The following is a 134516-nucleotide window of genomic DNA, read 5'->3' on the forward strand; positions in this document are numbered from 1 at the left end:
TGAAAGGGAGCGCATTTGTCCTACAGTAGGTAGCCAGAGAAGTACTGTACGTTCCCCAGCATACCTACCGCAGTACAAAAGGATGTGACTAATAGATAACACCGCGTCACAGGTGGTACAACGCGGTGGAAATTGTCTGTTAATATATGGTAACATATGTGTTATTAGGGTGGAATTCATGCAGAGGTGGGCTAAAGCGACCTCCTCCCGCCTGTTTCCTCGAGAGGAACTGGACCAGTCACATATGGTCCTTTTGACTGATGGAATTGCCAGGTCGGTCCACTGACTTTGCCACAGAAGATTAATTGATTTCTTTCCGAAAGAGAGACTAGACTGTAGCTCACGAGAAACGTCCCAAGTCTCCTCGAGTTCTACAGCCGATTTAGCTAGTACGTCAGCCTGCTCTTTGCCGTAAATACCGCAATGACCAGGCACCCAGATCAGAGAGAAAGATTTAGCACATGTGTGCAGCTTATTGATAATGCGACCCAGGACCTCATGTGAATCAGTCCTACATCAATGAATTGCTTGAAGGGCGGACTTAGAGTCCGAAAAAATTACAAAACTGTCATGATCTGAACGCAAAGCAAAGTCTATAGCTTGATCTATGGCAAATAATTCGGCAGTGAATACAGACGTATGGGGGGGCAAGCGAAAACGGATGCGGCACTCCATAGACCACACACTCGCACCCACACATGCATCCATCTTAGAGCCATCGGTGTACAAGTGCAATGACGCTAGGTGTCTAATGAGGATCATCCGGAACAACTGTCGTACCTCCACCTCCGGCGCCTTGTACTTTGCGATGGGGAGCCAGAAAGTGTTGAATGTGGTAGCAAGTGACTCCCAGGGCGCTATTTTTGATGTTAAAACCTGATCCCCATCAGAAAGCTCATTGTAGGAGGATCCGACAAGTCGGAAGGCCAAGTGAGCGTTTACGGTGGGTGGTGATACCGCAAGAAAATAGCAGATGGTCACGTCATAGACGGAGGGGAGGCACATTAGCCTCCACTTCCAACCGCTCCACACGAGTACATCGAAGGGCTCCGAGACATATGCGGAAGCACACGTTCTGAAGCACATCCAGTCTACGGAGGACAGCATCCGATGCCGACCCATACACTTGTGAGCCATAGTCAAGCTTAGAACGGATAAGGGACTTATACACCATCAATAAAGACGTTCTGTCTGCTCCCCACGATTTACCGGAAAGAAACTTAAGGACGTCAACTTTTTTACTAGAAGAAGCAAGCAAATGATTAATGTGTGTTTTCCAACTGAGCCTACTGTCAAAATGTAGACCCAGGAATCTTACTGAATTTTGAAAAGGTATCGGCTGATTATCTAAAGGTAAATGCAAAGTAGGTACGTTAAGTTTACGAGTAAAAACAACACCGATACACTTAGGGACGGAAAATTTAAATCCCCACTCCAGGGCCCAACGCTGAACAGATTCAAGTGCCAGTTGAATCTGCTGCGCTTAGGATTGTGCATTGCGGGAAGAGTGCCACACTGCACGATCATCAGCATAGAGTGAGTATCTAAGCGTCCTGGGGACGGAAGCGGATGACAGAATGTCATTAATGGCAACGCTGAACAAAGTAGCGCTAAACACACTTCCTTGTGGTACCCTGTTCTCTTGGACAAATATGGCCGAAGTTGCGTTACAGGGTAACCTGACAGAAAACGTCCTGTCAGTAAGGAAGTTCTGAAGGAAAATGGGCAAATTACCTCTTAAACCATAAGCGTAGAGTTTACGTAGTATTCCGTTTCGCCAGGTCATATCATAAGCCTTATGAATATCTAGAAAAATTCCTATCATGAATTCGCGATTGGAAAAAGCCTCGGCTATGCAATGCTCCAGGTGCACTAAATGATCCAGAGTGGACCTGTATATACGGAATCCACTCTCTTGATCATTTAACACACCCTTCGACTCTAAAGCAAAAAGCAACCTTTTCTTAAACGTATGTTCAAAGACCTAACATAGACAGTCAGTCAGTGCAACAGGTCAAAATAAGCTGGGACTCGTAAGGCGACCGTCACGGCGAGGTATCAATATGACGTGCGCGTAGTGCCATGAGTTTGGGAACGTGCGAGACGCCCAAATCTCATTGTACACCGCTAACAGCTTACTCAGGTTGTCCAGAGTAAGATGCTGAATCATACCGTACGTAATGGTGGATGGACCGGGACTGGAGCCTTTACAGGATTTAAGGGCAAGGAGAAGTTCATCTAATGTAAATTCGGAGTTGTAGCTGGTATCTCCGTCTTCCGTGGCAAAGTCTAAGTTTTGCAGCTCAGCCGTACGCTTATGGTAGAGAGAGCGGGGATTGTAGTTGGCTGAGCTGCTTACCTGGGCAAAATGGTCGGCAATAGTATTGGCAATGTCCAAGGGATCGTCAATGCCATTCCCGGCCACCTCAAGTGTGGTGATTGGTGACCGGGTGAACTTGTTGTTGTGTACATTTATGGTGGACCAGACCAAGATCCCAGACCTGACTTAGTGGGGTGGAGCGATTCACTGTGGACACAAAACTAGGCCAGTTATTCCGTTTTGCCACTTTAATTGTCCTCCTTGCCTCAGCCTTAACCGCTTTGTAGGCAATAAAATATGATTCTGTTGGCTGTTTCTCGAAAATCCTGTATCTCCTATTGCGCTTAGTGAGTGCTTGTCGGCAATGTGGTGTCCACCACGAAACTCTACGCTTGTTTGGAATTGTAGATGTCTTGGAAATTGCAGCCTCAGCTGCGTGTATAATGGAAGTCTGTAGGTGTGAAACCTTCTCGTCAATGTTATCTCCCGATATATCTAGATTGGCGACCAGTGAGTAGTACCCCCAATCTGCTTTCTTAAAGCTAAATTTAGGTGGTGGAGGAGGCCGAGAATCGTCGCGCTAAATTTTAGGTGGTGGAGGAGGCCGAGAATCGTCGCGTGTATAAGAAAGACAGATTGGAAAATGATCGTTACCCATCGAGTCGTCATATGGGTCCCAAGAGATGTTAGTGTGTATATTGGGAGATGACAAGGACAGATCTATACATGACACGTTACCAGTGCGGTCGTCTACACGAGTCGCTCTACCATTGTTTAGAAGACAGAGGTTTGACTGCAATATGAGGTCGGCTACTTGCTCCCCCCTACCATCACTCCTCTAGCTTCCCCATTGACAGTGATGGCGTTAAAATCGCCTAAAATTAATTTATGACCGGGAAGTTGATGGGCTAGTGAAGTGAAAGCATCACCATCAATGAGACCACGGGGAGGACAGTAGATAGAGCAAATAAACAGATACGTGTTATTAAATTTTACTCTGCACGCGACAGCTTCCAGAGTAGAACTTAGAATCACTTCCGTTTGTAGGTGTGATTTGTGGGTGTATATGGCAACTCCGTGACCATCATATCTTCTATACGAATGGTAGTGTTTGAACTGTGGAGGATCAGGGTGATCCACCAAGCGCGTCTCGTGTAAACAAACGTCTGGCCTGTGTATAGATAGCAAAATTGTTATATTGCGGAATTTATTCCCAAGAGTCCTACAATTCCATTGTAACACAGTGAATGTGGCGGTTTAAGATTTACGAGAGGAGCCAGTGTGCTTAGCTTTTTTATACCGCCCGCCACCAGGCGAGTGGCTACCGGGGGACCTATCCCGGTGCTTACTAATGGAAACCTCCATACATTGATCATCAATAACTAGGCTCCCAGAGCCCCCCGAGGAAGAACTAAACTTTTTCTCCCTCGCTGGACCAGGAGCAGGAAGGACATGAGGACGTGGCTGTTTCGTAAGGGTGGTCATATTACTCTTACTAGAGTTGTCAGACTTTTGTTTAGGCTTTAATAACTGAGAGGCAGCAGCAGCCTGAGAGTAGGAAGGTGGACCTATCTGACTCTAAAATGCTGAAAGACCTTAAGCATAAGCTTCGGAACACAAAGCATGAGACCCCGAAAGAACTGAACAAGGAACTCAGAAACAGTCATAATGAATCCAACCATTTTAACAATGAAGCATTCCCAGTAAACCCCAATTTTATACCACAAGGGGTACGTAGTAGGTATGTACGAGGTTAATGTAAGGTTGTCTGTGGTAGTGTGAGGGGTGTTGTGGTGGACTGTATGGTAGTGTGAGGATATATGGGGTAGTGAGGATCTCTGCATAGTGTTTGGTGTAGTGTGAGGATGTGTAGGGAAGTGTGAAACTGTGAGTATGTGAGTAGGTACTGTGAGTGCATGTGTGGTACTGTGTGGTAGCGTAAGGGTAAATGGTTTAGTGTGAGGGGGTGAGGAATGATATGAATTTGCCTGGTGTGGAGTACGTAAGGATAAGTGGCGTAGTGTGTGTGGGGAAGTAATATAGTGTGAGGAGTGGTATCAAGTTGTGTGGGGTAAAGTGAGGGTGTGCGTTAGTATGAGGGGATGTTAATTAGTGTGAGGGGTTGTGGGGCAATGTGAAGGGGTGTGGGGCAGTGTGAAGGGGTGTGGGGCAGTGTGAGAAGGTGTGGGGCGGTGTGAAGGGGTGTGGGGCAGTGTGAAGGGGTGTGGGGCAGTGTGAGGGGGTGTAGGCAGTGTGAGGAGGTGTGGGGCAGTGTGAGGGGGTGTGGGGCAGTGAATGAGGGTGTGGGACAATGTGAGGGGTTGTGGGGCAGTGTGAGGGGATTGTGGGACAGTGTGAGGGGGTGTGGGACAATATGAGGGGTTGTGGGGCAGTGTGAGACGGTGTGGGGCAGTGTGAAGGGGTGTGGGGCAGCGTGAAGGGGTGTGGGGCAGCGTGAAGGGGTGTGGGGCAGTGTGAGGGGGTGTGGGACAGTGAGAGAGGTTGTGGGGCAGTATAAGCGGGTTGTGGGGCAGTGTGAGAGGGTGTGGGGCAGTGTGAGAGGGTGAGGGGCAGTGTAAGGGGGTGTGGGGCAGTGTGAGTGGGTGTGGGGCAGTGTAAGCGGGTTGTGGGGCAGTGTGAGAGGGTGTGGGGCAGTGTGAGAGGGTGTGGGGCAGTGTGAGGGGGTGTGGGGCAGTGTGAGACAGTGAGAGGGGTTGTGGGGCAGTATGTGAGGGCGTGGGACAGTGTGAGAGGGTGTGGGGCAGTGTGAGACAGTGAGAGGGGTTGTGGGGCAGTGTGTGAGGGCGTGGGACAGTGTGAGAGGGTGTGGGGCAGTGTGAGGGGGTGTGGGGCAGTGTGAGACAGTGAGAGGGGTTGTGGGGCAGTATGTGAGGGCGTGGGACAGTGTGAGAGGGTGTGGGGCAGTGTGTGAGGGTGTGGGGCAGTGTGAGAGGGTGTGGGGCAGTGTGAGAGGGTGTGGGGCAGTGTGAGAGGGTGTGGGACAGTGAGAGAGGGTGTGGGGCAGTGTGATGGGGTGTGGGGCAGTGTGAAGGGGTGTGGGGCATTGGGAGAGGGTGTGGGGCAGTGTGAGAGGGTGTGGGGCAGTGTGAGGGGGTGTGGGGCAGTGTGAGGGGGTGTGGGGCAGTGTGAGAGGGTGTGGGGCAGTGTGAGGGGGGTGTGGGGCAGTGTGAGAGGGTGTGGGGCAGTGTGAGGGGGTGTGGGGCAGTGTGAGAGGGTGTGGGGCAACGTGAGGGGTAGTTTAAGGATGCATGCGATAGTTAGAAAGTGTTTAGGTCACTTTGATGGTCTACAGTGAAGTGTGTATGTGTATGCTGCAGTGTGAGAATGTGAGAGTAGTTGGGTAGTGTGCTCAGTAATATGAGGGTGTGTGGGATACTGCGAAGATGTGCAGTATGATGAGTGGTGTAGGAGTGTGTGGTGGGCAGGGTGAGGTTGTGTAGAGTGTGTGGGATAGTGTGAAGGTGTGCAGTGTGATGTCTGGTGTGGGAGTGTGTGGGTGAGGTTGTGTAGTGTGGTGAGATGGTCTGTAGGGACTCATGAGATTGTGCTGGGTAGGGTGTGTGGTAGTGTGAGGGAGTGTGTGGTAGTGTGACGAAGTATGTGGTAGTGTGAGGGAATGTGTGGTAGTGTGAGGGAATGTGTGGTAGTGTGAGGGAGTGTGTGGTAGTGTGAGCGTCTGTAGTGTAATATGATGATGTCTTGGAAAGGGAAATGATCTGTAAGGCAGTGCGGAGGAGTATAAGGCGGTGGCTCAATCGGTAGAGAGTTGGTCTGTAGTCCTGACGGATCCGGGTTCAAATCCCGCTGAGGCAGGGAACAGTTTAAGGATTTGAATTTCAGAAAAATCAGGCTTTACTGATCTACCAGAAGGCCCGCCGACATGTCGTAAAAATACCCCCGCTAATACCAATACACCAGTCCTGTATGAGACAGCCCTAGCATGTATTCAGTATGGACGGTGGGTGTTAGCGCCGAAGTGGTGACATGTAGAGGTGTGCGGTACGTAGGACTACTGGGCCTTGAAAGCAGGCTGTGAAGCCTATGCCCAGAGTCGGTCACATAAAAAAAAAAAAAAAAGTAAAGCAGTGTGTGTAGGAGTGTGAAAAGTGTGTTGGGTAGTATGAGCGAGTGTGGGTTAGTGTGATGGTGTGTGAGAAAGTATTAGTATGTGTGGGTAGTGTGAATATATGTGTTGGGAAAAGGTGTGTAGACTACTGTGAGGGTGTGTGATGAAGTGTGGGTGTGTTAGGAAATGTTGGGGTGTGTGGGGCTGTATGATGACGTGAAAGGAAGTGTGATGGTGTGTGCGGAATAGTGTGAGGTAAAGTGATAGTGTGAGAGTGTGTGGGGTAGTGTGACAGAGTGTAGGTTAGTGTTACGGTGTGAGGGGTAGTGTGAGGTTGTGCTGCGATGTGTGGGGTAGTATTGATGGCATGTGAAATAGTGTGATGGTACAAGGGATGATGTAAGATAGTGTGGAGAAGTGTGAGGGTGTGTGGGATCATGTGATGGCTTTAGGGGTAGTATGAGGGTGTGTACTTTAGGGGGTGTGGAGTGATGGGATAGTGTATGGTGGTGCGTGAAGGTGTGTAGGGTGAGATAATATGGAAGTGTGTATGGTGACATGTTGGGTAGTGTGTTAGTGTATGGAGGGATGTGATAGTGTGAGGGATATAGTGATGTTACTTGGCATAATAAATGGGTCTGTGTTAGTGTGAGGCTGTGTGGACTACCGCTTAGTGTAGTGTGAAGGTACTTGGAACAGAATATGGGGTAGTATGAGGGTGTGTAGGTTAGTGTAGGAGTGTATGGAGTAGTGTGATGGTGTGTGGCGTAATGTGAAAATACGAGGGGTAGTGTGAGTGTGTGGAGAAGTGTAGTAGTGCGTGGGGAGGTGTGAGGATGTGTGGGGTAGTATGTATGCAGTAGTGTCATGTGTGTACGGTTATGTAAGGGTGTGTCAGGTAGTATGGTGGAGTGTGCGGTAAAGACAAGGTGTGTTGGGTAGTGTGCCAAAGAGTGTGATGCTGTATGAATTAGTGTGATCGTATGTTTGGTTGTGAAGGTTCGTGGGGTAGTGTGAGGGTGTGAGGTAGTGTGTGGAATAGTGTGATTGTGTGTTAATTTGTCTGACGGTTAGTGGGATTATGTGACGATGTGTGCGTTAGTGTGAGAGTGTGTGAAGTAGTGTGAAGGTGTGAAGTAGTGTGATTGTGTTAATTTCTCTGACAGTCTGCGAGACAGTGTGGCGATGTGTGGGATAATGTGAGGGTGTGTGAAATAGTGTGTGGGGTAGTGGGAAAGTTTGTAAAGTAGTTTGTGTGTGTGTGTGTGTTGCAGCCAGACTAGAAAAACAAAAATGTTGAAACTTGTTAGGATGGTTGGAATTGGGTCCCAGATGAGCCAGCTTAAATTTCATGTCGATTGATATCTTCTGAAGGTGTTTTGGACACTAATAATAATTCCCTATTGGTGTTACAGTACAAGCAAGTGAAGAAGGCAGCGTAGAATTGCCGTGGAGTTTCATGAGTCTTTGAAGATAGAGATTGGGTGGGGGTGTACATCTACAGTATGATATGTATTAGTCCATTATTGCTAAGAACAGGCGATTTTACTCAGCAGAATATGGTGGTAGATGTGATGGTGTTGGTGGTGGTAGTAGCTATGATGATGATGGTGGTGCTGGTAGCCGTAGTGGTGGTAACTGTGATGATGATAGTGGTGGTAGTGAAGGTTGCTGTGATGATGATGTTGGTGGTAGCTGTGGTGGTGGTGGTGTTGATGATAGTAGCTGTGATGAAGATGGTGGTGGTAGCTGTGGTAATGGTGGTGTTGACGACAGTAGCTGTGATGATGATGGTGGTGGTAGTCGTGGTGGTGGTGGTGGGGATAGCTATTTTGAATTGTATTATTTGGGCAAGTGCTTTGCGGCTTTATTGGGCCACAAAGCACTTCCTTCAAAGTAACACGTGGTTCAGAGAAGAATCTAATTTGGATAAGTGCTGAGCGTCACAATAGGGCCGCTCTTGTAAACAGTACAGGTCTTGGCATTTGTTCTATTAAACTGCACTCGCTTGGTCCTCAAATCCTGCCCTTCTCTCTCGCACCTGTCAGTACAAGATGAGTAAAAAGTGATGGGGCTTTTTGATAGTGAGGGGGAGGCAAGGTTTTCAAAGCTTAGTTAATGCATGATTGTCTGCATGACCCATTTCACTGGGCACATTGTTTGATTCTTCTTCTGTTTTTGTTTTTCTTTTATTTTCTGGTTCATACCTCATACCGTTTTTTTAAATGAGAATTGGGATGATGGGGATGAGGATAACGAGAATTATGATGAATGCAAAAGGAAAGTATAAGCATATATATATGAGGTTAAAATACCAGGATATAGAAACCACGGCATATGTTAGGAGTTGTATTGTTTCATCAATTTCATCTCACTTTATTCCACTGACTAACCAGAATGCACCAGGTTTAAACTTTATCAAGAATGTCTTCAAAATATCATAATTCTTCCATCAATCTAACTAAAATTAATGAAGTACTTTTGCAATTATCTTTTCTTCTTTAACTGCACTGCAAATCTATTACTTCTTATGGATGCAGAGAGGTGCCTTGTTGGAGAGACAGTCCTCATCACTCATGTGGTGGAACAGCTCGTAGGTGAGGGCAGTGCAGAAACCATGGGGTGGGTCAGTGGGCGCCTTGGAGTAGTGGTAACAACGGCCATGGTTGGCGAAGTGAGTCACGTTGGTGTGCACCAGTGACTCCACGATGCGAGCTACACAGGCGTCCTCAGACCTGTTGGACCACCATATAATCAGAATTACTCTCCAGAACTACATATTCTCACGTTATGAAAAACAATACATTATCACACAGTATTATGGAAACAATTAGTATTTGCTTTAAAAAATAATACACCACACGGGAGCTGGTATTCTAAATCTCCTATTGGAATGGACTTTTGAAAAGATAATTGTACTAGATATACTGTACCGATTTTTTTTTTTTTTTTTTTTTTTACCTGTGAAATACCTGAAGACTTTACTGGTACATCACACACACCGTCACTCCCACGAAGTTATCACCAAGAGCTTGACGTCCTGCCAAACTCTCCTAACGCACATCTTATTTTTGGCGTGATTTCAGGTTATTTACTGATACGTTAGGATTGGATAATTTCGGTTGGTTATGCTAGGTTAGGTTAGCTTAGGCCAGGGCAGGACAGATTAGGATAACTCAGACCATATTAATAAGTCAGGAGAGAGACTGAAGTTTGGTCTGATAGGTGTTCGAGGGCTGTCTAGGTTAGGTTAAGCGGCTACCCTTGGTCGTTAAAATTATGGAGGGGTTAGCTAGGTTAAGCTGGTTAGGTTAGGGTGGATCGTTAGGTCTGAATGCATGCTGCACTGACGAGTCTCGTCGGCGATATAGTTGGTAAACAAACGCGTTCATTTGAAGACATCGTCGCTAACATGGTACCAAGGGCGGCTGGGTGGCTACCTTACACCTTAAGTAGGTATATTTTCTTTTTCCCTATCCATTTTTTGAAGTGAAAAATGAAGACTGTGTTGCATAGTTACTAAGAGTACTTTCCTGATTGTCGTGAGATTATTTAAGAAGACAATTGGAATCGCTAAACTTGTAAAATTTTACCACAGAGTGTATACATAACAAACCAGGAGCCTGTTGCTAAATAGTGCTGAGATCTACGAAGTTTTGGGCTGACATCCAGATTACCGGAACTCAGCTTTACATATTTTAACAAAGTACCAATCACAGTAGTCATATTTTTATCAATGGAAAGCCAAGTTTCCGGTATTGGAGGTAATCCTCAAAGATCTGGGAATCTAGAGTGGTCTCTTTCTTGGGAATCTGGTCTTGGTTTTATATGCATCTGATTCTAGATATTTATTCCTTCAAGACCAATGTACCGTCTGTACTTGACATTTCTTCACGAAAAAAAAGAAAAAAAAGCAAAAGATGAAAAACTGGGAGGGTAGAAACACGAATTTCATCATCACCATCCTCCTCCTCCCCATCACCATCATCATCATCTTCATCGAATCTTTATTGCCCCGTCAGGAGTGTAGGAGGCTGGGCTTATTTTATGTAATCAAGACATTTTCAGTGAAAGTGGCCAGTTGCTGGCCACTGAGCAGCACTAGGCTACTTGCATACTTATACCCACCGTTCAGTGATTACTGTACATACTATGACTCTGTCGTTCATGACATGTATGGTGGTGTGAGGAGGGGTGTTTTTACGACCTATCGATGGGTCTTGTAAAGGAGATGTTAAGACTGTTTAAACGAAAGTCAAATCCCCCACCGGTTTCTTGTCCCGCCTGGGATTGATCTGGCGCCCTTTTAGACGGTAGTCCAACACTGTCACCTAAACATCACTGTTTCTAGTGGAATGACATGGACTGAAGATCGTGAATGTTTATGAAAGCAGTTTAGGTTAGTGTCCTAATATGGAGACTTGTGGTCTACGCTAACATGAATGTGAACCCAACAGACTGCAGTCACAAGTTGCCCTTATTCTACAGTCCACCATCCTCATATGGGGACACAGGAAGGGAGTTAAGAGACATTTGTATAACTGGCAGCCGATTATCAGTGCCACCACGTGAAGGCGACTCTCTCCACCACCTAAATATAAAACTAGTACGTGAATTCTCACCTAGTGGCCCAGAAGGGTGATCCAATCTCAATGGGTGTTCCACTGATCCAGGTCCAGGCCTGGGTGTCGTTGTACTTGGAGCCGCCCAGCCAAAAATCTGTCGTCACACCTGGTGGTGGACACGGCCACGAAAAGTGTTAGTGATTTACCCGTACGACACATACTGCGGTTTGTATCTTAACCTAATGCTGAATGCTATTCCAATCTTAATTTCAAAACAGTAACTCTCTTGCACTTGCCTTTTCTACATTATTTTCCTCATCTCAGGATCTCATCAGGAAGTGTTTAAAAACGGCTACATCTAACACCGCAGCCGCTAAGTTTATAACATGTGTCCTAATGTGAACAACTTTAATGTTCGATCTTTCTTTAATCTATGAAAAAAAAAAAAAAAGTTAACTGGTGGCCAGGACTGCGTGTATTAGCAGTGCACTGTTAGGCCTGAGAGACTCACGGTATTCATGGAGCTGGTGAACGAGCGTGGCAAAGAAGGTGTAGTCACTATCCAGGGTCAGCAGATCCCCTCCAATGCTCTTACAGAAGGAACGAGCAGCACCCCATGTGATCTGAAGAGGTACAGGTCGTGTGTGTGTGTGTGTGTGTGTGTGTGTGTGTGTATATATATATATATATATATATATATATATATATATATATATATATATATATATATATATACACACGCAGAAAGAGAGAGAGGGAGAACTGACAAGCAGCTAATACGTCATTAGGTAAATGGTTTGGTAAATGAACTAGAAAGCAAAGATGTTCACATAAAAAATAAAATGCAAAGTAACAAAGGAAAGACTGAAGAAACATTGTTAACCCCTTCAGTTCAGTGACATATTTTCTTTGTTTTATTTTCACCATCTTGCGACTGTTTCGTTCAGCTTAAGGCGATACATCTTAGATAACAAAGAAATTAGCAAATCGGAATGCGAGAGAGATCTAGGAGTTATGATTAGTAACGACCTTAAACCTAGGCAACAGTGCATTAATGCGAGAAATAAAGCAAATAGGGTCCTAGGATTTATTTCGAGAAGCGTGAGCAATAGATCATCTAAAGTAATACTGAAACTTTATCTAGCATTAGTAAGGCCACATTTAGACTACGCAGTACAATTTTGGTGTCCTTACTATAGAATGGTTATTAATTCGTTAGAAAATGTACAGAGAAGAATGACTAAAATGATACATGACGTCCGGAACCTGTCATATGAAGACAGACTGAAAAGACTAAGTCTGCATTCGCTAGAGAGGCGTAGAGTAAGGGGAGACTTAATTGAGGTTTTTAAGTGGATGAATGGTATAAATAAGGGAGATATTAGCAAGGTACTTAAAGTGAGCATACAGGATAGAACTAGAAATAATGGTTTCAAACTAGAAAAATTCCGTTTCAGAAAGGAAATCGGTAGAAATTGGTTTGGTAATAGAGTAGTAGACGAATGGAATAAGCTACCTAGTAAAGTAGTTGCTGCCTCTTCCACTGAGAGTTTCAAGCATAGGCTAGATAAGCATATGACAAATAAGGGGTGGATATAGAATAAAGAAAATATTATAACCAATACTAATTAAAAAATAAATTTTCCTTTCAGGTTACACTATGATAGTCTCTATTCTCCTTTCACACTTTCCTGTAAAATGTCCACGCCAGTTTTTCTATACGGCGTGGTGTTCTTTCTGACTTTTTCCTGCCGGCTTCGGCTGGAGGGTTTGGAGGGCGGGGGAGAGCCTTCTTCTTTGCTATCCTTATCTCATTCTAGTAGTTCAGTTACTCTTCTAGGAGCTGCCTAGCATGGGCCAACCGGCCTACTGCAGTTATCCTCTCTTCTTATGTTCTTATGTTCTTATCAGGCTGTGAAGGGCTCAGCTGATATACTACTAACCCTTTCACTACAAATACTCTCTCCAAAGATTAAGACAAATAATCTGGCTGCAGCAAAAATATAATAAAAGATACCATCGTGTTGAAGGGGTTAAATCAATCAGTATAAGCCAAGAGTGTGCCAAAAATCAAAGCCACTGACATTGCCTGGGAAGAAGATTGAGACACATTTTCCTCCCACAGAGGTGTACAAGTCTGGGCAGTCCGCGTGCTTCAGTGTGCCATCAAGCTGGGCGTTGAATTCCTCTGCCAGTTCCTCAGCTTGTTCCACTTCACTCTCACCTTGAACACCTGCAAAAAAAAAAAAAAAGAATCCAAACATATATATTTTTATAGTATATAAAATGAATCAACAAATTATACATGGATACTAATGCCTTCTCCCACCAAGATCATGTCTTTCTTATTTATTCTTTAGATGATTTTCTTCAGGTTGAGAGAGACTTTCCATACTGCAGGTGTTTAACATTAAGTAACTCTTTCCCCAAGAGGTGGTCTCCTAGGCTAAAATGAAATCAAATGGTGGTAGGAAGAATAACAGAAAAGACATCTTCAGGAAGACGGGCACAAATGCTAAGTATAAAACTTCATGAAATATGTTACTAGCTTTATGACAAATATTTGCTTATTTAAGTTTTATTTTACATGAGGCATATATGGAAGAAGTTGCTGCTCTTGTGGCAAGCCTGGGGATGGTGGGCTTACTGTATAATTAAATAATAAAATAATAAAAGGCATTACAGTAATAAAAATATCTGTCTTTAATATCCCGATTCATACATTGCAACAAATCTGCAAAATCATAGTATCCTTTCCTATAAAAATCCACTGTCAGCTTTTGTGGTGGTAAGGAATGCTTTAAATTACTGATACACACTTCGAGCAGATCTTGTACAACAGTAAAACATCAGTACTGTACTGTACAATCAGGGACAAAAGTATACTATTTAGTTGTCTCCTTCACACTCACACTATGTCCATCACTTTCCTCCCTAACAAACTGATTTATGGACAAAGGAAACATATCGTCTCTCTCAGCTTAAGAATATTAGCCAGCAAGAGGAAAGTTAGAAGAAGAATTAGGCGAACTTTTGTGCTCAATCGTACAGTCCCATGTCAGCCGAGCGTCTGTGCCAGCCTACCTGTGACAACGGGTTCTTCAACAGCCACAACCTGGTTGATGTCTTCCAGCTGCTCCTCTCTCAGCATCTGTCAACAGTGAACATCATCATTATCACATCCTTCTGACCTTTTTTCCCCACCTAAGGATGGGATGAGGTGGGATCCTAAAAACAAAGCAAGAGAAATCATGAACAAGCGAAGATAATAGAGTACAGTTCTGTAATGCCTTACTAACACACTAGATGTGTTCCAAAAAATTACTGTGTTAAGTGAAAATAAATTTAAGAGAAGGTGCATCTTCCACTAAGAAAGACTGTATTCTCAAACATCTAAGAGCCTTATTAGGAACTAAAAATAAGCACTGGATGTGTCAGTATTTATGAAACATTATTCCATAAGAAATTAAGCTAAACAGGTGATATATTGATGTACATGTCAGTGTGAGCTGTATAAACCGTAACCTTTTGCTACACATTCTGGTTGTTTGTTAAAGAACATATGTTGTGGTGTATAAAATGTATTGCTATGTCGAATAACAGCAGACTGACAGTTGGAGAAGGATGCCTTCACACAGAGGCACCGACATAACTGGGTATGTCTCTGGCCGAATGTACAAATATCCCTCACCTCTCTTCCTATACCCCAAAAGGGGGATGGTGTACTGCGGGAGAACGACCAGTTTAGCCTGCAGTCCACCAGGTTTTCATGACCAGCTGAACATGGGGCCACAACTCACCTGGCAGATTCTGGGGTCCACATCACCAAGACAGGGTGGGTCAGAGAGGGTACAGTAGCGGCTCATGGTGACGCAATCAGATGACCCGTAGCGATGGCACCTGGCGTACCCTCGGTCGCAGTCTGGCTGGTGCCATACCTGCAGTGAAGAGGAACAAAGTCAAAGAACAGGGTACTGGTTGCAATAGGTTAGGTTCAGGGAAGGGGCGGTAGGGTTAGTGTGGGGAGGACTGGAGGTGGGAAAGCTAGTAAGGCGTGTGCAGGGGCTGATATTAATGGTTTGGACAGCCCTGAAGGGAAAACTAAAGGACCTATTGCGGTGACATGAGGAATGAAATTGAAGAATAGATCCATCCATCCATCATCCAATCTTATATTGCCCCATGAGGAGCGTAGGACCCCGGGGCTAGGCAAGTTTGTCCTGACATTTAAGATGACAGTGACCAGCCTACTCATCCCTGAGTGGCATTACGTGAGCAATAAACCCCAACCACCCCTTGGATATAAACCTGCACAGGCTCAATCCGACTGGAGCGCCTTAATTACCCACTAAACCACCAGGCACCAAAATTTGGTTATACGGTTTCCTGGTGTAGAGGAAACCATTTGGCTTATCACTATGTGTAGAGTCACCCATAAGAGGAAGGAAGCGGAAAGAAAGGAGGAAAGAAAGACAGGAGAGGGAATGTAAAGTCGTCCGTAGGCAGAAGGAAGTGGAAAGAATAAAGGAACGAACGACAGAAAAGGAAAAAAGGACGAAAGGAAAGGGCAGACTCCTAAAGCAGCACTACATCGAGTGAGTGGGAGGTGAGCGCCCCCACCTACCACCAGTTAAAGAATATAAAATATCATATCCCAATACAATGTCTCACTTCAGTCCTCCAGCCTGAGGATACAACTGATTCACACATCACATCACCTACTACTCCTAAAACCACTTTTTTCATCACATCACATATTCCGATATTCTCCTCACTGTATTATCTTTATTCCATACGCCTTTGCTACACAACTCGACAAATTTTTTTCCACATATATAAATCAACATCATTCCCATCATCATTATCATGACCTTTTTTCCATCTAAGAGAGGGGTTAAGCAGGGTTCATAAACCAGAGAAAGATAATAGATTGGATATGGGAAGACTGTCAGCGGCAAGCCCTGTGAAGTGGGTCAGATACTCATTCACACACCGTACAAGGCCACAGAATCCTGGCTGTATATCACATTGCTAACCATCTACACATTTTGGGAGGCGGAGGGTGGTGGGAATTTTTAATAGACGTGTTTCACATTTCACATCTAATGACTCCTCAAAACTGATACTCACATCGCAGATAGCTGGCTGCTCATCAGACATATCACCACAGTCATTGTCACCGTCACAGATGTATCGGATGCGTGTGCAGCGGTCGTTCACACGGCAGTGGATCATCTCATTCTCGGGGCAGGTAGCGTGGCCTGGAAGGGTGACACACACACACAGATATACAGTAACTGACTCCTTCAAACAATGATGTATAACTAACATTAACCCTTGGACGACAAGCGGCCACTTATAAGGTCAACAAAATCGCTTGACTGTAGTAAAAATATACGGTGGTTGTTAAAACTTGTGTTGCTGTTAGAGAATTAGTGGAGACAGTAGTTAACCCTTACATGATGAAACCACTCATAGGTGAGTAAAAACAATCAATTGGCAGCACGACTAAGGTAGATGAAACTTCCCTTCTCATTAATGGGTTCATCAGTTCACTACCTGATGATTTATTCATCTTCAGAACAATCTGTAGCAGTAAGGGGGTAAAGATGTATGAAAGCCCTCTAGTGTAGAAAATGTATCCTGAGCTAAAAACGATTGTTTGAAGATAGAAAAACAACAAAACATAAATGAAGACATGCCACTGGACTGAAGCTTCAAAATTAGAGACGGTTATCAGTGTGAGGGACAAAGGCCATCCACACAAAGTGCTACATCAGACATTAAATTCATCACAACAGTCCCTATTTAAGACAACTGAGTTTGGTAAATTAGCACCAACCGTCTGCCTGTCGCTTAAATCTTTCAGTCAGAACCATAACCACCACCACCCCACCACCACCACCACCACCAACAATAACAAATTATTTACATATTACGACGACTGGCCATGCTAAGCTGTGAAAATCCTGTTACCTGATGGTAGTTCTTAGTGTCGCAATCCTGAGATCACGAGCTATTTCCCTGTTCAGTCCCCTTACAACGAAATATCAGTTAACTTAAGGACTGAAATTAAATTATTCACTTGGAGGACTGTTAATACGTGTACAATTATATGTATGATGTCGATGCAGTAAACTCTCAATTGCGTAATTCCAAATGCCTTGGGCTTATATTTTGTTGTAATAATCAACATACTTAATATATTTTTTCATTGTATCACATTTCCAAGAAGGAAGGCTTGCAGTATTGTACTGTACAGTTAAATACGTTGAATTTACTGCCAAAATCACTGATCTCCGCCTACAGTTAAATAAAGCGAGTTAAGCAGGTGAAAACTTTTACTTTAGTGATGTATGTTACCATGTTGTGACTGCCACCATACAATTTTATTCAACTTGTGGCACACCTATAGCAGTGAAGAGGTTAATTAAGGCTATACCTTACACCTCTGGTTCAGAACTCACTCCAAAACTGTATGAAATTGTCTGTTGGTAACAGTAATTAAATATAAAACATTATACATCAATGGAGTTATGTGGTTAAGTAACGACCAGAAAACTGATAATGAACGATAAGACAAGAATGATGTACACACGAGGTGGCTGCTGTAAGTGCAGAACCAGACGTACTTGAACTATAATATACAGGAGAACATGGAGTTCATGGAGTTTGACTGGACACATATAACCTGGATCGCTGCAAGTGGAAGGAAACGAAGAGGAAGGCACAGGTTGAGGTGAAGGGCCGTTTGGAGAGGGACATGAGGGACGGACACCTGACGGGGGAAGGTATGGAGGACACTGGAAGTTACATACAGTTCATTATAGGACAGCCAAGCTTTAAACCCTTCCATCTGATGACATTTATTTATATTTTACTCTTGTCACTTCCATGCGCGTTTATTAACTCTGGAAAAGCCAGGTTTTACGTTGAAGTCAGAAACCGTTTTCATTAATCACTTCACAACTTGATTTTCTTCCACAGGCAGGATGAAGTTGTCAAGTAGGTGGGATGTATAGCGCGTACTACTGGCGTCTCCAGGATCTTTTAGGTGGGCTCCCTGGGAGCAAAGGGGGGGGGGAGGGGCTGAGGTGACTCGAGCGTCAAAAATGCGAGGCAGTAAGTTACGGGGTCTGGGAAGGACAGGATTTGGGGGCCTAAGCCCCCAAGCCCCCATTTGGCGGCGCCACTGATTATAAACATATACTTTAACTGAAAGGTGGTTATTGTTAGCTAAATACTGAAGAAATATGGAGCCAGCAGTAACAGTGCAAGTTCATCTCCATGGACTGTATTACAGGTGACACCTTGTCCTTACAGGTTTATTCTGCATATTTCACCTTAGCATTAGTACTTAGTAATATATATATATATATATATATATATATATATATATATATATATATATATATATATATATATATATTTATATCTTAATATTGATAGTTTGCATCAATACTATGCACAATGATGCTGAGGTGAAGTCTGCAGAATAACTCACTAACGAAAGAGTGTTACGAAAACTCGAAAGACACCTAGAATACGACCTTGAGTGTAAGAGTGTGACAAAAGTGACAGACACAATGTCAATGATAAGGCAGTTAGTATGTCCTGGGCAGGCACTGGAATGCTGAAAGTCTCGGGGGATGCACCAGTGTGGATGGTTACTATCTTTTAACCCACTGAGCTTTAAAAATATATATATATATATATATATATATATATATATATATATATATATATATATATATATATATATTTGTTGCTATTCACTGACAATTTTAGTTAGATCTGGGCACATTCATCAAATGAGGGGCAAGATATAGCATTAATAAACCCGTTCAACCCAAGAACCCCTCCCCAGGTTCAACATTATCGTCCGGGATCAGCGAGGATAAATTAAAATCTGCCGCCAGAGTCATAGGGTTAATTAATGCAACTGCACTGTATAAGAGAACGCCATGACAGATGACTGGTTGCTGAATTATGATTTTGAATGTTTTTCAAGAAAAGGAAAATGCATCTGAAAATGAAAGCCTTGTGTGGCAGGCCGGAAAATAGAAGTTGCTGGAAATCATAATTACGATGTGAATATAATGGCTTCTCTTTGTAGTCTGGCAACTCCTGGGGAAATCCTTTGTAGTGTTTATGGACCTGGAGAAGGTACCTGACAGGGTGTGGAGAGAGGTCATACAGAATGGCAGTAGGGAAACTGGTAAGGGAAATAAATGACGGCTTTCACACACATGAGAGTGTGTGGTGGGCAGTAACTTCACACTGAAGGCGTGTGTTACAGCACATCAGTACAGTACAACTTTTCAATTATGGTAACATAATTGTTTATGATATGTACATTTTGTTACTCAGGAAAACTGTTTGAAGTACTTCTGGCAGGATGCATATATACCGCTTTCGTTAAGATTCTCTGAGGGATATTTTTTTTTGGGGGGGAGGAGGGGGGTGTTACAGAGATGTCGTGATATAGGAGCATACGCAGATAATCAATGAATTGAGCATTATCTGATCAATGTACTGCGTGCAGCATGCCTCAGGTTAGGGCCAATTGTTTGTTATCGGTACACATAAGCTTTTGTCACCAGTCATACAAGAGCCAAAGAGAGATGGTAAGAGCTGACCAGACATAAAATCTGAATGTCTGGGCTGTGTTGCCACGTCAGACCACAAGCTATGTCTAAGAAACTTTGGATGTACTTTTCAGAGCTAGACAGATAAAGGAAACGCCAGCCTGTCATGAGTGTATTTATGTACCCGTAGTCAGCTCCAGTGGCAGCGGTTGTAAATAGGTCTGTCTTGAGGTCTGTTCTGTTTACCATGATGCTCAAAGTACTGTCATGGGACTTGGACTTCAGGTCTGGGTTGCTATAAGAGTTGCTGCTTGAACAAATCTACGAATAATACAGACTGTCAACAGGCATCTACCAGTACAAATTAGGGAGAAAAAAAAAAAAAGTTCAAAAGATGACGACTGAAAATAACCGTAATTATCCTTGACAGAGTTAGAGTACAATGTATGAGCAAAGAATTTAGTCTTATCAGATGAAGACACAAGCAGCCACGTGAATGAAATATACAATAGTAAATCCCTTCAATTTAGTAGTGTATTTGTTATCATTGTTATATCCAGACGATTTCATTCAACTTGGGAGATTTCTCAGACTAGAAGGCCAAGTCTTCATAAACCTCTGAATTACTGGAAGTTCTTCATAAAATTATTTGGTGGGAGCACGAATTGTACATGAACAAACTACTGCACATCACCAGACTGAGTGGGTTACCAGCAAGACAGAAGTAATGTTCAGCAACAATGATACACTCACCAGCCGAGCACAGTGCCAGCATCAGCACCACAACAGCCAGTGGACTCTGCATCCTGGCTAGTTATCCTTCTCCAGTGGTAATCTCAAACTGAAATACATGCAGAAGCAAACATTAACTCCAAGATTAAGTTCTCTCACAGCTTATGGTAATGGAAATTTGACAGGTGTATTATGAAAACTGTGTTGGAGGTGGGGGCCACCACCATACACTCACTCCATGTGTTACTGCCTTCAGCTGTCTCAGCACTAAGTAACAAGCCAACTGGTTTCCTGTATAACAGGAAACCATTTACTACGCTGGATGGCAACCATATAACCAAATGATGCCTGGTGGCCTAGTGGGTCAAGGCTCTCCAAGTGCATGGAACCCATAATGATTTAAATCTGAGGGGCGGATGGGGTTTAAAGCACACATAATGCCATTCAGGGGCGATTGCGGCTGGTCAGCCTTGCCTGAAATGTCAGAACAGAGTAGCCTAGCCCCAGAGCCCTACGTTCCTGGTGGTGCAGAAAAGCATTGCATGATGGACGGTGGGATGTATTAGTAAATTTAAATATTAAATGATATAAGCAAGCTCCAACCATATTACGGTCATTTTCGAAACACCTATAAGGACAGGAAATTGTTTTATAATTTATGTTATGTAATCAGCAACAAAGTAGTCAATAACAATGTATAATAATTGCAGGTCTACATTGCCCTCTGTGATATCAGGTTTTATAATACGCCCGTAAGATTTTACATGAGAGTCAGGGTAAACTTCCATCATGTTGTATATGAAATGATGGTATTTACACAGTTGTTACTGTGCTCACTGATTTACAGGCTTGTGGGATTACTACACTATGGGTAATTATCAACATTACACTGACACTCTCCAAGCTTCTCGGGATAATTTTCAGAGTAACCTAAAGACTCGTAAGTAAATTGTGTGCTCAGGTGATATTGCACTGTACTGTGGTATGCCTGTGTCAGGCAAGTGCAAGTCAGCCAGTGCTATATGTATATAATGTGCACCATTTTGCCTTGTTTATATAAGTGAGTGCTTTTAATTTCTGTTTTTTCACAGGGTGGGTGTCAGGGTATGTACCTACAAAGTTCGTAAATATTGAGCTGCATCAAACTAAACAATGTATGGAATCTTTTTATTTTATACGTGTTTGTGTGGATTTATTACTATGACATTAAGAATGATAATTTGTGTTTCACTGCAGGAAGAATAGTAAGTATATAAGATGGAGTGCACTGTGTCATCCTGCTTTGGTTCACTGTCTACCAAAGACACTGCAACAGTCTTTGATCCACACCTCAAGCATAACCTAATGGAATAATTGAAGACGTATATTTTTATGCATTTCCCCCTTTGCATAACAAGTAATTATAACTATTTTATGCCTTTAACATTTTGTTAATAGTTTACATTTATGGTTTGTAAAAATTCAAGTACAATAATCAGTTTGTATTTTCTTGTATGCTCTTTCTGTGCATCACTAATTATTGCTCACAACTAACACTCACTGCCTTTTGAATTGAGCTAGAAAACAGTTTTTCCTAATACAATAAACGATGATACTCTTAATGTATCTAAAATTACTCAGCTTAGTGAGTTTTTATCACTGAATTAAATACTTTGTGGGAGGAATGAGCACTCACCATCCACTCATTTAATGTAGAACTATCAGACGACTTTACACAGTGATCAAACCACATGGCTTGCTGTAGCCATGACAACCATTTACTGTACCGTGTTGGGCGGCATCACATAACCAAACAGGCGCCTGGTGGCCTAGTGACGTAAGCCGCTCCAACCGGATGTGGCGAATATGAGTTTGCATCCAAGAGATAGTTGGGGGTTATTGATCAATTCGTGCCACTCAAGGAAGAGCGAGTGCTCACCTTCCCCTGAAATATTGGCACAAACTGACCTAGTCCTGGACCGCAACACTCCTAATTGGACAGTACAGAGTTAAGTGATATATATATATATATATATATATATATATATATATATATATATATATATATATATATTTAACTATCCCTGTACTATCAGTTCCTGATTAAGGGACTCTACAGTGCAGAATCTTTCAAAAGTCTAATGACAGGTATAATTTCCCTAAGTAATTTACTGTATAATACCATGGCAACTTTCTGTCCCTTATCCACACAATAAAATGCCAACTGTTTGATGGCAACTCTGATTAGAATACAAGAAAGAAGTAATTCCAACCTCACAGTATTGGGTCCACCTCCAACTCCAGCACAACTGACACTGGTGACTGACAAGTGGCACTGGTTTGACACAAGCCTTTATACACCCACATAACAATACCAAGGTCAGCTGGCCACACCCCCTCTCTTAACCAGCCAATGGACTTCATCTCTGTGTGTTATCTCAGCCAATCAGCAGCCTGGGTGGACAGGATGTGGTTCTCTTTGCTCCTCCCACTCTAGGCTAGTTGGCCAATCACGTGGAACCTTTCTGGGTGATGACATTCCCTGGAACAGCCAATGCCAAGCTGAAATAATTTTATCGATTGTAAAATGAAAAAAGCATGGCACAGTAATGCTTGACCGTGACTCATCACGCACCAAGGGAACGTCACCATATCTAAAGCTATATTATGCTCAGAATATATTTTACCATTAAAAAATTCTCACTGACACGGCTTCAAATACTACAGAGCCTTGCTACAGGTTATTTTTTTCCTTCTTGCATTGAAGTTCACAGTGAACTAGGAATAGTATTGCCTATTCAATTTCCAGTGCTGTCTATAATGCCTATTTGGCTGTTTTCCCGGCTTACATTACCAGGTTTATGAAAATCTCATGGTAAATGGAACTCAGTCATGACTTACACAGGGTCATCGTGTATGCAGTTAGATAATTATAGGACACTGAAATATTAGCAGTCTGACACCAATAGGTGTCCAACTTTGTTGAGTTCTGAGATTTTTCTGGATCTGGTGTCTGGACACAACCAAAACTTAAATCAGCATCACTGAAACCCTACTTCCCACCACATATTGTGTAATCATAAATGAAGAATCATAGTCATTGGTATAGATTCCATGTTTTTTTTTTAAAGAATCGTTATCAATTCCACTTCTCTACAGTCAAAGTAATCGTAATCATAATCGATTCCACTGCAGAAGTAATCGTAATCTTCGTTATATTACAACCAGTTGCCAGCTTAAGTTTGTGCTTTCGACACAAAAAAATATTTAATAAATAAATAAATAAACTATCTATCTATTGCCAACCGCCATTCTCCCGTAAGGGGTGGCCATTTGACTTTGAGTTATTTGTTTTACGGGGAGGGGCACTAACCCTCCACCAACCCACTTCTTGACACGTAGGGAGCACGTATGGTTTGGTTATATGGTTACCACCCAGCGTTGTAACTGATTTCTTGGCTTACAGGAAACCATCTGCCTTGTCACTCAATGTAAAGCCACCTGTAAAGGAAAGAAAAGCGATATGAAGTGACAGGAAATAAACAAAAACAGTAAATCTGGGGGAAAATAAAAAATGGAACAGGCCTCTACTAAGATTGTCAATGTGACAACAAAAAAGATTATATAAGACGTACTAAAGAAAGCTGTTCAATGCAAGTGTTGCGCTTGTCAAATTTTAGCAGACGACGGGAGAGCTGGGGACGAACACTGATCACGTTCAGTGGAGCTGCTGGGGCCGCCAGCTGGCCAACCAGAAGTGTAGGTTTGAAAATACAGCGTTATTTATTTTATTTTATTTTTTTTTACCATCCATCCATCCATCCATCATCCAATCCTACGTTGCCCCATGAGGAGCGTAGGAGCCCGGGGCTAGGCAGTTGGTCCCGACATTTAAGATGAGTGACCAGCCTTACTCATCCTTGAGTGGCATTACATGAACAATCAACCCCAACCGCCCCTTGGATATAAACCTTCACCGGCTCAATCCTACTGGAGCGCAATAATTACTCACTAAACCACCCGGCGCCAAAATTTGGTTATATGGTTACCACCCAACGTAGTAAATGGTTTCCTGGTGTACAGGAAACCATTTGGCTTGTCACTCAGTGTAGAGTCACCCTCAGGCAGAATGAAGAGGAAAGAATGAAGGAAAGAAAGACAGAAGAAGGAGTGTAAAGTCACCCGTAGGCAGAAGGACGAGGAAAGAATGAAGGAAAGGAAGACAGAAGAAGGTGGAAGGAAAGAAGGATGGCGGAGAGGAAAGGGCAGACACCCGACAGCAGCACTACATGGAGTGACTGGATGGTGAGCGCCCCCACCTGCCACAAACGTAGAGGTAAGAGATAGAGTTGGGAGCAAACGCCATGAGGCGCTTAGTCGAGTGCTCATATCCATAACATATGCATCTGAGCCTGTGTCGGGTTATTCACCAAATACCCGGAGATAAAAGGGTCACTTGTGTCCAGGTCGCCATAGTTACCTCCTCCAGGTGTTACTCTAGGTACTCGTTTACCTATCAACCCCTAAAGGTTGGATATACACCTGAGACGAGTGACGTCAACTGCCCGCACCAGGATTCCAACCTTGGTACTAACGGAACTGCAGCTTCCCAGTCAGCAATGCCTACCACTCAGCCACCGCCCTGGTGACACTGCATATAATTAGATCTTTTTGCCTTCTTCTCTCTCTCTCTCTCTCTCTCTTCATTATTTTGATGATATTCAAGGAAGTTCTTTATGCTCGGGTAGGGAAATTAACCGGAAGCAAGTCTAGCGACCTGCCGAAGTATACTGTATTGGAAAGGGAAGAGTGGCTGAGTGGAGCCTGCACGACGGGACCTGCAGGGGTGGAGGAGGACGGCGAGCAAGGCCATGCTCTTCCACGTCACTGACTGCACTGATGGACCAATTGCTTGTACCAGGTTTTACTTTTATTATGCCTAATATTGTCAAATTTCTACCAGTAAGACCTGTGCTTGGTAAGATTAAAATGTCATGTTCTCCTTCGATATAGTAATTTATAATCCTAATCGATTACAATGCTTTGGAATCGCAATCGTTGTCGATTTCAACGCTTTGTGGGTGAAATCGTAATCGTACTGTACTTGTTATCACACTGCGTCAAAGTACTTGTAAGCGTAATGAATTCGGGGTGATGGAATCATGTCTGTTTCCTATCAATATATAGGTTGAGAGGGATCCAGAACTGGAATTAAAATATCAATACATACATAATAAATAAATAAATAAATAAATAATTATATATATATATATATATATATATATATATATATATATATATATATATATGTGTGTGTGTGTGTGTGTGTGTGTGTGTGTGTGTGTGTTGGAAAACTATCCTCAGAGTGCCAGTTCACTTATCATTCAAGCTCTCAATATTCATGGCTCCATTCACGGGCTTACTGATTCACACACATCACACGTTTGTGGGATAAACACCATTCCATCAACTGCCTCTGAAACACATGCAATTTTAGACAAGTGTTTCTGTTCAAACATTTCACTCAGTATTATTTCCTTTTTCTCCTCAACTTCCTAACCTTGTTTATTCACATAGTAGCAGAGGTACCCGGCGTTGCCCGGGCCTAAAAGGTGAACACTCTCATCCTCTTTATTCTAGTTCATCTTTCTACTCCAGACAGACCATGTACCTCTCATGCTTCTGAGGAGGGATTATAAGAGGTCCAGGAACTTTCTATTTCAGCTTTCGCAAACTAACGTACAGTATTTGTGCGCACTTGTTTACTACTATACCTCAAATGACCTCCGACCGGTGATCTCAAATGACCTCGGAGGTCAACCTCACACAGCCTATGTCTGAACTGGAGGTCATGTGAATTTCCATGCCAAAAATTGGGTTGCCCCGGCCAAAAAAAGCGAACACTGTACCAGTGACCTCAAATGACCCACATCAAAGTTTTGACCCCCAAAAAACTATCCTTGGGTCACCCTGATTCAGAATATCTATGGATCTGGGGGTCTCTGACTCTTGGTTTGGGCGTCATTGACGCACAAACAAACAAACAACGGAACTCTTATATATAGAGAGATTTACCGACCTTATCCATCCACCCTCCTAGTTTCCATGCCTTCTCCTACCCTTAAACTCACTATACAGTATACTGTATATGCTCTTTTTACCATTCTGTTCATATCCATTCATTCATTAGGATACCACTTGCATCCTCTCCTACTCTCTAACCCACAGGCTTCCTTACTCCATGTATCTTACTAATCTCACACAGGTACAGTAGGCTTATTTCTTATCCTATCCACAGGCATTCCTTCACCCCAATAGTTGGGTGGGTAAAGTAAGTATGGAGGAGAACACAACATGGGTTTCGCACTCCTTTCTTTATTTTGATGGCTAACAAAAGATAGGACATCCTCAAGATGGAAAAGTTGGAAATCTTTTCCAATAACCCCTTCAGCCCCAGCACATTATTTATTTAACTATTCTGGCTGATTTCTGATGATTTTAATCACCTTTGATATGACATTCCTGTGCCAGATTGGTTAAATACTTGTACAGTTTACTTTATGTGGTTCAAACTGAGATTAGTTAAATTCAACAGCAAAAAGTTTAATCAGTTATAACCCATTAGTATGATGAAGTTTTTTCTTATTAAAACTTCCCAAATCCCTGTAGCAAGGTTTCTTGTCTTTGCCAATATTATTATTATCTTCATTACTTATTTTAAAACTGCGATATCTCAAAGGCTGATGGTACAGACCATTCAAACTTGGTCATCTTAGTCGGACAGCTGTACGTTTCTTTCGGCCAAATATGGTAGCAGTTCGTCAATCGGATCTCTGGATATTATCCAGAACACAGAAAAGTAGCCAGCCATGCTATCTCAAGAACCATTTATGTTAGGAAGCTGAAATTTTACTACAATACAGCCTTACTGCAGTCGCAGTACGGTTGACTATTTTCAGAGACTGCCTGGGGTCAGAAACAGGGACTTTTCTGGATATTCCAGATGTCACCTAATTTACCATGAAGGATTAAAGCCACAGCCACCAAATTTGGTGTACTTATAGACTGTGATGATCTAAGGTGACATGCACAAGACCAGTGACCTTTACCTCAAGGTCCCTTTACTTGTATAGCTCAGCTTCTGGTGGGCAATGGCTTTGGGAAGTTTTCCATTTAAAAAATTGTCCATCATTTTTTTTTTACTGTTATTGCCAATATTGGGTAACTTCATTCAACTTAGAAGTGAAGTGAATAGTAAGAAAGAAAATGGCACCAAGCTTAGAGAGGCTATGTGGCACTAATTCAGCTTACAAGAGACCCTTCCAAGTGAAGGGGTTAAAAACAGTCTCTGTTACCTCCTTCAGTATGATGGCATCTTTCAACCAGCCATCAGCCAAGCCTTAACTGCCCCATCAAGAGTGTAGGGGCCTAGGCTAGGATAATGAGTTCTTAAGATTTTTTTTTTTTTTTTTGTAATCACAATAGGTCAAACACTGCAGCTATATTTAAAACTCCTTCCCTTTGTATTTCCGATATCATCATCATGACCTTTTTTCCCACCTAAGAATGAGGTGAGGATCTGGTATTTTTTTATGCACAATTTTTGCGAGAAATAAAGTTTGGCAAAATGAATCCTACATGTGAAAATGGGACATCCTGCCCTAGACTCTCTCTCCACATTCACATGGCATAAAAGTGCCGTCTCTCGGTCCTGAATATTAAGCTTTAACAAGATATTAATACTAGAATACAATGCTAGTCACAAAGAAGTGTTATGGAGAGGGTGTAGAATCACAGTATTCTCTTATGCTGCCATTGAAATACAAGGAATAAATTGTAAAAGGACATATGTCTGCTAAAATAGCACCTTGACTTCCATAAGTCACTCTCCTCTATTGTATAAAAGACCCCCCCCCTCTGTGTGTGTGTGTGTGTGTGTGTGTGTGTGTAATTCACCGGGTCGGTCAGGATCACTTGATGGTCGTGATGGTCAGCTTTTACCCTCCCGGAAGGGAGCTGAGAGCTCATATAGTCCGATCTAAGGGCAAGGCTGTGACCTTCACACACGCACACACCCGTCCCCTTGCTCAAGGGGGACAGTAACCGCCCACTTCGTCAGTGAAACGTTTCGCAACCTGAGCAAGGCGCGAACTCCCGTCCACCAGTTGGCAAGCGGGAACGTTACCACTGCACCAGCGAGCGGTGTGTGTGTGTGTGTGTGTGTAAGTTGAAGCCATTGTGTGGTGGTCCTGGCTTCATGGCTGGGTAGGTAACTTAATGGGTGGTTGGATGAGGTAACTTAATGGGTGGATGGTTGAGGTAAGTTAGTGGGTGGATGGATGTTGTAAGTTAGTGGGTGGATGGACGTGGGGATGTGGGAAAGGTGAGCAGGGTGGGTGGGATGGGTGGGATGGGTACTGTATGTATACAGTATATATATATATATATATATATATATATATATATATATATATATCACTAAAATGAGGGCTATACAAGTGGAGGACTTATATAAAACCTATAGTATATAGCCAGTTCCCTCCAGAGGTTTGCTCTAACTTGATGGAAATTATCTGGTGATGGGAAGTATAAGAATTTAAAATACATTATCAGACTGAGATTTGTCAAACTGGAAGACTTAGAGACGACCTTTATTATCTCCTTCACTATTTAGAAACTTGTCCCAAGATGACTCCAATCATTTAGTGGCAGCTACACAAAAATATGCTACAAATCCTGCGGCTAAATGTGTTACGCTGGCCAGGGTGTAGTTGGTGTGGCCATGGCAACACCAGCATCAGGGACAGCACCAGCAACAGCACCAATGGCACAAGCCTAACCATAGATAGCTAGTCCTGTGTAAAAAAAAAAAAAAAAAAAAGGCGTGATATCAGCCCTGTGACACCCCCGTGACCTTCGGCTGAGTGCAGATGGGCTGACAGGGAGAGAAAAGCACTGAGATGACGGATAACGAAGAAGTAGCGGCGGGAGGAAGAGGAGCAGGAGAGAAGAGAGGTGGAGGAAAAGATGAGAAGAGGAAAAGCGAAAACAAAGTAAAAGAAGGATAAGGAAGGAGTAGATTTAGAAGAGAGGAGGAAGAGGAGGAAGATGAAAAGAAGAGAGAGAGAGAGAGAGAGCGTAGGCGGAAGGCACGTGAGAAGTACCGAATAGGAAGCTAACAGTGAGTAGCCACTGAAGGAAAGAAGAGAAAGACGAGAGAAGGAAAAGTAAGAAGTACTGGGCAGGAAGAAGAAGAAAGAGGAGGAGGAGGAGGAGGAGGAGGAGGACAGAGAGGATAGGTGAAGGCGACGAGAGAAGCACAGGGTAGGAGATAACAGAGGAGTATGTGGAGAAGGGGAAGGAAGGTGATAAAGGAAAAACAGAAGGATAAGAAGGTAACAGGAAGAGTAAGAGTAGAAAGAGGAGGAGGCGGAGGACGACGATGACCACGACGAGGAGGAGGAGGACCACGACGTCGAGGGGGAGGAGGGCAAGGAAGAGAATTAGGAGGAAGACAAGGAGGAGGGGAAGGAGGATGTGGAAGAGAGAGGTAATTAGGAAGAGAAGGAGCAGGAGAAATGGGAGGAGAACGAAGTGAAGGAGAAGAATAAGATGAGGAATACAATGGAATACAAAGGAAAGCAAACAGCAACATACCTTATGGTCCGTTCGAGGCTGCTTGTTACAGAGTAGACTATGACTGCAATATCTGATTCTACATGCTGAAGGATAAGGATCAACTGCTCTTGAGTCATCGTATGATTTGTAAACACCATGGAAGAAGAACAGTAAGTTAGTTAAGCATGAACGACGATGTCAGAATCCATGCTGCGAGTCTTTAACTATTTTCTTCTAGATAATTAACTATTTTTTATCTCATGATTGGTTCCATTACTTTGCACAGTACTGATGTTAAGCTGACTGGTCTGTAATTTCCTGGGTGCGGCTTATTTCCCTTTTTGAAAATTAGTGTTACATTTCCATGGGACTTTCCCATTCCCATCGAACTTTCCCAGTATTTAACGATTTATTGAATAAGACAGAGAATGGCAGCAGTAACTTATTTTTTGCTTCTTTGAGAATTCTCGGTGATATTTTACCAGGGCCAGGGGTTTTGTTTATGTTTGTACTAATTATAGTTGAAAGGATAACGCTATTGTGGATAGCCAAGTTGCTGAGGGCAGTGCTATTTGCTTGGTTTATGGGCGACAGTTGGCTTCTAGTGGTGTTTTATACAGTAAATAGATGCAACGTACTCGTTAAGAATGTTCGCCATTTCAGCCTGATTTTCTGTGTTTGCCATTGTTCGTTTCTAGAGGACCTATTGATGTAGTCATATCCTTTTTATTTCTAATGTAACTGTAAAATTCTTTAGGATCTGATTTGCACGTATTAGCAATGTGGATCTCTAGTGCTCTCTTGCTTTGTTTGATATTGTAAGTCTTTTCGATTTGCGGCGCAGATTATCGTAATGTAATTTATCATCATTACTGTGTAGTTTTATACTTATGGTATGCCTATTTTTTGGCTATTAAGCTACATTTAATTTCACTGGAGGAGGAGAAGGAGGAGATGAAGAAGATGAGGTGGAGAGAGAGAAAATGAGGAAGGGTCGATAACGCAGGGTAAGAGAAGGAAACAGATGAAGGGTGTTGTGTAGAGAACAGGACAAAATTATATCCAGGATGACACCAAGACTAGCAAGAAGCAGCATCAAAGGGTGCATCACACGCCCATCATTTGCTCAAAAGGCCAGACATTTGACTTTGCCCTGTGACCTCGCCCTTCGACCGACTGCTCTCAAAACTGAAGTACGCCATTCTTGCTTGACCCTTAACACTTCCACCGAGTTTGGTTTAAGTCAGATCACAAATGACTGAGTTGACCTCGTCCTTCGACATTGACATCTGACCTTTATCTGTGACCTTGGCCTGAGGCTGACTGTTCTCGATATCGAATCCCTTTATCCTTGTCTTGCCCTGAACCATTCCACAATGTTTAATCCAAATCAGATGAAAGCTGCTTTAATTGAACTTACCAACTGACCGTGACCTTTGACCTAGTGTTCTCGAAAGAAATAAGGTCAACTCATTGGTTAATCGTCAACCTTGCCACCAAATTTAGTCCAATCACATTAAAAGTACTGTAGGTATTTTATGAATTTTGTTCACACACACACACACACACACACACACACACACACACACACACACACACACACACAAGAACGTGTGCGCACGTCGAGCAAAAGATAATATCCGCTCTTGCTTCGAGGATGTAATTATAAAAAATAAATGTTACAGTAACAAAAGGATTCTTTGCTGAGAGAGAGAGAGAGAGAGAGAGAGCGCATAGCGTTCTCAGAGTATTTGGCACCTGGGCCGGAGCTATCCACTGGCACCTGCTACCTCCCAGGGATGAATAATATACAAATGAAAATTCAATAAAATTCATTATGACTGTCGTTAAGCTTATTAAATACGTTTGTAAGTTCAGTTGACGTACTGTGCTGATTATTTTGTAGATTATGCATGCATGTAATTGGCAACATTCTGAATATAAACACAGACTTGACAACGACAAGGAAAATATTTAAAGAATTTCTAAGCATTCAACTTTCCATCTCACCTTAAAAAGAAGGGAGGAGGAGGAGGAAATGGAGAACGAAAAGGTGAAACAGAAATAGTACTAAAACAGAAATAGAATATTAAAGAGAAGAACAAGAAGAATAGATAGAACATGAAGAATCACACTTAGGTACAAGTTCACCTTCAAACTTTCTGTCTTCGAGCCTTAATCTCTGCAAATATGTCAATGCCGTCCTCAAAATTAATTTTCTTAGCACACTCATACTCAACTGAGAACAAAGACAGGTCTGACAACCTGGCCTGGCTCATATTTGAGCGCAGGCAGTTTTTTATTAGCTTTATTTTAGAAAAACTTCTTTCACATGAAGCAACAGACACACAGTCAAAAAGAGCCTTAGGTACAATGACAAACTAGGCAGAGTTTCCAAAAAATCTAATTTCACAATAAACTCTAAAAACTGCAAGGCTGTCCGCTTCTTGGCTTCATCGAAGTTGATTTTGGCAACTTTTATGTGTCCCCGAAGTCGTCCAATTTCTACCTTGATGTCTTCATCACAAAATTCGTCAAAAATCTTGCTCAAATTTGGAATAAACCTCTAAAGTTCTTCTTTACTTGCAACATCCCAAGAGTGGCTGAATAGCAGAGGAAATAGAGAGAATGTTCTCCAGTGCCTTTGTACGTGTATCTAATTCATGATAGAATCTATCTACTGTATGCATTCAAACACAGCCCTTGTCACTTCCTCTGGCAAAGGCCAGCATATTTTGCTATCTCTCCTGACATTATTTTTGCTTACCTTATCCTCCCTCTCTCTCCACACAAATGCCCATTTCCTCACACTTTGTAGTTGCGTACTGGGTGACCCTCTTCACAATATCATTCCGCCAAACTTGATGAAGCAGTTTTAAATCTTGAAGTTTCACAGTGCACTTTTAATTCAAGGCTGATTCCTAATGTCTGTAAATACGTCTGTGTGAGATCAACTTCTTCCAGGACTTCACACCGAGAAGAAAGATAACTTGAAAAAGAAAAATAACATACAGCAGACAGTACAATGTGAGCTGATCCTCTTGTATCTACATTTCCTCTGGATCACACAATGATTCAAGGGCGGAGTTCAACTTTTCAAAATTCACTTTCAGTGGCCTCATAGCATTGTGATGAGCACTCCACCTAGTTTGAGAAAGTTTTTTCACTGTTTGATCTATATTCTCCAACAACACCTCCCATCGATGAGCTGACACTGAAAAGGAATAAATTCTTTCCAAGGTTCCAAAGAAAGTCACTTGAAGCCGTGCTCCCAAATGAGTGCATCCAACAAAGATTTAGGAAATAATCTGCACAAGGCACAAATATAGTTCTGAGATTTATTTATTTGATATTTGTCAGAACACAACCACGAATTCCAGCCATATTGGCAGCATTATCATAACCCTGACTGCGACACATGCTGATATATAGTCCATCACTCTTCAAATGATTCAGGATATCTTCAGTGAGCTCAGCAGCAGTTTTTCCACCAATAGAGAAAAGGCCCAAGAATGAATCTCTTAACTGTGTCACCTTCAACGTGGACAAATCTTATCACTTCAGACATCTGATCAGTACGGGACACGTCAGGAGTGCTGCCAAAAAGAATTCCAAAATACTTTACTTTCTTGATATCAGCCACAATTTTCTCCTTAACATGATTCCCCACAAGACAGACGAACTCATTTTGAATCCAAGGAGATAATTATGAGGCCATTCTCCTCCCAGGTGAAATGGCATGTTTAACCTTCACCACATGTTTAACAGGATCATAATTTGGCTGCAGCTCCAGCAGTTCCAGGAAATTGCCCCTGTTTCTGGATGAGATGTCCTCCCTGTAGCCACGACAAGGAAGGTTCTGTTGAGCAAGAAACAAAGTACAGTAAAGTCAAGGAGACGATATAGAATTTCCCTCCATTTCTCTTTCACAGTGTCCATTGTTGTTTGATGAATTTGGTCAACAGTTTTTTTAAGTTTCAACCCTATTGCCAGTCTTCCATTTCTCCAGGCAGAAGTGTTCCTTGGAAGACTCATGGTCTCATCTTTGGGTTTAGCTTCCACCATGCTTCAAACCCAGTGATAAAGCTGGATGTCCCATATTTTTTTTTTTCCATCATGAGCAAACAGCCTGCAGCAAAAACAAAACAAACATTTTTAAAATGGCAAGTAAACCATGCAGGACCTTCAAACTCTCACAATTTGGCAGATCCTAATTACACCATGCAGTTGTCAACTGACGAGTTTCCCCTTTTAATTTATCTCCTTGTCTATAAACTGCACAAAAGGGTCCATCATTATTTTGGAATGCTTCACTTCCTCTTTTGACTATATTTACTCTTAAGTCATCTGGAACAGGAATTGGCCAAGTAGATATATTAGAATACATTAATAATTCTTCAGTCTCCTCTTCTTTATCAGATTCAGATTCTTCCTCATGCTGATGTCTACGTCTGTTTGTATCTGCTTCCTTTTGTTTCTTTGCTCTCAGAATCTGAAGAGGACATATCATCTTCCATTTCTTCATCCCTTTCAATTAAATATCATGTTAAATTAAATATCATGTTAAAGATGTGGCAGGCAGGGGACCCCATCATCCACTCACTCAATGTAGGGATGCCTTATGGCCTCTGCACTGAGTGAAAAGTCAAATGGTTTCCTGTAACCAGGAAACCATTTACTACGCTGGGTGGTACCCATATAACCGGGGTTTTCGGCTGGGTTAAGTGTCCCCCAGATTCCCCTATCTAAAACCACATAATCATGGCAAAAATTTCGGAGAGCCTTGGAGGGCCCAAATACCAGCCCAAAGTCCCAGTTAAATGGACAGATTTGCGTGGCCATGTGGAATGTGAGAGGTGTGGATGAGGAGAGCATGAGGGTGGAAGTGGTGAATGTGTTCAAGAGTGCGAGATATGCCATGATGGCATTGCGTGAAACAAAGATGAAAGGGTGTGAAGAGGAGGAATGGGTGTGAAATGTGTAAGATTTGGCATGAATGGGCGAGGAAGATCCAAGGAGTTGCTTTCTTGATGAATGAGGTGTGGCAGAGTGGCATCAGAGATTACGAATGTCAGTTCCAGATGCATGTATGTTAAGTTCAAGTTTGAGGAGGTGAAGTGGCTGTAATCGTAGCGTATGCACCGTGTAATCACAGGAGTGAGAGAAAGACAGGTTTGGGGATGAGCTGGATGGGAGAAATGCCCAGGAGCTGTAAAGTGGTCGTAATGGGCGATATGAATGGAAGAATAGGCACTGGTCCTGAGGATAACATAATGGGGTGTAATGGAGTACCAGGAGAAGATGATAATGGGAAGCGACTGAAGGATATGTGTCAGGAGAGGAGGTTGCGCATTTGTAACTCGTATTTCAAACACAAAGATGCACATAAATGGTATAGAGAGAACGGGAATTGTGTTGGAAGAAGCCTGATTCATTCTATGCTGGCAGAGAGGTCGATGCTGGGAATGGTTGCTGATACCAGGATTGGGCTGAGAGGAGTGAAGTAGACCAGGAGAGAGAGAGGAGCAGTCAGGGCGAAAGACTGAAAGTCGAGAAGCTGAGGATTAAAGAAATGGCAGATGATTACAGGACCAAAGTAGAGGAGGAGTTAAAATCAGTGAACTGGAATGAAATGGATCTGGACAGCTTGTGGAATGCATATAGGGATTGCTTAGTTAGGAATGCTAAAGCGGTGTGTGGTGTGGCAAGAGTAACAACAAAGAAGAAAGGTATGGCATGTTAGTATGAAGAGGCTAAGAAAGCAGGGGAGGAAAAGAGGAAGAAGTGGCTAAAGTGGTTACAGGACTGGGGTTCAGTTGAAATAAGAACTGAATATATTGAGAGCAAGAAGCATGTAAAGAGACTAGTGAAGAGGAAAAAGAAGGAGGTAAAGGATGATCTAGGAAGAAAAATGAATGCAAACTAATCTGAAAATAGGAAGTTATTCTGGAAAGAGGTGCGGAAATGTAGACGTGACAGCGGAGAGAAATGTGATGGTGTGATGGATGCAGGTGGTTGATTATCAACCCATTGGGATGAAGTAAGGACGAGATGGAAAGAATATTTTGAAAGCCTGATGAATGGGAATAGAAAGAGCAGAGCCGCTGTAAACATGATTGGTTTTGGGGGTGTGCAGGGAAAGAATGCAGTGCCAGGAGACGTGACACTCGCACAGGTGAAGAGTGCTGTAAAGCGGCTGAAAAATGGGAAAGCAGCTTGGATTGATGAGGTGTATGCAGAGATGATTATGTATAGTGAAGGGAGTGGAATGAAGTGCTTGTTGGAGATATGTAAGAAGGCATGGATGAGTGAAACTGTGCCATTAAAGAGGACATAGGATGTGATTGTACCCCTGTACAAAAATAAAGGTGAGCGAAGTGAGTGCAAAAATTATCGTGGCATAAGTTTATGGAGTGTGTAGGGAAGATATATGCAAGACTTATTACAGAGAAAGTAATAGAGATACCAGAAGTCCCTGTGAGTGACGAACAGGGAGGCTTTAGGAGTGGCAGAGGATGTGTGGATCAAATATTTGCAGTGAGACAAATAGTAGAGAAGGACCATAAGGTGTTTATGGCGGATCTGGAAAAAGCATATGACAAAGTGGACAGATAAGGGTTGTGAAAAGTTTTGGACATGTACGATGAAGATGGTATGCTGCTAGGTGCCGTCAAGAGTTTTATGATGGTAGTGAAGCATATGTAAGGGTAATGGGCATGTAAGTGAATGGTTCACGATCAGTGTGGGCTTGCGAGAAGATTGTGTGATGTCCCCATGGTTGCTCAATATATATATGGATGGGGTGATATGAGAAGTAAAAACACGAGTAATGGAGAGAGGGATGGTGTTGGTAATGAATGGTGATGGATATGCTGATGATGCGGTGCTACTTGCAAACACTGGAGAAGAACTTGGTAGAATGGTGCAGAGTTTTGCTGATGTCTGTGAGCGTCGTGCCTTGAGAGTAAATGCAGAAAAAAGTAAAGTGATTGTAATCGAGAGAGAAGGTGACTCCCAGTGTGATGTTACAGTGAATGGAGAGAGATTGGACTTGGTGAGAGTTCAAATACTTAGGTACACTGACACATAACAGAGGAAAATGTGCAAAAGAAGTGGAAAGTAGAGTGACACAAGGAAGGAAAGAAGCTGATGCAATGAAGGACTTGATAAGAAACAGAGGATTGAGTGTTGCAGTTGCGCGAGGCTTATATGAAGGAGTGTTAGTGCCAGCTTTAACATAAGGATGTGAGACTATGGTGTGGCATGAAAATGAAAAGTCAGGAGTACGAGCAGTGGAGATGGGACTGCTGAGGAATGTATGTGGAGTACAGAGAGTGGATAGGATACGAAATAATGTGATTCTTGAAGTCGGTGGACACCAGAATCGAAGAGAGTGTACTGAGATGGTATGGTCATGTGGAGAGAATGGATAACAATAGAGTGGTGAAAAAGGTATATCTGAGCGAATTTGAAGGAGGGAGGAGAAGAGGTAGGCCAAGGAGAAGGTGGAAGGACATGGTGGATGAGTGTGTGAGGAAGAGAGGTATGGAAGTCGGTGAGGCTGGGGGACAAGAGATCGAGCTGGCTGGATGAATGTTGTGAGGAGTCGTGCATGATCAGGGATTTGGCAGCCCCTTTTTAACGTGACAGAGTTCGGACTGACTCTCTCAGATACGTTTATGTGAAGCTACAGAATGTGGTGAAAGTTTTTGGCGTATCAGATACAGCCAGGATTCCGGGGGCTTGAATGATGAGTGAATGGAAGCGTGGTCCATTGGACCGGGCAAACTTTGGCCGTCAGGACGTTGCTATTCCTCACCCAGCCCTAGGGTGGGAAAGGAGGTCCGGATGATAATGATAAAGATGTGTCCTTCAGATGCCCTTCTGATTCACCAGGTTCTTCCCTCGTAGCACTTGACGTTGAAGGTGTCATATACTACACTTCAAAACTGAGCATTGCTTTAAATGAATCTCTTCCCTTGCTATCTTTGTTTTTCTTTGCTGAAAGTCACTGGGGCGATTTCACTTCATAATGCTGGTCTACTGTGGTCCTCTCCCTTTCTCCTGGATACCCTCCAAGGAGGGAGAAATAGTGAGGCCTTTACAGAGGCTTGATGTTCCCACAGCACAAATGTGAGTTGCTCATTTTTTTTATTTTTTTTAATGTGTCCGACTCTGGGCAAAGGCTTCAGGGCCTATTTCTCGGGGGCAGTGGCCTATCCCAAGACCCAGTAGGCTAGTCCTCTACACCTCCACATGTCAACACTTCGGCACTAACACCCACTGTCCATAATGAATACATGCTAGGGCTGTCTTTAAGTTAGGATAAAAAGTTTCCACCTCGTCCTGTATTAACAGTCACCTTGAACTGTCAACCTGATGACTTCCAAATTAAAAAGGTGTCAACCCTGGTCATAAACTTAGCACAAAAATAATCCAGTCAGCTGGATCTCTTGTCATTTCCCTTCCTTACTTTTCTCACAAGCTCATTTACCTTATCTACTGTATCTAGCTTCTTTTTGCCTACCTCGCTTCTCTCCACCTTCAAACTCGCTAAGGTATACCATTTTCACCACAGTATTCTCATCCATTCTCTCCAGTACCGATTTATTTTGGGAGGCCTGAGGCCCTAAAATATCCATAGCACTTGTATTGAAGGGAGTTTATGCGTTTACTGTCAGCTTCCACCCTTGTTGAAATCATATATAATAAAATAGCTTTGATGCCGGAGTAGGATGGTATAAGAAAAATGAGGGTGTTGTGCGAGTCAATAAAGCCTACAAGTTAAGCAAAGAAGGCATTCTATGATAACCCCTCGGAGAACAACTGGACCACTTCACAGAGACTGGGGGATCAGCTAACCAGCACAAAGAAGAAAGCCAAGGAAGAGGACTGGCAAGTTATTCATCAAAGGCATTAACCATAAGACACCAATTACAGACACAAAGCAGAGGTACAACATCATCAGTTGCAAGAAGACAAAACCACCCAGACACTCTAATCCTAGGGTAAAGTAAAAAAAAAAAAACAATAATAGAAAAATGAGCATCAGCATCTAGCTATGACGAGCTCCCTATCCAAGTACGTAGAGGCTTCAAGAGACGGGAACCAACAAGAAGCACTGCTGCTGCACAGGCTCTCCAAAGTAAAGGTGGAACTGATGACATCCCCTTCACCCCCATCGAACTTAACTTCAGTCTCAAACGAAGCAAATCAACTGCCCCTGGATTAGATGGCATCGCCTACGACATCATACGTCTCCTCGTCTCCCTGGAGGACAATCCACTTCTCCGACTCTTCAACCTCATATGGAAGGAAGGCCGACTCCCTACAGAATGGAAGAAGGCTATAATAGTCCCTGTACCAAAACCTGGCAAGAATGGAGAGACATGACTAACTTCCCTCACGTCCTGCCTGTGCAAGGTATTTGAGACAATAGTGCTCAACAGACTTCAGCATCTACTCAGAGGGAAGCTTCACAGAAACATGTATGGATTTATCCCAGGCAAGGGCACACAGCACTGTATCCACAGGGTTAAAAGTAATACGGTGGCTAAATATACTGCCTTCATCGGAGCCTTTAATCGGGCTAACCCCCTCTTAATCCTTGCTGAACCTTCTAAACATGTCAAAGGCAAGATGTTGCAAGTAATCAGGGAGTACATGACCGACAGAACGGCGGTGGTTCACTCTGAAGGTGAATACTCGGAATGGAAGAAGATGGAGCTTGGCACCCCACAAGGAGGAGTACTCTCACCTACGCTCTTCAATGTGCTTATGAATGTGATAGCCAACTCTAGGATGCCTGGCCCTGTCAAAACCATCTATGCAGATGACATCGTTCTACAGGCAAGAGATAAATACAGCATGCAAGCAGCACTTACATTCACGAAGGTGTGTATAACGCTATAGGACTGGCCATCTTACCCACCAAAACCAAAATCCTCACGAGAAGAAACAACTCTGACTTCACAATCCTAGGTACCAGACTAGACAGGGTAACCAACTACAGGTACCTTGGTGTCTCGATTGCTCCTACAAGCTCCTCATAAACTCCCTGAAACAAACCTGTATCACGCATCTCAGCCTCCTACGGCGAGTTGCTGGGGGGTTGGTTGGGTCCTCTTTTATCACCCTCAAAATGCTCTACAGGGCGGTGATAAGGTCAGTTGTGGACTATCATTCCAGCAACATTCTCGACATCAAGAAGACCATGCAAAAAACACTGGAGGCACTCTAGAACACAGCAATCAGGATCATCTTAGGCAGACCCCAGTCTACCAGACAAAAGAATGCCAAAGCAGAAGTAGGACTTGATCCCCTCAACACCAGAGTGAAGACTGTTGCAGCCAAGCAGGTCGTAAAGTCACTCGCAGGCAACAGGGACGGGCTCCTGGATCAGGCCTTACATCCAAAACAGCGTGAAGTACCTGGCAAGAAGAGATGAACTGAAGCCACCAGAGCACTCGTGTACAACACGGGCTACAAGGAATACATTGATGGTGACGATGTCATTCACAGTGATCCCACTGAGTTATATCCAAGAAAGCTCCCAGATATCCCCATCTCCCTCACAAGATCTGACATCGGAAAGAAAGAGCAACCATCTCAAGCTCTCCAGCAAGAATACGTCGAGAGCGTGTCAAATCTTCCTCCTCCAACCATCACTTGCTACACGGATAGTTCTGTCAAAACTGGGCGCACAAGGGGAGGGGTTATCATCAAAAACCAGATGGACAAACTATCTTGCGTGATCGCTTTCGAGCGTCTGACAACCTATCATCGACTCAGGTAGAGCTGCTAACACTGCAACACACTCTTCGAGCCATAGCAGAAAAGCATATCATTAACACCGTGAGTGTTCACCTTGTCACAGACAGCAGAAGTGCTCTAGAATCCGTCAAGAACAATACTTCAACCAACAAGAGCTTGTCAACGGCATCTACAGGGAGTATGATATTATACCCCGGAGGGGTGGGACTATCCACTTCATCTGGTCACCCTCACACTGTGACATCCTGGGCAATGAAGAAGCGGACGGGCTGGCAGATGAGGGGTCGAGAAGTGAGAGGATTACCTACAAGGTCTGTCCAATCTCTTGGTTCAAGATCGTCCTGAGAGAAAGGGAGAAATGCAGATATCATGATTACCTCAGCACCAGGAAGACAACCATCCCCTCCATTACCATGCACTACGAGTTGACAAAGAACGAACCACCAGAATACATCGCATGGGGCATGCATGATCACTCCGTGCAGACCTATTTCTCAAGACTCCACCTCAGTTACAGATACCTGTGGGAGGTGACGAGCGGTAGCAGCCCAGAGGTTGCAAGAGGAGAGGTTATCACCGCAAGTGACGACAAGGTAATTAACACTAGACGTAGGCTCTGCAACAAGCTACATAAGCACATCCTGAGACACTATGTAGCTGAGTGCCCCGAGGTTGACCCCTACAGGCCCAGCGCAGTCGAGTGTAAGGTGCTGATGCGGCACTTCTCGCAGCCAGCATATTTCAAGTTCCTGAAGGAGAAGCTGGGAGACAGATTTCTGCCATCGAAATGATCAGACTAACAAAAATGACCATGCCATTGTATGCAATCTCTTACAGAACCAACTATCTAAACAGTGAAATATTTTAACTAGAATGTAAAGGATTGTACAATGGATTGAATACTATATCGGCCACTTGGAGGTGAAAAGATCCTGAGTGCGGGTCAGGCATGTCAGAGACTAAGTACCGTATTAGCCACGAAAGTGGTGGAAAGGTCTCTGACAGATAGGTGCAAACTCCTCGAAGATATAAATCCTGTATTATCAAAATGCTAGGCTCCCACATTGCCAGCGGCGACATCAGAGTGAGGGAGGGAGGGATTGGTGTATTGGAGGTGTATGGGGGAAGGGAAGGGAGAATAAGAGACAGCAAGAGAATTGTAAAGAAAAAAATATAAAAGGAATATACGGAAATAGAGGAGCAGTGAGAAAAGAGGAGAGTGAGAGAAATGATGAAAACTGAAAGGAAAAAAAGTAAGGAGAGAGAGAAAGAGTGAGAGATGAGAGCGAGTGAGGGAGAGTATGGAAGGACATCACTGAATGTACACACGAGTGTAATGTGTGTCTCTCCAACATGCAATGACGCTCGTGTTCTGGCTGGGATAGATTATAATTGCTCTGTCACTTGCCGAGTTGCGTGGGGCTAAGCAATAATCCTAATGTGTTGTGACTGAAATATATCCTCCCATAATCGATTTACCTGGTTAGGCAAAAAATTCTGATGGTTCAGTTTTTTATCACGCCATGATGTGGTGGTATCAGAGCCTGACTTTTATCTAGAAGTCTCGGGTTCGAATCCCGGTCAGCAGCGTAAAAAACATTTGTACAAACGCATGTAATGTGTCTCTCCAACATCTATGTGTGTGTGTGTGTATGTATATATGTGTGTGTGTATGTATGTATTTATATAGCTAAATGAATATAGGGGTAAAGATGGTACCGGTAGTCACTGAAGCGAAATGAGGAGGAAAGAAGGAAAGTAGAGAAGGGAAGGTAAAGGGAGGAGAGTGGAGGAAGGACGAGACAGAAGGGAGAGAGCAAAACAGTGTATGGGAGGGAAGGGAGAGAGTGTGACAGGAACAGAAGGATAAAAAAGGAATGTGTACACGAAGAGAGGAAGAGTAGGAGGGGAGAGGAAAGAGCGATAGTAAAGGGATGGATGAAGAGTGAAAAAGAAGGGATAGTAAGAAAAGGGAAAGTAGGAAGTATACTGGAGGGAAAGGGCAATATGTGAGTGTAACAGACTGGTAATAAAGAATGGGAAGCAATGTAAAGTATGCTAAGGGAGGATGAGTAAGGAGAGAGAGAGAGAGAGAGAGAGAGAGAGAGAGAGAGAGAGAGAAAGAGAGAGAGAGAGAGACAGAGAAGGGATGGGGAGTATTGAGAGTGAGAGTGAGTGTATGGGAGGGAAGTGAGGGTAAGAGGCAGCAACAGCGGGGTAGGGCAGATAAACCAGTAGTGTAAGGACAGCACGTACGTCACCAACCAGGGCCACTGTACTGTACTAGGACTCCTATTTTTTATACCTATCCTCCCACCACCATTAGTAAGAAAGGCCTCCCATATACGCCCCCTTAGCTGCCCTACTCTCTCTCTCTCTGACACAATGCCGTATGGAGAGAGAGAGAGAGAGAGAGAGAGAGAGAGAGAGAGAAACACAAACTCTGTGGCCCCCATGAGGTTCGTCAGGCATTTTCCACTTCACATCGATAACGCGCAGTGTTTATTTGTATCAAGCTGCTCATGATTCTCCACAGGTTGACAGAGCACCCGAGAGAGTACAGGGCTAATGGCGGCTGCAGCTAACCCCTCCAGTTTCGAAGTGCGCCCCTATAAATTGAAAAGTGTCCCTCTGGACTTGAGTGCAGGGGGTGTCACATACAACGCCCCCTATCCCCGTCAGGCAATTTTTTTTTTTTTTTTTTTCTTGTGGGTGTTGAATCAGTGTTATAATCGTCCAACCTGCTTCATTTATTTATATCCTACTCACAATGCCGCACCTTTGCCCACACCAGCAGACACAGCCGTCCCCACAGCACATATCAGATGAGTTACTTGCTGAGCGCTGTTTACGTACCACCCTGTATCAATCGACAGGAGGTAGCAAGAATATACCACAAAAATGTGTCACCAGACTGAAAGGGTTAAGCTGTCATACACTAACAGTAAAAGCATAAGTGAAGGATAGTACACCAGAAGGCTCTCTCTCCTCTATCCGTCAGACCCTTGAACAATATGCTGTACAGGAAAATGGTGAGAAGCAGAATCTTGCAGGTGAGAAATACCTGGAGGGAAATTTATAGGAAAGGCAGGAGGCAAAACTGTACCAGGAATGAAGTGAGTGAACATGAATTGTCATATTCGTTGTATTTTTATTTCTAGGGATCATGCTCTTTCTAGATTTTCTTTTTCCAAACAAATAAAGATGTTTGTCATTTCAGTTCACTTTTTAGATCTTTGTGTCTTTTCTAATCTAATTCTATCAGCGTGGAAAACATCAGAGCCTCATTTAGACAGTCTTTGGCAAGTTTTGGTTTTACCGTGTGTGTGTGTGTGTGTGTGTGTGTGTGTGTGTGTGTGTGTGTGTGTGTGTGTGTGTGTGTGTGTGTGTGTGTGTGTGTGTGTGTGTGTGTGTCAGAGACAGACAAACAGACAGACAGACAGAGAGACAGACAGACAGACAGACAGAATTATAGCTAATGTACACGTCAGGGTATTAACATTGTGCTAAAAAAGGAAAAAGAAAAAGAAGACAAAAAAGTTACAGTTGGTCCACGTTAACTTGGCAGAGGCTTCCTTAATTTTCCAGTTCTATACCAAGTGAAAGTGAACAGGGCATAGTTGTTGATGTCGCTACCTCGGTGTCATGAAACTGATGGACTAAAAAAAAATAATAATAATAATCCCAGAGACCTTAGAAGAGGTTATGTTGAAGGACTATGTTGTGATATTGCGGTGCATGAGATGAGTTTGTAAGTGACAGACAAGCCGGCAGGAAGGATGTGAGGGAAACACAGAAAAAAACATACACAGCCTCTCTCTCTGAAGACATAATCTGTTTAGTCTGAAACGTTAGAGAAATAAAGAACTTATCTCCTTTACTCTGGTGATGTATTTTATATTTTATTATTGCCATCACCAGATGATTTTATTCAGCTCTGGGAAATGTTCAAAATGCAGGTTTTAGATACAACACAGCCTTCATCAACCCCTTCATTACTGTAAGTCTGTTCTACGCCGAATAAAATAATCTGGTGACTATATATATATATATATATATATATATATATATATATATATATATATATATATATATATATAATATAGATAGATAGACAGATAGATAGATAGACATGATACATATATATACAGTATATATATATATATATATATATATATATATATATATATATATATATATATATATATATATATATATATATAACCCGAAGGATGTAAATTTCGTCTCTTTTGGCTTGTACCCGATGATTTTACAATATTTTACTAAGGGATTCCCCTGATCATGAAGGAGTTGATGAACGATGTATTTGATTCCTAAAGTTCATAAAGTCTGGCCCAACCTGAGTAAAATGATTTGGTAGCAGCCAGACAAAAATCAGAAATACATTGTACTGAGGTAGTTGAGAAGAAATTGGTTAATGGTCCTGTTGGCATGTGCAGGTGAACGACCTCCAGCTGCACCTACTGAGTCAGTATTTTCACAAGACAGATATTTAACACTGCCCTACCTCCAGGTGCCTTAAATGTGTCATCCTCGCATCCAGCACCATACTCTCTTGTGAGGTGTTCGGGTCTACAGCACTTAGCCCCCTCCAGCCCAGATATAGCACATAAAATAGAGACAATGACTCTCTCTCTCTCTCTCTCTCTCTCTCTTACACACACACACACACACACACACACACACACACACACACACACACACACACACACACACACACTGATTCAATTCTGGCTACTGACCTACAGCGGAGATAGTCAAGTCCTTGTATGACTAAGTGTGGTGGTGGAGAGAAACGAGTCCACTTTTGCTGTTTTCGTTTACTTTGCCAAAAACTATATATACAAATATAGATACCGTAAGCAGAATGCACTGTTCTTACTTCTCTGGGTAACTTACTCCATGCAAACCTTGGACTTCTCAAAACAGCGTCCACACATAGGAACAAAACAGCTCAGGAACACAGGTCCTGTCCGCAAAGGGACTCCGTCTATTTCTCCTGACTCCACGAACTCCATCCACCTTACCAAGTACTGTACGTTGCTGGGTGGGTTGCTTCATCAAACCAATGAAGCAACTTAATATATTAATGAAAGAAAAGCATTCGGGAGCCGAATGCTAACAGCCCGCCAGAATATGCTGTTGGCCAAGTCCAAGATTTTGGCCATATCTTGAATCCCTGAATATTTCATGTTGATAGCTCAAGCCGTTTATGAGATACAATGGTGCTAAAGGAGGGCGATAAAAACTAGTTGACCTTTGGCAGCTATTTTGCTGACCTTGACCTTGACCCTGAGTGCCCATTTTCGAACTTGGACAAGATTTTGGCCATATCTTGATACTCTTAAGGTTATGTTGATAGTTCAAGCCGATCATAAGATACAATGGGAACACACACACACACACACACACACACACACACACACACACACACACACACACACACACACACACACACACACACACAGAGGCAGGCTAAAACATTATCGCTCCGCCTCGAAAGGTGGGCAGTAACAAGATCTCATAAGCTATACAGACTTGGGTACAAAATTACATTAATCTCTACGAGTACAGAGATACTGATATTAAGGTGGTTTGAATACTGCACACAGCACCGAACAAGACAATAACCAGTAACTTAAACACCTCTGCCGTCTATAATTCACTCGTGATAAAACCGAAACTCCGACACTGTGAGAACCTTCCTGTTTACTCAATTTCTGCAGACAAGTCAACTGCATAAACAGGAACCTCCCAAATACGCTCATTATGTTTAACATATAGTAAAATAAAAATATACAGTAAGAAATAAACAAATATTAAGAACTAAACATACTATGAGAAATTTACGTACTGTACAGTAAGAAATAACTCAAGAACAAAGAATATTAACGAGAGTCATGAGTCGTTCCGCCAGGGATAATGGGGGAGTGACAGCAGCCTCAGCCCCACCTACCCTCACCTGCTGCCACTCCCTGCTCCATGCACTGTAGCTCATTAGTCAGAAATGACCCCGTACTTGTGTGTGGAGGGTAAGAAAGTGTCTGTTTTATGTGCACACAACTGTAATCTTTTTCTGTTTGGATCTAGCTAATGCCGGAATACCTAATTTAGCTGTGGTAAGAAATGTCTTTGGTACAGAGGTTAATGGCACGAGACTGGCCTAAACCCTTGGAGGAATTAAAAAAAAGAAATAGGTACTTCTTAGGAGGGTGAATTGATGCGTCCATGGCAAATGACCATCCCAGAAGGAGTTTCAGACCACTGAATAACCATGTGTACACAATCTAGTAACAGACTGCAGTCTCCAAGAGACAGTAATGAGCAGGCAGTATAATGTATGACATTCCTTGACCCAAGTTTACAGTAAAATTATCTGTATGAAAGTCCTCAAATCAAACATGGTACACAAATACATATGGAAGAAGGTTATAAGCACCTGCATTTACTAGATTACAGTAGTAAAGAATGTGATGCAATGCCCACAGTGTGCTAGCTGTACAAATGTAAGTGAAATTCCACACCATCCCAGCAGTCTTTGTGGATACCTTTAGGAACACCAGGGATCAATCAACCGTGCGTCCCATGCAGTACCGAGAGGTCATCGATAATGAAAAATTTCGAAACAGCCAAGTAATAATTAAAGCAAAAGATACTGAACTCCTTGTAGGACCTGAATATTATTAGTCTTATGAATCATAGGTGTGAAATCATATCATCTTCATCACCATCACTATCATCATCATACAAACAGACTCCATTAATGACTACTGTAGACTGGGCATGAACCACAATGAAGAGCATACATAGTGTGAATCAGAGAATTATCAACAAAATGCACAGCAAAATGGACCACAAAGTCATTCACTCATCATTCAAACGTTTGTAGTTCTCGGCTCCACTCCAACTTTTTTTTTTTTCTAATCGTGTCTCAGAAACACCTGTGGGATACAGTACAGTCATTCCTTTCGTCAAGAGTGACGTTAAAAAGGAAGATACAACCACTGTCATGTGCATTTCTCCATGTTTATCCTTCATCAATTACTTTCTCAACTCCATTCTTCCTATTCTCACACATTCATTTATCACACTGTCATCTTGACTTTCCACCTGCCCCTTCAAACTCACACTGGGAAAATATAAGAAATGCTTTCAAAAACTCTTAACTGCACTAATTTCAGTAATCACAAAGACACATTTAGATGTTACTGAAGTAATATGAACGATCTGATCGAGCAACAATAATGGAAACACTACATCCACGACACTCATTGAATTTAAGTTGATTATAAGATGGTTAGTTTATATTTGTCTCCTAATAAAGCTTCCAAACTCTTTAGATTCAAACTCGAATGAATAATATGTTTTTCAGCCTTTCGTCTATTTTTTTTTTAAAGTAACATGGGTCAGACGGGTTCACCTGACAACACTCTTCCATCCTGTTGTGCACCAGCTCTCTAGTAACACAACACACCACCTCGTCCCATGCTTTCCGCGATCTGCCTCTCCGTCACTGCCCCAACACATTCTCACACAACTACCCTGATCTATCCTCTCAACATGTCAGTCTCCACCTTTCTTCTCGTACATCATTCCTGATACTTTCCACTCTCAACCGTCTTGTCAGTTCATCTAAGGACACACCATCATCCAGCTTTACTTCACATATCCATCGGAACTTGTGATGTCATTTTGTTCTAGTCTCACTATATCCTTCTGTTCTACAACCCATGTTCCACTGCCATAAATAATGACATTCCTAACACTGGTACCGAACACCGCTTGTTGTGGACAGCGAGAACATTCGAGATGTCAGGATGGGTCACAATTCTCTGAACTTTTCCCAACCGTTACTTATCCTCGCAATGGTTCTCTGCTCGTCTCCACCTCCTGCACTGAGTGTGATTAATTGACCTGGAAAACTGTTACCGTAAGGTTGGTTATTTCACGAATATTGGCGCATATATCTGGATCATGTTCAATCTCTTTAATTCCAATGTTGTGTTTTTCCTTTATTCTATGTACAGGACAGACTGTTTAATGTAATTTAGGAAAGGCCACGCCCAGAGAACAGGCTCATGAAAGTTGATATAACACATTAAGATCCAAAAGTCTCCTCCAAGCTGAATAAAATCACCCTGAGATAACAAGGCTAAAATAGAAAATACATAATCATACTGAAGGGGTTAAGTTCCTATGGAATAATGCTACAGTGTCATGGTTCAGTCGGTGATAAGTTAGTGTGTCCCAGTTATACATCCCCATCATCACCGTCACTATCTGTTCTATCCCCTGGTGGTGCAGCTGCAGCTCCGGGTATACAGTCTTTCCCCTGGTCCACCCTGCTGTTACCAGCGTTTTACCAGGAAGGGGTTGGTTCATAGTATATTCTTGCAGTGACTCCTTTCAGCATGAGTGTGCCGTTTTCATTTCTGCAGCTACAAAGCAATTATATTCACCTTAAATGATCACCCACGTACAATGGGGTTAATGAAGGTTAAGTTTAACCCTTCCGGTTTGAAAGATCTACCCTTAGCTGAATACGATTACTTAGAGATGCTGTAGCAAAAATAACAAATCAAATATGTCATGGCACTGAAGGGGTAAAGTCTCCAGTCTTTTTCTCCTTATTGTCCTTGTCCGCTCTTCTATCCTGTCTCTCGCCTTTATATTTCCGTGGTTCTTCCGGCCTTTATTTTCCCTCTGCTCCTACATTGCCGTACAACCATATTATGGTTCTTCATTGTTCATTCCTTTCATCAATACCTTTGCACCTACAACAACTTCACCCAGAAACGGTTATTACTGGTAAACAACACTGAATATTGCCATCCATTCTATATCAGAATGTTTCCTGTTTTAATCAAATCACTTAGACAAAGATAAAAAACACCATGAAATAAAATAGGGTCCACATCGGAAAAACATTTTAAATACTGGCCTAACCAAAAATGTATCAACACTTGAAGTTCTCTTGTCTCCTTCTCAGTTCTGTTTCCTCTCATTCTTTCCGGGTTCCAGTCGTCCCTGTTCTGTGGGGAAAAATTCTGTTCAGAAATCAAGGTCTACGGTCACCCAGCATTACTGTATACTGTATGTCTGGGAAGACCACGTGCACAGATAGATCCCAAACGATGCCTGAGCATATATTCGAATGCCCTTTTTTAGGGGAAATGTCCTTTATAGGACAGGATTTTAACCTAAGGCGCTGGGACTCCGTAAACGCTATTTCAGCGCATCCGCTGTATCTAATCCATCCTGCATTTACAACACGACATTGTCAACACCACCCACATCATAACCTCCCTCTGACCTTCCCCTGCTGGCCTCCTGTGAACCACTGAGACGTCTTTGATATATATATATATATATATATATATATATATATATATATATATATATATATATATATATATATATATATATATATATATAGGCTGCACCTGTCACTGACAGGTAATCTGATCACTACATAAAGAGGTCGAAACACGTTCTCTACTGTTCAAGAAAAAAATACATCCTACATTTCAGATAAACTATTTCTTTTTTGTTTAGAAATTAAAAAGGTTCATAGGTTATTGCAGACTGAATATCAGAAGTTTTTTTTTTTTTAAATCCATCATCATCATCATCTGACCTTTCCCACCCGAGGATTGGTAAGATTCAGAAAACAAGGAAATACATAGCAAGAACTATCAACCACATGGCCAGAGAAGTGGGCAAATACCCTTATTCGTGTACCAGTCAAGCCTCAGAATCATGGCTCCACCTCACAGGCTTAACCTTCTACACTTTTTTTTTTTTTTTTTATTGATGCACCTCAGTACATAATCCATCCCACCAAATCATTCCAATGTCATTCCCCAGGCCTCATCCACTTCCCTACCTGACTTTCACATTCATACACCATATCCATCCACCTCCTATTCATACATCATATCCATCCACCTCCTTGGCCTCTCATGTCTCCTCCAACCTTCAGATCCACTTACATATGCGCCTTTCACCACCTCATCTGCATCCATTCTCTCCATATAATCATATCACTGAAGCACACTGTCTTCTGTGTACTCTGTTTCAACTGACTCTCTTACTCCGTACCTTTCCCGAATCACATTATTTCCTGTCCTAACCACCTACGTGCTCCATTCACAATCCTCAATAATTCCATGTACACTGTTTTGGCTCTTAACTTTAACTCCGGTACTCTGTAAAGCCTCATACTCATACGGTAGTGTGGGCACTGCCACAAATTCACGACAGCATTTACAGCAAATAGTTAGGTGTGAGTGTCTTTTGTTATTTGTACAACAATGACCTTTTAAAAAAAATTTGCAACATAGTTTGACCAATAGAATATCATCATCGAAAGCATGATATTAAATTAGAGGCCGCCCCCCCCCCCAAGAAGGGACTCACATCAGCCGCGAGCCGATAGGCCCTATATATCTTGTGCGCCTCGCAATATGACCTTGACCTTGACCTACTTTCACCATTTTCGAACCCTTCCGAGATTTAGATCCCTACTACACACCTGTACAATTTTGTGATGATATCTTGAGCGGCTGCGAAGTTATCCTGCCAACAGACACACAGACAGGCAGACAAACCGATAAACAATACCAGCATCGCTATCGCTGATGGTAATCATCGCAGCTTGTTGTTCGTCCTCCACTCCACGGCCACCACTCTTCCTACAGCCTCCCTCCACTCCTCCCTACTAGCAACCTCCTTTCCCTCTCCACACCTCCCCATCCACCTTTCTCACATCCCTCCTTGTACAGTCATTCCCTCTTAAATTATGTTCCTCTTGGTCTTACTCTTTTCTCCTATCTCTCTGCTCTCTTTGCCAGACTTCCATCCATCCTCTCCACATGTTCTGCCCATTTAAATCTTTCCTTTACAATATTTTCCTGCATACATTATTTCTGTTTAGTTCCACTTCTGTTCCTAGCTGTGACATCCTTTTGCCATTATTTCTCCTCCTCACTCCTACAACTTTTATGATCCAGCTTGTAACCACGTGTATCTTGAAATATGTGGGTTGTTATACTCTGTTTAGTCCCCAGCACGCACAACGTGCCCTTTTATTGTCTGAACATATGACGCCTGAACATCTGTACACGTTCCTGGACGTAGAATACAGTGCATTTTTATGGTGCTATACAACTCAGGTTAGTTTACCCTTTCATATTTCCTTTTCTATCTCACGCTAATAGTTTTCTTTGTTGGCCAATTAAAGGGAAACTAAACTCTCCCTCTTGCTTTTGTCCTATCCCTGGCTTTTAGGTTCTACCCCGGCTCCTCTCTGATCCTAACCTATGCTGATGATATGTGCGTCCACTCCCTATCCCCCGTCACTCTTCAACGTCTCCAAGTTAATTTCGGTCACACTGCATCTGCTTGTGGGTTGATTATTCAACACTGCCAAAACTAAACTGTTTACTCGCTCTCTCACTCATAGGCTTCCTTGCACAACCATAACCCTATTCGGCTTTCATCTCGAGGTAGTACAGCATTATACGTATCTCGGAATTTCTCTCGCTTCCCTCTTTAACCTTTCCCAGTATGTCTCCATTATCTGCACCCGCCTCCACCTCAGAAATAAGCTCCTTGGCACGCTTACTTGTGCCTCGCATGGGGTTAGCATCCCCATCGCTCGATCATTTTACCTGTTTTATTTGCTCCTTTCTTGGTTATTATGCTATCACTCTCTCCCTTGTCCCTCCAGCACAGCGCCGACCACTTGGAGTGGTACAAAATCGGGCGATGCGCTTCATTCTTCGCTACCCCAGGTCTGCCAGAGTAGTCAGGATGCTCCATGAACTCAGTCTGTGTCCAATTACCGATCGCATTCATAGCCTTGGACTCTGCTTTGCCACACAGTGTCTGACCACATTTCCGTCTCCTGCCCCATCCTTTACCCCCCCGACTGGTTGATATTCTCTCAAATACCACTCACCTCGACGGGATCCGGCACATTCACGTGCCATGCCTGACATCCTGGGTAAAACAAATTAGTTCGGCACTCAACTGTCCTCTCCAGCTTTCTGGTCGTGATCCCGCCAGTATCCTTGCTGATTTTGTCACTCCCATCCCTATTGACCCTTTGCCCCCTACCTGGACACGTACAGCTCCTACTGTGCACCACACACCTTCTGCCACTGCTTCTGGCCGCTTACCAGTCCCTTCGCAGCTCCCCATCACTGAAATCCTTAACTCCGTAGTCACATCTACACTGACGGTTCTGTCCGCGCTTACGGCCGGGTGAGAGCTGCTTGCATTGCTAACTCTGCTTCCCACGTCTTCTCTACCTCCCACCGCCTTCCCAACTGGGTAGGAGTACGCAGTGTGAACTCTCTGCCATATGCTCTGCCTTTGCCTTCTTTCTCATCACTAACCAGGTCTCATCATCTGCTATTCCCAAGCTGCCCTTGCCCTAATTCGCAACCCCCCCTCCCGACTCCCCTCCCCTCTCTTTGCCTCCCTCTACTCCCGTCTCAAGTACAAAGGGAGTACAAAGGAAACCAAACAGTAACAGACCTTATGGTCCTTCCGAGGCTGTTTGTTACAGAGTAGACTATGACTACTAGATCTAACTCTACAGTACATGCTGAAGGATAAGGATAGTAAAACAAGAAGGCTCCCCTCGCCTCCAAACCCTCCAGTTAAAACTGGCAAGAAAAATGAGAAAAACCACCATGCAGAATGGAAAGACTGACAAGGAAATTTCATAGGAAAGACTGAAAAGGAAAAGCTACATTTTATAATACATTATTTATAAGCTACCAGTATGAATAACCTGAAAGAGAAAGTAGTAAAGTACAATGAATAATCGAATAAATAAATAACTAATGCATGTCGCTATGTACGGGTATGTTGAGTTGATGGAGCGTATCCGGACACAGTGTGGAAATTGCACTGTGCACAGTGGTATTCAGGGGTGATGCGGCAGCCTTGCCTGGCGCTATTAAGATAGGCAGCAGTCAATCAGGCCCCAGCTCCATTCATTCCACTGAGACTAGGAACTTTCCCATGCAGGACAAGCAAACAAGTCACCTCCTGAACCAGTGACCCCTGGTACATTAAAAAAAATCCCGATGGTGGCCACGTAACTAACAGGGACCCTCAGTGATCCACAGCCCATCACAGGTAGAAAATGTAAGTAGTGACCGTTAACTCAGGGCTATCTGTGCATATCCTAGTCTGTGCATATACTATATTGGCATTTAATAAATTGATCCAGGCTCTACAAAACTAAAAAAAGAAAAAAAAAAATAGAAAATTATACATACACAAGTGTTTTTTTCAAAAGTAAACATATTAAGCTGGGGGTTGGATGCCAAATACTTATCCAGGCGACCTTTAAAGGTCGAGGTCATGCTCTTGGTCTCAGGGTTTCTTTCATTTGGATCCCAGTCCATGTTGGTCACATCCGCCACGACCAGGCAGATTCTCTGGCCCGAGCTGCCTGTAACCTCCCCTTAGCTGCCATCCGCCTCCCTGTGTCCACGCACAACAAATGTTCGGAGAATCATTCTCGAGGAGTCCAGAGAGGACCTAGCCCTGCGTACCGATGCTGAACGTCCCACTAGTGTCACCATCCAGCACTATGACACCTAACGTGGCGTGAGACACACATGGCAAGCACCCCACCCTCACCTGCCGCTGTGATGTGGCCGTCGCCCGCATTTGCCTGGGGTATCACTCCCCAGGGGAAATCACCGGACGACCAGCCGCCAATAGGCCATGTAAACTCTGTCACAATCCCATGGTTGAAGCATTATACCATCATATCGTTAACTGCCCAGTTATTGCCCCCTTCAGATCCCCCGGATTATTGTTTTCTCCTTTGTGTACCTACTTCATCACACATCTTGATGTACTCAAAGACATTCTCACCCTTCACCCCGATTTCCTTTCATTGTAATGCCCTGGCGCTGGGACAATGATGGAGCATTATGGTATACATATATGCAAGCCTGCGTGTGTGTGTGTGTGTGTGTGTGTGTGTGTGTGTGTGTGTGTGTGTGTGTGTGTGTGTGTGTGTGTGTGTGTTCTTACCTAATTGTTCTTACCTAATTGTATCTTTACAGGAATGAGTCAAGCTCGTACAGTCCCGTGTCTTAAACCATATTTATCGTACATATCCTTAAATTTGTGAATTGTTTTGGCACACACTGTTTCATTCGGTAGTGCATTCCATTGATCAATTGCTCTGTTTGGGAAACTGAATTTCCTTACGTCTTTATTACCTCTCTTCTTATGCAGTTTTTTGTAGTGTCCTCTTGCTGATGCTTCTCCATATGTTAAGTAATCATTTATATCTATTTTCTCCTTCCCTGATATGCACTTATATAGCATTATCATGTCACCTCTTTTCCTTCTCTCCTGTAGTGTTGGTAGATACAGTTTATTTAGTCTTTCTTCGTAGCTTAGGTCCCTTAAGCTTGGTATCCATCTTGTAACGGCCCTTTGAACTTTTTCAATCTTGTCTATGTGTTTTTTGAGATGAGGACTCCAGACTACTGATGCATATTCCAGGGTTGGTCTAATGAATGATGTTATTATCCTTCTTAGCATGTCTTCATTTATGTATGTGAATGCTATTCTCATATTTGCAAGCAGTGTATACATGTTCCGTACCTTCTCGCTGATGTGGTCAGCCGGAGATAGTCTGTTATTGATAATCACACCTAGGTCCTTCTCTCTTTCTGATGTGTATAGGGTTTTATTTCCTAACTTATAATCCCAATCAGGTCTTTTTCCACTTTTACCAAACTTGATTACATGACACTTGTCCACATTGAATTCCATTTGCCATGTATTACTCCATTCATGAAGTTTATTTAATTCTTCTTGTAGCTCTTTACAAGAGTCTGTGTTAGTAATTCTCCTTTGTATTTTTGCATCATCTGCAAACATATTCAGATAGCTCTCATTTCCAGTGTTACTGTTTATATCATTTATATACACTAAAAACATGATTGGTGCCAGCACTGAACCCTGTGGTACTCCACTAGTCACTTCTTTCCATGATGAGTAGTTTCCTCTTAGTACTGTTCTCATTTCTCTTTTTATGAGAAAATCTTGCATCCAACAAAACAGTTTGCCTCGAATTCCTCCTTGATGGTACAGTTTCCATAAAAGTCTTTGGTGTGGTACTGTGTCAAAAGCTTTCTTGAAATCTAAATAGATACTGTCCACCCATCCTTCTCTTTCCTGTACTGTGTTTGTTACTCTGTCATAGTAGCTCAACAGATTAGTAACACATGATTTTCCTTTTCTGAAACCAAACTGTCTTTCTGTTATCATACTGTGTTCTTCTAGATGATTTACCCAAGCTTTTCTTATAAGCTTTTCTAATACCTTGCTTACAACACTGGTCAGTGATACTGGTCGGTAGTTGAGTGGATTTTGTCTATTTCCTTTCTTGAATAAGGGGACAATATTTGCTTTCTTCCAAATATCAGGTAGTTTATCTTGACTCAAGGATTTCTTGAAAATTAAAAATAATGGTTTACTTAACTCCTTTGCACATTCTCGTAGTACCCAACATGAAATTTCATAAGGACCACTTGCTTTTCCTCTGTCTAATTTGCTTAACTCCTCCTGTATTACTTTTTCTGCTATTTGTATATCTGGTAGTATGTGTGGACATGCATGTTCCACATAGTCCCTCTCAAAATTTTCTTCTTCTGTAAAAACTAATTGGAAATTCTTATTTAGCGCTTCACAAATATCTTTCTCTTGCGTATAAGTGATTCCCTCGTCCGTAATGGATTGTATTATATCTTTTACTTTGGTTTTGCTTCTGATGTAGCTGTAAAACAGCTTTGGTTGATCACTACTTTTATTTATTATATGCTCCTCAAACTGTTTTTGGACTTCCCTCCTTATTCTTGTATAATCGTTTCTTGCCTGTTTGTAATTACGAGTATTATACGCCCTTTCACTATTGTGTCTTCTGTATCTATTCCACAACAAATCTCTTCTTTCTTTTGATTTTTTACATTCTGTATTGAACCATTTCTGCATTTTCTTATCTGCTTCTTTGTGCTGTGGGATGTACTTCTGGACTCCTATTTCATAAAATTCACAGAATTTTTTATATACAGCATTTAAATCTTGTCCTCTAAGCTTATTTTCCCAATCAACTTCTAAGAAATACTTCTTTAGGTCTTGATAATTTCCCTTTTTATAATTTAGGCTCTTTTTGTAACTTTCACTGCTGTTAACTGTCATATGCTATCCTGAAGTTGTAATTTAGTACTGCATGATCGCTTTTGCCGAGTGGAGGGTGATATATTAAACTGTCAATATCATTTTCTTGCCTAGTAAATATTAGATCTAGCACTGAAGGTACATCGAGTCCTCTTTTTCTGGTGGTTTCCCTCACATGTTGCGTTAGGAAAAACTCTTGCACGAGATCCAGGAGCTTTTGGTCCCAACAGCTTTCTTGGCTAATTATATCTAAAGTATTCCAATTTATATTTGTATTAAAATCTCCAGTTAGTATAATTCTTTCCGATTTCTCTTCCATTTTATGTAGTAATGATCTTAAACTCTGAATTGTACTCTCTGCCAGGTCCTCATATTCGTCTCTTTCCCATGTGTTTGATCTGGGTGGCATGTACAAATTGGCTACAATTACTTTCCCTTCAGATGTGTTGATCTCTACTGCAATCAGTTCTACTTGTGATGGTATATCTAGTTGTATTTCATTGACTTTTAGATTTTTCTTAGTTAATATTATAATTCCTCCTCCCTTTTCTAAATTTCTGTCTCTTCTCCATATATTGTATTCCTCTAAGTTTAGTATGTCATTGGATATCCTTGGTGTTAATTTTGTTTCAGTTAGGCATATTATTTGTGGATCATTTTCTCTGACATAATCATTCATCTCTAGTAATTTAGATACCATTCCATCCACATTTGAGTACATCAACTTTATCATCTTGTTTATATACTTGTCATGACATGGTTTTACTACCTTCCTCCTTTTTATTCCATCCTGTTTGTGTACCACTTTCGTACCTGCAATCCTATTACTTTGTAAAAAAATTTGTTCTTCTCCTCTTCTATTCTTCCCTCATTTTTTGTTTTTGCTTCCTCCCTCTTCTCTTTCAGTAATTCCAGTTCCTCTTGTGTTAGGCATCTTTTTATCCATACATTTTTGAACTCCTCTTTTTCCATAAGATTCTTTGCATTTTTTAGTATCTCCTCCACAGTGTTTACACTCTGGAAAGTCACCTTTAGAGGTCTTGCCTTGCTTTTCTCGTATTTCCCTAACCTTTTGTGTTCCTCTATGTCTTTACTACAGATTTCCTCTGATACTTCTTTCAGTAAGCTCATTACATTTGTCATCTCCTTTTTGTCTCTTGTGATCTTGCTTTTTACTTCTTCCTCTTCTATACCAGTGATTACTATAGATTTGTTTATATCTACTGAATCTCTGACTAACTTTGGATTGTTTTGGATTATTCTTTTCACTTCATGTTTAATGCTTTTTTCCTCCACCCTTGTTTCTAAGTCTTTCTTTACTTTCACCATTTCAGCATACGTGGTTTCCACATCATTTTTGTAGCTTTGCACAGCTTCATTCACCTGTGTTATCTTCTCCTCAATATCACTCCTTTGGTCTATCAGACTGCTTACTTGCCTAATTGTCTCTGTATCATTTTTGAACTCTTTCATAACACTCTCGTGACTGACTACTGCACTTGCCATTTCACTCATTCTCTTCCTAAGTGTACTCAGTTCCACTGTTAGTTCACTGATGGTTGTGTCTTTCTTGTTGGCCTCCCTTCCTATTTTTCTATTTCTTCCTATTGTAAGTGCATCTGCTTCTTTATTTCATCAATTTCATTTTTGAAAGCCATTTCTAGTTTGTGTACACGTTCAACCAGTCTATTGTGAGTCTCCACTTCAACCAGTTCTTGGTGGAAATCATCATTTTGCTTTCTATCTTTATCCCTTTTCTTTTCCAAATTTGCTTTACTAAAGTATGTGTCCATTTTGCAATGTGTGTGTGTGTGTGTGTGTGTGTGTGTGTGTGTGTGTGTGTTGTCCATACACGTACACATTAGGTGCAACTTCATAATGAGCATCATTTCTGTTTGTGTTGTCCTGTGTTTGTGACAATGTACATGTATCTATTTAGAACATATACGTATGTATATATATGTCTCCCTGTACAGTATATGTATATATTGATAAAATATATACAGTATGTGAATGTAGCATATGTCTATGTGTGCACGTCTGTACACATACCCGTACCTTTATACATGCCTACCTATTCTACACATATAGTATGTCTATGGCTCCATGTGCTTGAATATATACATATATGTATAGGTATATACGTATATGTATGTGTGCATATGTGCCTTACTCTGCATACCTACTGTATGTTCATATGTGTGTGTCATTGTATCCCACTGCTCATTCCTAAACTTGTAATGCTAGTTATTACAACAACTTTGTCCCATGTATGGGTCACTGTATCTCTTTGTTCATTACTGTGCTTGTACTGCTAATTACTTCTATACCTTTATGCCATATATGTGTCAATGTAACCCTTTGCTCTCGCGCACCCTTCCCTGCTTGGTCTTCAGCGACATTGTTCCACTGAGTGTTGGGGTTTGTACTGAATCGTAAATAAAGAACCTAAATAAATATTAAAAACTGCTTCCTTGTGTCTGAAGCATTTTTTTTTTTTTTTATGTGTCCGACTCTGGGCACAGGCTTCACAGCATGACATCAAGGCCCAGCAGTTCTCCTACATACCATACACATCTACATGTCACCACTTTTGCGCTAACACCCACCGTCCATATTGAACCTCGAATCCATCAGAAAGAGGCTAGGAATGTCCTGGATCGCGCATTGATGCTAAACAACTCGTAAATGTCTCCATCCAACGCTATAATACTCTAAGGGAAGACATGCATGGCAAGCACCCACCCTCTTCCACCGCGCCGTTGGGATGTGGCCGTCGCTCCCTTTCCGCAGGGATATGTTGTTTCTTTGGGAAGTGGCTACACAGCCACAGCCTGCAGACTTTGCAACGCTCCTATGTCACACCCTCTCTTTCATTGTATTATGGTTAACTGCCCTCTTATATGGCCTTCTTCAGACCCCCTTGATTATTATTCACTAACTGCCTTGACCAAAAACTCCCAAAAGCTGCCAGTCCTCACCTGATAATTGAATACATTCAAAGTCGGTCAATCAGGCTACTTTCTTTTATGTGCTTCAAGTATCACTGTAGTAACAAGTAAAATATTATTAACATACTTACTCACTACAGTCAGGAAAAGACGCTCCATTACGATAAGCAAAGACTCTCCTGATATTCATGCTTGCAGTATAATCATACTTCCGCCAAAAGCACAATCAGCTCTCTAGTCACCCAGGATATTACTAAACAGCTTCATGATAGCATGGCAATCGGCAGCACCAGCTCTCTTCACTATGTAAAGGTGCCTCAGAATACTCAAGTAACATACGGCCTAAGAGGTGGACTTCATGATGCTGTTGTCATGTGACTAAGACTAGGTTATAAATATTACTGGGAATTTACCAGAGATTCTGTATTATGTGCGGCTTGTAGGGCGCCTGCAGGACACCGTGCATCATTATTATGTAATGTCCACTTACTGCTAAGTACGGTAGAGAAACCCACAACTCTTGACGCTGACTGTGCAAATTATATGGTTGCTCAGTGAAAGTCAGTTACTTCCCATTCTCCATGATATCCTAAATTTGTGCCACTGTTGTAGAAAGCGCTACATTCAAATTTGTATATTTACACACACTAGCACTTCTTATCCTTGTGTCTGTCATACACAGACCAGCAGAATTCATCAAGCTTTACACAACCTAGCAAGAGTCGCTAACAGATGTCCTCCTCCAGCCAGTGTAAGGGTACGGCTACACCAACGCGACGAGTGGGGAGACTTGAGCGGAGATGGATGAGGCGACACGACAGGGCTAAAACACTACTGTGAACCAATGAGGGGCAGGGGCAAAATAAACGAACAACTAAAAGTGGTGAAGATATAACATGGTGTTACTCAATAGTAATCGTCTTTTGTTTGTCTATCTCCATTACTGCCGCACAAACTATGTAAAACAACTTTGCAATGCCACTAACAAATATACCACTTAAGGCAATGTCAAGGAAAACACTCGTTTGTAACACTGATGAATCTGTATAGAATAATTAAATAACTAGAGAGTTGTGAAGCTGAGAGGGAGTCAGCTACAGGCAATGCGTGATGTCGAATGGGTGGGTGTTTTTGGCCATCACTCACCGGCCCCATTCACTTCCTGAAGAGGGCGGTGCGCTGTCAGCATCTTTGGCTGCGGCCACTGTTGTCATGCTGTAATTCTCTGCTGCCATGCTAGTATTACTCACTCCCTTATGCAGTCAATATACCTTATATATCCATTCATATCTTTCAAAGCACACTATAGCTAATAATTATTATAGGGCGTGATTTTATGCCCACTGATTGTGTACAAAAAAAAAAAAAAAAAAAAAAAAGTGTTTGTTAGGGGAGGTGTGTGGCAAAATCCACCACCCTCTTTTGTTGTATAAGCACTCTGAGACTTTCTCAAACAATAAATATTACCAAATCACCAAACCTCTCAATTCGGGGACCAACTTTGCTCTTAGCTCAGTCAATTAATGTACATGTTCTCATTATTTGAATGAAATGAAAAACTCTTATCCACATATCTACTGCTTATATGAAAATATTTGATTGCTAGGTGTTAACAGACCTCATGCAAAGGCCGTATGCAATGACTCGTTTGTCCCACGACTGAGGGACTTTCAGAGTGTCGTCTGCTACCAAGCTGGCGACGTTGGTATGGAACAGTAAGCTCTAAAGCACTGGCACCCAACCTTTTTTCTGTCTTTTACCCCTTCAACCAGCTCACCTGTTCGGATTTCCCCTTTCATATAGACAAGGAAAAAAGTCAAATAAAATTTATTTGCTTAATAGTACAAATAACGTAATAAACAATTAGTATATTAAAAGTTCCTTTGTTTAGTTGTGACTTAGTCATTTAGTGGGTTATCTGAAATTGTTTCTTGCTGATCAGTGCCTCAATGTCAGCGGAGGTAGTAGAGAGCGCGCAGCGCATCACATTCCACTTCAAGACGGTTTCGTACTTTGGGTTTGACTGTGAGTAGAGAAACCAGACTCACACAGATAAGTTGTGGAAAACAGAATGAGAATTTTCAGTGCGTTGGTGCTCAGCTGTGGATATGCTCCCCACACATGAAGCCAGAAATCCTCGAGGTCCTGTGCACGAAATTCATCCTTGGCAGAAGAGTCATGTGTGAGCTCCAAGAACTTATCTTGCACTCCCTCAGGGACATCATCCACCTGGCACATGAATGGGTTCCTCACCAACCTCATTGAAATGTATTCAGTGTTGATACCAGGGAAATAACGTTTGAAGTCAGTTGCCACATTCTATGAGATTATTATTTTCTTTTTTTCTGTCAGCTATTAGCTAGTAATTTGTACTTCCCTCAATAATTTCCCCCCCCTGGAATCCTGAAATTTCCCCCAGGAGGAAACTCCTCCCAGGTTGGGAAATGCTGCTCTAAAGTATAGAGGGGCTGTTTCCGCTGCGAGCGTGTGACTTTGGCCGCAATATTGAAACACCCGCACTCGTCACTTACAATACGCAAACTTTTTTCTGCCTAGTTCAACGAATTATATGGGGCACATTTAGCCAAGAGTATAAAACAACGCCATAGGTTGCTGCAGTGCATAACTTATCCTTTATAACACAAAGGCAGAGAAAGGTAATGGCAGGAGGGGAAAAGATAGTGTGGTATCAACGTTGAAATGAGAGTGATGCTGAAGCCGTTTTACATCGAAGTAATGGTGTTGAATTAGTGTGGGAAGTCCTTAGACTATCCATGCCATGAAACCGAATGTCCAGATTGATAAAGACGGGAAGAAGCATGGAAATATCTACAAGAGAGTGCGAACAGAAGAGGACAAGAAGAGAGAGACTGGAGATAAATGGGCCCATTTTAGTCGCCTCATACATGAAGAGATACTGGAGAAGAATCTTCCTGCCCCTCCCCAAGGGGCAGTAATGTTAAAGAATTAGCAACAAGATATATTTCTTATTTGTGAAATGTAATACCATCTCTCTTCGATGAATTCCTGTGGCTATTATTGCATCCATAAGCTGCATAGTGAACCATGGCACTATATTTTCCGCAATCATCGGCTGCTTTTAAAAACCCACTTGAGCAGCTCAGTAAAAGAACCGCGGGCATCAAGCGTGGTGTAACATGGCTGCCACTACACCAGCGCCGCCCTGGCGGCGGACACACAAATTACGCGGTGCCACCCACGAGAAAGCCCCTCCATACTGTAGGGCTCAGCGGTATGGATTATGGAAACAGCATACCGTCTCGTTTCCGGGACGAATATTATTCTTACCTCAAACACCAGTTAATCACTCTGACTCATACTCTTTCCTTGCTATTTCAATTTGTGAAATGTTTGAATTCATATATTTATACATAAAAGTAATACAAAGTCGTTTGAACGCTCGTCTGCACCGACCTCAGGCACCACGAGTTAGGCTCATTCGGCGCCCGCGATTTCGGCAGGCGGTTTAGTCTTCCCATGCTTCCGGTTTTGAAAATTATACTTTTTTCAAATGTAACATTCGGTACATTCACTTGAGCATTTGCCAGATGCAGCATTAATCTGTTTGAAAACTATATGATAGGCATTTCAAAACAAACATACAGCGAGACTTGTATGTGGTAAATGCTAACGCACGATTTGTCGTTTTATGTTTTAGTAATTGTTCTGCAATATTTTTCTTAGTAAATCATATCTAGAAAGCTGGTATGATAACTAATGATTATATTATCACAGAATTTACGTACTGTTCACTAATAATTAGCATGGAAGGAATTTAAGAGAGCATGCGACTGTGTGAGCCAGGAAGAGATGGGAGCTTGTGGCCGAGGCAAATTCCAACCCTGATGTCTTGGCGGGAAATGTCACCCTCCACCCTAATCCACCAACCCTATACTGTATTCCATGGCTCACGGATGTTTTTTTCCTCGCATACTCATGAACAATTTAGGCTATGTACCTGTTGTTCTGCTGTGTTGGTCATTACATCTAATTATTCCTCTCGTTTTGCTCATACTTCATTTTAGCAGTCATGGATATGGCATGTTCTGTACTTTACATATTCCTCTATTGTGTTGCTCACAGTTTTATCATTATTATAATCATTAATTATTATTATTATTATTATATCATTATTATTATTATTATTATATCATTATTATTATTATTATTATTATTATTATTATATTATACTGTCTTTTCCCTAATCATCGTGATCGCTATTTTCATAGAGGAAACAGGTAAGGATAGCTTTTGTATGATTGTATCATGCATGGGTGTTCTTAGCTGGTACGGCCACGTGAAGAGAATGGGTGTGAATTGAGCGGTGAGAAGCTACAGTATATCTGAGCAAAGCTGAAAGTGGTAGGAGGTGTTGTAGGCCAAGAAGAAAGGGGATGGATGTGGCAAATGAATGTGTGAACGCGGTATGGAAGGCCATGAGCCGAGGGAACTAACAATGAGTCGAGCTGGCTGGAAAATATTTGTACGGAGGAGTGTATGGCAAAGGTTTCCTGTTTCTTCCCGGTGAAGTAATAGTTGTTGGAGTGACCATAGTCTTTAGATCTTGATAGTGGCATTAGGTAGTAAGTGATGTGGAGCACGGGAATGTGGATGTTCGTGACTTTGGGGTGGAGTGAAGATTCCGAGGGTTTGAATGATTAGTGAGTGAAAATATGACTCATTCAACTGGGCAGACTAGTTAGTTTCTCCTTTCAAAAAGGATACTTCTTGCTCTCTGGACCCTAGCTTACCCATCACTAAGTGTGGAAAGAAGTGTGGATGATGATGACGATAATGATGATGATAATTCACTTTGCTATCTGAGACCTGCTTGGCCTTCAGCGTAAATTTTCCACTAAGTACTGGGGCTTGTAGTGAATGGTATGTATTTATATTAACTCTCTCTCTCTCTCTCTCAATATAAGGAATCCTTTTTTCTTGCTCACTGTCTGCAATTGGGGACTAAAGGTCTATTGCACGACACCGTAATGTAACCTGCCTCTTTTTAAGGTACATATGTGAGTCATCAATGGACAACCAGGGAATTACAGCAGCGACTCAGAGATGGAGTAAGAGGAAGGGCCAGACAGACACCAAGGTGGAGAGACTAAATTTGCAGTATGTTTGGACTCATGAAAACGGCTGAGTCAGTATGTCGCAGGAAAAAAAATGGGAGAGGATTTCGTCTTGTAGTCATCTAACCTAGGATGATGATGATGATGATGATGATGATGATGATGATGATGATGATGGTGGTGGCGGTGGTGGTGGTAGTGGTGGTGGTGATGATGATGATGATGATGATGATGATGATGATGATGATGGTGGTGGTGGTGGTGGTGGTGGTGGTGGTGGTGGTGGTGGTGATGATGATGTGATGATGATGATGATGATGATGATGATGATGATGATGGTGGTGGTGGTGGTGGTGGTAGTGGTGGTGGTGATGATGATGATGATGATGATGATGATGATGATGATGATAAGTCTAGTTATCTGATGCTGAATAATTAGAAAATGTTTTTACACCTAGATCGAGAAACCATCCAGAGGACAAGTGCTTAAGGAGACTAAATCTGGTTAACTAATGATGGCGTAGATTAACAGGGATCCAAATTCAAATATACAGTAGTATGGAATTTTACTGTAAAAGGCATCTTGTCTAGCGAATCACAGGACAGCATCTCCCGTAGCTATAAAAACATGGAGTAAATTGATCCAACACTACAATCTAAAGTTCCTTCAACAAGTGTCGTGTTTCTCCTTCCAACAACAATTATTTGTTTTTGTAGGAAGGACGAGGGAAGGAGAGTGAGGATTCTTTCAGTGTCTTATTCGTCCTACAAAACCACAGCAAAGTTATGACGGGCAATCGGTATTAAGTTTGTAAATCCCTCCCCAGTAACTCATCGTATATCTCATCATCATCATCATCATCATCAGTCCCACCAATACATGGGGTGGGAGGGGCCCAGAAAAAGGAACAGATGAGTCGAAAAGCTAGAGAATTATCAGTGTCCAGATAAATGAGCCAGGCATCCATTCTCTCATTACTCAAGTCTTTCATTTTTAGCTCCACCTCATAAACCAAAATAATGATGTTCACAAATTTGCGCTTCATAATGGCCACAGAAAGTAATACCATGTCCTGTAAAGGTGACCTCGATTAGTCAAGAGTTTTGTTTATTTCTATTTATCTTTTTTTTCTTTATTTTTGTTTATTATTTATCTGCCTACTTCTTTACGTATTTATTACCCCCCTCACAGTCGCCTTCATCCTGTTCTCCTACCGTCCCTTCCCCCCCCCCCTCCCAACCATGTCCTTCCCACCTCACTCAATCCTCCTACTTTTCCTCCTTCTCCTCCAGTCTCCCCCTCCCCCTCCTCCCCTTCATTCGTCTCCTTTCTTTGCCTCTCTTACCTGCCCACCCAGCAGCACGACTCGGTACATGGATGAAAATTCAGCTGTTCTGAGTCGATTTCTATAGGGGAAAATTGACTGTCCACGTGCAGCCTGTAGTCATTAATCTTAAGTCTGTTTCTTCCTTAAATCATCCCCCTTGCCTCTACCTGCCTCTCTCTTAGCCCTTCCTCACCCCCTCTACCTAGACGCTTTCCTCCCTCGCAGAGGAAAAAGCAAAGCAAAGCTGGGAAAGGTAGGGCATGACCAAGTAGGGTAGGGTAGGGCAGGGCAGGGCAGGGTATGGTGCGGTATCATCTTACATTCCTTTCAAATTCTTCGTCATCCTCTTTTCGAGACGGCGACACCTGTGCCACTGCACTTGACATCTTAAGGCTTTCCACCGAGCTGGGCACAAATCTTTAATTTCCAAACTGAGCTCTTACGATATCTTTCCTTCTGCCTTTGACTTTATCTCTTAGTTTCCTTCCTGGTAATTCTTTAGCTGCTATTGTAGACAGACACAGTTCTACTTCTAAAGCCATCATTAGTGGTGTTCTCCAGGGTTCTGGCCTGTCACCAGTGCTCTCCCTTGTATTCAACAGTCTTTCTGAACATCTAGGCCTTTCCACTGATGACTTCACCATTCACTTTTCCATCCGTTTTTCACAGCGTCCATCACTGTCGTCACTTCATCAGTCATAAGATGGGGTCATGGCACAGTTGGTTTCTGACTTGTCTTTTAGCCGAATGGTTGTTGTTGCTAACCTCCAAACTGTTGGCCACATAGTACCAGGGTTCGAATCTTGGGTAGTTGGCACCACTAGACCCAGGTGTCCATGTACCCTTTGTTCGTTGGTAGGTAAAATGAACACTTAGAGCAGCACCTGGGGGAGACACCTGTGATAATAAGATGCAGTGGCCTTGTACCCCAGGACAGTTTATGAAAAACCCACCACAGGCTCAGAAAGTTATGGAGATGAGCACTAGGGTCATGCGCCTCATGGCCTCTACACCCACCTTTAGCTTTATCTCTAATTGAAGTAAAAGAAACCACGTTACTTTTAATGCCCCATAAATCTAAATTCCTGCATCTTTCAACTTGTCATAATCTTCCCCAAACATACTTCTTAACTTTCAGCAAAACACAACTTAGGCTTTTGTCCTCTATAAATAGCCTCGGAGCTCCTTTCTTCCGCACCTGCCATGGAAAGAGCACATCAATTCCCTTACAAAATCCACTACCCAGAGACAAGGTGTGCTGAAGCCACTCCAAACTTTCTACGATCATGCACAGCTGCTGACTTTGCAGAGGTTCCATTTGGAGTACATATCTCATAGGTGTGGGGGAGGAGGGATCACATACAGCTCATCTAAACAACGTGAAACAAACAAAAAACAAATCGTCTTATTAACTCCCTTCTCTTTGCTGACACGATATCAGCCTCTATCTTTTTGCGCAGTGTTGCATCTCTCTCTCTCTCTCTCTCTCTCTCTCTCTCTCTGCTGTCACTATTTCGGTGGTGACTCATCCTCATTTGACCCGTGTGTTTGCTTCCCTGCGTCATGACGGAGGGCGCAATACCCGTCCAACAACACATTCTTGCCCCTTTTCTGTTAACTGGTACTCTCACTCATCAGTATGTAAATTCCACTGCCTATGACCTTCAGTCTTGTAACAATGGGTTCAGACGCCTACAATGGACGGATCAGGACTGCATCTCTCACAGTACTTTTTTTCTGGAATGGACGGATTTTTGCGGGCTCTGAGGCTGTCGTTTTTTCTTTCATGAATAACAAATGGGTAAAGCACGGTAAGGTAGGTCATCGTAGGGTAGGGAAGGGCATGATAGGGTAAGGGCAGCCATGGGAGAGCAAGATAGGACTAGGCTAAGTAGGGTAAGGCAAGGCAGGGTATGGTGGGGAAGGGCATGGTAGGGCAGAGCAAGGCAGGGTATTGTAGGGAATGGCAGGATGAGGTAGGGCACGGCAAGGTATGGTAAGGAAGTTCATGGTAGGGTAGGGCAAGGCAAGCTATAGTGGGAAAGAGCATGGTAGGGAGGGGCAAGGCAGGGTGTGATAGAGAAGTTCATCGTAGGGTAGAGCAAGGCATGACAGAACAGAGTAGGGCTAGGCTAGGTAGGGTAAGGCAAGGCAAGTTATGGTATGGTAGGGCAGGGTAGGGCAAGCTGTGGTAGGGCTAGGCTAGGTAGGGTAGGGCAGGAAAGGTAGGGTATGGTAGGGTACGGCAGGGCAAAGTATAGTATGGCAGGGTAGGGCAGGGCAAGGTATGGTATGGCAGGGTAGAGCAGGACAAGGTATGATATGGTAGGGTAGGGTAGGCAAGGTATGATAGGGTAGGGCAGGGCAAGCTGTGGTAGGGCAGGACAGGGCAGGGCAAGCTATGGTTTGGTAGGGTAGGCAAGGCAAGGTATGGTATGGTAGGGCAGGCAGGGCAAGGTACGGTATGGTAGGGCAGGGTAGGCAGGCCAAGAAAGGGTATAGTGTAGGGAAGTACGGTAGGCTAGAGCTAGGAAAGACTAAAGTAAGTTAAGGTAGAGTAGGGCAGGGCATGGTAGGGTAGGGTGGAGCGAAGAGAGAGGCAGGATAGTGCAGGATGGAAGTGAATGAAGCAGGACAGAGTAAGGTAGAGCAGGGCTGGGAGAGTAATGCAGGGCAGGTCAAAGTAAGAGTCGGGTAGAGGCATAGTGGGGCTTGGCTGGGGCATAGGCAGGTGGGGTAGGGCCTCTTGGGTGAGTTAGGGCATACTGGGGCAAAGCAGAGTATGGCAGGGCAGGGTAGGATAAGGCAGAGCATGGGAGGGGAAGGACGGCAGGACAGGGTAGGGCATATAATAGGAGGGAAGGACAGGGCAGGGCAAGGAAGGACCAGGTAAGGTTGGGTTAGGTTAGGATAGGTTAGGTTAAGTTAGATAGTTTAGTTCAGACAGGGCTAGGTTAGATTAAGTTAGGTTTAGTTAGGATAGGTTAGGGCAGAGGTGATGTGAGGGAAGCAGGTAGGGTTACGCTGTGTGCTGGACTAACACTGAGAGAGCCCCCACTTACCCTGCTCACATGACAATCACTCAGCCAAATATTTGAGTTATCCCCCCCGCCCCACTTCCCCCCCCTTCTCTCTCTCTCTCTCTCTCTCTCTCTCTCTCTCTCTCTCTCTCTCTTATAGATAAGCAGACATATTCAGATAGAAATAGATATCAGTTCCATTCTTCATTCTTTTTACTGGAGGGTCATACACAAAAGGGCGTGAATTTTAAGCTGCAAGAGCCAGTTTGTGCCACAGTATGATATAACTACTGTATCAAGATAATCATAGGCACTCGCAGTCTGATAGGCTACTGTACTGTAGACTCAACGAAATCATAAAGTATACGGGATTGGTTCAGCATCATGTCCTGTTTCTAGTATCTTGCATATCTGAATTAATTATGTACCAGTTTTGTGCAATATAACCAAAGGAACAGATATTTACCTTATGAGTCAGTAAAACAGAAGTCGATCGTCAGAGAAGAGCAGAAACACTAACATTCTCGTGATTTATTTTCCTTCCCTCTTACGGTCGGGTCGAGTTTCGCGCCGTCCTGTTTGGTGACATCCGGGACCTGCGCGCGCCATCTTGCTTATTTACATCTGCGCGCGCACGCTTCCCGCCAAACTTCCATATAAAGATGTCTCTCGTCGGCGTTTCTTAATTACTTCTTCCTCTACAAGCCACAGTTTCATAATTTGCTCGTGTAAGTAGTAGAAGCCACAGCTTATATTCTTTAGTATTCCTACTGTATACAGTTTGTTAATACTTAGCATTAACAAGATGTATCGTCAGCTAAGGGCCTTTATTGTCTCAAAATTTGTTATACAGGTCATTGTTATTATATTTTTGCCTCCGCCAGACGATTTTATTTAGCTTAGGAAAGACCTTTCTTAATGAAAGGGTTGCTATTTATTCGAACATTGTAATAAACTACGAGTATATTTTTGTTCACTGGGAGATCCCAAACACTTCTCTAGAGACTCATTTTGCCGTGTTACCTTATTATCCAACTGTAACTCTGGTTATAAAAGCCACGCCTATATTAGAAGGATATGAAAAACATCCATGAAAATATTAAGATGTGATGTACAAATCAATCGCCATAAAAGAAGTAATACGAATTCTCCAAAGCCTACAAGAGTAGGCTACGGCTTTTAGGGAAAATAATACCTTCTTTTTTTCACAGGCGCAGCAGGATGGCGACACAGCGGCCTCCCTCTTGCAGAAGGCACTACGTCAGACATCCTAAACCACCCCAGGTACACTACTGTTAGTGGGGGTGAGAGGTGTAGAGTTGAATGATAATTGATATCTGTTATGGTACTTTTTTCATTATTATTATCATTATCCCGACCCTCAGTCCCGCCTACTCATGTGGTTAAATACTGTACTTTATTTAAAGCATTTTGAAGGAAAAAATACCGGTTGTCTGTCTGGTTTTCGACTCTTCGATTATCTGCTTTCCGATGCCTTCGGAACTCTCTCTCTCTCTCTCTTTTCCTGTCTGTCTATTTTCACCTGGTATCAACTTCTTTCACCCAGTTCAAGCATTTTCACCCACTATCAATCCACTTCCACACAATCTTAGCCAAATTTACGCAGCCAACCAATTTTAAATAATTTTCAACCTGCCTACTGCAACCTACGTTCAAACTGTTTTCACCCAGTTTCAATACGCCCAACTAATTTCAACGCATGTCATGTAAATTAAACCTATTATCACAATTTTCAGCATATATTTAGCCCATTTAGGCCAGTTTTATTCCAATTTCATCCTATTTATACAATCTGTAGCCGTTTCTGCCCAAATGTATCCTCTTGTGACCCTATTTCATATTCCCTCGCACAAAATTACATATTTTCTTCCACATGACCAGGACTTTTAACCTATTTTCCCTATTTTCTTGCCCATTTCCATCCAATTTCACCCAATTTTCAGCCCTAAGTGTAGCTGATGGTGAAGGGTAATATAGTCATCTTCGAAAGCTTTGACTCTTGCCCAATTTCAACCAATTATCACCAGGTTTTACAACATTTTCGCCTCACTTTCACCTCAGTTTCCATGCGTACCCAGTGTCAACCTTTTTCCATGCTTTTTTCACCCAATTTTCAACGATTCCACCTCTTTTCACCCACTTCTATACCTATTTTCATACAATGTAAGTCAGCCTCTACCCAATTTCCACCCGATTTTCACCCAATCTCCACCCAAATTCCTCCCTGTTTTCACCCAATTATAACCCGATTTTCACCCAATTTCCACCTGATTTCTACCCAATTTTCAGTCGTACGTGGAGCTGATCGTGGAGGCGTTGCAGTCGTCGGCCTCGGGAGCGCTGACCCTCGCCGGCATCACCAGGTATTTATAAACAGTCTTCAGCGGGGTGTGACAGTGCTTGTTTATGTAAGTATTTACCGACTCACGCAGCCATCACGCATTTCTTAACAGCATCTAAATAAATATGAAAGAGAGAGAGAGAGAGAGAGAGAGAGAGAGAGAGAGAGAGATGCATTTATCTTGACTTACAAGCTATCAAGCATTTCTTAACCACATCTAAATAAATGAGAGAGAGAGAGAGAGAGAGAGAGAGAGACAGACAGACAGACAGACAGAGAACTTTTTGATACCAGGTGACTCGTTCTGTAGACGTGATTATTCTGAGAAATGTTTAACAGCGATTATATTTAAGTGATATATTGGTAAACACAGGATGATCTAACGGTATATCAGTATGAAGACCTGTTTATCCAGCAAATAATATATATATGAGTGAGTATTAAAGTGAAAGGTACGAAAAAACAAGAGTATTTTTTTTTTATTTATCTGTAGGTTGCTATGGAGACGTTTACTTTGGAGATTCGTTAAAAGTGAATATGAAAGACAAAAAAGAAAAAAAAAACGAAATACAAGACGATTTTTAAGACTGTAGTTACTTTGAAGACTTATTTACCTGCAAATAAATAGGACGGTAGTTACTTTGAAGGCTCATTTATCCTGCAAATAATTAAAGACGCCTCACGACTCCTTCCCCTTCAGGTACTTAAGGCGCCACTACACCTTCTTCAGAGGCAGCTATCAGGGCTGGAGGAACAGCGTAAGGCATAACCTCTCCTTAAACCAGGTCAGTGTGGGGTTTGGGGGTCATTTGAGGATTAGGCGGTTATTAGAGGGTTTATAGAAATTGTCTGTTGGATTTGAAGCCCTCTTGGATGTGTTAGAACGTAGTTAGGAGGTTAAGGTTGTCAGGGGTGGGGGAATAGCGTCAGGAATAGTCTGTCTGCGAATCAGGTCAGTGGCGGGTTGTTCGGGGGTTGTTAGAGGGTTGTTAGAGTTGTTGGATGGTTGTGAGATGGATGCTGTGGTTGTGAGAGGGTTGTTAGAATTGTTAGATAGATGTTAGATGGATGTTGTGGTTGTTAGAGGTCTGTCAGAGTTGTGAGTGTTGTTAGATGGATGATGTGGTTGTAAAAGGATTGTTAGAGTTGTTAATGGTTGTTAGATGGATGTTATGGTAGTTAGAAGATTGTTAGAGTTGTTAGATTGATGTTGTGGTTGTTAAAAGATTGTTAGAGTTGTGTAATTGTTGTTAGATGGATGTTCTGGTTGTTAGAAGATTGTCAGAGTTGTTAGGTTGTTGTCAGATGGATGTTACGGTTGTTAGAAGATAGTCAGAGTTGTTAGATGGTTGTTAGAAGGATGTTGTGTTTGTGAGAGGGTTGTTAGAGTCGTGAGATGGTTGTCAGATTGATGTTGTGGTTGTTTGAGGGTTGTTTGTGAATGGGGAGGGTTGTTATGCCTAGTTTCTTCAGAGGCAGCCATCAGGAGTGGAAGAATAAGGTCAGGAGCAATTTCTCTTCCAGTCAATTCAGTGGGGGTGCTAATAGGGTTGTTAGAAGGTTGTTAGAGTTGTTAGTGAGTTGTCTGATAAGGTGGATACTGAGGTCATGCATTCTTCCGGGTCAGCTGTTAATGGTGAAGGAACAAAGTCAGGTAAAATCTCTTCTTAGGTCAGGTTAGTGTGGGGATGCGGGCGTTGTTAGAAGGGTTAGAGAGTTGTTAGAGGATTAGAGAGCTGAGAGAATTGTTAGAGGGTTAGAAAGCTGTAAGAGAGTTGTTAGAGGGTTAGAGAGCTGTGAGAGTTGTTGGGAGGGTTAGAGAGTTGTTAGAGGGTTAGAGAGCTGTGAGAGAGTTATTAGGAGAGTTAGAGAGCTGTGAGAGACTTGCTAGAGGGTTAGAGAGCTGTGAGAAAGTTGTTAGGAGGGTTAGAGAGCTATGAGAGAGTTGTGAGATGGTTAGAGAGCTGTTAGAAGGGTATGAGAGCTGTGAGAGAGTTGTTAGAGGGTTTGGGAGCTGTGAGAGTTGTTAGGAGGGTTAGAGAGCTGTGAAAGAGTTGTTAGGAGGGTTAGAGAGCTGTGAGGGAGGTGTTTGAAGGGTTAGAAAATTATTAGAGAGTTGTTACAAAATTAGAAAGTAGACAAAAAGGTGTTAAGGAAATAGTAAAATGTTGAAGAGCTGGCAGATTTAAAGTGCTAGGTTTGTTTGAGGATGATCAAGTGGTTGGAAAGTTGTTAGATGATTAGGACGTTTGTAGAGAGGTGTATAATGCATCTTAGGGTCTACGATGTTGTGTGAGAGAGAGAGAGAGAGAGAGAGAAAAGCTGCTAGTTTGGATGTTCTGTTTTCTAGTATGCTTTAGGGTGTTATTAGGACTACACACTATTCCAAGTTAGAGGAACAGCGTTACTCTCTCTCTCTCTCCAGGGTGAATAAGTCATCTGATATTACCAAAAAAAAAAAAAAAAAAGCAAGAGTTGTCCCGATCTTTAGCACTGCCAGGCTCCTACGACTCACTCTCAGCTGAATAAAATCGTCTGGAGAGGAACAAAGCCCTGGAGATGAGGCGGCAGGGGGAGGGGAAGGGTTGTATAGCACGAGTACTTATTTTTTCATTTAATTCATCCCACTCCTAGACGATTTAAGTCAGCATACTAGCGTGGGGGGGTTGATGAGTGCTGTCCCTAACCCCTCCAGTCCTAGGGGGGTCATTACTAAGCTGGTTTAACCCCTTCAGACCCCATGATGTATTTTTCACTATTCTACCACCAGACGATTTTTATTGAGTTAGGAAAGATCTCTAGGCGTCAGGGGGTTAATGAAGGCTGTCTCTAACCCTTCCATTTCGAGAGGAGTATAAAATCGTCTTTAAGGTGGGCGAATGAGGTGATTTTACGGCCTCAGTTTAATGGGGTCAAATCGTCAGGCGGTCACAAGAATACACAAGATGGTTCGTACATTGCGCTCTACAGTCTCTCTCTCTCTCTCTCTCTCAGTTTGCTTTTGTGAGGTATGGAGGCATCGTGACCGTCAAATATGCAATCAGTGGACGTAAACAAGAGAGAGTTTAAGGTATGAATGAACAGGTGTATGGGAAGCGGGGCAGACAGTGTTGAAGGTGACTGAGCCGTACACGCAACACACAAGAAGATGGCATCGTAGTGAGGCCATTACCCAGTTTGGCTTTATTTTCATTTATTTATTTTTTTATTATTACCCAGTTCAGCTTTATTTTTTTCTTCTCTTGCTATCTTCAGACTTTATTTAGCTTAGAAGATGTTTTTCGCACTGGAGGGGTTTATACTCCTCATTAGCCTCTTCTGTACGAGCGGCCTTCCCTGTGCTGAGTGAAATCGTGCGGTAGAGATGGAAGTAACAGATATGAGACGCAAAACAGTGCAAACCTCTTCAACCCGGGTGTCATTGTAGTGTATTCTCGCTGCTGTCGGACGATTTTATTCAGCTGAGGAATGATCTAATCTCTTAATGAAACGGTTAATGATACGTTTATCTACTTCCTTCGGTTTTGAGAGTCTCGTGGTAGCAAGAATAAGATAATGTAATATTTTAGTGAAGGGAGGAACACTTGAGAGATTTGGCCGCGAATTCACAAGGAAGCTTACAATCACCTGCCTGTCGTACCTACACTCGTTTCACTTTAACTTGGCATAATTTTGTCAACCCCCCATCTTGAATGATTGTTTATAGCATTAGACTGGGAGTAAAATATGATACTGGTAGCTAGGATGTGATATGGATATGCAGAGACATGGCATTGCATTTTTCTTTCACTGGGTCGCGTGATAACAGCTGCAAAGGAATAGAAGTCTGGGGCAGTTTAGAGTGAAAGGAGTATAGACAGGGTCTGATACTGCAGGAAGCACGAGAGACACGGGAAGAATCTGTCCTACCAATGCCGCGTTCATCCAACGAAAAGAAATCTTTGTCATGGCAGGCAGATTGCAACTCACCACCATCATAAATTCCTTCGTAACTCCGGATCCTAATCTTGCAATGTACCGCACTCCACTTGTCCTTGGTGATTATGTAAAGGCTCTTCGTGGGATTTTATTTCGCCTGTTAAACGTTAATGTTCTTGGGTGTCACTGATGCCTGTTATACAAGAGAATGTTTACCCTTCAGTCCTGTGCTGTCGTTTGTATTTTTTTTTTTTTCTGATTTTTGATATGCAGCCAAGGAGATATTTTTCGAACTGGAAGATTTGAGAACAGTCCTTAATTAACTAGTTCACCAGAAGAGCCTGTGGAGTCACATGGAGAGACAGGCTGACGAATGAGGATATAAAGGAGCGTTGTGGTGTTGATGTGGATGTGATAGGAAGCGTTATGAGGAACACACTGAGGTGGTTTGGCCATGTGGAGAGGATGGAGGGTCAAAGACTGACGAAGAAAGTGTATGTGAGTGAGGTGGAGGGGGAAAGAGGGAGGGGGAGGCCGAGGATGAGATGGAGAGATGGGGTGGAGAGGTATATGAGAGAGGGGGGTGTGAGTTGGGAGCAGGGGAGTGAAATGGCGGGGGACAGGGCGACTTGGAGGCGATTTATTTGTGGCCACCCCAAACGGGATTGAGGCGTCTGGCAATAGATAGATAGATAGATAGACCAGAAGACGTCGCCCGAGGACTGAGTAAAATAGCTTAATAGTAAAACACATTCGATAAATATTTTCTGGGAGGAGTTAAGAAGTAAGATGCCAAATAAATGGGCAAAGAGGTGCTATGGAGTCCCCTGTGGCAACGAGAATATTGCTGAATGTGTTAATTAATCCGCAGACATTTTTTTAAACATATATCTACATTAGTTCAGTGATACAGAAGGATATTTGAGTCCCTAACAGCAGTTCCCATTCTCGTCAGACTGATTCACTTTTCCAGATCATTTATACAAGTGGCACGTTACTGCTCGTCACGTGCTATTGTGAAAAAATGTCCGTGTTAACATTAAAGACTATACGAGGAAATGTGAAAATATGGTAAGATAAATCGCTAAGTAAGGGGTGTTAACAGCGCTATACTAAGTTGATGCGCGTACTGGCTTATGACCTATCCTTGTAGAATTCGCAGGCTTCATACCACCACTTGCATACCAATTCATTTGTCTCTTTCTTTTTAATTAACACCAATTTTATCTCTTGGTCGTATGTACTGCAGGCGATATCGATAAAAAGAACATATGAATAACAGAATATTAAGGATGTCATGGGCAAAATAAATCGCTATGGAGAAGGTATTAGGCAATGTCCTAAGCAGACGGGGTTGTATTCAAAGGGGATACGGAGAGTTCATAACGCCTCTTCCAAACCAATTTAGTTTGTATATTTCATCTCAGTATCATCTTATGTGCTACTGAATAAGTGAGTTTTAAAGCTATATAAATAACACACAAGAGAAGATCAAAGTAAAATAATAATCATCATCATCATCACCATTATCATCATAAAAACAATAAGAATAAAAATAATAATAATACCGGTAATAATAATAATAATAATAATAATAATAATAATAATAATTATAATAACAGAAACGACGTGTATACAAAATTTCTACATCATTAAGAGTGCAACTTTCAATTCCTGTAGCCCATTCAGTCCTAATGACGTAGTATTTTTGTTACCATTTATTTAAGCTTTGGAGAGACCTGTGTTAGTGAAGGGGTCAATGAAGGGTTAATCTAGTGCCCCCTATTCAAAAAGTCTCTTCAAATTAATGTGGATAAAACTGTCTAGAGGTTGAAAATTAAATGAAAAATAAGTCATCGGATTGAAAGGATTAAATATTTCAATCCTAATTCTCTCTCTCTCTCTCTCTCCCTCCTTACAGTGCTTCAGAAAGATCCTACGTGACCCACGGCGGCCATACGGGAAGGACAACCTGTGGACGGTAGACCCAAGGTTCCTGCCGACTCCAAGACGATACCACACTTCTACCACAACCACCAAGACTACCACAACTACCAAGACTACCACAACTACCAAGCCTACCACAACTACCACATCTGCCTCCACAGCACGCCTCACGGCTGCATGCGAACAGGGAAAAGACGAAAAAAGTGAATATGCAGGCCTAGTGAATTGGTCAAGCGTCTGCAACACCATTTTAGCTCCAGATTTAAGGTGCAAAGGAACGCCAGTGGACAAAACAAAAGGCAAGGACCATCCACATAGAACTAGGCCAGGAAGTTCAGGCACAGGCAATACAAACAAGCATTCCAAAGAGATGACTAACCCGGCGATTTGTAACAGCGAGACGCCTACCCCTGACCGCCATCTTCCACCCTCCCTTTCATCGCCGCTTGGGAAAGACTACATCCTTCCTCCACTTTCCTCTTACTTTCCCTCACGTCCTGATTTCCCTGCTAGGCCCCCCACGCCTCCTCCCAGCAGCATATTCTCAGCAATCCTAGCTAGTGAGTCCATGTTAGTAGACGAGAGGGAAGCAATGGTGAATACTTTGCAGGTCCAGCCAGATTTTCTCTCTTCCACTCCTTTTCTCCCTGCTAGTGACTGCCATCAAAGTACAAACAGAAGGAAATCAGACACAAATAACGCAACCCATATCCTGGATAATTCACCTATGAATAGCGTTATGTGGATAAAAGGAAATAAGTTACGGTCACCAAGCAGCGTACAGTGTAATGATGCGTTATGTACCAATGTTCATGTAGAGAGCAAGTCACATTCCTTGATTTTTCTTGACAGTCTGTGTAATCAGCGGGTCTTCAGCAAAGGTAGAGACAGGAAGACGGCGTGTTCAAAATTAAATTCACGCAGTTTCTGTCCACAACATACAGTCAGCAGGTGTACAGTTCCTATTACATCAGCTCAAAATGTACATAGTGTGTCACAAACGCAAAATGTGTACTGTAACAACGGTAGTAGTGCGATGCTCGAAAATTCTCAAATGTATGAAACCTGTCAAACCTCTGTGAAACCCAAAGTGTGTGAAGAACAGCAGCCAATAACCCCCACAAACCCGATTTACAATAACTCTGCTTACAGTCAAGGATCCAACCAAGAAACTGTTATATCAAGACTCAAATTTGGAATAGAGGAGATTCTGAATAAAAATCAAAGTTCCCGAATCACGAATTAACATAGGATCAACTCCCACTCTTAGATCACGTATGACTCTGCAGGAAGAATAAGAGGCATGGGAAGTGTCTGATGTCGCCTTCCCTAGTGCTTCCCAGAAAAACAAATATGGTAATTTTCCCTATAGCAAAGATTTTTCCCCAATGAAAATATGAGAAGGTTCCATACTCTCCATACCCTTCATCAAAAAATATACTTTTATTTTTTTTGAGGTACGAGAGAGTAGTAGTTATTTGTTCATGCGTGCTGCGGATGTTGAGTGATGGGGCGTTGGAATGATCCTGACGTCACTGTTGTCCTTTGTGACTTAACCCTGAGTGCGATGGCGATTTGATTTTGTTATTGCCATCTCCAGACGATTTTATTCATTTTACGGGAGACACCTCACAGTAAAGGATATATCTAACCCCTCTACTTCAGTCTGCTATTTGGATCTAATCGTCTGGACATTGCAAGAACACAACGTCATCTTAGGGAAGGTTATAGCCCAAGCTTCACTCTTTATCCGCTACTTGCCTGTGTCTGGGAGAGGGAAAAATTTGTTGATGCCAAGGTTTAAAATATACAGGATATCACCAAAACGCTGGTTTTAAACTTATTCTACAGATTATATTGTGATGTATAGAGAAGTTTGATGAATATTTGAATGATACGTAATGCTTGTGATGTAAAAAGCTACTAGTCATCGTTATTTGTCAAAATTTGAGCTCTTTCTTTTACTTTATGTTCTTACAATTCATGCAGTGCCATTTACACCACACAGAGCTTGCATTTCATCATATCATTCCACAGTTTCGATCACGTCAGGTTGGCCGAGTGGTCTAAGGCGCCAGACTTAAGTTCTGGTACTCGTAAGAGTGCGTGGGTTCGAACCCCACACCTGACACAAGAATGTGGTTGATTTTAGTATGAAAGCTTTCAGTATGCACGCACATACACAGCTACATTCATTAACCTATATATGTTGATACTGCAGTATAACGTATCACCAAATTATTGATGTTAACGAGAAGAGAAAGAGCCGCTAATGTGACGGCTGCTGTAGCAGTAGCCTTGAGTGAAGGCCACGGATTTGGGTACGAACAGTACTGCCTACGCTTTGCTGTACTCTTCTTATTTATCAACTGTGAAAGCCGTAGCAGTGCCTTTATAATGTAACATGGCTTAAAACATAGGTAGAGAGAAGGCTGTAGCCGGCGACACAGACACACGCACATACACACAGACACTTCCTGCCGATCGATAATCTCTCTCGGAATGTATCGTTCACTTCAACCACGAATGCTATAACATCCACTCAATGCTGCACTCACTGCGTCTCTACATAAGCACTAAAAGCACCTCAAAATAACAGGTGCCATAGTTAGAATAAAGATGGAACTCTCCTGATGCCAGAGACGATCTAAACAGAGTGAAAACATGAACGAAAATGTGGAGAAACGTAAGCAAGAGAGAGGCACGCGGCCGCCAGCTGTTTGGGTGAATCAGCTGATCTAGGGAGGGGGGGATGTGGTAAGGACTAGGAGGGGACCAAGGGAGTAGTAAGGGAGGGAGGAGGAGGGGGAAGCAGGGAGGGGGCTGAAGGGAGAGGAATGATAGAAGCAGGAGGAGGGAGACAGGATAACAGACGAGACGTTACGGTGAGGTTAGTGTTCGGTGCTGTGGTGTCATTCAACTTTTTTCAAACTTTATCCACATTGTATCATTAAATTTACAGTGGAGTTTATAATATATTGAATTTTTCGGCATATCTCTCAGCTGAAAAACATACTCTGTCGTCAGTTTCTATTTGGTGCCGAAGTTGAGGATACGAAAGTGGTTCAAGTCTTGTGGATATATGGTAAGATGGAGAAGGGTGGGGTAGGTAGGGAAGACTTGGGCAAACGTAGGGTAGGTAGGGTAAGTCTGGCAGAGTAGGGTATGGTTTGGTATGGTAGGGTTAGGTAGGTTAGCGTAGAGCAGGGTAGGGTAGGGTAGGTTACAGTACGGTAGGGTTGGGTATGATTTAGTAAGGTAGGGTAGGGTAGGGTATGGCTTGGTATGGTATGGTCAGGATGGGTAGAGTAGGGCAGGATAGGGTAGGACTGGGTAAAGTGGGTCAAGTGTAGTAGGGTAGGGTGATATACAGTAGAGTAGGGTAGGTAGGACAGGGCAGGTATAAATTAAGTCTTCTTCTCACCCTTCAATACCTCCGGTGAAAACCCGTACAGGTGTATATGGAGAGGTGTGGTAATGCGTGGGTACAGTAGAGAGTGTAAATTTTTTGAACAGCAGGAGGTAGTGCTAAGAGGGAAGCCGCTGGTCATAGTCCCTTTTATTCCGGTGATGTATTAGTTTGGTGTAGCATTGCTCTCCTAACACCATTTCCTTCACCTTCGGAAGTGCCTAAAGTAGTACAAAGGTAAATGAAGGCCATACCTAACTCACCTGTTCCAAAAGAGTCACTGATGCTGACTATAAGCGTCTGATAACAGCAAGCATATAACACAGTTTACGTCATCGGAGTGGTTAAAATTTCACCATAAAAACTGCTGTGCATGTGTGTGTGTGTGTGTGTGTGTGTGTGTGTGTGTGTGTGTGTGTGTGTGTGTGTGTGTGTAAACTTGCAAGTCATCCTGCTGGTGAAGCTTGGTGGGCGGATGGGTGGGCTGGTGGGCGAACAAATGGGGTGAGCTAGTGGGTTGGATGGGTGGGTGGACAGCCGCTGCAGGAATGGGTATGTGGGTGGGGTGTGCAAGGCTGGTGACGGGCTGAATGGAAGGGTAGGTGGGGTGAGTGGGTGCGTGGGTGCGTGGACTTTGTGGGTGGGCGGATATGTGGCTTCCCCGAGCACAGGGCAAGAGTCAGGCTTATGTTGCTAGTTACAGTTAAACTAAATTTACTGAACATGCATTTTATCATCTACATTTCCATTTAATTAGAGATATAAAATACTACAAGGGATCACCGAAGAACTCCTAATATAATGAGGTTTCCAGCAGGCTTTTATTAACCTTTTCATGATCGGAATAACTCTCGTAGTCCATTCAGTTAAAGTCAGACGATTTTATTTTTATTTTTATTTATTTTTTATTTTGTTAAATAACTGAACGGAGGAAGAAAAAACAAATGGGGGGAAAAAAATAATCCATACACCAGGTTACTGGTGTCCTCTATTCATATAATATCTGTAACAGCTAGACTTGAACAGTTGTGGGTTGAAATTTGGAGGAAAACAACTCTGGGGAAGCGAGTTCCAAAGAGATGCAGTTCGGGGAATGAAAGAATTCTGATAGGCAGAAGTTCTGCAATATGGTTGAGTGACATTCCAGTCATGAGCGCTACCAGATGCCCGTGTAGCACGAGGGAAGGCATGGAGAGGTGGCACCATGGACGCAACTTCGTCTGAGGATTTGCCAAAAAAAATATCTGTAAAATAATGCAAGGGAGGCAACATTCCTTCTCACTTGCAGGGGAGGTATTTGATATGTAATGGCAGGGTTGTTAATGATTCTAACAGCTTTATTCTGAATTTTGTCTAGTTGTCTTAATGCAACCTCTCCACAACCATTCCACATGGGTGAGCAATATTCAAGCTGAGAGCGCACATGACTCTTATAAATTATAGCTAACTGCTCATCGGCGAAGAAGTTACGGACTCTGTACAATAATCCAAGTTTCTTTGAGGCGGTTTTAGCAAGTGATCTGACATGAGAGGTCCAGCTGAGGGCACTGTTAAGTGAGACACCAAGAATTTCAATACTTTTGGAGATGGGAATATTAGTAGCACTGAAGGTAATGTACGAATCTGGCAATATCTGTCTATTAGTAAACAAGAAAGTGAGTCATATGAGCCTAAGAGTATCCGCCATTAACCCTTCCATGGTCAGAACATCTCCAGACGCCAGACGATTTCATTCGGGTAAGTGTGTCGTGGGTGACTTGGAGTGTTAATTATAAATACTTGAGACTGAAGGTGCCACGCCATACCGCACCCCTTGTGTGTGTGTGTGTGTGTGTGTGTGTGTGACCAGACTCCTCCCACGGACAAAACAATGGTGTGCAAGTAGTCGCCTCATTCATTATACACAACGGGCATTGTTCTCCCAGGGGTATTTGGATTTTTTACTCATTTCGATAACACTATTTACTGACTCATTCTTACCACCTCCAGACGGTCGTATTCAGCTCGGGGGACAGTCCATGTAGCATTAGTATTAGTGCTTGTTAATTAGAAAGAGCAAGAATAAGAAAAAAAATACGTTATTGGGCTGATGGAATGACCTGTTCCTGTCGACTAATCTACTGTGAGGAAGCATGTAACTAACTAACTAACTAACTATATATATATATATATATATATATATATATATATATATATATATATATATATATATATATATATATATATATATATATATATATATAACTCTCCTCTTCCACCACGTCAAGTGGTTTGTCATGCGTTGCAGGGCCGGCTCAGTCAACGTTATCAACGTGTGCCCTGCATCATTTATTAATTCTTACTCCCATTGCCACACCCACGCCCACATCAGCAAACTGACCCGTCTCAGCAGCATATAAAATAATGTCAGATGAATATACAGTATATTTTATTAGAGCTGTTTACAGACCCCCCTGTACTATAACTCTGTAACAACAAACTTTCATGTAACAGTCCCTGCAAAAATATCCTGACCCAGATGAGCTTCTGTAAATGTTTGCTTTAATTTTCGTGAGCCAAAAATTTCTTAATGGACAGTACAGACTTTTTCATACTGGATATAAAGGCCATCTTTATGTTGTAGTAACAGAAATATAAGGAATACACAACTATGAAATAATTGCAAAACACTTTCACATTTTTATCTTCTGTTTTATAATATAAATAAAGTACTGAAAAACTAAGGTTACGTTTCTAGACAGTGTGCAGCAAAATGCGACAGGCGAAAAATTGAGTTTATTCTTCAGTCGTAGTCTACGTCGTAAAATATATCGTCGAAACATATTTTGTACATATAAGACATGAAAATAAGACTTAAATAACAACAAAAACGGGCAGGTAAACTTTGGCTTACCTATCGTACCTGATTATTTTTGTAGTTTATGATTCATGTGAACACGAAGCGACTTGATTCTTCTTCTTCTCTTCCTCCTTTCTTCTTCTTCTTCTTCTTCTTCATTGTCTTCTTCTTGGTGTATTATAAGCGCACTTCAGACGGCAATTCCGCTTGCCCTGGCCCAAAGCGGCTTGGTGGTTTGTTGACATGAAAATGAATTGGCGAGAGGGAGCGGTGGGATTGAGTGTGTTGGATTCACTGCAACACCACCGTGGAACACACTGCTGTGGAGATTTGTATGGAAGTTAAGGCCTTCAGCCCCGGGACGTCTTTTATACCTATCGTTCTTACTACCATCAAATAATTTCATTCCGCTTACTATGAAACTTTCCTAGCTCGAGATGTAAAATATAACCTTCAAAGACCTGTTATAAGCTGAATTAGATAATCAGGTATTGGTAGTAAGAATGATATATAAGAAAAGAGGTCCAGGGATATATGACGTTAACATTAAAACTCTGAAGCATTAAGATTTACATCCATTTCGGTCCAGTCACCTCAATTCATGTCACTTTATGGCAATTCAGGTCCAACCGAGCTTGATTAGGTCCATTAAAGCCATTTAGGTCCTTTCAACTCCTTCATTACAATTCACACCGAGTCATCGGAGGATACAGTTAGGTCAATACCTTCCATTTCCAATCAGGATGACTGACTTGCAGTTTGGTCCGCTTAGGCTCTTTACATTTATTCGGGTTCATTCATAACCTCTCAGGTCCATCCAAGTCTGATTAGGTCCATTGAGGTCCATTTACGTCTGCTAAGGCAACTTCAGGTCCTTTGAGTGTGAATTTGGTTCATTCAAGTCCTTTACAACCAGTCAGGCTCACTCCCATCAGTGCAGGATCAAGCCATAGCAGTTATACACAGGTCCACATTTTTTTTTTTTTTTTTTTTTTTTTAAATAACAGAACGGAGGAAGGAAAAACAAATGGAGAAAAAAAAATAATCCATACACCAGATTACTGGTGTCCTCTGTTCACAAAATATCTGTAAGAATTAGACTTGAACAGTTGTAGGTTGAAATTTGGAGGAAAACAACTCTGGGGAAGCGAGTTCCAGAGAGATGCAGTTCGGGGAATGAAAGAATTCTGATAGGCAGAAGTTCTGCAATGTGGTTGAGTGACATTCCAGTCATGAGCGTTACCAGATGCCCGTGTAGCACGAGGGAAGGCATGGAGAGGTGGCACCATGGACGCAACTTCGTCTGAGCATTTGCCAAAAAAATATCTGTAAAATAATGCAAGGGAGGCAACATTCCTTCTTACTTGCAGGGGAGGTAGTTTATATGTAATGGCAGGGTTGTTAATGATTCTAACAGCTTTATTCTGAATTTTGTCTAGTTGTCTTAATGCAACCTCTCCACAACCATTCCACAAGGGTGAGCAATATTCAAGCTGAGAGCGCACATGACTCTTATAAATTATAGCTAACTGCTCATCGGCGAAGAAGTTACGGACTCTGTACAATAATCCAAGTTTCCTTGAGGCGGTTTTAGCAAGTGATCTGACATGAGAGGTCCAGCTGAGGGCACTGTTAAGTGAGACACCAAGAATTTCAATACTTTTGGAGATGGGAATATTAGTAGCACTGAAGGTAATGTACGAATCTGGCAATATCTGTCTATTAGTAAACTGTATATATTTAGTTTTACATTGCCAACTTGAGGCCCACAACACACATGGATCCAAGTCAGGCCCACGAAGTCTGGGTCAAGAATTAGCTCCGTCCGCGAAATAAATATATATATATATATATATATATATATATATATATATATATTCTCACTAATAACCCCTTGTGGTCGAAACAATTCTGGCGTTCTAATCAGCTTACGCCAGACGATTTTATTCAACTGGAAGTGAGCCAACTGCCATCACTGACCCTCCCACGGTCGAACACCTCTATAATTTTATTTCAGCTAACGCCATACGAATGTACTTAGCTGAGAGTGAGTCATAGCAGCCAAAGTGTCAAGGTATTCACTACACCTGAACAGAAATATCTGTCATCTCCATATACGCAATATCAGCCCCACCCCTTAAGAAATAAAAACAAAAGCAGGTAGCCTTGACCTTTGATGGTGAGTTGGCAGACCTATTTCAGTGGTGGGATTTTATAACATAACGATTAATTCACCACAGTAACCTAGATTTCTTTTAGCAGGAGGAACTAGAGACGCAGGAAGACACCACGCCTTCCTTTACTTGTACTTCTTGCAGAAAATGTTCACACCCTACGAAAATTATGCTTTTCTGTCTCTATTTTTATTTTAACTTGGCCCTAATTCTCTTATTTTTGCCGCATAATTCACGTAAATCTTTGACAGGAGAATACAATGCCACAACTCTACATTCTTTACACAGACGTTTCCCGTGACGAGCATCACATTCTAGTGTTAATATTTTGCAACAACTCAGAGATGGAGAAGTGGCAATTATAGGGAAAGTTCGAGCAAAGCGCGTATAGTGTTTGTTATCGTAGAAGGAACAGGAGACAAGGAATGACTCGGCATTCTGTATTCACTGTTCTCGCAAAAACAAACCATAACCACAGGAGGAAATCCATCGTATGTTTGTCAGGATCTAGCTCGACATATGATTTACCAAGAAATCTCCACAAACTCATTTCAGTCATTCCTAAGAGGGCGAACCTTGAGCGATATTCACAAACCCTTCCGCTGCAACAATGCTTTCTCACATTGTTGGGAGTATTCTAGTTCATTTAGGAAGCTTTATAACACCGCTTCCTGACGATTAGAATATTACATCTTACTGTTCTCCTCTGTGTTAGTTGTATCTCTTTCTAATGCTAACATAATTTGCGAATATAGGCCTATTATACAAGAGACTATAAAAATACGATCAAGGACAAAAATTGGCCACTATTCCACTGCGTCCGTCACTTCATTCTTGACGCATCATATCAGTAAGTCACCTAGGAGCAGAGAAACACACCGACCCACTCTCACCGTAAGAATATTTGCAAACAGATGGAAACAAGAGGCAGAAAAGGCGATACACTTGGCAAACTTTAGCTGCCGACACTACGAAACGAGAGAGAGAGAGAGAGAAGTATAGGAACTCCCAAATGCGCAGAATCCTGAAAGTGACTCTAAGCGTGATTCTCTCCAGTCCTGTGCTCGCCCCCTTCAGTGACACACACACTCACACCCTCCCCACCCCACCCCCATCCTCGGTCTGCCCCTCCTCACCCTCACCTGGCTAGGAGTATGCCCATCGTCGGACTGAAGGGACGAAATTATCCAGGAAGACATAAGGATTCCTATTAATTAACCTTTGCATCACCTACCGCGACCATTCTCACTCAAGTCGTATTTTCCGTAAGTTTTTTTTCCCCGCCGTTTTACCTAACTATTTTTGTCGTTTAATTGTGCGACTATATCATTCTTGTTTGCTATTATTTTAGGAATGATAGAGACTGAAGGATAGGGGTTTGTCTGTGGTTGCTATTTGCTGACACGGTAATAGTGTGTGAAATATGTGGTGTGTGTGTGTGTGTGTGTGTGTGTGTGTGTGTGTGCTAGGATGGTGCCAGGAATGGAGGTGACGGGTGAGGGGAAAGGGGGGGGGGGACATGGAATATGGATCGCTGTGGTGCTCTCACTCCCCATCCCTCCCTTCCATATCCTCTTCTCTCCCATCTTCCCCTTCGTCCCAAAATGCTTATATGATGGCTTTCACAAAATTACTAGTACATAATTCATTTGTCTAATCCAAAACATTATTTTTCCAACCAAAATACTTCTTCACATTCCTTATCCTTAAAACATCTCCATTTTCTGCCTCCATTTCTGTCCCGTGTCCCTCATGACGCAAGCGCCGCTCAATGTTGTTGTTTACATCCGTCGCCATGACAACCACTGCACCAAACCACACCCGTTTTCTATGCCACTTCCATAGCAACCCTGAAGCGGGAAACAGGGTGTGCTATATAGATTTTAAACCCCATTTTTCGACTGCATTTACTGATTTGACTCATTTCTCCGGCACATGGGACTGCGGAACGATGATGGGGGAGTGCAGGAGGTGGTGAGAGTGCAGTGCGTGACGGCTAAGCAAGAGCAGGAGTACCAACAGCGGACGGTGGCAGGATGCACCAATCGACTAAGACGAACTTGCTACCTGTCGTGAGTCGCATCTACTTAGCCTTCTGACGATTATCCCTCCAAGTAAGTATACCTTCGAGCAAACAAAAGTACAGCCATAAAGTTTAAGCACATGTATCCCCTCTAATAAAATCCCAAACCAGAAAGTTGTGCATAATAACGAAGTGTTTGTGAGTGAAGGCATGTTGCTTTGTTTTGTTGTGGTGTCAATGCGGGATGGGTCGAGGCAGCCCATTGGTCAGCCTCACGGTGCTCGCGGCCAATCAGAGAGGCGGAAACTGCAGACATGCACGCAATACGGATATTTTGGTGGATATTTGTTTGTTTATTCAATTATTTATCTTTACATGGTTTTGTAAGGAAGGCGAGTGTGATGGTGTGGATGTGGGTGAAGGTCTGGGTGTGGGTATGAGTGTAGTGTGGTTCAAGGTGTGGTAAGGGCGTGGGTGTGGTGTCAGTATGGGTAAGGTGAGGGTGTGGGTGTGGCTAGGGCGCAGGTCTGGTGTGGGTGTGGGTGTGATGTAGGTGTGGATGAGGTGTGGATGTGGTGAGGATGTGAGTGTGGTTAGGGTGTCGGTGTGGTGTGGGTGTGGCGAGGCTGTGGGTGTTGTGAAGGTGTGGATGTGGTGTGATTGTGGGTGCGGGGAGAGTGTGGGTGTGGTGAAGGTGTAAGAGTGGTGAAGGTGGAGGTTTGGTGTGGGTGTGGCGAGAATGAGGGTTTGGTGTGTGTGTGTGTGTGTGTGTGTGTGTGTGTGTGTGTGTGTGTGTGTGTGTGTGTGTGTGCGTGCGTGCGTGTGTGTGTGTGTGTGTATGTGTGTGTGCGTGTGTGTGGGTGCAGATGTAGTGAGGCTTTGGGTGAAGTGAGGGTGTGGGTGCGGTGTGGTTGTGGTGACAGTAAGGGGAGAGCGGATGTGATGAGGGTGTGGTGAAGTGAGTGTGGGTGTGGTGAGGGTGTGGTGTGGGCGTGTTGTGGGTGTGGGTGTGGTGAGGATGCTGGTGAAGGTGTGATGTGGTGTGGGTGCGGATGTAGTGTGGATATGGATGTGGGTTTCGTGTGAATGTGGTGAGCGTGTGGGTGTGGTGATGACGTGGATGTGGTCAGGGCGTAGTGTGGGTGTGGTATGGGTATGGTATGGGTGTGGTGTGGGTGTGGTGTGGTTTGGCTGTGGGTGTGGAGAGGGTGTGTCCTGTTTGTATTGGGAAAATTCAACGTGAGAGAGAGAGAGAGAGAGAGAGAGAGAGAGAGAGAGAGAGAGAGAGAGAGAGAGAGAGAGAGAGAGAGAGAGAGAGAGAGAGAGAGAGAGAGAGAGAGAGAGAGAGAGAGAGAGAGAGAGAGAGAGAGAGAGAGAGAGAGAGAGGAGAGCTGGTGTAGTCAGTGTGCCTGGTGTTGGTGCCAGTATACCACGTGTGGATATACTCCTCCTCACTCCACACACACGCACACACAGCACCATACCCACACATATCCACACTGGGGTTTCCTATTAATTTTTCACTATTTTCCCTTCACATCCATCCACATTAAGACCTTTATACAACATCCACATCGCTTGCTATCCACACTAGTTACATATACAATACTGGCTATCCACATATATCCACACTGATGGTTTTGTTATATCCACACCAATCGCTATCCACACTATCTACATTTATCTATATTATGGTTTTTCTTTTATAGCCACATTACTAGCTATCCACATTGTAATTTATCCACACCACTCTATCCACATCCATCCACACTGAAGTCTTTTTGTCACATCCATACCCATCCACATTAGCCGTCTTTTACTTACATCTACATCAACTGCAATCCACTTTCATCCACACATCCCCATCCACACTTATGCACATTACGGCTTCCTGTTTATATCCACACCACTCGTTATCCACATGCATCCACATTAATTCTTTTTGCAGCATACACACGTCTTCCTATCCACATCCATTTATAATACAATTCTTTTCTCATCCAGTCACATCCACATTAAGGGGTTGTCCATCATATCCACGCCAATCCACATCATATTAATCCACTTCTGACATCCACACAACACTATCCAATGTCTGCTCCACCCCTGCCATCCACACCAAACCATCCACTGATCCACACTACACAAGTCAAGCCCCATCCACATCTCATCCACACAACAAAGCGGACATCTTAAGTGAGAATGAAGTGGAGATAAGTGGATAAGGTGGATTTACTACACCATGACGGCGGTTACACTGGCTATATATGAGGTGGGTGTGGGTGTATATGGGTGTGGGTGTATGTGGGTCTGGATGTATGTGGGTTTGGGTTTATGTGGGTGTGGGTGTACGGTATGTGGGTGTGGGTGTATGTGGGTTTGGGTTTATGTGGGTTTGGGTGTACAGTGTGTGGGTGTGGATGTATGTGGGTTTGGGTGTATGTGGATGTGGGTTTATGTGGGTGTGGGTGCATGTTTGTTTTGGTGTATGTGGGTGTGGGTTTATGTGGGTATGGCTGTATGTGGATGTGGGTGTATGTGGGTGTTGGTGTATGTGGCTGTGGGTGTGGGTGTGGGTGTATGAGGTTTGGATGTATGTGGGTGTGGGTGCATGTGGGTTTGGGTGTATGTGGGTGTGGGTGTAGGTTTATGTGGGTGTGGATGTGGGTGTCGGTTTATGTGGGTGTGGATGTGGGTATATGTGGGTGTGGGTTTATGTGGGTATGGGTATATGTGGGTGTGGGTTTATGTGGGTGTGGGTGTATGTGGGTGTGGCTTTGGGTGTATGTGGGTGTGGGTGTATGTTGGTGTGGGTTTATGTGGGTGTGGGTTTATGTGAGTGTGGGTTTGTGGGTGTAGGTGTATGTGGGTTTACGTGGGTGTGGGTGTGTGAGTGGGAGTGGGTGTATGTGGGTTTGGGTGTATGTGGATGTAGGTGGGTGTGGGTGTGGGTGTATGTGGGTGTGGGTGTTTGTGGGTATGGGTGTACAGTATATGGGTTTGGGTGTATGTTGGTGTGGGTTTATGTGGGTGAGTTATGTGGGTGTGGGTGTATGTGGGTATGGATGCATGTGGGTGTGGGTGTATGTGAGTGTGGGTTTATGTAGGTGTGGGTGTATGTGGGTGTGGGTGTATGTGGGTGTGGGTGTATGTGGATTTGGGTGTAAGTGGGTGTGGGTTTATGTGGGTGTGGGTGTGAGTTATGTGGGTGTTGGTGTATCTGTGCATGTTGACGGTGAAGGTATGATGTGGGTTAAGATGTGAGTGTGGTGTGGGTATGGGTGTGGGCGTGGTGTTGTTGTTGTGTGGTGTGGGTATTGTTTGATTGTGAGTGCATGTGGGTATTGTCTGGATGTGGTGTGGGTGTATGTGGATGCCGTGTGGGAGTCTTGTTAATGTGGATATGGTGTGCAGCGGTTTATAAATAAATGTGAGGTTGTATGGATGTGGGATGTGGTTTTAAGTGTGGGTATATGGGTGTGGTGTGGGTGTTACATTCGTGTGATGTGGATGTGGTGTGATCTGTGGTTCTGGTGTGAGATGGTGTGATGATGGTGAGGTTGTGGGAATGTGTGGTTGTGGTTAGGATGTAAGTGTGGTAAACGATGGATGTGATGAGGTGTTTTGGGATAGGGATGGGTGTGGGTGCAGATGTGGCATGAATGTGGTGTGGATGTGGATATGCGTGTTGGTATAGTTATGGTGTGGATGTGGTTCTGGTGTGGATGTGTGTGGTGTAACGTAGGTATGGTGTGTTTTTCTGGGGGAGTGTGTGTTGATATGAGTGTTCTGTGGGTGTGGATGTAAATATAAGCTGGTATGGATGTGTTATGGATGTTAATGTCTAGGGCCTGGGTGTCTGGGTGTAGTGTGGGTGTTGATGTGGATATGGTTTGGGTGTGGCTGGGGTGTAGATGTGGATGTGGTGAGAGCATGATGTAGGTATGGTGTGAGTGGTGTGGATGTTGAGTGGGCATGGTGTAAGTGTAGGTGCGGTTATGTGGGTATGGTGTGGATGTGGGTATGGTGTGTTTGTGTAGGGGCTTTGGTGTTAGTAAATGTGGAAGAGTGTGGGTGTGAGGCTGTGATGGAGTGGTTATGGTGTGATGTAGTGAGGGTATAGTGAGGGCGTGGTGTGGGTATCCTTTAGGTGAGATAGGGGTATGGTGTGGTGTGGGTGTGATGTTCATATGGTGTGGGTGTGTTGTGGATGTGATGTACTGTAGGTATGGTGTGGGTATGGTGTGGGTGTGGTGTGGCTGTTGTGGTGTCGAATGATGTGGGTGCTGTGTGGGTGTGGATTTGGGTGTGTAGGTATGGCACGGGTGTGGGAATAAGCGTGTGTGTGGATATGGTGTGGATGGGCGTGGACTTGCATGTGAGTATGGTATGGGTATATTTTGAGTGTGAGTATGATGAGGTTGGGGTCTGGATGTGCGTACTGTATGGTGTCGGGGAGGGTATGGCTTGAGTGTGGTGTCAGTGTGGATATGGTGTGTGAGGATATGGGTGTATGTGGGCAAGTTAGGGAGGTAGATGTAAGTGTGGATATTTTATAAGTGTGGGGTGCGTGACTGTGCGTGCATGTGGAAGAGGGGTTGGTATTGGTGAAGACGTGTGTGTGTGTGTGTGTGTGTGTGTGTGTGTGTGTGTGTGTGTGTGTGTGTGTGTGTGTGTGTGTGTGTGTGTGTGTGTGTGTGTGTGTAAACTTCAGTACAGTGTTAGTGATAAAGGTGAGTGGTTGCAAGTGGTGGTAGTGGTGGTAGTTGTGGTAGTGTTGGTAATGTAATAATAACAGCAGAGACTGTATTAGCAACAGTGATAGTGGCACTGATGGTAGTACTGGTGATGGTAGTTGTAGTGGCACTGATGGTAGTACTGGTAATAGTAGTTGTAGTGGCACTGATGGTAGTACTGGTAATAGTAGTTGTAGTGGCACTGATGGTAGTACTGGTAATGGTAGTTGTAGTGGCACTGATGGTAGTACTGGTAATGGTAGTTGTAGTGGCACTGATGGTAGTACTGGTGAGGGTGGTGGTAGTGCTAATGGTGATAGTAAAGGTCATGGTAGTGGTAGTAATAATGGTGGTAGTAGTAATAGTGGTAGTGGTAATAATGACTCCAATGACAGTGGTAGTGATAGTCCTGATGCTCTGGTAACGATGGTGGTAGTGGTGATAACAGCTAGTGGTAATGGAGGTACTGGTAAAAGAAATAAAGGATGTTAATGGTATTGGTGGTAGTAGTAATGGTAGTAGGAGTCGTACTGGTGATAGCGGTGGTGGTGGCTGTAGTGGTGATGATGGTGGTAGCGGTGATGGTGGTGGTGGCAGTGGTGGTGGTGGTAGTAATGGTGGTGGTGGTGGTAGTGGTGGTGGTAGTGGTGGTGGTGGTGATGGCAGTGGTGGTGGTGGTGATGGCAGTGGTGGTGGTGGTGGTGGCAGTGGTGGTGGTGGAGGTGATGGCAATGGTGGTGGTGGTGATGGTGGTAGTGGTGGTGATGGATGTAGTGGTAGTGGTGGTGGTGGTGGTAGTAGTGGTGGGGCTTTGAATTAATAACTAAGCATACCTGGAAATCTCCTTCATAATTATTGGTAGTGTCTGGGAGGGTCGGGGTTTATTCGCTAGTGTGGCAATGTCTGGTAGTGTGGTAGTGTGGCAGTGTCTGGTGGCGTGGTAGTGTGGCAGTGTCTGGTGGCGTGGTAGTGTCTGGTGGCGTGGTAGTATGGCAGTGTCTGGTAGTGTGGTAGTATGGCTGTGCGTGGCTTACTGGTGTTGTAGTGTCCTTATTCGTACTCGCATGGTAGTATCTGGTAGTGCAATGATGTCTGGTAGCGAAGTAGTGTGGCAGTGTTTGGTATTGCGGTAGTGTGTAATAGTGTGGTAGTGCATTGTGGTGTCCGGTAGTATGGTAGCGTTTGGTAGTGTGATCATGTATGGTAGTGTGGTAGTATCTGGGTGTGTGGTAGCAAGGTAATGTGGTAGCGTCTGGTAGTATGGTAGCGTTTGGTAGGTTATATGGTTTGGTAGTGTGGTAGTGTCTGATTGTATGGTAGTGTGACAGCATGGTGGTGTCTGGTAGCCTGGTATTGTGGCAGTGTAGCTGTGCAGTACTCGCTGGAAGTCTGATAGTGATGGTGTAGTAGTGTGGTAGTATGGCAGTGTCTGGTAGTGTCAGGTACTGTGGTAGTGTAACAGTGTGATAGTGTCTGATGCTGTAGTAGTGTCTGGTTGTACGGTAGTGTCTGGTAGTGTGGCAGTGTTTGGTAGCGAGCTAACATCCAGCAGTGATGTAGTCTGGTAGTAGGTAATGTGTGGTGGTGTGGTATTCTGGTAGCATGGTACCGAATGCAGTGTAGTAGTTTGGTAATTTGGTAGTGTGGTAGTGTTTGGTAGTGTGGTATTATGGTAGTGTCGCGTAGTGTGGTAGTGACTGGAAGTGTGCTAGTACATGGTAGTGTGGCAGTGTATGGTAGTAACTGGATGCAGGGTAGTGTTTGGTAGAATGGTTGTTTCTGGTAGTCTGGTAGTGGGGAGTCGTCTGGAAGTGAGGTAGTTTTTAGTAGTACAGGAGTGTGGTAATGTCTGTTAGTGTGGTAGTATATGAATGAGTAGTAGAGTGTGCTAGTGTGGTAGTCTAATAATGTCTGTGTAATAGTGTGGTAGTGACTGGTACTGTGGTAGTGTCTGGTAGTGTGGTAGTCTCATAATGTCTGTGTAATAGTGTGGTAGTGACTGGTGGTGTGGTAGTGTCTGGTTGTGTGGTTGTATGGTAGTCTAAGAGTGTTTGTATAATAGTGTGGTAGTGACTGGTAGTGTTGTAATCTGATCCTCTATGGTAGTGTGGTAGTGTCTGGTGGTGTTTGGAAGTCTGGTAGTGTGAGAGTGTGTATGTAATAGTATGATGGTGACTGGTAGTGTGGTGGTCTGGTACTATATGGTAGTGTGGTAGTGTCTGGTAGTGTAGTAGTATGATAGTGTTTGTGTGATACTGTGGTAGTGTTCATCAGTGTAGTAGTGTGGTGATGTTTGGTAGTGTGGCAGTATTGTAGTGCCTGGTAGTTTGGTTGAAATGCAGTGTCTAATACAGTAGTGTGGTAGTGCCTGGTAGTGGGGTGATGTCAGTGTTTGGTCGTGTGGTAGTTGGAAATGTAATATTCCGGTGGTGTGGTAGTTCCTGGTAGTGTGGTATTGTCTGGTTGTGCGTTAGTGTTTGGTTGTGTGGTAGTATCTGGTTGTGTGGTAGTTTGGTTGTATGGTACTACCGGGAATTAATGGAGTCTGGTAGAATGGTAGCGTCTGGTTGTGTCTGTCAAGGAAGTAAATGCTGCTGATGTTCGTGTGGTAGTTTGTGGTAGTGTGGTAGTGTCTGGTAGTGTGTTAGTGTGGCAGTGTCTGGTAGTGTGTTAGTGTGGTAGTTTCTGGTAGTGTGTTAGTGTGGTAGTTCTGGTAGTGTGTTAGTGTGGTATTCTGATAGTTTGGTAGCGTCTGGTAGTGTGTTTGTGTGGTAGTGTCTGTCATTTTGGTATTATCTGGATGTGTGGTAGTGTATGGTAGTGTGGTAAGGTGGTAGTGCTGGTCGTGTCTTGGTGTGTGGTAGTGTAGTAAGGTAGAAGTGTGGTAAGGTGGAAGTGTCTAGTAGTGTAGCAGTGTCTGGAAATGTGGTAGTGTCTGGCAGTGTGGTAGTGTCTGGCAGTGTGGTAGTGTCTAGCAGTGTGGTAGTATGGTAGTGTTTGGACGCGTGGTACTGTGGTAGTTTGTGGAAGTATGGTAGTAGCCAAGTTTAGTAGTGTTGTAATGTAGTACTGTCTGTGAATGTGGTAGTGTCTGGAAATGTGGTAGTGTGGTAATGTAGTAGTGTCTGGAAGTGTGGTAGTGTGGTAAAGTGGTAGTGTCTGATGGTGTGGTAGTGTCTTAGTTTGGTGAGGTGGTAGTGTATAGTAGTGTGGTAGTGTCTGGAATGGTAGTGGCTGGATGTGTAGTAGTGTCTGGTTGTGTGGTTTGTGGTCGTTTCTGGAAGTGTGGTAGTGTATGGTGGTGCTGTAGTCTATGCTAGTGTGGTAGTGTCTGGCAGTGTGGTAATGTCTGGTATTGCGGTATTATTAATAGTGTGGTAGTGTCTGGAAGTGTGGTAGTGTCTGGTTGGATCGTGGCCAGATTATAAGGCAGTAGAGGTAACCGCCTTCCCTTGGGGTTGTTTAAAAATGATGTAGAATTGTTTTTTTCTCCTGAATCCGGTGACGTCTATAATTATCCATCCTTTTTATCTCCACACGATTTTATTTAGTTATTTTTTTTTTTTTTACTGAGATGACCTTTTCGAACTGGAAAGATTAGATTCAGTTTTCTCTTACACATCACCAAGAAGGGGCTCTCTTAGGTGAAATAAATAGCCTGGAAGTAGCAAGAGTAAACGTAACAATGAGTCACCTGGTTGATGGTGTTGGATGGTGGTTGTTATGAAGGCGAGGTGAGGTGTTCTGTTGTGTTGCTCTTGCCTCCAGATGATTTTATTTATTTTAGGGGAAAGGTGTTATGGTAAATCTGTCAGTAAAAAATTAATTTAACTCCCCGACTCAGTCTCACATAAACTGGATAAAGTCGTCAGGCAGCAGCAGGAAGGGCACACAAATAATGACGTATTGACACTAAAGGGGCTCTCTCTGTTTGACTGCCAACACAGACCACACTGCTCTAAATACAGTGTACGTGTTAACCCTTTGAACGCCAGGACTTTCGTGTGTGTGTGTGTGTGTGTGTGTGTGTGTGTGTGTGTGTGTGTGTGTGTGTGTGTGTGTGTGTGTGTGTGTGTGTGTGCGTGTGTGTGTGTGTAATTCTTGAAACTACCAGACATTTTTCTCAGCTTACGGAAGAGGTTAGAAGATTCGGTGATGTAGGGGCTGTGTTTTATTTCATTCTTCCTGCCAACAGAAGATTATATTCAATGTAGGGCACAACTCTAGCAGCAGTGGTTAATGAAAGCTTTGTCTAACCCTTCAAGATTCAAGCCACTCCCAAGCTGAACAAAATCGCCTCGTGATAGGAATTACAGAATACAACGTCAAATCCGTCTCCAAAAAGGTCAGAACATATGGGTCAAATGCATCCCCCTCGAGGGAAAAAAAAAAAAATCCGACATGTTTTCATCATTTATCTTTCCCAAGCCTGAAATCAGTACATTACGTCTAGAACCCCGGAAGTAAAGTTCACTGTTATAAGAAAAAAACGTTACGAAAACAGGCAGGAATTTTCAAATGACTCTAATTTCAAAGAGTGAGTGCAGAAAAATAAAGTGTGGAGCAACGTATCCTGAACTCCAAATATCACTACCGACTTTATTTTATGAGTTAATTTCTTTAGCAAAACTGTCATAAAATAATTGTTTCAACGTCTCAGCGAACACCAGTTTCGAATAATTATGCCAGGAGGATTATTTAGGTACTGAGATTTTCCTCCTAGTACTCTGGAATTTGATCAGTTTATTGTGCGGGTCTCTGCTTGTTTCCCTCGCTCGTGTCATCGCAGTGAAAGGGTTAATGGAGGCTTTATCTAACCCCTCCAGCACGTCATCGCTGTGGGGGGGGGGGTTAATGGGCTGTGCTGAGATCCACAAACACGCTTGCGATCGATTCTCCGTCGCGACTAGAATATTCGTTTTTTCCAGGAAGCGCAAGGCAGGGAGGGTGTAGCGCCTTCCTGTGTCCCTGATTCGTCCTGGAGAAAAAAGAACCTTAGTTACGAGAGGCATCTGATCATAGCTTCCTTCGTGAACTCAGGCTCTGGTTCCATATTTCGGTCTGCAAATAATGGTGACCTGTTGTATTGGCTTAGTTTCTGTCTGTCTGTCTGTCTGTGTGTCCGTCTTCTCCTTCCTCTTTCTTTTTCTTTCAAACATTCCACATTTTGGTGACATTCCTTTCATTTTTCATCAATGCACTTCAAACTTTGTGCTGTTATTTTTTGGACAGATCCCCCACATACCTTTCATTATTATTATTATTATTAGTAGTAGTAGTAGTACCTCCGCCAAGGTTATGTTTTCACCCCTGTCCGTTTGCTTGTTTGTTTGTTGGTTGGTTTGTGAGCAAGATTACACAAAAACTACTGGACGGATTTCCACGAAACTTTGTAGAAGAATGGGCCTTGGCACAGAATAGACTCCATTAAATTTTGGTGCGGATCCAGATAAAGGTGTGGATCAAGTTTTTTATATATTTTTTTCACTTTAACATTGCGAGACAGCGCGTTTTTCGACATTTTCGTAAATTTTTCAGTCAAAAGAACTGCATGTTGGGCCTTGGCGGAGGTATGCGCTTTACTGAGTGCCATTCTAGTTGTTGTTATTATTATTATTATTATTATTATTATTATTATTATTACCTCAGACTACGAAGTTGGAAGAAGTTATGCATTCACCTACGTTTGTCTGTTTGTTTGTAAGCACGATATCTCCAAATGTTCCCAATGAACTTCAATGACATTTTGTGGAAGGGTGGGCCATGAGCCAAGAAAGTATTGATTATATTTTGGGGCGGATCCGGATCCGGATTCTACAATGGCACTGGCAGACGTATAAGATCTCTGAGAGCGTTCTAGTTATTACTATTATTATATTATTATTATTATTAATATTATGGTCAAACCACACAGATACACAAAGTTCGGTTCCAGAGTTCTTGTATGTTCATTAATCATTATGGCACACTGCACAAACGTGTGTCAGTGCACCGTAGCTGTGTGCAGATCATCCTGCATGTTGGCAGTCTTTAATTACAAATCTTAGGAGTTTAAGATACGTAAAATGTGGCTTGTTTATACTCTAGTCCTCACTCTTACAACTAACATACACTGCGCAGCCAAACTAGAAAAGAATATTTACAAGGCAGAGAGAGAGAGAGAGAGAGAGAGAGAGAGAGAGAGAGAGAGAATTATTTGAGTGAACTGCTCCAGCGACTTGTTTATTCTCTAAACTGGTTAAATCTGCCACGATCGGGACGTGGTATTTTATTCCAGTTAACGCTTGATGCTTGTATTCAGCTGAGTGAGTCAAAAGAATCTTAGAGTGTTAATAATTAGGGAGTCTGAACCTCCACAGCCCTATGTCACTTGCAGTACATCATAAAATATACTTGTATTAGCTAATGGAGGGCTGGGGTGGTGGGGTATACGAGAAAAGGGGGTGTGAGCTGGGGGGAGGGCGGCCAAATGGCAGGGGAGAGGGCGACATGGAGGCGATTTGTTTGTGGCCACTCCTTGCCGGATGAAGGCGTCTGGCTATAGATAGACAGATAGAAATAGCTGTACATATTTTAACATTCTTTAAAGGGATATGATGAAGGTGTCAGGCTCAGGTATATGTAGTAACCTTTTCCCGTCTTCAGTATTGATATTAAACCCTGCCAACAAACCTGAGCTGTTTGTTTGGTGGCTCAGGCAGTGTGAAGTGTGGTAGTCTGTCTGGTGGTGTGGTAGTCTTTGGCAATATGGTAGTGTTTGGTAGTGCTAGTGTCTGGTAGGCTGGTAGTGTTGCTTATCACTGTAATGTTTGATATAGTGATAGTGTCTGATAGTGCGGTAGTATCTGGTAGTGTCAGTGTGTGGTAGTGTGGTGGTGTGACTGACCCGGGTAGAGTGGTTTTGTGGTACATCTGGCAGTATGGGCGGTGTGACAGTGTCCGGTGATGTCTGGTAGTGTTGTAGTGTCTTGTAGTGTCAGGTAATGTGGTAGTGTGATAGCATGATACTACCTAGCAGTATGGTTGTCTGTGGTGTGGTAGTATCAGGCAGAATGGTAGTATTATAGTGCCTGGTAGTGGTATCCGTCATGTTGGTATGGGTTAGTCTAAAGGTGTCTGGTAGTACGGTAGTGACTGACTGGCTTACAGGTAGTGGTGGTTTCGGATAAGGTAGTGTGGTTGTGGCTGTGGTGGTTCTGTGTGGTGCTTGTGTGGTTGTGATAGCGTGGCTGAGATTGCATTATGATAGTTGTGTGGTAGTGTGGTTATGGTTAAGTAATATGGTAGTGTGATGGTAGCGGGGTGGTGTGCGTGGTAGCAAGGTAATGGTAGAGTGGTATGGTACTGTGATGGTGGCAGTGTGGTATGTATGGTAGTAAGAAAAGGTGTGAAAGTGGCGTGGCAGTGTGGTTGTGGTGGTATGGTGTGAAGGGTGTGGTAGTGCGGTATGTGTGGTAGTACTGTGGTGAAATGACGTAATGGTAGTGTGGTTATGGCTCTGCGGTAGGATGATAAGAGTGGTTTGTGTGGTAGTGTGGTTGAAAATGATTGGTGTGGTAGTACGGTGGTGGCAGAGTGGTATGTGTGGTAATATAATGGTGGACTGGCGTGAGGGTGGAGTGCGAGTGTGGCTGTGGTAGTGTGGTATGAATGGCGAGGCTGAGAGGGATGTGTGGTCGTACTGTGGCTGTGTAGTTGTGGTGTTGTGTGGTAGTGCGGTTGTGGTGGTGAAGGTTAGCCTGTGAATATATGAATGAATGTATGAATGGGTAAATAAATATGAATACATGTGTGCAGAGGTGGCAATGAATAAATGAATGAATGGATAAATGGATAATAAATATAAATGTCAGGGCTTTAAATGGACCAAAAATCGTACTCTCGTCAGTTAAAGGAGCTCCCTAACACCTCTTCCTTAGCTATTTATTTTTGGATATGGCTGGTTAATATCCTTTTGTATATTATTTAGTCAGAGTATAGTAATGTCAGAAGGATTTATATAACACAGAATAGGATAGTAAGGTGTAATAAGCAAAATGAATCGCTTAGGAAAAGGTGTTAGGGAGCCTCGTTAGGGAGACTACGGGCATAAATGTTATATGGCAATCCCTCCTCGCACCCCGTCACTACTGCTTCGGAGATGTCGCGGCACCTCTTCCTCAGCGATTTATTTCTCACATCACACCTCCATAAACCTCGTGTGCTGTAGGCTAGTAATGCAAACTGTGTGGGTATTACAGAGGTTTACGTCTTATTAAATCCCTCTCGTAATGATGAAGCTGATATTTGAATCATTTTTTCTGTCGCAAGAGACTGAGTGGTTTATTTCTGTGGGCTTTCCTTTGTACCTTTTTGTTTGTTTTCTTTGTACCCTTTTGTTTGTTTTTCTTTGTACCCTTTTGTTTGTTTTTCTTTGTACCCTTTTGTTTGTTTTTCTTTGTACCCTTTTGTTTGTTTTCGTACTCTTTTGTTTGCTTTCTTTGTAGCACTTTGTTTTCTTTGAACCACTTCGTTTGTTTTCTTTGTATCCTTTTGTTTGTTTTCTTTGCACTTTTGTTTTCTTTGCATAATTTTCTTTGCTTTGTATCCTTTTGTTTGTTTTTCTTTGTACCCTTTTGTTTGATTTCTTTGTACCCCTTTGCTTGTTTTTCTTTGTACTCTTGTTTGTTTGCTTTCTTTGTACCTTTTTGTTTGTTTTCTTTGTACTCCAGTTGTTTTTCTTTGTACTCCTTTTGTTATTCTTTGTACTCTTTTGTCTGATTTCTTTGTACCATTGTTTTTCTTTGTACCCTTTTGTTTTCTTTGTACTCCTGTTGTCTGTTTTTCTTTGTACCCTTTTCTTTGCTTGCTTTGTACTCCTTTTGTTTTCTTTTAATAATTTTCTTTTTTTTGTATCCTGTTTGTTTTTCATTGTACCCTTGTTTTTCTTTGTACCTTTTTGTTTGTTTTCTTTGTACTCCAGTTGTTTTTCTTTGTACTCATGTTTTTTGTACCCTTTTGTTTGTTTTCTTTATACCCCTTTGATTGTTTTTCTTTGTACTCTTGTTTGTTTGCTTTCTTTGTACCTTTTTGTTTGCTTTTCTTTGTAATCCTGTTGTTTGTTTTCTTTGTACCTCTTTTGTTTGTTTTTGTACTCCTTTGCTTGACTTTCTATGCACACAATATTCCAAAGGACGGGAGGTGTGAGAAGCACAATAAATCGCTACGAAATAGGCACTACGAAGCTTCCCAGTCCAACGACAATATGAAGATGTGTAGTGTGTGTGGTTTGGGTGTGAAGTGGTTGTAGTGATGGTTGTGTGTTGGTGTGGTTGTGGTAGTGTGGTGTGACGTGGTTGTGGTATTGTGGTGATGGTTGTATGGTGGTGTGGTTGTAGTAGTGTGGTGTGATGTGGTTGTGGTGATGGTTGTGTGGTGTTGTGCTTGTAGTAGTGTGGTGTGACGTGATTGTGGTGATGGTATGGTTGTAGTAGTGTGGCGTGATGCTGTGGTGATGTGGTGATGGTTGTGTGGTGGTGTGGTTGTAGTAGTATGGTGTGACGTAATTGTGGTGATCTGGTGATGGTTGTGTGGAGGTGTGGTTGTAGAAGTGTGGTGTGACGTGGTTTTGGCGATGTGGTGATAGTTGTGTGGTGGTGTGGTTGTAGTAGTGTGGTGTGATGATGGTTGTGTGGTGGTGTGGTTGTGGTAGCGTGGTGACGAGTGTGGTAGTGAGGTGCGAAAGGTGTAGCACTGTGGTAGTGGCTTGTGGTATTGTGGTGTGGAGGGTGTGGTTGGGTGTTGTAGTGCGTTAGTGTTGGTATGGTAGTGTGGTGGTGCAGTTGTGGTAGAGGGACTAAGCAGTGTGGTGTTGTGGTGATGTGGTTGTTGTGCGGTGTAAAGAGTGTGGTTATAATGTGTACGTATGAAACTGTGTGTAGTGGTGTGGCTGTGTGGTATTGTGGCGTGCTAGTGTGGTGTTAGGGGTGTGGTAGTGTGGCATTGTGGCGTGCTGTGAGGGGCATGATAGAGTGGTAGTGTGGTGGTGTAGTGTGGGGGGGTGGTGGTACTGTGGTTGTGGTGTGAGGTTTGTGGCTGTGAGGTATGAGGGGCGTGGTAGTGTGGTGTGAGGGGTGTAGCAGTGTGGTATGAGGAAGGTAGTGGTGTGGTATGAAAGGTGTGGTAGTGTGGTTTTAGGGGTGTGGTAATATGTTGTGAGGGGTGTGGTAGTGTGGTGTGAAAGTGTAGTGGGGCGTGAAGGTGTAGTGTGGTGTGAAGTTGTGGTAGTGTGGTATGAAGGGTGTGTTAGTGTGGTGTGGAGATGTGGTAGTGTGGTGTGAAGGTGTAGTAGTGTGGTATGGAGGGTGTGGTAGTGTGGTGTGGAGATGTGGTAGTGTGGTGTGAAGGTGTGGTAGTGTGGTATGAAGGGTGTGGTAGTGTGGTGTGGAGATGTGGTAGTGTGGTGTGAAAGTGTAGTGTGGTGTGAAGGTGTAGCGTGGTGTGAAGGTGTAGTGTGGTGTGAAAGTGTAATGCGGAGTGAAAGTGTGGTAGTGTGGTAGGGGTAGTGTAGTGTGGAGATGTGGTAGTGTGGTGTGGAGATGTGGTAGTGTGGTGTGAAGATGTGGTAATGTGGTGTGGAGATGTGGTGTGAAGGCGTGGTAATGTGGTGTGGTGTGAAAGGTGTGGTAGTGTGTTATGAAGGGTGTGGTAGTGTTGTGTGAGGGGTGTGGTAGTGTGGTATGAGGGGTGTGGTGTGAAGGCGTGGTGATGTGGTGTGGTGCAGCAGTGTGGTGTGAGGGGTGTGGCAGTGTGGTGTGAAGGCGTGGTATATAGTGTGGTGTGGTGTGGTAGTGTGGTGTGAAAGGTGTGGTAGTGTGGTATGAGGGGTGTGGTAGTGTGGTGTGAGGGGTGTGGTTGTGTGGTGTGAAGGCGTGGTAGTGTGGTGTGGTATGGTGTTTTAGTGTGGTGTGAAAGGTGTGGTAGTGTGGCGTGAGGGGTGTGGTATTGTTGTATGAGGACAGTGGCAGCGTGAAGGTGTGGCAGTGTGGTGTGAAGCACGTCACAATGTGGTTCGAAGGGTGTGGTAGTGTGGTGTGAGGGGTGTGGTAGTGTGGTGTGATGGCGTGGTGGTTTGGTGTGAAGGTGTGGTAGTGAGGTGTGGCGTGGTAAAGTCGTGTGAAAGGTGTGATAGTGTGGCATGAGGCGTGTGGTTGTGTGGTGTGAAGGGTGTGAAGGTGTGGTAGTGTGGTGTGAAGGGTGTGAAGGTGTGGTAGTGTGGTGTGAAGGGTGTGGTATGAAGGGAATGGCATTGTGGTGGTGTATTAATGTGGTGTGAAGGGTGTGGCAGTGTGGTATGAGGGGTGTTGTAATGAGGTGTGAAGGTGTGGTGTGGTGTGAAAGGTGTGGTGGTGTGGTGTGGTGTAGTGATGCGGTGTATGGGGTCTGGTGTCGTAGTGGTGTGTGTTGGTGTGGTATGAAGGATGTGATGTGGCGTAAGGGGTCTGGTGTTGTAGTGTGGTATGGGGGGTGTGGTGGTGTGGTGTGAAAGATGCGGTGATGTAGTGTGAGGTGTGGTGGGGTGTGGTGATGTGGTATAAGGGGTCTGGTGTTGTGTGGTATGAGGGGTGTGGTGTAGTGTGGTGGTGTGGTGTAGTGTGATGATGTGGTGTAAGGGGTCTTGTGGTATTGGTGTGGTATGAAGGGTGTGGTGAGGGGTGACTCCCCTCCATGACATTTGCTCCCTGCCTCGCCTCCCCCCTCCCCACCACAGGGCCCTTCCCTAGCCATCCACGCCCCTTCGTTTTCTTTCACTCTTCACGTAGAGAAAATGGGTCTCTCTCTCTCTCTCTCTCTCTTTCTCTCTCTCTCTGGTACATAAGGATATTGACTGAAAAATGTATAGTTGTCACAGTACAGAAAGCACATAAATATCACTAGAAGATAGGTCTTGCTACACACTTCCTTCACCGGTAACTATTTTCATACAGGCAGTAGCACACACCTTAAAATGAGAAAGGATTGTAAGGAATCTTACTTGAATAGTAAATAAATGTGGAAATAGAATATTATAAAAGTATAAGGTGAGGTTGACAGAATAGGACGTAATACATTTCCATGACAACTGAACTAAATAAATTGATTGATGGCTCTGGCTAAGGTACTCAGGGCTCACTGTGACTGGGACTCTCCTATGATGGAATATTTACTGAGAAATGTAATTAATATAATGGCTGGAATTAACTAACTTTATGTGTAACTATAGGTAATGAAGCCAGAGCTTTCTGCAACCTTGGTGCAACTTGAGGATATTCATGAAGAACTGAAATTAACATACTCTATTAATCAGCCACAAAATTTGCTCAGTTAGAGCACCGAGTTCTTGATTCCCAGAGATTGCAATCATTGGACATTCCATAAAACAGTGACGTAATGTGTGTGATGCTGGTGCACCATAAGCTGCACAAGAGACAGCGTCAGCTCAATTGAATTCCCAGTACTATACCCAAATCTCAGTATCATAACAACAACGTCATAAAGTCCACCTCTTTTGCCATATCCTGAGTATTTTGAGACATTAACAGCGAAAAGCTGGCACAACCATTTTCCCTGCCAGGTTGTGGCTTACTATTCATATCATTACCAAAATATGAACTGATTTTATTCTGAACATAAGTACAGATAAACTGTACTCGGTATCAAAATCGGGAGAATTCATAAGTTACCAGTATATATTTGGATGTGTACCTTCAGAAGTTATTCGTAAATTGTGCATGAGTACGTGTATGGTTTTCTTCTTGTACATGTGCACTATCCATCTGTGAGTAGGGTAGACTACACAATGTAGGTTTTCATTCACTTTTCATGTTTTGCTATTACTGATTTAGTCATATCGTTGTATATGTCAGGCCAGACCTTATTGTATATTCTCAACTCCCTAATATTAGGAATTACAGTTATACACTTATTTTGAAACGCTAGTACATTTACTTGTTTGTGTCATGTCCTACAGTGCTATTCGACCCGGTCTGCCGGCCCGTTAGCGCCGGCGTTAGGCGGGCAGCTGGCGTCACGTGACTCAGGTGTCCATCCAACCTTTGTGGGTTGGTGGGTAAAAGAGCACCTGGGGTTACACCTAAGGGAGGTAACTGTGGTAACCTGGAGAATGTAGTGGCCTTGTATTCCAGGATATTGTGGGAAAAAAGAAAAAAAAAACGCTACAGGCTCAAAAGCCCAAGTTACGGAGATAAACGCCGCGGCTAAGCGCCCTATGGCGTCTGCCCTAACCTATACGTTTTGTCTATAAGCTTACAGGGCAGGGTCTGGGGACTGGGGTGGGAGACGGAAACGGTAAAATACGAGCATGGCAAGAAGAGGCTCAGAGAAAATTGAATCTTTTTACTTTTACGTACAATGTATAAAAACGTATAATGACATGTAAGACTGCGTACATCCACAATAACCTTGTATTCGATGTTCTTTAGCCAAATTCGGGCAATTTCAGTAGTAAATAAAATTAAATAAACGGCATTTGCGCGTTTGCCACTGCAAAAAGATTTTCTGTGTACACAAAAATTCTTAAATATCGCTGGGGACATGACGCAGTCGAAAAAGGAACCCCAGATACAGTCTTTCTCCCTCCTGTATCATAGGCGACGTGAGAATGCTGGCAGCAAATATAAGTGGATCAATTATTTGAGCAACGATGAAGTGAAATTTCAGATCTTCGCGAAGGAATGCAGCAGTCTCAATCACAGCACCTGTGCTGCATGTAGCCTCGTAACTCCCACTCCACTTGAAGGAAAAGAGAGACTGTTGCTGAAGTTTATTTTGTCTTGCAACATCCCCCCCCCCCATAAAAAAATAGAATCTCTCCCCTCCTGGTGCCGTATTCCCATTGGCTTAGAACATTCCGGAATGCCTTTTCCTCGGTAAGAGGGGCCTTCCTTAAGGTGAATAAAATCGTCTTGAGGCAGTATGAATACAGTCATGCCAAAGGAGTCTTCAGCACAACACTGATTGCTTGATATGGGGGTTTGATTTAACTTTCATTAATCCTTTCACAGTTGAAATTCATCAGATGTTAAATGAAATCGTCTGGTGGCAGTAGGAACGCTATAGGAAAAATGTCATCGTAATGAAGGGATTAACACTCAGGTTCCATATGATTCACTCGCTGCCGAAAAAAAAAAAAAGAAATCGTCCGTCATTAGATAGTATTAAGTACTAGAATTGTCAACACCACGAGAGGGTAAATGATGCCACTGTACACACTCTCTCGCACCTATGCTCACTCTCAGCTGAATAAAATAGTCTGGCGCGTGTTGGAATGAAATACTAGAGTTGTCCCCACCATGGGAGGGTTAAGGGTACCAGTATTACCACTCTCCTATACACACTATGCTGAATATAGCCATCTGGAGTCAGCTGGATCAAAGGAAGAAGGGTGTGTGAAAAAGGAAGGAGGGTGTGTGTAAAAGGCAGGAGGGTGTGTGTAAAAGGAAGGAGGGTGTGTGAAAAAGGAAGGAGGGTGTGTGAAAAAGGAAGGAGGGTGTGTGAAAAAAGAAGTGTGTGTGAAAAAGGAAGGAGGGTGTGTGTAAAAGGAAGGAGGGTGTGTGTAAAAGGCAGGAGGGTGTGTGTAAAAGGCAGGAGGGTGTGTGAAAAAAGGAGAGTGTGTGAAAAAGGAAGAAGGGTGTGTGTAAACGGAAGAAGGGTGTGTGAAAAAGGAAGGAGAGTGTGTGAAAAAGGAAGAAAGGTGTGTGAAAAAGGAAGAAGGGTGTGTGAAAAAGAAATGAGGGTGTGTGAAAAAGGAAGGAGGGTGTGTGAAAAAGGAAGGAGTGTGAAAAGGAAGGAGAGTGTGTAAAAGGAAGGAGAGTGTGTGAAAAAGGAAGAGTGTGTAAAAGGAAGGAGAGTGTGTGAAAAAGGAAGGAGAGTGTGAACAAGGGGGGAGGGTGTGTGAAAAAGGAAGAAGGGTGTGTGAAAAAGGAAGGAGGGTGTGTGAAAAAGGAAGGAAGGTGTGTGAAAAAGGAAGAAGGGTGTGTGTAAAAGGAAGGAGAGTGTGTGAAAAAGGAAGGAGAGTGTGAACAAGGGGGGAGGGTGTGTGAAAAAGGAAGAAGGGTGTGTGTAAAAGGAAGAAGGGTGTGTGAAAAAGGAAGGAGGGTGTGTGAAAAAGGAAGGATGTATCGGTACACGGCTAGCACTAAATATCGTGCCACCGCTAGCACCAATAAAATTATGTGTTCTGCTGTATAGTATAACTACACCACCGTGTTGGATCGACGACACTGTCTGTAGTACACGTCAGCTACTCGCCGTCACTGCCCGACACTTCCCACCAAAGGTCCTCTGCCACGAAAAGGTGGAAGCTGGTCTGTTATTAAGTGATAGCGTAAGGTGACAGAAATGAGCAGATTAAATCTCTCTTTATTGGGTACAGAATAATATAACTGCGACCCGAGAGATATGTAAGAGCGATACCACCTCCCTTAATAACTATAAAACAGCTTCTGACGCTGTACACTCACCGAGCCGACTAGGGCGCGGTGCTGAGGTCAGCTAAAAAGTGAGGTGCCGAGCATTTACATATACTCTGGGCTTATGCAAAAAGTAGAGATAAATGACAACTCTACTTGCACATTTTACACCTCTATTAAATGGTATTAAGTACATTCACATATACCAACATAATAAATGGTTCCCCAGAACTTTACACTTACGCACTATTCAGATATCTTTTCACTTCTCCTAACCTTCTTTTTATAATTGAAACAGGGTGGCACTTATGGTCTGCCATCCACCTTCTTCTTTATACCACAGCTAACAGCGAAATGATATTTGGTTGTTCATCATTCACACTTCATTACACACTGTTAATTATGACTAAACAGCTTTAAAAATTATTATGTACAATGTGTGATACTACAACTTCATATGGAAAAAGATGTTGACACCAGAACAAGGAGGGTGTGTGAAAAAGGAAGGAGGGTGTGTGAAAAAGGAAGGAGGGTGTGTGAAAAAGGAAGGAGGGTGTGTGAAAAAGGAAGGTGTGTGAAAAAGGAACGAGAGTGTGTGAAGAAGGAGGGACGGTATGTGAAAAAGGAAGAAGAATGTGTGAAAAAGGAAGGAAGGTGTGTGTAAAAGGAAGGAGAATGTGTGAAAAAGGAAGGTGTGTGAAAAAGGAAGGAGGGTGTGTGGTACTACTGCAAAACCCTTCACCACAATGATGTCCTTTTGTGATGTATTTTTGACGTCACCACACTATTTAGTTTGAAAAAGCCTCCGTGCAGAGAAGGGGTCGTGAAAAGTACATAATATCTATCCCAACCACTTCGAAAATCTCTCCTTTTATGTCAAACTGGAGGTAGTAATAATTAATGAAAATGGCGACACCGTATTGGAAAGGTGTTATCAGGGAATTCCTTTTGCTGCATGAACCTCTCCCACACCCACCAGTGACAAACCAAATAACTAATAAAAACAACCTTCTGACACTTCCATAAATCACTGTTTATTTATGATTTAGTTATTTACTGACTAGAAACTTCGCCATTAATTTCGGCGAAGAAGGATTACCTCTCCCTCATCCAATATTTTGTTGTTGTTATTCTCTATGCATTAGTATGTGGACGCTTACACCGCCCGTGTCACTAAGCACGCTATTCTCCCTGTCTTGTGCTTTCTCCTTCCTTGCCTTCTGTCTCTGCCTCACCCAGTTCTTAGAGTAGGTGGAATGAAGATGTCAGGATGATGACTGAAAGGGTATGAAAGAAGCAGATGGGAGATGGTGTTCCTTCAACGATACAATACACAAAAGATACAGCCCTAAAGCCGATCATTTCGCGTTGCCTTACACGTGGCGCAAAACCACTGAAGGTCATGGGCAGGGGGAAAGGCAGAATGAGAACAGTTCCAGAGTTGACCTGGTGTGCAAAAGGAAGACTGAAAGTACCGGCTAACTCCTGCTAAAGTCAGACAGAAAATGGGTGAAATTCAGAAGAGCATCAGGGGACACCAACCCTCTGACCTGCAGTTATGTGCTTTTCAGTACTCATAATTCTCCGGCTGAGTGCAAAAAGGGCGAATGACTAATGCCGATTTTGAATGGTTCAGAAAACACCATCCAAAATGGCGTATGTGTCAGTAGTAACAGGGCCACTCAATACTCGCTCGGGAGGCTTTTACCTATATTCCTCATATAAACTTAGCCAAAAGCTGAATTTAAAAGACTGAAGATTTCTGTATGCTCTTCCAAAAAAAATACCAAAAAGTTTTTTGGTCACTGGCCCTTTTTGGACTAAACAGGATAATTTAAACCATTCCAGTTAAAAGTAATTTGAAGTTAATCAGTCCAGTACGAGGACGTTTGCTTTAACTCGTCTTATTTTTTTCCAGATGAACGACACGAAGGAAGAAGCCCTGTGCAACAACGCGCAAAACCACAGGCAACAGCTGCTGCACCACCAGCAAGAGATAGAGAGGGACCTAGAGGCGGGGTCCTGCGCCGATGAGGAGGAGGAGGAGGAAGACGACGGCAGGGAGGACGACAGCGGCAGCGGCGAGGAGGGTAAAGATGGCGGCGACGAGGACGACGACGAGGGCGCGGCGCTAGACGGAGAAAATGGAGAAGCAACGGGGATCCCCAAGTCCTCGTCCATCCCTCCTCTTTACAACGTGGAGCCGGGATGCACTCCACTAGGCTGCTACTCCGCCATTGCCACGTTTATCATCATGGTGTTAGGCATCGTGGCGCTGCTCATGTACTCCTCGCCCAGTAATGTCACCACCGCCAGTCTCAAGGTGGACAAGTACGGTAATTTTACGCCGCCGACTGTCCCGCCAAAAAAACCGTAGGCCTAGCCTTTTGCGAGGACTTTTTTTGGCAGCTTTTTGAGCATTTGTACATTCTCCTTTCATAGCGTGTGTAGTGTTTCCCTTCGTTTTTACTCTGATCCCTTCGACTCACTAGACACCTCGGGCTTCTCTCCGTCCTACTGCGCTTGGTTCTATCATGGTTCCCGACGATGGCTTCAATAGTCCCGTTTTTGTTGTAACCACTTCATTACGATGACGTATTATTGCAGTAAATTCTTGCTACTACCAAACGATTTTATTAAGCACAAGAGATACCCTGGAGGCAAACAATTTAATGAAGGCTATGTAACCTATCCAGTTCAAAAATAGTCGGGGGAGGGGGGGGAGGTTAGTTGGGGCCAAATCCTAAAGGGATGCCTACCTGGCCCACAATGTTAAGTGTATTAATGTTAAACCAGTTTAACAGCTGTGCTAACACCAGAAGATCTTCTCAAGGCTCTAAGCAGCAGTTGTAGCTGCATGATTGTTAAAACTTTTAAATCAAAGTTACATGTTTCGTATTAAGCATGACAGTGTACGTTTTTGGATTTACTTAAGCTTGTTTAAACATACTGGACTGAACAAAAACCTGAGAAGTGAGATCACACACAGAATAAATATACGCTCAACAAAACACTGTTTGCAGATGGTCCTGTCACTATGAGTTCAGCTCTTAACAGTATGCTTATCAACTGAGACTAAATGCAGCACCGCTATACTCGTATGTAAAAAAAGAGGTCAATATACATTTTCATCAAATGTGAAAAAGTAAGACACTAAAATATATTCAGGTATGCTGTGCTTTGCACTCGCAGTGTCCACAATAAATAATACGAAAATTCAAATGACGTTGTCAGGTTCTAGGGAAGCCCTGACCCCACAGTTACGCCGCTGATCCTCCGCTAAATCGTATGGGAGTAGCAAGACTAAAATCTAAACTTCATTCTCTGGTCCAGGGTCTAGAGAACATTGACAGTTCCCTTAACCTTGACTGTGTCCTTCCACTCCTTTAGATATACACTTCCCCTTATATACAGTTTTGATACCGAGAGCAATGCATCATACTCAGCAACAATGCACGTGCAAGGCATGATACCTTGTGACATAGAACAAGCCAGAGAGAAAGAGAGAAAACTGTGTCTCATCGTCTGGAATAACAGAAGCCGAACAAAACAGAAAGACAAGTAAAAATGGCACTCTCTTTTTCTCCGCTCCAAGTGTACCCCTGTATCAGTGTGCACTAAGATAAAGTACTTGCAAGAACCCCTTCCAGCACAACATCCACCAAAGCATTACCATTTTCATTCTCTTGTGCCACTCCAATGCTGATTAAAAGAACTCCTTCCATGTACTCATTCTACCACTTGTGCATTCAAATCACATCAGTCATAAAATTCTGCAACTATCTGATGACATTTCTTCCATATCCTCACTATCAACTTCTGCATTCGACTCATATCAAGCTGGATAATCTAAATTATATAAAGCTTCCCATTCTCTCACTACTTACGTTTGCATTCTAAACCATTTGGAATTTCTAAAAGCCTATAACACTTCATAAATTTCGTTACTTCTGCTTTCAAATCAAATCAACCGTGAAAGTGCTAAACTACATAACGTCCCTCCCATTCTGTCAGTCTATTTTGGCCTTCTAAATCGACCAGGAATTCAGAAGCTACATAATTTCACTCCTTCCTATTTTCATTCTGGCGTATACGTTCGTATCATCATTTTAGGATGTTAAATTACATTACATCCCTTTCAATTCCTCACTACCCATTTTTGCATTCGAATTAAATTTACCAGGATATTCTAAAACTGCCTTACGTTCCCAACTATGAACTTTTCATTTTAAAAAATCAAACACGAAGTACTAAAATCCATTTCTTACCGACTACTTTTACACTCAAATCAAATCAAACAGGAAATGTTAAACAATGTAAAAAGTTGGTGCGTGATCGTTGTTCGTTTACTCTAGTTTTCAGCTCAAAGTGCTCCTCATCCCTCTCAGCGTTATATCCATCTCGATAATCCTTAATATAAATTCACCCTAGGATAAATAGCCGTAGTCTTGTTGAAGTAGGAGATCTCGTAATGCCTCTTCCTTAGCGATTTATTATGCACTTTAGACCTTAATGTCTTCCGCATTCTGTTCATGTTCCATTTATCAACTATCGATATCATTTGTGTCAGTGGCATACAAGAAGATGTTAAGGTCTCACAGGCAAAATAAATCGGTGATGAACAGGTGACAGGAAATCCCCCAGGCCAATGAGACAAAGGCCTGATGCCTCTACTACAAATGCTTCTATATTTATGTCTATAAGAGTATATATTTGCCACTTCCAATCAGCAACTCATACTGTACTTCAGAGTTTGATATTGTTCGTACTGAAGCCCGTATTAGCCAAACTGAGGGCGCCAAAGTGTGCACCAACCCATGATATTTGACGGCAATTTTTGAAGAAGGTGTTGATGATAGAACTTTTGACCTATCTGTAATGTGGGATGCAGACTAATTACTTCCAAAAATTACAGGTGTTTCATAAATGACCGTCAGAAATTGGGGGTTTGCGTACACCCCGGCACGCTCAGTTTACTAATACAGACGTCAGATATGTCTAGTCTAAGACCCTCACAACTTTGGCAGGACTGTACCGCCTCCCAGTGACTGTGGCCTGTGTTTAGAGTTGGCTTCATTTATATTGCGACGCCTCTTCCTCAGCGATTTATTCTGCGCATTACACCTTACTAACCCATGTCAATGTTACTGTTACAAACTGTCGATATTAAAGTGATTGATACCTAACAGACAAGAGAGGTGTAAAATGGAAACTAAATCGCTAAGGAGGAGGCACAACGAAGTCCCCCATACCAATCAGATCACGACCCTTCAATAGATCATTTAACTGCTCATACAGAGATACATTAGTACAGGATTAGCCAACTCAGACGTCTAGGGCCATAGTATAGAAGGCTTAGGAAATTTACTGGTTCACCTTTGCCTTATCAGCTAATCTCTGCATACGGGACAGTGATATCCTCGTGTATGGTGTTGATGCAGCCTGTCCGTATCAACACCCTCACCCTCAAGACGTCTGTTATATCTTTGCTATCCCCAGACGATTTTACTCAGCTTAGGAGAGACTTAGATGGTGTTAGATGTACCTTTCTTTAAGCCCTTCACGAACAGGCGGCTTTCCTATGCTGAGTGAAATCGTCTGGTATAAGGAAGATACAGACATCCACATATCGATGAGGCTAAACACTATAGATGAGATACGTAAAATATTAAGGTGTAATATGCAAGATTAGTCGCCAAAGAAGAGGTGCTACGAAGCTTCCTAAGACCACGAGAATACGACCCCTAACCCTGTTAATTAGATGACTTCTTTTTACTTAATTCTTGTTACCTCCAGACGATTTTTCCCGTTTATGAGAGGATTCTGGTGATGAACGGGCTAATGGTGGCTCTGGCCAACCCCTCCAGTTCTAAAAATCTCTCCTAAGCTGAAGAAAATCGTCTAGAAGTGGTAAGAATTAGGGGAAAAAGAAGACGTCACAGAATTCAAGAGGTTAAGTTGTGGCTCCAGATTCGAACAGAACCGGATTCAAGATGTAGTCTGGATTCAAAATGGCCTCTGGATGCAAAATGGCGTCGCTTGTACTAATGCTTCTCACCGTATACCCTTTCAGCACGATGGCGTATATTTTTCTGCATGACCAGGATGCCTAAGAGCGATTATTTTAGTTTCGGGATGACTTGGTAGGGTAAAAGGTTAATGAATGAAACCTCTAACCCATCCAGTTTGAGAAAGTCTACCCAAACTTAAAAAAAAAAAAATCGTTTGGAGGTAACAACAGAGAGAGAGAGAGAGTACGTCATGGTGGTGAAGGGGTAAACCGTTATATTTCGTACCGCGTAGTGATGTAGGATGAGTTACAAAAGCAATAGTTATCTCTCTGTGCAGTTCTGATTTAATGTTACATGTTGTACACACACTTTGTTTACAAAAAAATGTTTGAAGCCATATTTTACATAGCAATATTTTTCGGCCACTGCCTTACTAGTTTTAGTTGTTTTGGACACACACACACACACACACACACACACACACACACACACACACACACACACACACACACACACACACACACACAAATAAAATAGTAAATCAAAATATTTTCAAACTCTCATGAGTCAACTAAAGGCCATTATTTCCAGCCATTATTTATTTATGTTAAAAAAAAAAAAATGTAAATGGGACTGATAACGAGGGCAGTCCAAGCTTTCGTAAACCCAAGTAACCACCAAAGCAACACTGTCCAAACCACTGGAACTTGTGTCAGCTGTAAATGCCACTGTACTGGAACTAAACGTAACTGAAACCTGAACTTTAGTACAAAACTCCACTGACTCCAGATGTTAACGTAAAAGACTCTACTAAAACTTGTCTATACAGTACATGACATGGTAAAGCAAACTGCGCACCGGAAATGGGAAAAAAAAAAATCCACACCTCTTATTGCCTTACTAAAGCCTAACATTACTGAAACGTGGATGATGTAAATTAAACTGCAGATCAAAAGCACTTATCCGAAGCCATTTTGAAATTAAAGACATATACCCCATGCAGAATATCGTTCAGCTGCCAAAACTGTTAATATGTACAGGCAGCATCAGAAGTTCCATCGTCTCTCCTGCTTCTCTCTCTCCATGAACAGTGAACATTATGGTGGTGATTCCGCCGTCGACAGTGGTTTCATTTGTTTATATATCAGTGTAATCAGTGTCATTTGCTGCGGATCTACGATACTGATTTTCAAAGTCCGTGGAGCGAGAAGGGGAAGAGGTGACAGAACGTTTGATTTTGACTGTACAGTATGTCAAACCAAGTGTTAAAAAAAAAAAAAAAAAATCCCTTCAGTGCGATGACGTATTTCTAATCTTTTATCTGCTACCAGAGTAATGCACACAGCTTAGCGAACCTCCGGCAATACTGGAGTTCAGAATCAATCCAAATTAAGTCAATCTAATTTCTCAACATTCAGGGCTCGACAGGTTCCTCAGTGCTGGGTAAAATCGTCCTGCGTTACTACGAGAGATTTCACCTAAGCCGAGTAAAATCGTCTGGCAGTAACAAGGATAAAATGTTAAATAAAATACCTTCCCAACTTTGGAATTACGGCTCCAGCATGTACGCGGAGGCCGATGATTTACAAGACTTCAAACAAATCACACACACACACACACACACACACACACACACACACACACACACACACACTTCAAAACTGATAAAAATATTCTCAAGGATTTCGTTACAATGCTCCCTTTTTCGCTACTTAAAATACGAAGCTATTCAAGTTGCTTTATCATTTATAGGCTCACTGATGTCGTTAGTACAGTAGCATTACAGATAAACACCTTCATCCATTTTCACTACAATTTATTTCCACTTGTCATTAGTTCTATCCCACAAATTGAATTAGACATGTGAAGATTACACATACTGTTAAGGATATTTCTCGCAGCTGAATAAGATGTTCAGACACTGGCCAGAAATGATAGATACACTATATTTTTTACACATTTAAACAAAATGTCAGTTTTTGATGGTGCTGCTGTCGGTTATACGTCAGTACTAGTCAAAGGCTTAGCCTTTTATTTTATATATTTGTGTGTGTGTGTGTGCATATTATTTTCCTGTTTTCTGCTCTTGACACGGGTTGGTCCTGCCGACATCTGTATGTAATGTATTTATGGTTGTATTCTGAGGTCACTTTGTTATGCTACATGTAGTTACCGTGCTGATTATATATATATATATATATATATATATATATATATATATATATATATATATATATATATATATATACTCGTATATTGTCCTGTTGGTGTTCATTATTGCTCAATACGCCTAATTTTGACTTTTTAAAGAAACATTGTATCTCATACACTGAAATCAAAGCTGACGTTCCTAAACTCGTGGAATGCAAACTTATTTATTACTTTGCTCGTTCTAAACTAACCCTTATTAATACGCCCTAATGTTTTCAGTCTTAAATTTCTATATGCCTCATTAGTATTAGCATATGAATAATCTTTCAAAATCTCTCCATCCAAGTAAAAGCGGAATAATCAAAATATTGCCATAATGGGGTGGCGTGTGTACTGTAATGCTAAAATCTGGGACCGTGTTCATTAAAGAGAGTAATTTCAGTGGTAAATAAGTCTCCTTAGAAGTTAGTATTAGGAAATATTTTCTTTGGTCTTTTTCACTTTGATGTTCCTTGTAGTTAAGTTGTGAAATGTTTGACAGCTGACCGAGTGCTAATGAAAGCATAAACAAACGGTCTTCAACACAACAGAAGCTCAAAAAAGTGTACGAAGAAGGTCCCAGAAGACCGTTCATGGATCTCCAATTCAAACACGCTCTCAGAATACAACCAGACCCCCTTATAACGACTCCCATTTTAATTACACTAGCAATAAAACAAAAAATAACGCACGTAGTCAAGTAGGATCCATTTTTCACACGCTAAATGAACGATTGTGATTTTACTTTAGGTTTAGTGGCTTCAATCACGTGACGTATTGTGTCGCTTTGCTACCCCCAGACGATTTCATTCATCTTAGTGGAGACTCGTAGTGAAGGGATCAGTGAATGCTGTATATTTTAATCCTCCTAGTTCGAAAAACCTCTCCGAAGTTGAATATAGATGTCTGGAGGGGCAATTATGGAGAGAATACGTCACGGGACTGAAGAGGTTTATGACTTGTATATATAACATTTTTGCACTGAATGCCTCCTCTGTTCCTCGAATCGCCTAACCTGTGCAACCCCTTCAACACGACGACGTATTTGTGGCATTATTCCTGGTACACTCCGACTGCTTTACTCGGCTCAGGGCAGACTTTACCCTTTCACTACAATTACGTCTTCGTTAAGCTAAATAAAACCGTGTGGAGGAAGCAAGAATAACCTACAAAATGGCGTCATCGTACTGAGGGGGTCAAGTGTGGTAGTTCTCGAGAGTTTGGCGCGGAATTTTAAAAAGTTTTGTTTGAGGGTCCGTATTCACAAAGGATCTTAGCCACCTCTTATGATATGCAACTTGTCTCCATGGCGGTGAAATGTTGTCAGACATAGTTTTGCCATATTTTTATCGTTATTATTTCACTCTAGTGTTTGTAGGTGTATGAGTTAAAACAGAGGCATAAACTGACACAGCTTAGGCTCAAGACAGTTTATGAATACGGTCTCTGTGTTTTGATGTTGGAATATTGTTAACCGTTAAACTGTTACAGAACGATAACGTCTGTCTTTTAGCTTATTTTTCTTGTCGACAGATTTTTAAAGAGGGGTAGTGAAGGGAATAAGGAAATGCAGCCCACATCTAATCCCATTACCTAAGGAGAAAGAATGAAAGAAAGAATAGGGGAAAAAATCTCTCCTAAGCTGATTAAAACCGTTTGGCGGCAGAGGGAAAATATGAAAGAGATCGTGCAGAAAGTGTAACCATCCAGCACGACCATTTCTTTGTTGTAATCTTGCCACCACCAGACGAATTTATTCAGCTTGGACGAGATTTCGAAGTAGATCAGGTGGGTTGGATAAAGCCTTCACTAAACCCTTGACCATACGGGAGGCTTCACATGAATCAGTGTCTGGAGGCAACGGGAATAAGCAGAAAGGGAGACGCTGTCGTACTGAAGAGCGTATAAAAGTATTTATTGAAATTATATTGTTATTAGAGAAGATAGCCAGAGAAATTAGAAACTGTTGTTATTAGGACTAGACGAAGACATAAGTGAAACACTGCAGGGTGAAAGAGGATGTAGGTGAGAAAGAAAAAACAGGATTAAGTGAAAGCAGAAACAACGATGGAGACGCGGAAGGAAGCAGAAATGGAGGGAAGAAGAGCAAGACGTTGAAAAAAAAAAAAATCACCTTAGGTCTGTAGTACTGGCTTTTGGGATTTAGTAACATCTTTTCCTCGGCGATTTAATTTGCCTTGATATCCTCTAGTACGTTGATATAATCCATATCCATGTCAAAAGACAACATATGAAAGAATGTTAGGGTGTTACATGCAAAATGAATAGCTAAGGAAGCGTTGCTACGAAATCTCTCATGCCAGTTAACGACAGTACGGTTTTTACTGAAGAAATAAAGGAAATAAAAGGAAAACTAAAAGAAATGAAGACAAGAACGATGGTGATATTATTAGCAAAAGTAGACCTTGAGAGGAAACTAATAGATATTTAATGTTATGAGCTTTGTGATATATTCCTTTATCAACTTTAAAAGTATGTTATTATTTTTATGACTATAAAACTATGCTGTACGGGAACGAAAGAAAAGTAAAATAAAACAGACGTCTGCATATAAAATATAAAGACAAGTTTGAAAACTAGTTTCCGTACCCACCAGCAGCTTATAATTATATCCCTAGGCATTAAGTGAGGATGATTGTTTTGGTATACACTCCTCTGTGGCATTGTGACATTTCCAATACAATATGCAATACGACATGAACGTGTTTTTATTTATGCCTTCCTCACCTGTTAACATTCTAAGGCAGTGTTTTCCAAACTTTGCCCCCCCCCCTCCCTTCCTCTCCCCGGTGGGGCGCATACTGTGGGTAAGGGAGGCGTAGTGTCATATTAAAAGTTTATGAAATGTTTTATAATGATTGAACTTAGCTTGCTTTTGGCAATATTTCATAATTTTGCAATTCGCAAAAAAATCAAGTTAACGATTCTGCAAAGCATTCGAAAATGTGTGTCCGTCAACCTATTGCATCAAATGTTTCAGTTCAGTTGTGTCTGGCTTGCCATATTGGAGGGCATATCAGTTGTCCCCTTTTTGTTTGATTGGTTTGTAATAATTGAATAAAAAAATGTTTTCGGTTTAATCTTCTTTGCTGACGTATCGTTTTATCAAACGTTCTGAATAAAAATTTCATTTAAAAACTCTGAACGAAGAATTCAGTCTGGGAACGCATTTTTTCACATAATAAATCGTTTTATCATCACTGGACAAGTGATACATATAATAATAAGGATACGACTATATAAATGTGCTCTTTTTCTTATTTCTTACATCGATCTTGTAAAGAGTGTGGTGGTGCTGGGGGGAGGGGGGGAGCACTGTCAGAATAGTGTAAAGACAGGGGTACACCATGACTGACGGTTTGGAAGTCTCTACTCTGGATTTATTTGTTTTTATAGTTTTCTACTGTTTTAAAAGGCTCATCTCCTCAATCCGATGACGTATTTTTATATTCGTATCTTGTGCAGCGAGAGCAAGTGTTGTTTTTAACGGTGTGTGTGTGTGTGTGTGTGTGTGTGTGTGTGTGTGTGTGTGTGTGTGTGTGTGTGTGTGTGTGTGTGTGTGTGTGTGTGTGTGAACAAAATAACTCCAAGTCTTTAACTGATTTTCTCCAAACTTTGTGCCATAGAAAGCCCACGTCGATACTATTGTTTCTGAGAATATTAGGTCAGAGGTCAAGGTCGCAAGCCTAAATCAAATGGTGACACTGCCAAACCAACTTAAAAGAGCTTTCATCCAATTTCGACTAAACCTTGGGAAATAACTTAAGTGGGGTAAGAACAAGCAGAGTCAGAGGACGGGATGGGGTTGGTAGTGGGTGGGCGAGGTGGGGTTGTCGACGGTCCTGGTGCATGGGTTGGGTATGGGGACTTGTAAGTTGATGGGTGGGCTTAGTGGGTGGGAGGGTGGGATTTTTGACTGACTGGGCGGATATGTTGCTTCCCTGAGGACTAGCCAGGAGATGGAAGTACTACACTGGGTGACTGGGTAAGTGTAGGAGTGGGTGGGTGGGTGGACCTGTGTATGGGAGAATAAAGGTCCACTGGGAAATAGGTCTGAGGGAAACTGGTCCATGTTTTGAATAGGTCCAAACTAGGGAATTCATGAGGATACGTCCTTGGGGAAATGGGGCCCAAGTGAAGACATAGCACCAACAGGTAACAATGGTCCACGAAGGAAATAGGTGCATATGAGAAAACAGGTTCATGGAGGAAATACATCCATGTGGAGATCTGGTGTGTCCAGTTAGAAAATAGGTCCATGGAGGGAGAATGGGTCCTTAGGGGAAATAGGTCAATAGGGAGCATGGGTCATATGAGGAAAAAGCAGTATATGGAGGGAAAATAGGCTCAATGTGGAAAATATATCCAACGGGGAAGATAGGTCCATGGGGGAAGATAGGCCTATGGGGAAATAGGTCCATATAGGAAAATAGGTCCATGGAGGAAAATGGGTCCATGGAGGAAAATGGGTCTATGGAGGAAAATGGGTGGGTGGGAAGATGACCTTAGGCTCATATGCAAGTAAATCTTTAATTCCACATATACACCAGCAATAAGAAAAAAAACAAAACTGATACACTTTCAAACAAATTTAGTTAAGTGTTAAGGGTCAGTCAAGAGGCTGACCAATTACTTTCAAGATCAATAAGTCAAAGGTCACATAGCAAGGTCAACTTAAAGTTCTGGTTTGACTTCGACCAACCTTGGTGGACGGGTTGAGGATAATGTATGAACGACAGTATTCAGTTAGAACATTCAGTCAAAGGTCAGGGTCACACGGCAAGTTCAGAGTTGGATCTGTTTTTTTTTTTTTTTAATGCGAGGAAGAAGGAACCAAAGGCCAAGAGCCTGCAATAACTGTTCCTTCCAAGAGAAAAACAAAATACAAGAGAGAGTCAAATTCAAGATCCGATCATTTCGAGATGCCTGGACACACTGCGTTTGAAAGACTGGAGATCATACCTAGCAGGAAATACAGACAGAAGGAAACAGTTCCAGAGTTGACCTGTTGCATAAATGAAGGACTGGGAGTAACGGTTAACTCTTGCATTAGAGAGTTCGAAAGAAAAGAGATGAGAGTTTGCTGCTAGACGGGTGCTACGCGCCCATCGTAGAGGTGGAGGAATGCAAGCAGACAGTTCAGAGGAGCAGTGACCACTGCAGTAGCGACAGAAAAGAGATAAAGATGCAACAGCGCGGCGAAGAGACAGAGGTTGAAGGGAGTCAGTAAGAGGAGAGTTAATGAGACGAAAAGCCTTTGACTCCACCCTATTGAGAAGAGATGTGTGTTTGTGAGAAGAAAATAAAACTAAAACAGTTTTATTTGAGTTGGACGAGGTGTACTGAAGGGGTTGAGGGTCAGTCAAGGAACTGACCTGTTGTGTTTTAAAGCAATATGTTACAGGCGAAGGCCATTTAGCAAGGTCAACTTAAACATTTTTTTATCCCATTCAGGCCAGACTTGGTAGAATGGTTCAAGATATGGCATCAATGAAGGGGATTCAATTTTGAGAACAATGAGTCAAAGATCAAGACCTCAGGGCAAGGTCAAAGTTCGATTTCCTTGTGTGTGTGTGTGGACAAAAAAGTTTATATATATATATATATATATATATATATATATATATATATATATATATATATATATATATATATATATATATATATATATATATATATATATATATATATATATATATATATATATATATATATATATATATATATATATATATATATATATATATATATATACAGTATATCATCTCATCAGCCGTTTGAGTATCCACTGCAGGACCGGCCTATCCCGACCGATGTGGGCACGATACAGCCAATGTATCTCTACCAAGAGGCTTAGGCTGTCTGGTAGAGATTGTATGTAGGGTGAGAAGTGCTTGTAAGTGTAACTGTTGTGTTGTAGTGGCTCTGGATGTGTGTGTTGTCTGTGAACAAAGTGCAATCGGCCCGTGCAAGCCGACTGGATGCTAGCATACTTTATAGTATGCGACACTGGTTCAACCACAGCACCCCTTATGTCCGCCAATACAGTACGTGGCTTGAAGTTGGTGTAAGTGTTATGGTTCAGCCAAGGAGTTAACTTTTTTATGACAACAGATCACAGGTCAAAGACACAATGCCATGACAAAGTAAGCTTTGATCGGACACAGAAGCAGCTTGGTGGAAAGGCTTGGCGTATGGCAAGGGTGATGGAACTCGATTATGAGAACAATCACTCAAAGGATAAGGTCACAGGACAAGGTGAAATGTTCGACCCCGTAACTTAAAATAATTCGATCTTGATTTCTAGACCAGCCTTGGTTGAATGACAGAGGGTCAGTCAAAGACAAAAAAAAACTTGTTTTTGGATCACCTCCATCATGGAGGTGGGAGGGGGAGGGGCAGCCGTCGTGGGGCGCATAACCTCACTCACTTTCCAACTCCACCTATAAGGATCCCCTCGTGCAACCCTGCAGGTAAAAACTCTTCCCCCCATGAGACGAGTGATTAACTTGTGTCAGCCAACTGTCTCAGGGACCACCCTGTGGGCAGGGTCAGCCTCAGAAAAACAAGCCACGTGCCCATATAACAGGAGTTGGCGCTGTCGTATTATGTGGCTCATTGACCTCGATTCAGTCTCACTGAGTAGTTTGTTGCTTGTTGGGAACCCGGTTGTACCAGCGACGTCCCATGATCCTGCAAAGGCACTTAGTGTTAAAGGAGTCAATTTGGCGCTTCAAGTCATTGTTTAGTGTCCATGTCTCACGGCCATAGAGTAAGACAGGGAGCACCAGTGCCTTTAAGATGAGAATTTTCCTCCTTCTACACAAATAATGGCAACGCCAAATACCTGAGATGCGTGACCCCGCAGGCTAGACTGATGCGACGAGAAGCCTCATCGTTACCATACCGTTGTTATTTACTATACTACAAAGAAGAGTGAATCTTTCCAAGACCTCCACATTCTCATCACATGCTTGGACAGACTGAACTTTTTCATCCAGCGAGCCACCAGTTGCCTGAACCAACTGTCTTGGCCCAACTGACCTTTAATCCCAACATATGTAATAGGTCAAATGTCAAGACCGAAAAGCAATATCAACTTAAACAGTATGATCCAATTCAGAAGAAACTTGGTGCAAGGGTTGAGGGTTAGGCAAGGATAAAGTAATTCAATTTTTGAGATCAGTTGGTTGAAGGTCAAGTTCACAGGGCAAAGGCAAATACTCAACCTTCAAGTCAATTGTAGGGTGCTGGTGTTGCACCCTCTGAGTGCTCGTTTATGTTTCTAGTCTCATTTACTAAATGATATTCCTTTTTAGCAAGTAATCTAAAAGCAGCTTTAGAAAATTTGGCAAGTGCTAAGATTCACACTGTTATGATATATATGATGGATTACTAATTGACAAAGTACTGCAGTTGTACAAGCAAATATTTATATCTACAATAGCAGATGAGAATGGAGAGTGAGGATATCCTACCTAGGTTTCGGCTCTATGGGCCCTGAAATGTTTTCCCGGACACAGGAGGTTCTCTGAGGTTGACTGATTGATTGACTACACTAAAAATATTGTGGCAGCATAAAACAGAAGCCATTGCCGCCGTACAACAGAAGTAAATGCAGAAAAGGGATACATAAATTATATTCGTATACACAACAATAAAGTAAATAAAACAAACTTGTCATCAAACATTATAAGTCATATGATACGTCATGCACATACTATAATATTATGCATAAAACAATAATAGTTACAACTACACATAAAAAAACTAAAGCTGACCGAGGGAGTCTGCTTTCTGAACAAACGAGAACGTGGTTCCTCCCGACATACATTCTTCTACTCCCGCTCTACACCTGGAGAGGTATCGACAGCGAGCATCTCCTAGACTGGGACACTAAAGCAATAGGTGTCGCACAATCAATGGGACCAGACAGTTTTCACAATAAGGATGGTGTCTTCCCTCCAGGAGATGACTATGTGTCAGGTGTGTATGACTGATCCGTAGGCGGGTCACGGCAACTTCCCAGTGACGGGCCATGGCTGTATAAGCTCATGGACAACCTACAGCCGTCACCTCTTGCAGTTTGCTTGGAAAAGGGACTGTATCCCAAGCACGGTGCCAGGAGGTCCAGACAGCAGCCTTAATCACAGGGAAGCAATCTCTATGAGGAAGAGGTCTGATAGAGGCATCAAGGGTAGCTGCTGTCCTTGTTGTCTCATCTTCATATTCATTTTCCTGCAGTCCAATACACAGGCTAGCACCCAGCAAAATGAAACTCACTGGTCATGACATCCCAGAAGGAGGATCTTTTCTAAAATTAGAGGGGAAAGTCCAATTGCTCAAGGGCAGACAAGGCAGCCCTGCCGTTGCTAAAAATAGTAAAACTGATTGCCTCATAAGTAATAAGCTGGAAAACGTTCAGAACTGCTGACAGCTCAGCAGAGGAGTGTAAAGTGCAACTCCGGCTAAAATCAGGGACGACAACTCCAAATCCAGCGCCAGCCTCAGACTCTGAGCCATCACTAAAAACCGAGATAGACTCAGTATGGAAGGTACATCATGTAAAAACTGGGTGCACATCACCAAATCTGATGTCACGGCCTAGAGGTGGTGACATACCGGCCAAATCTGACGTAGGGTAACACCCAGGGGAGAAAAAAAGATGCATCCACGCCTAAGACGAGAACACGGAAGATTGAGATTAGTCATGACTTTTATTGTCCTATAAGTAAAAGGGCGAGGAAATCGCAGATGTACATCATAAAATGGATGCTGAAAAGAACTAAAAACATATTCATGTGGTCTCATGAAGCCTCTGGATTCCGTTCCAGCACCTTGCTATATAGAACTGACACCACAGCTCCCTGCCCCATTACCCCTGCATCCACAGCAGGCTTGGGACAGGGGAGGTACGAAATGCTTCTAACTGCATGATGTACAGAGTTCAAGGTGCATAACCGCCCTGAGGTAGCTGAGGAGTACACTACACAACAATACTTGTACTTCTGCTTGGATAGCACCAGAACTTGATGGTGCGGGAGGAGGGTACGTCTGTCAGCATCCCATCTAGTAAGAGTCAGAACCTTCAAATGGTTCAAAACCTTCATGCAGGATGCCTTTATCTGTTTAAATGTGGGGCCCAAGTAAGACTAAAGTCAAAGATGAGACCCCAAAACCTCACCTCTTCCTTACATGCAATTTATAAAATGGCATATCTGGGTCAAGATGCACCCCCACGTAATCGGCAGAAGTCCACAGCAACGTAACGCCGCGCTTCTGAGCCCAGGTAAAGCTCGGTTTATTGCAAGTTGCATTCGGCGCTCTGTCATCGACATATAGGATGCGGCAAATGAGACAGAGATGTGACTTGCAAAGAGGGAGCTCTTCACACCCTCTGGTAGAACCTCCACTATCCCACTAATTGCAGCAGCAAATAATGCTACATTCAGAACACTTCCCTGAGGTACACCCTCCTCCTGAGTGTGCAGGGAAGAGAGCTCACATCCCACACGCACCTGAAACTTCCCCTCATACAAGAAGTTCAGAATAAAAATGGGTAAACGACCCCAAAGACCAGAAAAATGGAGGTAGAATAAAACGCCTTGACGCCAAGCTGGCTGTGTCATATGCCTTATCCACGGAAAGAGAAAAACAAAAAACTGTTACATGGTGCTGCCTGGAAACGTATGTGGTGCAGATGGACGACTCAAGGTGAAGATTATTCATAAGGAATCTCATCTGGCTAAACCCACACTGGGATTTAGATGAAAACCCACTTTTTTTTTTTTAACCAAACAAAGCCGTACATTTAACATTTTCTCAAAAATTCTGCAAATGCAGGACGTCAAAGAGATTGGGCAGAAATCAGACACAATGGATTTGTCCCTCCCTGCCTCAGATACTGGGAGGATTATGGCCAGTCGCCAGCTTGCTGGCATCACTCCTTCCTCCCACGCCCTGTTAAACAAGACCAACAGAAAGGCCAAGGAGCCCTCCCCTAGATGACGAGTCATGTCATATGGAATACCATCGTGTCCTGGAGCCGTCTCCTTCCAGGAAGCAAGGGCAACCCTCACTTTTCTCACAGTGAAAAGGGTGTTGTAAGTCTCCCCTCCCCGGGACTGAAAATCCAGCCCCAGTCTCTCCGTCTCTCCTAACGCAAACGATCGGCAAACTATGGTGCTGAGAAATCCCTCCTGAAAACAGTATAAAACTGTTTAACAAAAACAATAGCAACCTGTCCAAATTCTGACACAATATATCCTCACAGGAGGGTTTGATGAATATTTCTCTTGTAGCCTATCTTCTGCTGCTGCCTCCAAACCTGGGATATATATGTGGGGGAGTGAATGGAAGAAACAACAGTTGCTCAAGAGCTGGATTCTTTATGGTCTACGTTTATTTTGCACGGACACGGGGGAATGGTACCTTTAAAAACTCGTCCTGCTTCTGTGATTGGAAATGAGATCTGTAGGCTCTGTGAACATTTGTACACCCAACGTTCCATTATAAGACAGCCCTAGCATGTATTCAATATGGACGGTGGGTGTTAGAGCCGAAGTGGTGACATGCAGAAGTGTATGGTATGTAGAAGAAATACTGGGCTTTGGGAGCAGAGTCGAAAAAAAAAAAAAAAAAAAAGTGATGAAGGACTACCACCTCTGTCTCCTCTACAAATGGTATCCTACACATTTACAAGTACATATTGGTGACCTTTCAGCGTATGACCTCACCATGTCTTCACCTGACTGCAATAGAATTTATGTGGAAAGTGATATTCTCCATGGAAGAGACCACTACCCACTTTTACTACGCACAGTTGGCAGTTCACCCACAACACAGGTTCCTCGTTGATGTCCGGACCAGGCTGACTGGGACCTTTTTCGAGACCTAAGTTTTCTTCATTCACGGGTGGAGTTTCATACAGGACTGGTGAATTGGTATTAGCGCGGGTATTTTTACATGTCGGCGGGTCTTCTGGAAGATCAGTAGAGTCTGATTTTATGAAATTCACATCCTTAAACTGTTCCCTGCCCCAGCGGGGATTTGAACCTGGGTTCGGTAGGACTACACGCCAACTCTACCGACTGAGCCACCGCCTCCTTATGGAGGCAGCTGGTGAACCAATCCATCAAGGGCCTCTCAAAAAACAACGGCATCTGGTGGCAAACAGATGTTACACACTGTGTATCACTTTCCCAGGTGCCGCTTGCGGCCACTGCCTGGAAGAGAGACTGCAGAGAGAATGATGTGAAAGGCACAGCAGAACAACAGAAGATGGCACAGCCGCTCTGATGACCACCTCCATGGTGTAGGGGTGAGAATATAGCAGTACATCTCCTATGTGGGGAAAATAATTAGTTTCCTAACAGTCTCGTGAAGACAAATACAGACTAGATGAGTCTCAGCCTAGGAGAGCTGAAACTTCCCAATTACCTCTTAGGCCTCTGCGGTTCCAGTCTAGGATTAGAAAGTTCTGCATTAGGTTCGGGGCCAGCTTTTGGGGCAGCCCCATTCGTCAGTGGACGGAGGACCATCTGTCTGGAGCCATTATTGGTCGGTGTCGTTGGTGACACAAAGGGCCCAACAACTGGCTTCTTTTTGGCTGATGAGGTTTGTGATGTAGCGCCATGCTGCTGCTTCATCTTTCTCTCACTCCCAACTAGCTGCCACTGTAATGGGGTGTATAAAAGCCCGTGTTGCTTAGAGGCAAAGTGGGGATCCTCTCTTTGGCTCAGTGGTAACGTGCACGCATATCAAGCACGAAGGCCTGAGATCGAGTCTCGGTCAGGACAGTGTGATTAACTTGTTAAGTTTCAGTTTGGTTATTACACCACCTCCCATCAGGTGACGAAACAGGGGTGACTGGTGGTGGTGATGCTTATGTAGGCTTGGTAGCCTGCATGATGGTAGCCCTGACAGGAGAAACCACTTTACTCTGGTGAGGCATAAACCTGTCACGAAGGGCAGGAGCAGTTCTCTCGCTTCAATGGTCAGGCTTGGAAGACGCACAAGGTGGAAGCCTGCATCTGGTTGTTGACGTCCCTGCCTTGGCTGTGGATAAAGCCTTCAGGCCATGTGCAAGGACGCGTGAGAGCGGGGAGGCAGCCCCACTCACGGAGGATCTCCCTGTGGGAGAGGCAATGTTTCCCCTAGTTGTAGCCGCCACAGAGGCTCCCCCTAACTGGGATGCATGTAATGACTGAGTGCTTTGAAAGGCAGTTGAAGCAACAGGATTTGTCCCGTTGCACTGCTGTTTTCCTGGGGACGTGAGAGCTGAGGCAAAGGTGACCCTGACCTTGTCCTTTGCCTCTGCAAAAGAAAGCCGCTCAAGGGTTCAAACTATTAGCACCTCATTCTCAATATGTACTGGTCACACTGGATTGGTGAAACTGGGATGAGTGCGTGGCAGTTCACACAAAAGGGAGGAGGGAGGGGGGTTCAGGCAGTCACGCTCACCATAATAATCACCACTACATTTGAAACACACCAGTGCGAGACCCACCAATTTTCGACGGCAGGGCCGACTGACATGCCCAACCCTCTGGCAATGGAAACACCTGCTCGACCTTGGCACGTAGGCCTTAACCCAAAGACAGAGGACATCAGGTATCCGCGCAGGTAGTGTCTGAGAACTAAGGTCTAGTTGTACCGTTCTCTCCTTCCCCCTCTTTTCTTACCATTTCAAAGTAGTGAAGTTCATGCATTCAGACATCTATGTTCCACCCAATTTGCCTTTGAAAATGCCTCTAAACAGAACAAAACAGACTTTTTTTTTTTTTATATATAAGGTAAAGGGTAGGCTGTCGATCACTAACATCATTAACCCTTTCACCATGAAGGCATATTTTTGATCATACCTAGGCTGCCACACGATTTTATGCATGTTAAGGACTTCTGATCATGACTAGGTTAATGAGAACTGAACTTAACCCTTCCAATTTGAGAAGTCTCCTAAATTAAGCAAAATAAAGTCGTCTGGAAACTGCAAAACGCGGCTAAACTACAGTAAGGAATGCGTCATCGAAGTAAATGTCGTCAATGGAACCCAGATTTCTGGTGTTCAGTCCTCTTTTCTAAAAAAAATCACTAATTCAACAATGCCATTTTTCTCTGTAACTTGAATTGGGAAGACTATCATTGTATCCCCGTCAACTCAAAGACTGGTGACAATTTTCTGTAATGTCAAGGTACGTTTTCTATGAGCCAGGCCCCACTCCGGTATCGACGTTTGTAGTTCTCATGAAATATTTAATGACATACGAGGGAAAACACATGCTTCACACTAATCCAAGTCCTTTATGTACCCTGGAGGCCCGTCGCATACTCAGAGAAACCTTCAGCCAAAGCTGAAAAAAAAAAATAAATAAATAAATGACGTAAATTATTGAGCCTCGTCTTCTACTTTGTCAACCGCCCTTACTAACTTTTTTGATTATGAGAAATGACGGAATGATTTGATTTGAATTGCGTCCTTGGATAAATACGGTACACTTATACTCCACAATCCATGGGCAACTGCAGGTACAGTGTGTTAACTTTCAGCTTCTGAACTGATAAAAGGAAGCATTTGGTAGAGGTAACTGAAGACATATGGCGAATTAAAAGAGAGAGAGAGAGAGAGAGAGAGAGAGAGAGAATTATGACGTAAGAGAAGAAGGGAGACGTGAAGGGGAAGTGCGGCAGAGAGAGGGGAGAAAAGAGGAAAGAAGGAATCCTAGACTGGAACCGCAGAGGCCTAACAGGTAACTGGGAAGTTTCAAATGAAACTTGGGATCTTCCTGTAACTAAGATTCTGCTTTGTAAAAAGAACAAGAATAACGGGAAGAATCTGCACTCTGCCCTCCATGTCGTTAAGAAAATAAAGAGTAGCAGCAAGAGAGAATTAAGCGTAAGTTGGTTTGTAAATCCATCCCGTAGGAGAAACTGGCAGTTCTTAAACATTCTTGCAGCTAAACGATACTGTAAGAGTTTTTGCACTTTTACTTGCGATTTACTGGAGTATCTTTGTATCTGGCAACATTCTAGATATATCTGGGAGCAACATCAACGATATTTGTGGAACGGGACGTGGGAACTCGAGCGCCTGCGCAGAACCACTTGTCAGCTCCCCCATCAGCTGGAACACACGCACACGCTTTTCCCCTCCTTCCTCCTCCCTCCCCTGGCACCTCATACCTCACCAGTGCACCTAAATTATACAAACAAGGTACAGAAACTACTAATGTGGCCCCTGGAAGCGAAAAAATACGAGAAATAAGGTAATACTGAGAAGACCCATCCTCTCAAAAGCAACTGGTGGCAGACTCCCCCTCGGACCAAAACAAAGGTAGGTGGGTTTGGGGTGGCTATTCTCGGAGGGTAATTTTGGAAGCGTGATCTCGTAATTATGCGTGTTGGTTGAGAGATTATTCAACAAACATAAGAGGCTAATAGCGAAAATTTCAGGATGGATTATCATGACATTTTTACATATTTGATGAGCAAGAATTTGTTACGAGTAAATTTACTACAGTATGTAACCAATAATTATGTTAATGAGGTAGCTGCTGAATTCCCAGACCTCAGGAAGTTTCTTAGTGGTGAGTAAAATAGTTTGGTGCTATCCAGAGTAAAAAAAAACTACACTTAACACCTACGTGGCGTAAAATTACAATCTCCCCATCTTGAATATTGAGATGTAATAACAGATTACAGTAAAATGTGATATTAGTTACGAAGAAGTGCGATGAGAAGGATGTAAAGCTGTAGTATTATCATTTTCTGCCACTAATTAGCTGCCTGAAATAAGCTGCAAAGGGGTGAAAAGCTTGGTTGTTAAGGTGTAAAAGTTAAGTCATCCCCCGAGGCTCATGCAATCAAGTGTAATGGGTAAAAAACAGAAAATGTCAGTATGCCTTATTATGTCATGTACGCCAGGCTGATGAACACGTTTATAAATATGACGAAATGACTTAAGGTAATAATTACTGACGTGCTCATTGCGACGACCTCATTCATTTTAATTAGGCAGCACTCAGTAGTGAAGCGGTTGATGAAGGTTGTTGTCTAACCACACTGTATGGAAATTTCTCCAACGCTGAGAAGCCTAACATCATATGGGGAATGCGAAAATGAAACTACTTCGGTCAGGAGAGAGTTAACATCCCTGATAAGCAAATACTTGTTTCATTGGAGTTTTCGTATATCCAGACAAATTCATCGCTGATATGGAAAGATTATATTGTAAAAACTATATTAGTACAATTGTACATTTATTTTTTACCCGTGTTAATGTAATCATCGGTACTACTTCACGTAGGATTGTACTTATCACTAATACTAACAGCACAGTAGCATCGTCACTCATTACCCGTGTTTACGCTTCCAGTACCATCATGTTTTATTTTATATTTTGCCACTTTCAGACGATTACTTGTAGCACAGATTTTTTCAAAATGTGAGGGTTAAATACAGGTGTTGCTAATTTGCTCCATTACTTAAAGTCCTTCGGTTAAATAAAATCGTCAGATAGCAACAATAATACCAGTAAAACAAAAAGTACATTATATTTAGTAAGATGAAGGTAATGGGATTGACAAAAAATTGGAATGACACGATGCGGAGAGGCAAGCAAGCTCAGTAACACCTCTTCTGAAGCGGTTTTGCATATTACACTTCTCGTATCAACATGCGCTAGATCAATACCATACAAGAGGGTATTGAGGTGTAGTGTGCTGAATAAATCGCTAAGGAATTAAGTCACGAAATCCTCCATGCCACTTAGGATACGTCGCTGAGCTAAGTAGATATTGATGTATTGACCCGAGAGTGTAAGGACAGCCGTTGAGGGTATTGTGGCACGCGGGAGTCCGTGAGTGGAAAGTGAAAGCTGTAAAAGGGTATTAATGGTGAGTTATATCAGTGATTGCGCCGAGATTTTGTGAAAGTAAGAGAGGTGACATGGTAGAGTAAGAGTTCCTTCTGCTGCTGATGCATTGAACTGATCGATTACAGAAGCTGTTTTGGGAGTTTGGGATTTTGTGAAGGGGGCGCAAGAGGGGAGTGTTAAAGGGGAGGTAGTGCTGTGAGTACTCGGATAATTATAATAAGGCGACAGTGACGTGGTACTGCCATATTTCCTTTCGGAATGAAGCACTGACAGGATACCTTAAGAAAAAAAAATAATAATAATAGCGTAAATTGTGGGCTTTATTAGAGGTTTTGTTTTAAAAAATGTTCGTAAACAGGAAGGTTCCATTATTGTTCTTCATACTGTGTCTCTTAGATTTACGGAATATGAAGTAATTTAATTTAATGGCCGAGCGTTATTTTTCCAACCTGTATCACATTATAATGGGTGTCTCCTGTGTGGTGTATACAAAGCTTGCTTTAGGATCCCACCTACCTTCGCCATGCGATGAACGCGCCATGATTAACGAACTCTCTCAACGCCAGATAGTTTTTTGCCGCAAGTTTGACCTAATTCCCATTTTTAGTTTGCACGCTGAGGTAGTTTATAACTATTGTTGGGTCTAGGGGGCGAAGCCCCTAGTTACGCATCAACGAGGCCTCAACGTCCCCAGTTAGGCTTCCACTGCTATTTATGGTTTTTACATTGTGTACATTTAAGTCTGGCGTGCTGGCGTCCTGTCTAGTCGGCGGGATCGGCAGTAAACAGGCTGTCGGGGCGTTCAGGTGGCTCTCTGGAGTATCACATTGTATGTCTGTTTTGTTTGTCTCCAATATTTTTTGTTCGAACATCAAATGTTAATCACCTTTGATGTTTCTAGGACTAAAATTATTTTCGTTAAGAACGTGGTTCTACAAGTATAAGAAAACAGCTGGAATCACAGAGTCCCTGACGTCTTGTTGTACTGAAGATAGTTGTCCTGAAGAAGCGGTGAACTGGGAGAGGTATAATTATAGGTCACCTGCTTATGCCGTCACTGACATTAACGATCACCAGGAGATCTTTTATATGATTTTTATGATTCATTGTAACAGGGGTAATTGTTACGTTCATCGGTCGTTGCCACAGGTGCCAATGAAGGCTTCATTTTCTTTATATACAGAATTGCACCCTTCAGCCAAGGGGTGTCTCTCTCATTGTGCATAAATTGGTGTAGCATTAAAATAAATAAAAATGTGTTACTTTTTCAGGCTGTGATCCATATCTATCTGTCTAGCTATCTAAACATTATATAATATACATATATACTGGTACATATATGTATACATATACATACATATATACACACATATATATATATATATATATATATATATATATATATATATATATATATATAAATATAAAAGAGGTACATAATAGTATATACTGATTATATATTAATATAAATTTATATGCCGGTATATACATATATATATACCGTATATAAGGCAACGGTGACGTTACAAACTCTGAGTGGCATTATGTGACATTATCAGCCACAAGAATCTGCTGAATGTTAACCCATGTGCACATCATTAAAGAAATAAGTAAATAAACTGATCAATAATCTGTTTGCAATATTGGAAAATTTGTCCACACTTTCTTATTCCTGCTATTCTAATGTACGATGACAAAGGAAATTCATTGCACACACACACACACACACACACACACACACACACACTATCTATCTATTGCCAGACGCCTCAATCCCGTTTGGGGTGGCCACAAACAAATCGCCTCCAAGTCGCCCTGTCCCCCGCCATTTCACTGCCCTGCTCCCAACTCACACCCCCCTCTCTCATATACCTCTCCACCCCATCACTCCATCTCATCCTCGGCCTCCCCCTCCCTCTTCCCCCCCTCCACCTCACTCACATACACTCTCTTCGTCAGTCTTTCACCCTCCATCCTCTCCACATGGCCAAACCACCTCAGTGTGTTCCTCATAACGCTTCTTATCACATCCACATCCACACCACAACGCTCCTTTATATCCTTATTCGTCAGCCTGTTTCTCCATGTGACTCCACAGGCTCCTCTTAAATAACTCATTTCCAATGCTCTCACTCTCGACTTGTGTCCTTCCAACAACGTCCAAGTTTCACTTCCGTACGTTAGAGTTGGTATCACAATACTGTCATGTAGTAACTTTTTCACTTCCATGCTCACTTCCCTGTTTCTTATCACTGCTTTCA

The 134516-nt window shown here is 42.8% G+C and overlaps 3 protein-coding genes and 1 non-coding gene across 4 annotated transcripts in view; 3 read left to right on the top strand and 1 right to left on the bottom strand.

Annotated features, from left to right (window-relative positions):
* Positions 1-8928: 8928 nt before the first annotated feature.
* Positions 8929-20365, bottom strand: LOC145411630 (uncharacterized). Its single transcript, XM_080281638.1, has 8 exons — positions 20314-20365; positions 16103-16233; positions 14773-14910; positions 14057-14123; positions 13057-13205; positions 11484-11595; positions 11030-11138; positions 8929-9142 (listed from the first exon to the last, which is right to left on the bottom strand). Exons 1-8 carry the CDS (start codon positions 20363-20365, stop codon positions 8929-8931), a joined length of 972 nt encoding a protein of 323 aa, XP_080137764.1.
* A 59211-nt stretch (positions 20366-79576) lies between these two features.
* Positions 79577-79660, top strand: TRNAL-UAA (transfer RNA leucine (anticodon UAA)). The gene has a single exon. It is a non-coding gene; the product is annotated as a tRNA-Leu (tRNA).
* Positions 79661-87073: 7413 nt separating this feature from the next.
* LOC145411577 (uncharacterized) lies at positions 87074-110846 on the top strand. The gene is made up of 3 exons (XM_080281586.1): positions 87074-87216; positions 87920-88065; positions 110078-110846. Exon 3 carries the CDS (start codon positions 110078-110080, stop codon positions 110534-110536), a length of 459 nt encoding a protein of 152 aa, XP_080137712.1. The 5' UTR covers positions 87074-87216; positions 87920-88065; the 3' UTR covers positions 110537-110846.
* A 19807-nt stretch (positions 110847-130653) lies between these two features.
* LOC145411631 (uncharacterized) overlaps positions 130654-134516 on the top strand; it is a 7510-nt gene continuing 3647 nt past the window's right edge. The window contains exon 1 of the mRNA XM_080281639.1: positions 130654-130713. The gene's annotated coding sequence lies outside the window, so the exon portion shown is untranslated. The remainder of the gene's footprint in view (positions 130714-134516) is intronic.

Source organism: Coenobita brevimanus, chromosome 90, assembly GCF_032717465.1.
Source record: "Coenobita brevimanus isolate Jiangsu-jjx chromosome 90, ASM3271746v2, whole genome shotgun sequence".
NCBI classification, from domain to species: domain Eukaryota; kingdom Metazoa; phylum Arthropoda; class Malacostraca; order Decapoda; family Coenobitidae; genus Coenobita; species Coenobita brevimanus.

Coding starts and splice junctions, on each gene's coding strand:
- LOC145411630 (XM_080281638.1), bottom strand. CDS start 20,365: ATGCAGAGTCCACTGGCTGTTGTGGTGCTGATGCTGGCACTGTGCTCG. Junction 11,596..13,056: donor CAATCTTCTTCCCAGGCAAT/GTCAGTGGCTTT, acceptor GTACCTCTTCAG/ATCACATGGGGTGCTGCTCG. Junction 11,139..11,483: donor TCACCAGCTCCATGAATACC/GTGAGTCTCTCA, acceptor GTCCACCACCAG/GTGTGACGACAGATTTTTGG.
- LOC145411577 (XM_080281586.1), top strand. CDS start 110,078: ATGAACGACACGAAGGAAGAAGCCCTGTGCAACAACGCGCAAAACCAC.